The 144,179-nt window shown below is 39.4% G+C and overlaps 3 protein-coding genes and 1 pseudogene across 3 annotated transcripts in view; all 4 read right to left on the bottom strand.

Annotated features, from left to right (window-relative positions):
- Positions 1 to 1,186, bottom strand: part of Klf8 (Kruppel like factor 8) — a 173,240-nt gene extending 172,054 nt beyond the window's left edge. The window contains exon 1 of the mRNA XM_032889654.1: positions 884 to 1,186. The gene's annotated coding sequence lies outside the window, so the exon portion shown is untranslated. The remainder of the gene's footprint in view (positions 1 to 883) is intronic.
- A 72,163-nt stretch (positions 1,187 to 73,349) lies between these two features.
- Rragb (Ras related GTP binding B) lies at positions 73,350 to 105,732 on the bottom strand. Its single transcript, XM_032889620.1, is given in 12 exon segments — positions 73,350 to 74,067; positions 74,984 to 75,099; positions 82,803 to 82,894; positions 85,687 to 85,744; positions 85,746 to 85,804; positions 87,916 to 88,011; positions 92,930 to 93,152; positions 95,041 to 95,107; positions 96,931 to 97,014; positions 101,611 to 101,710; positions 104,285 to 104,318; positions 105,093 to 105,732. Coding segments are annotated over 12 exon segments (1,119 nt in total). The 5' UTR covers positions 105,185 to 105,732; the 3' UTR covers positions 73,350 to 73,969.
- Positions 77,838 to 78,435, bottom strand: LOC116888352 (annotated as a pseudogene).
- An 8,786-nt stretch (positions 105,733 to 114,518) lies between the features above and the next one.
- Positions 114,519 to 115,584, bottom strand: Foxr2 (forkhead box R2). Its single transcript, XM_032890017.1, is given in 2 exon segments — positions 114,519 to 115,432; positions 115,434 to 115,584. Coding segments are annotated over 2 exon segments (906 nt in total). The 5' UTR covers positions 115,526 to 115,584; the 3' UTR covers positions 114,519 to 114,618.
- Positions 115,585 to 144,179: the final 28,595 nt, after the last annotated feature.

Below are 144,179 nucleotides of genomic sequence, written 5' to 3'. Positions count from 1 at the left end.
GGTTGGCAAATGTTAGAATCAAATTCAACATTCCTCTCTCTATCCTGGGAGGAGATCTTGGCCACCATAAGCTAAGAAAGGAGTCAGTAGTAACATCCTTCAGGGTCTTGAAATCTTACAGTGTCCAGGTGCATGCATGATCTGCCACTGGCAATGAAGTTGGCATTAAATAAATATCTGTAGAATTGATTAATTTGCTCAAAGTCATCTACACAGTCATGTTGCATCTGATTCGAAATGCTACCCTTCAGCAAAAACTACAGAGCCAACTGACTCTGTGAGTAACTAATGTGCAAATTGGCATGAATACCCACATTGCACCTTCAAAAAATCCACTGGATGTTAGGACCAAGTTTGAAGGGTAACCTGAGAGAGGGAGGAGATGTCCTCGGCACATAAATTCCTTCCAATAAACAGGTAGTGTTATAACAAGGTAAGGCACTGATATTCTTTAATCTAAATTTCCAGTCCAAGTATAGACGTCCCCTAGGTAAAACTGTGCACTGTCCCTTTAAGAAGCCAGGCAAGATGGAGCCCTCCCAGCTCAAAGCTAGAGGTTTCAGCAACCTGATAGGGATGCTGGAGTGTGACAAAAAGAAAGAATGCCAGAAGGATGGTAGCGAAGCCTTAACAGCTGGAGTGGAAATAGAGGCTGTAAACACACTACACGCTTCAGTGCGCAAGAGCTGGCTGCGCGACCACTCTGGCACCAGAGCACCACCCTCCACCCCTCTCCTCCGCCCTACTCCACCCTGCCCCACCCTTCTTTCCTTCTGGAGTGAGCCACCGGCAGAACTGAGGCCATGTCCCCGCCCCCTCCGAGACCCCGGGAGGGCAGCCAAAGAAGGCGAGGTGGTGGCCCGGCAAAATGAAAGGGACTTACTTTGGGGTTCCGAGCCTCCGAAGTCATCCTCTCCTTGCAGCCCCTGCCAGGGCAGCGCGCACACGGGGTCCTCGCCCTTGCGCCACGAACCAGCCCAGGGAGACTTAGGGAGATGCCAGTACACTCGATATTACTGATCTTAAGGCGAGACAGAAGGGTACGAGGGAGTTAGCCCGTGGTGGGAGTGGTGGTAAGATCTAAAACCCTCCTTTCCCCTCATTCGCCCGAGCGTCCCTCACCCAGCGTTAAGGATTTCAGGGGCAATGGTTTTCTTTTTTTTCCTTTTGGTTTCTCCCAGCTGCCTGTCCCAGACCCCACCCAGCGGCTCCACCCCATCCACTGCTACACATTCTGTCAATCACCAGCCCCTTTAAAGCTGCATCACACAACTTAGCTTTTCCTCCCTCTTTGATGGGCGACAGAATCCTGGGGCCTTTTTAACAATGCCCCGGACATTTTTGTTGGGTTTCTGAAGCTGGGGTTACCTCCTTGTGGAGGCCTCCCCTGCCCACCTCTGGCCTGAAGCTGGCCCACTGTACCCCACCCAAACTCTTTTCCGGACAAGCCAGGCCCAACCTTACCACACCACACCACACCACACCCCGGTCTCTTAACTTCGTCTCTGGTGAAAGCTCTTCCCTAGCCAGCCAGAACTCCAAGAAAGTTCCAGTAACGAACGCCCTTCTTGGCACCGCCCACTCTCGTGCACTTTTCTAGACTTAAGGGGCTTAAAAGCTCTCCTGGCCTTGGGGCTTCTCCAGTTCTGCCTGGTGGAGGGGAGGATAATGTCTTCACCTTTCATCCATGTGAGTCTCCAAATTTCTGACCAGCCTAGAAAAAGAGACAGTAGTGATTCCCAGAAATCTGTGTGATACCTTTAACAAATCATAAAAAGCCTTCCAGTACCACCACCCCCTACTCCTGGATCAGGCAACTCAAAAGTCAGAAAAGCATGGAGGACCAATCTTACCGTCTTAAACTGGAAGCCCACAGTGACTCACAAGAAGTTACGTTTGTTGCAATTTCCCAGTTCAGATAATGGTAACACCTGGTTTCAGAACAAAAACATCTCGAGGAGCCTAACTTTGACTCTGTTCTTCTCACCAGCCACTTTCAATTCTTCAGAGAATCCTTTTGTCTGTGTCTTTAAAATGTGTCCATTTGACCACTGCTGGGTGCGTGGGTTCCTAATACCTCTCAGGCTCCGGCCTGCTGCCGGCTCTCAACTAAATGAGTCTCTTCAAAGATCTCCTGCTTTTCTATATTGACTCCCCTAAAATCCTTCTCTAGTTAGACAACCGCTTTTGCGGAGCAGTTTTAAAAAACAAACTGAACAAGAGGTACTTCTTTTATAAATTCTTTGATTCCCATTGCATTTAGAATCCACATTCTACAGGAAACAAGATCTCTCCCTCCCTACCAATTTCAAAACAACCTTTTTCACAGTGGCTGGTGATTTTAGTTCAGTATGCTAAGATCTGTGTCATACTTTGACCTCCGTGTTTCCTTTCTGTTTTGTTCACTCCATATCCTATATCCAATGTTAACTCACAGAACACAGGTCTTGCGACTTTTTTTAAAAGATGGTTTATTTATGTATATTGGTATATTTATTTATTTTATGTATATTGGTGTCCTGCCTGCTTGTATGTGTGTGATATTGTCAGATCTCCTCCTGGAACTGCAGTTGCAGACAGTTGTGAGTTGCCACGTAGACGCTAGGAATTGAACTTGGGTCAGCCAGTGCTCTTTTTTTTTTTTTTTTCAGAGCTGGGGACCGAACCAAGACGCTAGGAATTGAACTTGGGTCAGCCAGTGCTCTTTTTTTCTTTTTTTTTCAGAGCTGGGGACAGAACCCAGGGCCTTGCGCGTGCTAGGCAAGCGCTCTACCACTGAGCTAAATCCCCAACCCCCAGCCAGTGCTCTTAACCACTGAGCCAAGTCTACAGCGCCTGGAATTTGCAAGTTTCTACCAACAGAGGCTTGTGAGCGCAGGAATTTAAATATCCTTAGCATACTGAATAGTGGCTTGCCATATAGTGTGAGGCCAATATTTATTTAAAGATATTATGCGCAGTATCTTCACAGACGTACTGGATAATATATCTACTGTTGTTGCTATTATTATTATTATTATTATGTTTTTGTTTGTATTGTTTGTTGTTGTTTGAGACAAGGTTTCTCTCTGTGGCTCTGGCTAGCTGTCCTGGAATTCACTCTGTAGACCAGGTTGGCTTCCAACTCAGAGATTCACCTGCCTCTGCTTCCTGTGTGCTGGGATTAAAGATGTGCAGCACAAAAAAAAAGAAAAGAAAAGAAAAGAAAAGAAAAAGATGTGCAGCACCACTGCCAGACTCATTCCTTCTTCTGAGAAGAGTTTATGGAAGCCTCTTATTTTGGCTAGGTACATTGCAAGTTTATAACAGCACACTAGATGAAAAACGTTAAGCGGCTAACATTCAGGGCATTCACGAGCAGAAGTCTGGAGACTTTGGCCTGGTAACATCTGTAAGCGAACATATGATGGCTGAGCAGTTGAGAACATGTTGATAATGGCTTAAGACAGGATTAAAGAATTCTTGCTTTTATAAGATATTTTCCTGGTGCTAAATAACCTTATTTCCTGTACGGGTGAAGGAAAGTGAGTGCCTTTGCTAACCTTGCATCAAGGTCAGGGTATAAAATTGCTCAAACAGTCCCCTGTGTACATACCTAGTGCCCTTTTTTTTATTTGCCTTTCTTTCCTCTCTGACCAATTAACAGCCAACAGATTAGCTTAACTGTGCTTCCCAATATCGTAATTAACTACAAGTTTCATTAAGAAAATAATGGGAAAGTACTCATCTTCAGAGCCATACTACTAAAGTTCAAATCCTAACTTTACCACTTCTTTGAGTTGTGGTTTTAGACAAGTAATTCTACCTCCCAGTCCTTCTATTTTCTCATCTGAAAATGCTAATAATGATGATGATGATGATGATAGCAATAACTCATTGTGAGGTTGTGCATCTAAATGAAGTAATGCATCCTAGGGGGTGGGAAAGAATATAATCTCACTACAAAGAAGGTTCTATTAATTTAGATGGTCTAAGTTTCCAATAAAAATACTATACTCCCTGGAACTATTAAGAACCCTATGTGAGCAAATGCAAATCTTAAATGCCAACCCGAAAGCACGTGGCTAGCAGGCCACAGCTTCTACCAATTAACCCCAACGTTAGCCAAAGGGTAAAGTAACAGATATTCTAAGGCATAATAAAGGCAACTTATTTATAAAGGCATGTATGTCTTTTGATTCTCTCTCTCTCTCTCTCTCTCTCTCTCTCTCTCTCTCTCTCTCTCTCTCTCTCTCTCAGGACCATGTTTAAAAATAGATATTATGACAGACAGGCAGTGGTGGCACTAGCCTTTAGTCCCAGCACTCAGGAGACAGAGGCAGGCAGACCTCTGTGAGTTTGAGGCCAGCCAGATCTAGGAGAGCAAGTTTCAGGACAGCCAGAGCTAAACAGAGAAACCTGTCTAAAAAAAAACAAAACACACACACACACACACACACACACACACACACACACACACACACCAAAAGAATAGATGAACGAATAATTGAAAAATGTTCTCCCCCACCAATTTAGTAGCCCCAAACGAATTCAAATCTTTTTTTTTTTTGTGACCTTCCAATTTGTTTAAGACTATAGCTATTTAGAAGCTGCCTTACTAGATTATACAAACTCCTTAGGAGTTTGGTCTGTATCTTGTTTATCGTCAAACCCTGCAGTATCTGCACTATTTGCAATGTTGAACTGACTATATATGGCTTTTCATTTAGTCATCCAGCAAACAAACAAAATTATATCCTCGACTGATGTGAAAGGCAGCTAGCAGTGCTAGACTGTAAAGTGTTAGGTCACTGAAACCCGGAGACAGCCAGCTGAAGTGCCTATTAACATATCAAAGTGAAGTCAAGGCCAGTTCTCTGGGAGAAGTAGCGCCTGCGGCTCCTCCCTGTTCTGGAAGAATTACTAAGTACCTGTGGCTCCTTAGAGCATTTCTCACCCCGCCCCCTCCCCTAAACCGCGAGCTCCCAGGGGCGGTCTTCCACTTCTCTTTCCCTAAGACTGATTCCTACATAATACAGCCGTTTTGGCTACACCACTCCCTTGGCCTTGGCCCAGGCTGCCTGGAGATAGGCTGTTTCTCTCTTGCTCCTCCTCCTCTTTCTTCTCCTGGTCCAGTTTAGTCTGTCAGATGTTTTTCAGCTAGGATTCTTCCTCTCTGCTTTCAACCTTGTATCTACATTAAAAAATCTTCTCCATAGTCATGTCGTTCTTATATTTCTTTTTCTTTTTTCATTCAGAAAGAAGATTGGATTTGTATTTTAAAGGAAATCTCCAGGTCCTGAGATATCACTGACTAGCCGTGTAGCACAGAATACAGAGGAAAATAATTATGGTATCAGGCTTCTCTATGTATGCCCTAAGGTGGCTAAGAAGGTAGAGACTTTGACTACAAAACATTTCTTGTAAAAAAAAAAAAACAAAACAACAACAACAAAAAAAGAAAGTCGGGGTTGGGGATTTAGCTCAGTGGTAGAGCGCTTGCCTAGGAAGCGCAAGGCCCTGGGTTCAGTCCCCAGCTCCGGAAAAAAAAAAAAAAAAAAAAAAAGAAGTCAATTTCGTATTTTTAGTGAAAATCAGAGCAGGCATTGTAGTAGAAAGACTCCTGGCAGTCTGGCAACAACAGTCAAAACTACTCTAAAACAGAGGTCACAAAGCTACAATTCATAGGTTAAATGTCAACAGATGTATTTTGTTTAGCCTACAGTATATGTGTACAGCTATATATACATTCATATGTCTGTGTTAAATTGAAGAATTACAAGCATTGAAAAATTAAGAAATCTCTATGAAATTATTTTCCACATTTATGAAGAAAACGGTTATACAATCGGCCATTAATCTGTCGGAAATAATCAGTACCTGTGGTCTTCTGATCTCATGAGCTCATCGTAGTCCTTACCTGAGCATTTCCCTCATGTATTCGATCACTTTGGCCTGGGATGGCATTTTAGCTTTTAATCTTTTTTTTTAATTGGATATATTTCTTTATTTACATTTCAAACGTTATTCCCCTTCTCAGTTTCCTGTCCATAGCCCCCATTCCCCCCCCCCCCCCCCCCCCCCCCCCCTCTTTCCCCCCCCCCCCCCCCCCCCCCCCCCCCCCCCCCCCCCCCCCCCCCCCCCCCCCCCCACCCCACCCCCCACCCCCAACATTCCCCTGCACTGGGGGGGGGGTGGTCCAGCCTTGGCAGGACCAAGGGCTTCCCCTTCCACTGGTGCCCCAACAAGGCTATTCTTAATAAATAATAAATGACTAAGAGGTGGCATTTTGGGGGTACATTTAATATGTGGCCTGGCTGCTTTTGCAGAAATCATACCGGATCAATACGCCACAACTGTGCCACCTCTCTGACTTGAACACAGCATCCTGAGAAAGGGACTAGAAACTGCTTGTAATTTAGTTCAGTTCAAGAAATATTTATTGCACATTCATCAGGTGGAAAGAACTGTGTCGGGCACATAAGGTTTGTGTTCTCTTTCCCTTTAGAAGCTGCCAATCAAAAACTCTCCCTACGGTTTCTGTAGTACTCCTCGTGGAAACTTAATAGATTTCGTTTATTCTTAAATATAACTCAGCCTGTTTCTCTTCCATGTGACTCCACTGAAATGGTGATTGTGAAGATCTACAGTAACGTCCATGTTTCTAAATCCAATGGTCATTGTCTAGTCCTTCAATTTCTTCATTATTCGGTAGCATTCAGTTTAATTGACTGGTGATAGTCTCTTGGGGTTCTTCAGGATTCTTATCTAGAACTACTCTTACCATTTTACTTTTACTTCACTGGCTGGTCTTCAGACTGCTTTTCTTCCACTTCCCGGAGCCCTAAACATTAGAGCACCCTGGGTTTTCCCTTTACCTTTCTGTTCTCTCTCTATTGTCTTATGAGATCTCACACAGTACTGTGGTGCTGAATGTGAGCTGATGTATTCCTAAATCTGTATCTCACATCTAAAGCTGTATAAATTCTACCTCTATATGTGGTTCAGAGGACTGGTTCTGAAGAATCCCAGTTACTTTCTATTACTGTCTTACAGAAACCACAACCAAAACTACTTGGAGAAGAAAGTGCTGATTTGGTCTGCATGTCCAGCTCACAGTCTACTCTAGAGGAAAATCAAGGCAGAAACTCAAGCAGGGTGGGAACATGGAGGCAGGACTGAAGCAGAGACCAGGAAGGAACATTACATCCTGGCTTGCCCCTCATCGTTTGTTCAGCCTCCTTTTTGATACTGTCCAGAACAAGCAGCCCAGGGGTGGCACTGCCTACATTATACTGGGCTCTCACACATCAATAATTATAAAGAAAATGCCCTACAAACTTGGCTTCAGGAAATCTGATGGAGGTACTTTCTCAGTTGAGGTCCCTTTTAAAACCTAACAGGGACTGCTTGTCAATTTGACACACCAATATATTACAGAAAAACTATTACCTTTTGTTTCTTTCTTCCCCAAGATCTCATTAATATCAATACCACAATGCAAAACACAGTCAAATTTTTTGGCTTTTTTTCTCAATTTTTTAATTCAGTTTGCATCCCCTTCCTCCTCTCCTCCCAGTCCTACCCTTACAAGTCTCTCCCTCCATTGTCTTCTCCCTTTCTCCTTAGAGAAGTGGGAGACCCACATTGGGACGGGGGATATAGAAACTGAAGTGGCCAACTCCTGTAGCCAGGCAGAACTTCTAGAGGAGGGGGAGGGGACATCAATCTACCCATAAAACCTTCAACCCCAAATCTGTCTTGCCTACATTCCAATTTTTTAAAGTCCCATGCTCTTTAAAGCTTCAACACTAAGGACTGGAGAGATAACTCAGTGATTAAGAGTACTGTTTTTTTTAAAGGCCCAGCACCCACACTGCAACTCACAACTGTCTCTAACTCCTGTTCCAGGGGATCCGACAGCTCCATACAAACATACATGCTGGCAAAACACAAATGCACAATTAAAAACAAAACTTCAAACACCAAGTTTCAATTTCTTTGAAATATTCAATTTCTGTAATATTTCAAGATGGAAGAACCAGGACACAGTCAGAAGTGAAGCAAAGCAATACCCAAATCCAGACGTGTAAATAACTTCATGTCTGATGTCTGCGATTCACAGGTTTCTGGAGTCCAAAGGGCTTGAGACTGGACTTTTGGCTACCTTATTGGGTTCTTTCCCCTACCACCCTTCTCTATCCTTCCAGCCCCCCCCCATGCTAGGTAGGAGAGAAAGAAAGTTAGAGGAGAAAGGAGATATCATTATTACCAGACTACTTCCTGCTGATCGGGGCATCGAGTTCAATGAGGGCAACTCCAATTTGTTCTACTTAACAAACAGCAAACATCAGCAGGGGGCAGGGGATAGGGAGCAGCAGCCATTGCCTCTCTTGGGGTTTGAGCATTTATATACCCTCTCAAGTATCCCCAGAATCCCAAATTATCTGCAACTGGCAAAACCACATCTCTGTTGGACCAAGAGACAAATCTGTGGACAATCTGAAGCAGCCCCATATCCCACACCTGGGATTAAAACAAAAACATGCACATAACATGTCTGTGTTTTTAAAGAAACCAAAATTCTCACCACACCCCACTTGTCTGGTTTTGCAGACTTGTAGACTCAGGCCAGCTCCACTTTACAGCTGCCACTGTTGTTGGCAAATGGCAAGTGCTCCTGGTCCTGGTGCCTCCGATATGCTATGGTCTCCACTATAATTGAGGCTTCGCCTTCACCAATGGCCTGGCATATCTGTAGGGATTCTAATCATGCTATTTGGTGCCAAGCACCAACATCTTTCCATGACCCCTTCAACTCTGGGGCTGGCTCTGGGTACAGCAACAGAGACTGTACCTTCACTAGTGGTATCTCCTGGCCTCTCCCAATGCCAAGGCCTAGCTGTTCTCCCTGGCTCCTTTAATACTGAACTTTGCATGCTGCCAAGTTCATCCACCACCTTGAGATGCAGCCTTGGTCCTGCTCTGAACCGTGCTCTGTATACTGACTCTGAGGAAAGGTTTTACCTCAATAATGCTGGTTTCTTCTTAATTGCATATGACCCCCCACCTCAGTTACCTAACATCAATTGTCCCAGGAAAACAAAATGGTGCTGACCAACATAACTAATTATTAGAACTTTTCACATTTCTCATTTGATGTCATTATTATCCCTCTCCAATTGTGGGACATTTGCCCTATTTCCCCTCATTGGTTTTTGATGCTCCTGGTCAGTCATTTTGGAAACCAAAGATGCTCTAAATGCTACACGTCCTTGATTCCATCTAACAAGTTTCAAGTTTTCTCTGATCACAGAGTCCTAAATAAAGATTTTATTTTATGCCTTTTCTTAGGAGAAAAGACGTCAATGGAAAGTTTTCTCCTTTTCTCCACTTTTTGTTTTTTGTCCAAGTTAAAGATGGACAAAGATGGTTCCTCACACCTTCTTCCTGCCCTTCTCTCACACTTGTGTTCCTGTGCACCTGGAAGCCTGAGGTCGGCATCCAGGGTCTTCCTTGATCACCTTGTTCATCTCAAAGGAATGAAGAGCTTGCTAATACAGGCTACTCGGACTGGTCAGACTGCACCTACGATCTGGTTTGTCTTTATGCCCCTAGAAGTATATGCAAGCTGCCACACCCACCCAGCATTTAAAAGGGTTCCAGGGATCTGAATTCTACAAATATAGATGGGGCATGGGTGGCATGAACCTATAATTCGACTCCTAGGGAGTGTATGGAGCAGAATTGTGAGTTTGAAGCTAGAGTGGAATACACAGACTCTATCTTTTTTTTTCTTCTTTTTTCCGGAGCTGGGGACCGAACCCAGGGCCTTGTGCTTGCTAGGCAAGCGCTCTACCACTGAGCTAAATCCCCAACCCCACAGACTCTATCTTAAGTGTATTTTAGAGGGGTTTTTTTTTTGGTTCTTTTTTTCGGAGCTGGGGACCGAACCCAGGGCCTTGCGCTTCCTAGGCAAGCGCTCTACCACTGAGCTAAATCCCCAACCCTGGGTTCTTTTTTTAAGATAGAGTCTGTATACCACTATAAACATTTTATCATCTCTTTTATTTTAAATGTAAGCAAATACGTACAATTTACTATTTCAGTCTGAACTGCGCTGGCATAGTAAGGATGTAAATTAGGAGGCCTTTTAGAAAATACATTTTTTTAAAAAAGACAGGACAACATTTTGGAGTAAGTTCTGTTCTTCTGCAATGTGGATTCCAGGGATTAAACTTGGATTTTTATGCTTGGTGGCAAGTAACTTTACCCACTGATACAAATCACCAATCCTAGAAAACTTTTTATTTATTTAGTCTTCTAATTTGGAACAAAGGGGGAAGAATTCACAAATATACACCCAAGCACCTGTTTTACATTAAACATCAATTTCTGTTTGTATACTAGGTTTATAATAATAATAATAATAATAATAATAATAACAGTATTATTATTATTATTATTATTATTATTATTATTATTATTATTATTATTATTATTATATCACAGATTGCAGTACAAAAGCCATGCCCATTGTTGTTTTCATCCTGGAGAAGCAAGCCTGACAGTGGCATCCTAAGAGTTTCTCAGGACAAGTGTGAGAGACAGAGCAAAGGGATAGCTGGCTTTTCCATTCCAAATCAGGAAGGTAACATGTTGAAAGACACTCACACTTCAACAGAGAAAAGTGTCTGACTACAAGAAGCAGAAGCACTGACGTGAGACATAACACCGAAATTTCCACTGAATCCTATGTTCAGAATTTTAATACAGATTAATCCAAAATCGCTGAAGGTCAAGAAAATGCTCTCCCTTTGTAATAAGGATCCTCACGGGACTCAGAAGACACACTCAGCTTGCCCGGTCCAGAAGCAGGCTGAACTGTGGGGCTCACACTACCATGTTTATTCTGATGCTATAGTCCTTTCCATGTCTAGGAATCTGCTGTGGGCAGCTTCTACCCATTGTAAGTTAAGTAACCAGTTAATTAATTTAAAATTTGTAATCATTTGTGATCATCTTGTGTGGATGTGTATGCGTGTATGTGTGTGTGCAATGTGCTACAGTGCTTCTGTGGAAGTCAGAGGACAGCTTGCAAGAGCAGTTCTCTTCTACTGTATGGGTTCCGAGGATTAAATTTGGTGATTAGAGTTGGCAGCAAGCACCTTTACCTGCTAAATCACCTTGCTGTCTTCTTTCATGAAACAAACTGTGTGATCCTCCTGGCCCTAGGGATTGCCAACACACAGGGTCCTTACTTCTTTTTCTTTTTGATTCACTATTGAGTTTGCCTATATAAAGACAAAAATCCTTCAATTTTATTTATCTATGTATCTATTTTTCAAGATAGGGCTTCACTGTGTCACCATGTAGCCCTTGTTGTCCTAGAACTCACTCTATAGAAAAGGCTAGCCTCAAATATATAGCTATCTGCTTCTCTCTGTATCCCGAGTGCTAGGATTAAAGTCCTTGTCACCACCTCCTAGCTGTCCTTACTTCTTTATTTAAGCAACCCCATTTTGACAGTTATTGAAAGAAGTTATTCTAGAATGCAAATATAAAGAATAGGAAAAAATATGGGCAAAGAGTTCCAAGGTACAATGCTGCAATGTTTGTGTTGACGTTTTTAAAACAATCTAAGAAAGGTTGGAATGTTGTGCAGTCTTTAGTATTACGGTTAATGCAAAGTGGTTAATGATATGGAGAATGACTTCAAATATAATACTAAAGCAAAACTCCATTAAAGTGGTCCGTGCTGAGTTCAGTTCTCTGGTGTAAAAAGTGTGTAGACATGTGTCCAAGGTTTCTTCATTGTCATCACTGCATCAGTGAAATGAGCTGTGATTTTCATCTTGGTCTTATCTTTCTTTTTTATTTTTTCAGATTTTAGAAAAACATAATCAAGAGAAAATTTAATTGCAGGTAGTTGCCTCTGTGGAAACTAGATGGGAATATAGATTAACATAGAATACTGTTCTTAATTAAAGAAAGGGTGGTGTCGAAATTGGGGTAATTTCAAATGAAGACTTCATAGATGTTGGTAGATATGTTTATATGCCATAACTCCGGCCCTTTCTATCCAAGCATCTAACTGTTTCTGCACTGCTTGAGAAAAGGAAATGAAGTGGCATTCATGAATGTTTACTATGTGGTGAAAGTTCATTCAGGCAACACTTTTCCCCTCTGGAATCTTCAGCAACAATTTCTTGTGATAAAGTTACCATGACACAACAGCAAAGTGGCAGGCACTACATGCAAATTTGGCTGATGACCATTCACAGAGCAGCATATGCATTATTAGGCACATAACTTGAAACAATAAAATCTTCCTTGATTAAAATCTGTAAAAACAACAACAACAACACCCCAAGGGCTTAATCCCATAATTGGGGACTAAAGGAAAAGCAAACTATTGTACGATAGTCACTCCACTTAGGCCAGTATAACAAGATACCTTGGTACTTTGTCAGAATCCTGTGACTTGTGTTCCTTGTGACTTCTGAGAATGATATTGGTGGTACTTTTTGGTAATGTAATTACTATAGAAAAGATTTGAAACAATGCGATCCTACCTCAAGAGCAAATGTTAGTGTTGAAGCAAGAGAGAGAGAGAGAGAGAGAGAGAGAGAGAGAGAGAGAGAGAGAGAGGAGAGAGAGAGAGAGAGGTATGAGGCAGAGACTAGAGCTCTAGTCAAACACTTGCTTGGCTTGCATGAGTCTCCAGGGCCAGGTCCCAGCGCCACAGAAAAGAGTTCTAAACGTGGGTGCCAATTCTTCTTCATCTTGAATGATACAGAATTAAACGTTAGTTTTGTCAAGTGCCAGGATTGCAAGCTCTGGAAGTTAAGCTTTAAGCACAGATCTCCAATGGTTAAAAAGAAAGCATATGCTTAAATGAATAAACTGCTGAGAAAGTCCCAGGGAACGTTCAGAGAAAGCCAATCCTAGTCAAGTAATATCACTAACGACACTTTATTTTCAGAATTCTGCCCAGAAAGAAAAAGATAATAGTAATCGATATTAATGGACCATGGACACTTCTGGCTATGGAACACATTTAAGGACGAAGTCAATTCTGCACACACCTGTGATGAAATGCTATGCCAGAGAGATGAAACAAGTCCTTCTACTGGAGAGGCTCCTAGTCTAAAGGCAGCCTTACAGAATTGATTAACATACCCATTGTCAGCTCCCCAGGGAAAAAAGGACTTTAGGACAGCTGCAAGAACAAATTATTGACTTGTGTTAGGGATTTGAAAGGGCAAATGTGATAAACTTTGTTGTTCTCTAAGGATATCTTTCAAGATTGTGCTGGTCAGTGCAGCTATTCAAATGTGCAAAGTAGCAGGCTGTTTCTTCTCTTCCGTATTCCAGATAATGACACTTTCACAGCCTGTCACTGATTAACGGAGACTGAATCATTGTCATTAAGTAACCTGACTTTGTCTCTGTGCCCCATGTAAATAAGTTTGTTTTTTGAAACAGGTTTTCCATTTAATTAAAAATGGTGAATTAAATGTCTGTCACTGTGAATGCCTGTTATTTTTAAGTTATATACTGCCTAAAAAACAGGATTTGAAAATAGGCATGCTTATAGTTTTAAACTGGGGGAAGCACCCATGTTAGGTTTTATTGTCTGCTGCTGTATTTCTAATGACAGATGGTGCTTTAAGAAGTAATTATAGGAACTAGAGCAGACAGCTCGGGGGGTCAAGAGAACTTCCTTCTCTTCTAGAGGAGCAGAGCTGGGTTCACAACTACTTGTGACTCCAGTTACAGTGTATCTAATGCCCTGTTCCTGTCTCTGTCCTTGAACATGGACACACACACACACACACACACACACACACACACACACACACACAATTTAAAAAATCTTTCAAAAGAAGTAACTACAACTACAATTAGGAGTAGACCATGAGTACTGTCTCAGAGTTTCTATTTCTATTTCTGTGACCAAAAAGGCAACATGGGGAGAAAAAGATTTATTTCATCATACACCTTTCAGGGCACAGTCCATCAGCAAGGAACTCAGAGCAGAAATCAGGAGGCAGGAAGTGGAGCAGAAGCCATGGAGGAATGTGGCTTACTGGCTCACTTTCCATGACTTCCTTTCTTATATACCTCAGGACCACATGCCCAGCAGTGGCACCACCGACAGTGAGTTAGGCCCTTCTATATCTATATCAATACTACCCTATACCTATAGAACATTCCAGATCATTCCTATATCAGGAAAATGACTCCACAGAGTGACCTACAAACCAATCTGTTGGCAACATTTTCCTCAGCTGAAGTTCCTTCCTCTCAGAGGGCTCTCTACTTTGTGTCAAGTTGACAAAAAGTAGCCAGGACAAATGTGATAGCTGACATTTTTTAAAAGATAAAATTGTTTTCTTTTGTGCGTTATACTCGGAAGCTTTTAAGAAATATTTTCATGGCAAAAAAAAGTCACTAATTTACAGTAGAAGCCAGAGGGATTAGCAAATAAAGCTATGAAGAAGTGTGTGTCATCAGCAGCACAATCTATGCTTTCGTTTCATTTGGTTTTTCAGATAGAGTTTTTGTATGTAATAGAGCTTCTGTGGTCCTGGAACTTGCTCTATAGATGAGGCTGGCCACAAACTCACAGAGAACTGCCTGCCTCTGCCTCACTATCTCTGCTTCCTGAGAGCTGGGATTAAAGGACTACACCACCACGAGGATGGTGTAATTAATTAACATGAATTCTCACAAGGAAATCCACCTTAAACCCTGCGTTATTTTTAGCATTTCCTCTTCACTAAAGGGAGGGGTAGTCCTATTGTTGTCTCCTTTAAACATTTGGAAATGGATTCAGAAAGGTTAAAAACTTGCTCCAAATGGCACAAGTAAAAATGTCCCATGAGGCACACTTGGCTCCCAACCTCTCCATCCATCTTTTAGCCTGATGTTGCTTTTGCACACTTGCCCCGTGATCTTATACCATCCATGGTTTTCATTAGCATGCTCTATGTGTTTATTGTCATGTCTTAATTTCCTTGACTTGAGACTTTTTCCCTGGGCTTCAAATCTCTTATCTGGGTCTTCCATTTACGCAGCTGCTTAAGCTTTTATGCACCATCCATCGTTCTCTATCCCTCTCAAATGTCTGATCAAGAGTAAGTCATTCTCATTTCACCTCTAATATTTTAAAATAACATGTATCATTATTATTCGTAGTGTGTGTGTGTGTGTGTGTGTGTGTGTGTGTGTGTGTGTGTGCTCATTCCATGATGTGCCTATGGATGCCAGAGGATGTCTTTTTGTGTAATTGGTTGTTTTCTAGCCTCCTTTTATGTAACTTTTGGATAGCAAACCCAGGTTGCTAGGCTTTCAAGTCAGTGCTTTTATATGCTTAGTCTTTTCCCTGAATGCACTCCTAATAGTTCTGACTCTTCTTTTTGACTCCTAGTTACTCCATCTTTTCACGAAGGATGAAAGGCACCAAGACCTCAACCCTATCTTCCTAGGACGCCCCTTTGCCTTATATTTCAGGCAAAAGTGATCATTGTGTTGCCGAAGAGGCATTTATTTCATGCCCATGTTTATCTGTCTTTGTTCCAAACATGCACTGTTTTTCCCATGACCATAATGTGTGTGTTTGTTTGTGTGTGTGTGTGTGTGTGTGTGTGTGTGTGTGTGTGTGTGTGTGTGTGATGTTACTTCTCCACTAGTGAAATGAGCCAATTTAAGACAGATTCTCTTAAATGCTGATTTGAGGACCTAGGCCAGGAAAGTCACCATGGGAAGGGAGGAGGGGGGAAGAGAGAGAAAAAGAGAGAAGGAGAGAGGAATAGAGGGGATAGAGAAGGATAAGAAGAGGGGGAGGAAGTGGGGGGGGAGGGGGAGGGGGCAGAGAGGAAGAGTTTGCAAAATGTCTGGATTATATATGGAAGAGCCTCTGGTAGAAAGGGCAGGGCTTGGGGATTTAGCTCAGGGGTTGGGGATTTAGCTCAGTGGTAGAGCGCTTGCTTAGCAAGCGCAAGACCCTGAGTTCGGTCCCCAGCTCCGGAAAAAAAAAAAAAATAAAAGGAAAAAAAGAAAGAAAGAAAGAAAGAAAGGGCAGCCCAGCCCCTGGGCTGAAAGTTCAAGGTTGGGGGCAGAGTATGCTGGGTAGGGACTTAAGGAAGCTGGGAGAACCTGGAGGCCGGGTCTGCTTTGATATGTAAAATATGCGCCTCAGTCCTTTGTTCTGGGTCTGAAACCAATGGATAATCATCTATAAATATTTCCTGCTGACATTGGGGCACAGGTCCAGGGTGTGGGCAAAAACAAGCTGGAATGTTGGCCAAGTCTGGGAAGGGCTGGGTCTTTCATTGCTGTCCAGGTTGTCGGACCGTCTGGTGGTAGGAGTGCATGGTCCAGTTGAAGCAGTCTGGAGGCTGTCAGAGCACCTGTGGGTGACTGTGTTGGAGCTTTCCTGGATGCAGGTTCTGAGAGAACACCTGGTTGTTAGGAGCAGAAGGTAAAGTTAGGGAATTTAAGGAGAAAACCTTTTTCTTGGGTGTACATTTGAAACTCTTAAATGGCTTTGTAAGGAGGTGTGTGTGTGTGTGTGTGTGTGTGTGTGTGTGTGTGTGTGTGTGTGTGTGTGTGTGTAGGGGGTTCCCAGAACCAGGGAAGGGGAATAGGTCCCTCCCTCAGGAATAGGCAGGTGGAGAGAGAAAGAGGCTGTTGACAGTAATTATCTTGAGTCCATTTGACCTGTGAGAGGCGGGTTCCCTGAAGCTTATAAGAATCTTTTTAAGTTTACAAAAAGACAAATCACTTTCCTATCACTCTCTGAGGTTTTTTCACATTTTCTAGCCTTCATAACTTGCATTACCAACCTCATTTACTTTCCTAGACCTTCAAACTCTTTCTCAGACCTTCAAACACATTCTTAGAAGCTTTCATATCCTCAGAACTTACATAAACTTTAAACTTTATACCTTTTCCTATCTAATTATTGACCATGAGACACAGGTTGGTTGATCATTGGGAGCAGTCACGGTAAAGTGAGTTCCTTATCTAAAGGAACTGTAAAAGTTATTTCTTTCAGTAGATGGGATTCTGTCCACCCATTGCAGAAGTTGGAGATGGGACTGTGAGATTAAGACAGAGTAGGTAACCCCTGTGTCCTTCAGAATGAGCAGGACACACCCACTACCTGTAGCATTACTCAAGAGATTTGTCTTTCCACGGTTGGAAGTTTAAGGGCTCAGCAGTTTAAGGCACTGTCAGCTTTTCCAGAAGACCAGAGTTTAATTCCTAGCACCAACATTAGGCAACTCACAACCAACTCTTAAGTCCAGTTCCAAGAACCGGATGCCTCTGGCCTTTGCAGGCACCTATTCTCACATCAACATACACACTGAGAGATGCACATGCCTATCCATAATAAAAATAAAATAAAAGATTCCCCCCAAATAAGTTATCTTTCTAGAATACAATACTTAGGTCAGAGTTTCTATATATAAACTTAGGTTCTTATAGATCATTATGGAATCCATACAATAATATATCTGATCAATGACTCATTTTGTAAAATGAACATATGTGACAACGTTTCTATGCTTGCGGAATTATTGCTACTACAAGGACAGCCTACACTGAAGCCGCTAGTTTAATGTAACACTGGAGTGGGCTTTTAAAGATACTACACATAGGAGTATATACTATAGACTATATATACTATATATAGAAGGCAATGCATGGCAAGGTTGGAACAAGGTTCTCCATAGGAATACATGTACTTTGAATCACTGCCCAATACATGATGCCTTTTCTACCCAAACTAGAATTTATATGTCTAGGTGTCTAGGAATGGCAATAAGGATGTACCCACAGTCATCCAATGCAAACATTTTGTTTACTCTGTGTTTTTAGCTTTATTTTTGCCAGATTGTAGAGGAAAGAAAGCTCTCCCTGTCTTTCTGTCTCTATTTCTGTCTTTCTCTCTCCCCTCCACCGCCCCTCTCTCACACACACATACACACATGAGGTGAAGAGGAAGGGCTCATATTGGTTTCTTTGGAGACTCTTTATACACTTTTCTTACAGTGCCTTTTTATGGCTTTTATATCGGAGTCATCCTGATCTCCTAGAGTATGTTAGAATTACTTTTTCCTCACCAACGCTTTAAGTAGTTAGTACAGATTAATATTAATTCTTTTAAATCATGTTTTAGACATCAGATCCAGAGCTTATTGTCTTAGTTCTACTTGTCCTTTTAATACTCACATTAGACATAATGGTTTTTTTTTCTTTTCTTTTTTTGGAGCTAGGGACCGAACCCAGGGCCTTGCGCTTGCTAGGCAAGCGCTCTACCACTGAGCTAAATCCCCAACCCCTAGACATAATGTTTTATGCTGATAATAATATTTATAGATATCCAAGCTCAAGGTGACACCTGTCCCTTGCCTCCAAGCTATATAACATGACAAAATGGGATTTCTCTATTAATGACCCAGGCATTAGAGGAGTCATTGTCTCAACTGTCTCATAAAGACCCCCAACTGAGCTTGAGTCCTGTCAGCTATGAGCTTGCCTTAAGCCTAGGACAACCAGGCTTAACTACTGGAAGTAGTTGTTTTCCTCCCCTCCACCAGAGAGCTACACTGCCTACATGTCACTGATCCCTTTGGGCATTCTTTCTCTTCCTTTGTGGATCCCCAAAGCTCTTCCCTCTCTGTCCAATACACTTCACTGTCCACAAGTGAGAGGGGTTGAACCCAGTACACAAGGCCATTTTAGGATCTGCTGTGAGAAGGATGTCGGCAACTGCTCCTTATGTTCTCAGCTAGTGTTTCTCCATCTGGGTTCTTGTATGGGCAGGAATACTCTCAGGTTGCAGATCACAGGAATTAGAGTCAATATTCAAGGTGATTTCAAGGTCTATGGCTAGGATTGAGATTTATGTGCCTGTCACCTAAGGCATAAATAAGCATAGCTCCTACCAGGTGTCTTGGCAGATAGTTCTCATAAAAGAACTAAGGCCCAATGGGGGAAAACTAAGTCCACAGAATAGCTATTTCTGGGTCTGGAGATAGGACAGCAGTTAATGAACCTGTCGTGCGGGTTAGGCCTCTGCTCTCAAAGGACTTCTGCTAGGTCATGAGTGCTACAAAGATATCAGAAATACCTGTTTCAATTCTCAAGCTCTCAAAAAGGCACTTTATCCACTGATGTCTATGAATTTATTGTTGCTGTGTGCGATCATGTTGGCATTGCCCATCCATGAGGCTTGGGCTACATGTATTTCTGAGGATAGTAAACCTGAATACTTCTTGATAACATAGCCAGCTGGGTCTATCATTTGGCAAAGTGCTTACAAATATCCTCTATTGAATATGTTAAGCTTTAGTTGATTTATTGCAATCTACCCTTGCAGTATTTATAAGGGATTTTAATTGAAATTTCATTAAAATGCACAAATAATTTGAGATAATTAATATTGTTGTTATATTATGTTGTCTTAGTCATGACTATGATCGATAGTTCTACATTGTCAGGCCTTCTTTATTAAAAATAGCTCATTAAAATATAACCTGCTTATCATAATATTTACATTTTTTAAATAACAAGCTTATTCCACTTTTGACTTGTCATTATTGTTTAATCTCGCTTAATTTTGTATGCTCATTATGTCAAAATAATAGTTTGTCTTTTAAAATTGTATACTAATAATTCGTTTGAACAGTAAAGCATGCTTAATATTGGTCTTATAGTACTTTTATTTCAGATTTAACACAACCAATTTAGTTATAAATACACCGAATTTTGGTTTCACCCATTACTATGAATTTTAGAAATACTTCGAAAATGAAACGCTGTTGTTTTAATATTATGCAAAATAAATACTGGTATGTCTCTTTGGATATTTGTAGTGCCTTCCAAACATTTATCTGGAAGTCTGAGGATAAAAGAGCTCAGACTGAACACAGAAGTGAAGTCTGAAACACATGGAAAAACCATGAGAAGTAGCATTTGCTGCAGTAAACTACCCAAATTGGAGTCTGGCTACAGAGAGTAAGAAGGACTCTGAGACGGTTGTCATTATCATGACAGAGGACCTTCATTAGGACTATCCAGATGAGTAACTGACTCCCTACATCATGTCTGCAGTCATACAAGAGCATTGGATGTTGGGACAAAGGCCAAAGAAGCAAGGCAATGAGGCCTGTACCTAATGAGAGACCCTTATATCCAGAAGACACTCTATTACCACACTCTCCATTTTGATCTGCTCCCTCTCAAATCTCTGCTCGTAATGAGAAGTGCAGACCATCATTTGGAGATAATCTAACAGGAAATGAACCTCTGTTCTCTACAAAGGCAGTCCTGGCTTTTAACTGATGAGTGGTCTCTCCAGGTTCTAAATCCACTCCTCTAGGGTAGTTCAGACCTATAAATGCCTGCATTAAATATCAGGGTGCAAACAAAATCCAGAAAGATAAACATAGTATTATTCACTTGTAACTGGATATCAGCTGTTAAGTAAAGGATAATCACACTACAACCCACAAACCCAGAGATGCTAAGTAATAAGGAAGGCTCAGGGAGGGTGGTGCATGGATCTCCCTGGAAAGAGGAAACAGGATAGATATTTTTGGGTGGACTGGGAGCCAGGTGGAGATGGGAAGAGAAGGTTTTATGTGGGGGAGGGAGGGAGAGAGTACATGGAGAGAGACCTGGAATAGGGGGACACTTAGAGGACTATGTAAAAACTTAGTGCAGTAGAAACTTCCTGGAATCTATGAGAAGTGACCCTACTGAGGACTCCTAGTAATGGAAGATACAGAACCCGAACTGCCAACTTCTGTAACTAAGGTTTCGAATGGTGGGACTGGGACACCAACCCAGCTACAAAACCCTAAACTGATACCTGTCCTTCATGCAAGATGTGATGGGGCAATGGTGGTGATCTTGCTGCGATCAATGACTGGTTCAAATTGAGCCCCCACCCACGAGAGGGATCCATTCCCTATACTGACTGCTTGGATTGTCAGGAACCAGAAGCTGAATGGCTCAGGGACCTAGGGTAGAGTCAAACATGACTGACATCCCCACCCACCACATGAACGCACATACACACACACACACACACACACACACACACACACGGCAATGAAATGATTCCTAATGTTATTCTGCTATACTTGTAGATTGGTGCATAGTAGCCCAATCATCCTTAGAGAGGCTTCCTTAGGCAGCTGATAAGAGCAGATGCAGAGACGCACAGTCAGACATTAGGCAGAGCTTGGGGAATCCTATGGAAAGGGAAGGGATATTGTAGGAGCTGGAACAAAAAGAAGGAAGAAAGAAGACATCACAACATGCTCAATTAGTGAGAATGGAGTAAAAACACTCATATACATAGAAATACTCAATACTATGCAATGGGTCTCAACAGCATATTAGAAATATTATGCACCAAATGAGAATTATTTCCAGTATACATAAATTGCTCACCATACAGAAATCTATGATATATGTCATGTTAATAGACTAAAGAGGGGAGGAAACAGAATGTTGTGAGGTTTTTTTCCTCAAATGATAGCAGAGAAAGCAATTAGCAGAATGTAGCACACATTCATCATGAAATAAGGAACGGGAAGAAAGACTAAAGCACAGCAAGGGATGTGTAAGGCTTCAAACTAAAGCAGCATGACCACCACTTCTAGTCAACAAGGCCCTAGGTCCTAGTGACCACAAGTTCTAGCTGGAGCAATTAGGCAGGAAAGGGAATATAAAATTGGGAAAGGAACATGCTTGCAGAGGAAGCTATCTTATATGTAGAAAACCCTAAAGATTCAAGAAAAGTTTAGCAAATTATAGTTCACTGATTAATACAAGGTTAACTGTATTGTTGTCCAGTATGACCAAAAAGTGATAATTTAAGATAATTATTTCATTTATAATAGCATCAAAACCCAAATACTTAGAAATAAAGTAAGGAGAAAAGCTGATGTTGAGGAAAGAAATGACTGGGAAAACAAGTTTTTAAAACCTTCAAAGAATTTATTTAGTTATGAATTAGTGTGGCATCTCTGAGAACATAGCTGATACTAAAGACATTAGCAGCAATGAACAATACATGAGCATGTAATGATCCAGGCAGGTTGCATCTATCACTAGACAAGCAGAAATCAGTCCTTTACAAATGTGTTATGATTTCTGTTATGCAAGGATTCAAAATATTCAAAATTATAATTTTAACAAAATTTATGTAAAAAATTAAAGTTAGTCTTTTGATTTTTTTAATATGGTGAATTTTCCTTAATATTTTGTTTTTGTCAAATTTTATTAAATTGGGTGTTTCTTATTTACATTTCAAATGTTATACCCTTTCCCGGTTTCCAGTCCATCAGCCCCCTAACCTTTCCCCCTCCCTTTCTATATGGGTGTTCCCCTCCCCATTACTCTTTTGATTTTTTAAAAAATATACTTAGAATTCCCCAATGGTCAGTGAATGAAGTTTTTTTTCTTTTTCTTTTTCTTTTTTTTTTTTTTCGGAGCTGGGCACCGAACCCAGGGCCTTGCACTTGCTAGGCAAATGCTCTACCACTGAGCTAAATCCCCAACCCCTGAAGTTTTTAATATATGGGTATTCTTTTTTTTAAAAAAATAACAGGGCTGGAGAGATGGCTCAGCGGTTAAGAGCACTGACTGCTCTTCTAGAGGTCCTGAGTTCAAATCCCAGCAATCACATGGTGGCTCACAACCATCTGTAATGGGATCTGATGCCCTCTTCTGGTGTGTCTGAAGAGAGCTAAAGTGTACTCATATATAATAAGTAAATAATCATAAAAATAACAAAATGAAAGCTAGCCGTACTTTTGTGGTGATCAGAGGAAAAACCAAATTAAAATAACAGTGTGTTAAGTTTAAATCCTGAACAAATTGTTGTAGTGTCTATTTAACCTATCAAAGCCAACCTGGCCACCAGGTTCTCCCAGCATCCTTTAGTCCCTACCTGTTACTTGATAGCTGTCATTCCCTGACCTCTATTGACCCTGAACTCTTCAGCCCAGGGGCTGGGCTGCCCTTCCCCCAGAGCTTCTCTATATAATCCAGATATTTCAGGTACTCACCCTTTTGCACCTTTGGCCTTTTGGGTGCTATACCTGGTTCCCCCCTCTCCCCTTTCCATTCCCATTCCTCCATTCCCAACATGGCTCGGGGTCGTGACCACTCTGGATTCTCCCAGGTGTGTCTGCCTCTGGCTGTGCTCTCCCACCTCTCTACAATAAACTTTCTCCTCCACCATAAGTAGGAGCAGTCATGTCCTTTCCTTTCCTTTTTCCTTTTTTCATTCAGAAATAAATGTCAAAATCCTTTCATTAGAGGGGACCAGGACAAGGCAGAAACAAATATAACAGCCCCATCTGTGCACTATACACAAGGAGTGTAGTCAATGAGGCTTCTCAAGTTTCACACGGGAACAACAGAGGACATAACCAGAGAGAGCACATGAAACCCCTGGTGATGTTTCCACTTCAGTGATGATACCACTCATTTCTGGGATAAATATCAAATTACTGACAGCGAGTTAAAAAGACCAAGGAAAATTCAAGGATTCAAAGAGAAAAGTCCACTTTTCACGAGGTCTAGCAATCTGTCAATAAGGGATTTATGCAAAGCATAAAAGTGTCAAAGCACGTTCTGTGTACCTGGGAGTCCTTTCAAAGATAACAACCATTTCTTAGGAGACGCTAAGGTTCCCTGCAGCTCTAGACTCCTTGCTGATCTCATCAGCATCAAGTTCAAGACCTGGGATACTTAGATTTTGTCAACTAGGGTCACTTGGGAAGAGGACACTTCTGTTGAGAAATAACATCCATTGTATTGGCCTATGGGCATCTCTATGGGGCATTTTCTTTCTTTCTTTTTTTTTATTTATTCATTTATTATATATAAGTACACTGTAGCCGTCTTCAGACACACCAGAAGAGGGCATTGGATCTTATTACAGATGGTTGTGAGCCACCATGTGGTTGCTGGGAATTGAACTCAGGACCTCTGGAAGAGTAGTCAGGTGCTCTTAACCGCTGAGCCATCTCTCCAGCCCGGGGCATTTTCTTAATTAAAGATTGATATGGGAAGGCCCAGCACACTGTGGGCAGTGACAGCTTGGAAAGGTGGCCCTGGGAAGCATAAGAAAGGAATCTTATAAGCCTGTAAGAAACATTCCTCCATAGCCTCTGCTTCAGTTTCTACCCTAGCTTTCTCCCTTGACTTTCCTCTATGATGGACGGGAGAGCCTTTCTTCTTCAAAACCAAAATAGGCCAAATCTCCATCTCAAAGCAACAGGACATGTTTTTTCAAGAAGATGGTGAGAAAAACAGAAGAAAAGCCACAGAGAGAGTAGTGTGGGGCAGGCTCAGAGGCTGGTTTGCCTGTGTTAGAGCAAGAACTTCCTTGTCCTCCAAGGAATAACAGAATGAGGAATTCCTGAGAGGCCGGTGTGTGGTAAGATCTCATTAGTAGTTCCCTGAGACAAAAATATGTTTTCTAAGCTAAGCAGGTAAAGCAGTAAATGGAAGACCATATCTTTGAGCCAATCATGTGACTGCAGCTCAAAGTTGTCTTAGCTATACATCTTCACTACGCCACTACCAGTATATTACAGACCTGTAGTCCAGTAGTTCTCAACTTGTGAATCACAACCCCTTGGGTTCTTTCACAGGAGTCACCAAAGATCATCAGACAACACAGATATTTACATTATGATTGATAACAGTCACAAAATTACAGTTATGACGTAACCACGAAAATAATTTTATCGTTGGGGGTCACCACAAACATGAAGAACTGTTCTCTCTCCCAGAAGTTTCTAGCTACTCTCCTTCCAGGAAATCAGGCCATGGATTCAGCTGTCTGCTGTGACCTTGCACTCTGACAGACCTGAGTTCTAGTTAGCCTTGAAGCTGCTAGCAAAATGTGTCTCCCTTCCCACTGCTCAGATTCAAACTGTAATTCTCTCTTATCTGCAGCACCTTCCTGACTTCTAGCACGCAAACTATGTATGGAACTCCTCCCACTGAAAACCTTTGAGAGCAAGATACTCCCTTTGTTTTTTTGCAAATGAAAGGTCATTGTATTTCCCCTCTAAAATCTGATTGCACTGTGCAATTATGTTAATTTTCCTAATCCTTCGGAAGGGAAAGATCTTTTCTTTCAGGATGTTTTCCCACTATCCTTGGTGGTTATCTCCTAATGAAGCTCTTCCTCCTACCTGGAAGGCACAGCCTCCATTCAGATTTGGTTGCTTGGGGCCTTGATGTAATCACTTTTTTTTTTCAAGTAAAATCTGTCTGAAGTATAAATTCATCTCAGCTTCTATTGGCTGACAAGACTTCTTACACACACATGTACTCACTCTAGATATGAAACCCTTGACAGACCAAAGTATGGATACTAGCAGAGTACAACTTGGTAACCAATAAATTTTATTAGGAGTATGCATGAGGGGTTCCTTTTAGGAGCAGAAATGACTCAAAGAGAGCTGCATCTACAAAGCCCAGCCCAGCATGAGTGACCACTTACTTTTTTTCCCCCCGGCTGGGATCAACCCAGGACCTTGGCGCTTCCCCTAGGGCAAGGCTCTACCACTGAGCCAAATCCCCAACCCAGAATGGAGCACATTGCCCAGCCTGTAGATCAAAAGATTGGAAAGTGTCCTTTCCCAGAGCCTCAATTAGTTTAAAATATTATAGGCAGTTCCACTGATTTTTGCTTCTTTTTTTTTTTTCCAGGCAGCCAGGCTGGTCTCAGAATATCCTTTATAGCTTGGGTTGTCTGAGAGTCTTTGCAACTTGCTCTGCTGCATCTTGGCTCGTATTGCTTACTGTGGGATGGAGGGTCCTAATAAATCTGGCCAGTTTCATGGGCTTCCTGAAGCTATTTTGAGTAGCTTACCTTCTGCCTTAAGGAGCTTCCTGCGGTGTAGAATGTTTTAATCCTGGAGGAAACTGTTACATAAAAGCTTCCATTTAATGAAGCTGCCTTTTATAAATTACAGCAACTATAATTCTCTAGTTCATTATTCCTGTATTGTGGGGAGTGGTAGGTGGAAATATGGGTGCTGCTGTATGAATGTTCCTGGAGAAACGTGAGCAAATATCTATTTGTTCTAGATGGAGGATTGAGGCAAGATGGAAGAAATATCCTTCCCTAGTATAAATCGATGAACCAATAAATGTATTGAGGTTACTTACAGAAGAATGAGTGAAGTTTACAGGAGGATAGGTGACCCAAAGGCAGTTCAGTCACTTAAAAGCTTGCCCGGGTGTGGTCGATAACTCACAAATCTATATCCTTAGAGCTCCCAGTAGAACTTGCAAAGTTCTCCACCAAAGAAACATTTCCTCCAACGTAGTTGTTTATACCTTCTGACTCTTGCAACTTCTATGATCTTATCAAGTCTGGGTACTTTCTTTAGGATATTTTAAGAGATATCTATTCATTTATTTATTTTTATGTGCATGCACGATGGCTGTGCACCACATGCATACAGCCAGAAGTGGGTACAGATCCCTTGGAACTGGAATTACACATGGTTGTGAGTCACCATGTGGGTACTAGGAATCAATCCTGGATCTTCTGCGAGAGGACAAGTACTTTTTTTTTTTTTTTTTTTTTGGTTCTTTTTTTGGAGCTGGGACCCAACTTAGGGCCTTAGCTTCCTGGTAAGCGCCTACCACTGAGCTAAATCCCCAGCCCCGAGGACAAGTACTTTTAACCATTAAGCCACCACTCCAGCACCAAGTTCTGGATTCTTACATATTTCCTTCTTCTTTCTGGGATGCAATATTGGAATGAGGAGAAAATAGCTGTTCCACAGATAGATTATTTAACAAGGTTGTTGTGAGGCTTACAGAATATGTTTTGCATCCAGTAAATGATTATGTTTTAGTAAAATAAGATGTTTACTATACAGTTAATACAAATCCATTTAGCAAAAAAATAGAAAATGTATATATGTATATTGTGTGTGTGTGCATCAGTCCTAAATGTGTGTGTGTGTGTGTGTGTGTGTGTGTGTGTGTGTGTGTGTGTGTGTATATATATATGTATATGTGTATATATATATATGCATCTGTCCTTTGGTGTTCACAGACTATTACTTCCAGGACCCTCAGCAGATACCATTAATCTCAAGTAGTGATGTAATATTTACATAAAACATATGATCATCCCCCTCCACAGACTTCTAGATTCTTTCATTTATTTACACGTATGACTGTGTGTGTGTGTGTGTGTGTGTGTGTGTGTGTGTGTGTGTGTGTGTGTGTGTGAGACCCAAACTCGGGTTCTCTGGAAAAGCAGGAAGCATTTTTAACCACTGAGCCACCTCTCCAGCTCCAATGTCTAAATTATTTTTTATCCTATCTAATCCAGTGTAAATGTTATGTACTTTTTATAGTATAATGCTAAGAGAATCATGATAAGAAAATCGTATTCATTCATTGAATACAATTTTTTTTTTTATTAACGTGAGTATTTCTTTTTTTTTTTTTGGTTCTTTTTTTTGAGCTGGGGGATCGAACCCAGGGCCTTGCGCCTCCTAGGCAAGCGCTCTACCACTGAGCTAAATCCCCAACCCATTGAGTATTTCTTATATACATTTCAGTGTTATTCCTTTCCGGTTTCCCGCAAACATCCCCCCCTCCCCTCCCCTTCTTTATGGTGTTCCCCTCATCCTCCCCCTTGCCGCCCTCCAATTTTAAAATATTTTCAACCCATAATTGGTTGAATCCACAAATGTGAAACGCATGGATATAGAGAACTGAGGTTTTATAAAATATACTTTTATTTTTTTGGTTCTTTTTTTTTTCCGGAGCTGGGGACTGAACCCAGGGACTTGTGCTTCCTAGGCAAGCGCTCTTCCACTGAGCTAAATCCCCAACCCAAATAGACTTTTATTTTAACTATGCATATTTGTGTGTATGTGCACACAAGGTCTATGGCATCAGAATTGCCTGGAGCTGGAGTTACAGACAGTTCTAAGTGCACCTAAGGTACCTACTGGGAGCCAAACTCACAGTACTATATTCTCTTACTCACTGAGCCATATCTTCATCCCTAGAACTGACTTCCAGAAGTTCAAGACTTTGAGAGCTGCTACTAGAATCCCCTTCATGGTATTGTAGGAATGAAATGAGATGATGCTTGTAGAAATGTTTTATAATAGCATTTAGCAACTTACATATATATGTGTGTGTGTGTACATATATATAGTAAATGTGCAATAAACATTGAATTATTATCACAAATATATACATTGTTTATGCCATAGAGATTACGAAGAATTGTTCCTCACATGACAATATTTACAAACAATTTGCCTTTGACATCTGGTAAGACCTTTTTTTTTCTTCTTTCATAATTGTCTCTATCTAGCAACCAGAAACTGGCCTATCAAGAAAAGAAAGACCAAGGAATGAGGTAAAAACTAGTAAAGATGAGTGGTTAAGAATACTAGAGAGAGGGCTGGAGAGATGGCTCAATGGTTAAGAGCACTGACTGCTCTTCCTAGAGGTCTTGAGTTCAAATCCCACAATGATCTGTAATGAGATCTGATGCCCTCTTCTGGTGTGTATGAAAAAATTATATATATTATATTAATATATATTATATTATAAAAAATTAAAAATACAAAAAAAGAATATTAGAAAGAGGCTTCTCTGGGAACCTGATACCACATTCTAACAATGATCTAGTATAGACTGTATTGATTTAAATTTTACCTATGACATTGATACTTTTACTTCTTTTTTTTTAAACATTTATTTATTTATTATGTATACATCATACAGCTTTCTGCCTGCATGTATGCCCACAGGCCAGAAGAGGGCATCAGATCTCATTACAGATGGTTGTGAGTCACCATGTGGTTGCTGGGAATTGAACTCAGGACCTCTGGAAGAGCAGACAGTGCTCTTAACCTCTGAGCCATCTCTCCAGCCCCCGATACTTTTACTTCTTTACATCTTATAAGGAACTAGAAGATAATGGTAGCATCAACATTGTAGGGTTTTTTTCTGGAGCAGATTAAGAAACAGAATGTACAGAAATTGATTAACCAGAAAAAGAGGCAGCATTACAAGGAAACCCCAGTGTAAAAGTATGATGATCATGTTGCAGAGCACTAGAAGCATGTGGAGAGTAAACTGCACTAAACAAATGAGAGCAGGGTGGTGATCCTGAGTGACAAATAGTGACCCCTTCAAAGAATGGCACTACTATTAGAAGGGATTGGGAGATGCTAGTAGGAAAAATAAGTAAAAGGTTGATATATGCATATGTGGAAATGACAGAGTAGAACCCATTTATTGGTACAATTTATATGAGCTAATAAATATAATTAAAAAACTCAGTGGCCCAGCATGGCTAGTATTATAATTACCTGGTGCATAGGCCATATATCTAACCATTGTGATCAAAAAACCACCTCAGATGGTCTGGAGAGATGGCTCAGTGGTTAAGAGCACTAACTGCTCTTCTAGAGGTCCTGAGTTCAATTCCCAGCAACCACATGGTGGCTCACAACCATCTGTAATGTGATCTGATGCCGTCTTCTGCTGTGTCTGAGGACAGCTACAATGCACTCATATACATTAAAAATAAATAAATAAATAAATAAATAAATAAATAAATCTTTAAAAATACTACAGAAGGGATATTTAGCCATTCATAAATTTTACAGCTCTGAAGGCAACTCCAATGTGAAGTCAAAGTTGACACTCTTTCCATGTTTCTATGTTAATAGGCTTTTAAATATTTTGAAGTTGGTATGTTGTGGTTTGCCCTGGAGTTATCTGTATTTTGATGCTAATTCCACTGCCCCAAGGACGGTTGCCTAGTTTTGTACTCGGGTGACTTCCTCAGAACCTTCTCTCCATTTAATTTGGAAAATACAGGTGAGGGTTGGTACAGGATAGAACGAGGCCTGTCATTGGACGAGAAGGAAGGATGGACGGGAGAAAAGTTTGAGGGAAGGGGAGGAGACTGGAATGGAAAGGAGGAAGAGACAGCAGGAGAAGGCAGAGTGGCCACAGGACAACATGTAAGTTGACGTTAAGATTCCACGCTATATCTTTACAGGTTGTTATGAATGCTTTTAATGGGATGGATGTTACATTTGTATGCTTATGTGGGCAGTTATATCTTATCAATTGGATCAGGTTATTGTGTTGTGTGGTCTTTCATGTAGCAATTTAAGTGTAAGAAAGTGTGCAGCGGCTAGAGACACTGGGCCCCTGCGGAATTGGAAAGTGTGTTTATGGCAAGATATGTACCAGATATCTTGGGGCACTGCGGTGCCGAATCTAGTGGGGTAAAAGACCGCTTTTTATTTTTTATATTTTAATACAACAACATTGGTACATAAAATATTCTACATATTTTTTTATTTATTCATTTATTATATATAAGTACACTGTAGTTGTCCTCAGACACACCAGAAGAGGGCATCAGATCCCATTACAGATGGTTGTGAGCCACCATGTGGTTGCTGGGAATTGAACTCAGGACCTCTGGAAGAGCAGTCAGTGCTCTTAACCACTGAGCCATCTCTCAGCCCTATTCTACATATTTTAAAAGATTTATTTCTTCTATTTTTCTCTGTATGGGTGTTTTGCCTGCATGTGTGTCTATGTCCCACTAGTGTGTTTGGTGCCCAAGAGAACAGACGAGGGCATCAGATTCCATTACAGATGGTTGTGAGCCACTGTGTGGGTACTAGGAATTGAACTCAGGACCTTTGCAAGTGCAGCTGTTGCTCTTAACCACTATGCCATCTTTTTAGCCCCCTAGATAATGTTTAAATACTTAAAAATGATAGAATTTTTGGTGTCATAAATATTGGTAATTTAAAATATACCATGAACTCTCATTCGTGGAACTAAGTACCACAATGGGAGAACTGCCTCTGCCTACCAACTGCTGGGATTAAAGGTATGCACCACCACCACCAAGCTTATTTTGATATCTTTTGATAGTTTATTTCGATTATTTAGTTAGCGAACATTTATATGAACTATATATTTTCTGTGTAAGGGTCATACTTTGTTTCGTGGTTTGTCTTACAATTACTGTTGAAAAAGAAAATGACCCATAATTGGGTCCCAGAAGTCTAACACTGAAATTTGGTGTTGGAGTATGGTATTGATTGTAACTGTGCTCTGGCTATTCTTTCTTGGAGAATGAAGCTATGTACTTTTAAAAAATTATTTTACAGGAGCCCACAATTAACAGATTTTTGTAGAGAATGTATTTTAGAGAGACTCTGGGTACTTTTTGAGAAGCTTTGAACTTTTAAAGTGACTGAATAACTTAGAGACTGAACTTTTAAAGTGTTCAAATTTTAAAAGATTGGCATTTGCAAAGTAGGAATGTTTCATTTGTGATATTAAAATTAATGTGGGCTATTGGGAACAAATGACAGTTGGTAGCTGAATATGGATATGTTTGTGTGTCAAGTTAATAAGGGGTGAATTGTACTTGCTAATTTTCTGTCAGCTTGACATGAAATAAAGTCATTGGAAGGGAAGGAGATTCAATTGAGAAACTGCCTTCATAAGACTGGCCTATAGGCAAGCTTGTGGGGCATTTTTTAATTTTTAACATTTTTTCCAACTTTATTAAATTGGGTATTTCTTATTTATATTTCAAATGTTGTTCCCTTTCCCAGATTCCAGGCCAACATCCCCCCTAACCCCTCCCACTCCCCTACTCTATGGGTGTTCCCCTCCCCATCCTCCCCAAATTACCACCCTCCCCTCAACAATGACTTTCACTGGGGGTACAGTATTGGCATGACCAAGGGCTTCTTCCCTTCCACTGGTGCCCTTACTAGGCTATTCATTGCTACCTATTCAGTTGGAGCTCAGAGACAGTCCATGTATAGACTTTGGGTAGTGGCGTAGTCCCTGGAAGCTCTGGTTGGTGGACATTGTTGTTCATATGGGGTCTCGAGCCCCTTCAAGCTCTTTCAGCCCTTTGTCTGAATCCTTCAACGGGGGTCCCGTTCTCAGTTCAGTGGTTTGCTGCTGGCATTCGCCTATGTATTTGCCGTATTATGGCTGTGTCTCTCAGGAGAGATCCACATCCGGTTCCTGTCAGCCTGCACTTCTTTGCTTCATCCATCTTATCTAGTTTGGTGACTGTATATGTATGGGTCACATGTGGGGCAGGCTCTGAATGGGTGTTCTTTCTGTCTCTGTTCTAAACTTTGCCTCACTATTCCCTGCCAAGAGTATTCTTGTTCCCCCCTTTTAAAGAAGGAGTGAAGCATTCACATTTTGATCATCCGCCTTGAGTTTCATTTGTTCTAGGGATCTAGGGTAATTCAAGCATTTGGGCTAATAGCCACTTATCAATGAGTGCATACCATGTGTGTTTTTCTGTGATCTTTTCCAGTTGCCTCCATTTGCCTATGAATTTCATTAAAGTCATTGTTTTTGATAGCTGAGTAGTATTCCATTGTGTAGATGTACCACATTTTCTGTATCCATTCCTCTGTTGAAGGGCATCTGGGTTCTTTCAGCTTCTGGCTATTATAAATAAGGCCGCTAGGAACATAGTGGAGCAACGTGTCTTTTTTATATGTTGGGGCATCTTTTGGGTTTATGCCTGAGAAAGGTATAGCTGGGTCCTTAGGTAGTGGAATCTCCAATTTTATAAGGAACCTCCAGACTGATTTCCAGAATGGTTGTACCAGTCTGCAATCCCACCAACAATGGAGAAGTGTTCCCCTTTCTCCGCATCCTCGCCAGCATCTGCTGTCACCTGAGTTTTTGATCTTAGCCATTCTCACTGGTGTGAGGTGAAATCTCAAGGTTGTTTTGATTTGCATTTCCCTTATGACTAAAGATGTTGAACATTTCTTTAGGTGCTTCTCAGCCATTTGACATTCCTCAGCTATGAATTCTTTGTTTAGCTCTGAACCCCATTTTTTTTATTTTATTTAATTTTATTTTATTTATATGAGTGCACTGTCACTCTCTTCAGACACATCAGAAGAGGGCATCAGATCCCATTACAGATAGTTGTGAGCCACCATGTGGTTGCTGGGAATTGAACTCAGGACCTCTGAAAGAGCAGTCAGTGCTCTTAACCACTGAGCCATCTCTCCAGCCCTGAACCCCATTTTTTAATAGGGTTCGTTATTTGTCTCCCTGCAGCCTAGCCTCATGAGTTCTTTGTATATTTTGAATATAAGCCCTCTATCTGTTGTAGGATTGGTAAAGATCTTTTTCCAATCTGCTGGTTGCCATTTTGTCCTAACAACAGTGTATTTTGCCTTACAGAAGTTTTGCAGTTTTATGAGATCCCATTTGTCGATTCTTGATCTTAGAGCATAAGCCATTGGTGTTTTGTTCAGGAAGTTTTCTCCAGTGCCCATGTGTTCGAGATTCTTCCCCACTTTTTCTTCTATTAGTTTGAGTGTATCTGGTTTGATGTGGAGGTCCTTGATCCACTTGGACTTAAGCTTTGTACAGGGTGATAAGCATGGATAGATATGCATTCTTCTACATGCTGACCTCCAGTTGAACCAGCACCATTTGCTGAAAATGCTATCTTTTTCCATTGGAAGGTTTTGGCTCCTTTGTCAAAAATCAAGTGACCATAGGTGTGTGGGTTCATTTCTGGGTCTTCAGTTATATTCCACTGGTCTATCTGTCTGTCTCTGTTCCAATACCATGCAGGTTTTATCACTATTGCTCTGTAATACTGCTTGAGTTCAGGGATAGTGATTCCCCCGGAAGTCCTTTTATTGCTGAGGATAGTTTTAGCTATCCTGGGTTTTTTGTTATTCTAGATGAATTTGAAAATTGTTCTGGGGGGTTGGGGATTTAGCTCAGTGGTAGAGCGCTTGCCTAGGAAGCGCGAGGCCCTGGGTTCGGTCCCCAGCTCCGAAAAAAAAAAAAAAAAAGGAAAATTGTTCTGTCTAACTCTCTGAAGAATTGGATTGGTATTTTGATGGGAATTGCATTGAACCTGTAGATTGCTTTTGGAAAAATGTCCATTTTTACTATATTAATCCTGCCATTCCATGAGCATGGGAGATCTTTCCCTCTTCTGAGATCTTCAATTTCTTTCTTCAGAGGCTTGAAGTTCTTATCATACAGGTTGCTTGGTTAAAGTCACACCAAGGTATTTTATATTGTTTGGGACTATTTTGAAGGGGTGTCGTTTCCCTAATTTCATTCTCGGCTTGTTTCTCTTTTGTGTAGAGGAAGGCTACTGATTTATTTGAGTTAATTTTATACCCAGCCACTTTGCTGAAAGTGTTTATCAGGTTTAATAGGTCTCTGGTGGAACTTTTGGTACACTTAAATATACTATCATATCATCTGCAAATAGTGATATTTTGACTTCTTTCCAATCTGCATCCCTTTGATCTCCTTTTGTTGTCTGATTGCTCTGGCTAGAACTTCAAGAACTATATTGAATAAGTAGGGAGAGAGTGGGCAGCCTTGTCTAGTCCCTGATTTTAGTGGGATTGCTTCAAGTTTCTCTCCATTTAGTTTGATGTTAGTTACTGGCTTGCTGTATATGGCTTTTAGTATGTTTAGGTATGGGCCTTGAATTCCTGTTCTTTCCAGGACTTTTTTTTTTTTTTAAGATTTTTTTAACATTTATTTATTTATTATGTAGCTTTTCTGCCTGCATGTATGCCTGCAGGCCAGAAGAGGGCACCAGACCTGATTATAGATGGCTGTGAGCCACCATGTGGTTGCTGGGAATTGAACTCAGGATCTCTGGAAGAGTAGTCAGGTGCTCTTAACCTCTGAGCCATTTCTCCAGCCCCCTCTTTCCAGGACTTTTATCATGAAGGGGTGCTGAATTTTGTCAAATGCTTTCTCAGCATCTAATGAAATGTTCATGTGGTTTTTATCTTTCAGTTTCTTTATACAGTGGATTATGTTGATGGTTTTCTGTATATTAAACCATCCCTGTATCCCTGGGATGAAGCCTACTTGATCGAGATGGATGATCATTTTGGTGTGTTCTTGGATTCTGTTTGCAAGAATTTTTTTGAGTATTTTTGCATCGATATTCATAAGGGAAATTGGTCTGAAGTTCTCTTTCTTTGTGGGGTCTTTGGGTGGTTTAAGTATAAGAGTAATTGTGGCTTCATAGAAGGAATTCGGTAGGGCTCCACCTGTTTCAATTTTGTGGAATAGTTCAGATAGTATTGGTATGAGGTCTTCTATGAAGGTCTGATAGAATTCTGCACTGAACCCATCTGGACCTAGGCTCTTTTTGGTTGGGAGACTTTTTTTTCCTTCTCCTGGGGCTGGGGACCGAACCCAGGACCTTGCGCTTCCTAGGTAAGCGCTCTACCACTGAGCCAAATCCTTTTTTTTTTTTTTTTTGGGACACTTTTAATGACTGCTTCTATTTCTTTAGGAGTTATGGGGTTGTTTAAATGGTTTATCTGTTCCTTATTTAAATTTCATACCTGGTATCCGTCTAGGAAACTGTACATTTCCTGTAGATTTTCAATTTTTGTTGAATATAGGATTTTGTAGTAGGATTTGATGATTTTTTTAATTTCCTCTGATTCTGTAGTTATGTCTCTCTTTTCATTTCTGATTTTGTTAATTTGGACACACTCTCTGTGTCCTCTCGTTAGTCTGGCTAAGGGTTTATCTATCTTGTTGATTTTCTCAAAGAACCAGCTTTTGTTTCTGATTCTTTCTATGGTCCTTTTTTTGTTTCTACTTGGTGATTTCAGCTCTGAGTTTGATTATTTCCTGCCTTCTACTCCTCCTGGGTGTATTTGTTTCTTTGGTTCTAGAGCTTTTAGGTGTGCTGTCAAGCTGCTGATATATGCTCTCTCCTGTTTCTTTCTGCAGGCACTCAGAGCTCTGAGTTTTCCTCTTAGCACAGCTTTCATTGTGTCCCATAAGTTTGGGTATGTTGTACCTTCATTTTCATTAAATTCTTAGAAGTCTTTAATTTCTTTCTTTATTTCTTCCTTGACCAGGTTATCATTAAGTAGAGCATTGTTCAATTTCCATGTATATGTGGGCATTCTTTCCTTATTGTTATTGAAGACCAGCTTTAGTCTGTAGTGATCTGATAGGACGCATGGGATTATTTCTATCTTTCTATATCTGTTGAAGCCTGTTTTGTGCCTGATTATATGGTCAATTTTAGAGAAAGTACCATGAGGTGGTAAGGAGACGGTATATCCTTTTGTTTTAGGATAGAATGTTCTACAAATATCTGTTAAGACCATTTGGTTCATGACTTCTGTTAGTCTGTTTATGTCTCTTTTTATTTCTGTTTCCATGATGTGTCCATTGATGAGAGTGGGGTGTTGAAATCTCCTACTATTATTGTGTGAGGTGCAATGTGTGCTTTGAGCTTTAGTAAGGTTTCTTTTATGAATGTAGATGCCCCTGTATTTGGAGCATAGATATTTAGGATTGAGTGTTCATCATGATGGATTTTTTTCTTTGATGAATATGAAGTGTCCTTCCTTATCTTTTTTGATGACTTTTGTTTGAAAATTGATTTTATTAGATATTAGAATGGCTACTCCAGCTTGCTCCTTCAGATTATTTGCTTTCAAAGTTGTTTTCCAGCCTTTCACTCTGAGGTAGTGTCTGTCTTTGTCTCTGAGCTGTGTTTCCTGAAGGCAGCAAAATGCTGGGTCCTCATTACGTATCCAGTTTGGTAATCTGTGTCTTTTTATTGGGGAATTGAGTCAATTGATATTGAGAGATATTAACGAATAGTGACTGTTGCTTCCTGTTATATTCATATTTGGATGTGAGGTTATGTTTGTGTGCTTGTCTTCTTTTTCTTTTGTTGGAAAATGATTAGTTTCTTGCTTTTTCTAGGGTGTAGTTTGCCTCCTTGTGTTGGGCTTTACCATTTATTATCCTTTGTAGGGCTGGATTTGTAGAAAGTTATTGTGTAAATTTGGTTTTGTCATGGAATACCTTGGTTTCTCCATCTATGTTAATTGAGAGTTTTGCAGGATACAGTAACCTGGGCTGGCATTTGTGTTCTCTTAGGGTCTGTATGACATCTGTCCAGGATCTTCTGGCTTTCATAGTCTCTGGCAAGAAGTCTGGTATAATTCTGATAGGTCTGCCTTTATATGTTACTTGATCTTTTTCCCTTACTGCTTTTAATATTCTTCCTTTGTTTTGTGCATTTGGTATTTTGACTATTATTTGACGGGACAAGTTTCTTTTCTGGTCCAATCTATTTGGAGTTCTGTAGGCTTCTTATATGTTTATGGGCATCTCTTTCTTTAGTTTAGGGAAGTTTTCTTCTATGATTTTGTTGGAGATATTTACTGGTCTTTTGAGTTGGGAGTCTTCACTCTCTTTTATTCCTATTATCCTTAGGTTTAATCTTCTCATTGTGTCTTGGATTTCCTGTATGTTTTGGCCCAGTAGCTTTTCCGATTTTACATTATCTTTGACAGTTGTGTCGATGATTTCTATGGATTCTTCTGTTCCTGAGATTCTCTCTTCTATCTCTTTAAACTTTTGGTGATGGTTATATCTACGGCTCCTTGTCTCTTCCTTTGATTTTCTATATCCAGGGTTGTCTCCCTTTTTGCTTTCTTTATTGCTTCTATTTCCATTTTAAATTCCTTCACATGTCTGATTGTGTTTTCCTGTAATTCTTTCAGGGATTTTTGTGTTTCCTCTCTAAGGCCTTCTACTTGTTTATTTATGTTTTCCTGCGTTTCTCTAAGGGAGTTCTTCATGTCTTTCTTGAAGTCCTCCAGCATCATGATCAAATGTGATTTTAAATCTAGATCTTGCTTTTCTGGTGTGTTTGGATATTCAGTGTTTGCTTTGGTGGGAGAATTGGGCTCCGATGATGACATGTAGTCTTGGTTTCTGTTGATTGGGTTCCTGTGCTTGTCTCTTGCCATCAGGTTATCTCTGGTGTTACCTTGTTCTGCTATTTCTGACAGTGGTTAGACCGTCCTATAGGCCTGTGTGTCAGGAGTGCTGTAGACCTGTTTTCCTGTTTTCTTTCAGCCAGTTATGGGAACAGAGTGTTCTGCTTTCAGGCGTGTAGTCGTTCCTGTCTACTGGCTTTCAGCTGTTCCTGTGGGCATGTGTCCTGAGTCCACCAGGCAGGTTGCTTGGAGCAGAAAAGTTGGTCTTACCTCTGGTCTTGGGCCTGACATTGCTCCTCAGGGCTGGGTTTCAGTTCTCTGTGAGGGCAGCAACCAGAAGGGCCTGCTCCTACTTCTGGGTCCTTGTGCGCAGGGGGCCCTGATGATGTTAGTCGTTTCCCTCTGGAGTCAGAAATGTGGGCAGAGAGTAGTCTCCTCTGGCTTCCCAGGCTTCTCTGCCCCTCTGAAGGTCTAGCGCTCCCTCCCACGGGATTTGGATGCAGGGAGCTCTTTGACTGGGTCCCTTCAGATCTGGCCCCAGTCTGTACTGCAGGGCTTCTGCCCCTTGAGTGCCCCTATCTTCCCGTTCCCACAGGCACTATACAGTTTCCTCTTGGGCCAGGGATGTGGGCAGGGGTGGGCAGAAGTGGCGGTGTCTCCTGCCCTGCAGTCTCAGGATTGCTCACATATCTTGGCAATCAGCTCTCTCTCTCACGGGGTTTGGGAGCAGGGAGCTATGGGCCGGTATCAACGAGGTTCGGGTGCCAGTTAGAAATTGGAAGTGTCCGGTCCCAGAGGAATTTTGCCTTTGTGTGTCCTGAGTTCACCAGGCAGGCCACTTGGAGAAGAAAAGTTGGTCTTACCTCTGGTCTTGGGTGTGAAGTTGCTCCTCGAGGGTGGGTTTCAGCTCTCCATGAGGGCAGCAACCAGAAGGGCCTGCCCCTACTTCGGGGTCCTTATGCACTAGGTGTTTTCCTCTAGAGTCAGAAATGTGGGCAGAGAGTAATCTCCTTTGGTTTCTCAGGCATGTCTGCCCCTCTGAAGGTCTAGCGCTCCCTCCCACGGGATTTGGGTGCAGGGAGCTGATTAACCAGGTCAGTTCAGATCCAGTCGCAGTCTGGACCTCAGGGCTCCTGCAGCTTGACTGCCCATTTTCTTTTTTTTTTTTTTTTTTTTTTGTTCTTTTTTTTGAGCTGGGGATCGAACCCAGGGCCTTGCATGCTTCCTAGGCAAGCGCTCTACCACTGAGCTAAATCCCCAACCCGACTGCCCATTTTCTTAATTGATGATTGTTGTGGAGGGCCCAATTCTATGTGGGTGGGGCCACCCCTGGCCTGGTCATCATGGGTGCTGTAAACAAGCAGGATGAGTAAGCCATGAGGAACTACCTAGTAAGCAGCACCCTCCATGGCCTGCCTCTGCACCAGCCCCTGCCTCCAGATTCTTACCTGGTTTGAGTTTCTGTTCTCTTACCTTTGATGAGGTCTGTGATGTGGAAAGCAAAATAAGCCCTTTCCTCCCCATATTACTTTTGGTAATAATTTTGTATCACAGTAATAAAAACCTAATGAAGACACATGCTTTAAGAATTAGGCTGTGTAGCACTCTGCCTTGGGCTTTACTTCCTGATTTCATTAATTCTAAAGTTCACCAGAAATGAGAATTCGAGTCTACCAGATCATCACTGAACATACACACCACTGGAAAAATAAATGTGGCCTTCTAGATTTCCAGAACATATCAGAGATTTTCAAAATCACTATCACTCCAGATTTGCCTTTTATGGGTAGGCAACTGTTTCTGTATATAATGCTATGGATTCAGATAGCTCAAGTGTTCAACAACTACCTGTGGTGGGTTTGTTTTTTTTTCTTTCTCGTGGATATCTGATGGGAAACAGATACTGTAAGCTCTGAATGAAGACAAAAGAGATAAGCTCTGTGAATGAGAATGTATAGGAAACTCAAAGACAGGTCAAATAATGAGCATTTTCTAAGAATGAAGCTTTGAAGGCATGCCAACTCTATTGTCGCTGCCCCTGTGGTTGCCAGGATATGGTTTATTATTATGATGGATGGCTTTCAAATCCACACTGGAGCTGAGGAGAGAGCTTAGCAACAAGAAAAGCTTCTCATAGCTATTCTCCTAGCTTATCTCACCTTACTTGGATAAATGTTGTTACATTACTGTCAGCCTTCAGTTAATTTTCAGAATCCTGAAAAACTTGTGGCAGTATTACTGTTTCCTCTTTTATGGAGAAGAGGATTTCTGAAGGTCCATACAACAGTATTTTTGTTGACCTCTGTCAGCACAAATCATAACTACCATTCCCAAAGGAAAAAGATATAGCTTATTCTACTAGTTAGTGACCATGGTTCAGGAACAATTTTGGTTGTCCTGAATGACATATTCTATCACAGAAGTGTTTCTATGAACCTCTTCTAGTTATGGAACAAAAGGAATCCATAAACCATGTACAAAATACACTGGTGGTGACAACAGTTCAACAGGAAGTCAGAGCAGAGAGAAATCTGTTGCAGGTTTCAGATGCTATCTGAGAGCATGCTTAGCTTTTGGATCAGTGGAAGCAAATGGCCGGCTAAGTCACTTCACTTTCAAAGGTTTCCCTGATAGTCAGAAGGCTGTTAGATCAGATAGAGAAGGGAGTGATGAATGAGTGACAAAGAGGATAATGATCATCCAAGATAATGTTGGCTCATTATCTGCAACATTCCAACTCTTCGTAACCCGGAACCTGTAATGAGCGAATCTGCAGAACTTCCAACATACTTGTAGCTTTTCTGAGAAACTTCAATTCATACACCACTCAGTGCTATAAATTTCACAGGGACCCAACAATTGGACTTTAGAAAATGATAATGTCTTCATATAATCCTATGCCTGGGATGCATTTCGAAGGTTTAACATCAAAAGGAGACCTATCCACTGCATCAGGAAGATATTTTTCACACTTCCAATATCTTAGCCCATAGCTAAACATATAGATATTTCCTAGTTTTTGTTATATTGAAAGAAATTGTTGTAAGACTGATATAGGAGAAAAAGAAATGAACTTTTGATGCTAGTTGTAGCCTAAACTATAAACCAATCTGTTATTCTTTGCTAATTTATATTGCCTGGGCTTTTGATAAGACCTGAAGCACTCCTCTTTCAATAGTGCTTCTGGTCTAAAAAAACTACACCATAAAAACCACCCACCCCAAAGGCAGAGTGAGCACATTCCATTACACACATAAACACCAGCACAGGTCCCCAGTACTTACCCCAGAAAGTCAAACAGTACCACCCTATAAACTTACTAACATAGATTAGGACTAAATGACCACACAGGGGAATTCAAACCATGTAGAAAAACCAGGCCCAAGGACTTAACAAACACACCAGATTACTAAAGATAGATGGAACGCCCTCCCACAGACTGCACGAAGGGAAGGAATCCTACGTTAGAGTTTCATACTTGCAGATGGTAGGATTTAATACATAAAAGATCCTAAAGCCTCCACCAAACAAACAAAACCTTTTAGAGCTGATGAACACTCTCAGCAAACTGGCAGGATACAAATTTCATATAAAAAGAATCAGTAGCCTTCATATACTCCAACAAACCAGCTATGGAGGAAATAAAGGAGACAATGCTATTCATAATTTCCTCAGAAAATACATGGCAGTGAACCTAAACATGGAAGGCAAAGGCCCGCATGATGAAAACTTGGGAACCCGGAAGAAGGAAACTGAAGAAGACCGAAAGGCTTCCTATGCTCAGAATTCAAAGAATCAGTATGTGAAAGTGGCTATACTGCCAAGGGACTTTACAGACTCGGTGCAACACCCATCAGCATCCCCATCACATTCTTCCCATAACGAGAGTGACAAACTTAAAACTCATACGGAAACACAAAAGAAAGCAGTTAGCCAAAACAGTCCGGAGCCAAGAGCAACAACTAAACATAATGCCTGCAGCACTGATGTTTATTGTAGCATTATTCACAATACACAAAAACAACTTCCATGCCCAATAGCAGAGGAGTTAACAAAAACGTGGCATATATCCATGATGGAATTTTTTCCAGCCATAAAGAAGAATCGTTTGCAGGAAAATGACTGAAAGATAAGTAACCTACATTTTCTCTCATACACTGTTCTTTGAATTTCCATAGAGATGTAGAAGCAGGTATGTGTATATCACAGGAAGGTAGACGTGAAACTGTCTGGTATGACAGAGGAGACTAACTGGAGCAGGAGGTGAGAACGGTAAGGAGGAAGGAAGGAACTATGTCCAAAAAGTAACACACACCAGAATGAAAATGTTTTTAGGCAACACATCACCATGTACGTGAAATATAAAGTACAACCAAAGAAGGCACCTTAGCACAGAGATTATGGCAGTCCCACCAGACTATCGACTTAACAAACAGATCTGTGTATCAAAGGCCAGGAAGCCTTAAGGGCTTCCGCTCAGTGCTATCTCCACTTCTGGCCAGGCCTTCTCAAACTGCAGTCTTGATGTTGTTTCTGTACCTTAAGTCATCCCAGAGGCTTGGCTCAATCCTGTGACCTTATGGCTTGACTGTGCGGTGTCCACAACAAGGTTTCTTAAGTACTAAACAAGATTCCTCTAGACTCTGCACCTGTACCATCTCTTCTCTGCTACCCCAGAAAGGCTTAGTTGAGCTCCCCAACACTTTTGTGGCCTTTGTTAACTCTTTGTAGCCATTCTGCAATGTACACATAGATGTATACAGAAATAATTTGTGTGATGCATGACCTAAGAAGTAATATTACTAATGAAAAGTAAACAAAAGAACCCGTGTTTTCGAACAGCCATCCATCAAGGGAAATTGGGATCACTTGACAAAGCTGCTGTGAGTTTATTATTATTCAACAAATTATGGCACTTGGAAAGATACAAGCTTGTCCATCTATGTCTGTGGTATAGAGCATTCATGATCTTGAGTCCGATTTTAGGTAATTTCCCACAGATATTCTGATAAGGTGTTTATTATAACTAAAGGGCCAGTGGGCTCAAAAGCCTAAGACTTGCTAAGGAACCTGAGCAGGAATGTTGATAGCTACTAAGATCTGAAGACTGCCCAGATCCTGGAAGCCTCTGATAAGGAAGCCTGAAGTCGTGTGGTCTCCTAAACTAAGGACAGGCCAATACTAACTGCCAGCCTCTAGGATCTGGACGGCTCCTCACAAAGGAACCCAAAGGATGGTCTGGTCTCATAATCTAAGAAATCTTCCTTCCCCAAGAGAACAAGAGAACATCCACCCCTCCTGCTAAGGCCACTTTAACCTCTGCTGATAACTACAGCTTTGAGACAGCAGACCAGACCTGCAGATGGACTCTTCTGGACCAAGAACACCCCCTGCCCAGAAACCCCCCAAACCATGCACACATGGGCCCTATTCCCACAGAAACATTGTCACCTCTCATTGTTCTGATTAAAGGACAATCTGCTTCTGTGGATGGTTAATTTGTTCTTGCTTTTATTTCTATGTAACCGAGATCAATCCTGATCTAATAGTATTGGTGTTGGTTATAGCAAAGAACAAGAAAGAACCTACATAAATTATCAATAGGAAACCAATAAAAACAAGTTGTCTAGCTATGATTATAACACGGTAACTGTAAAACTGAAGCTTTACATTTATTAACAGATCCACTGCCAAGTTACTGAGTTGAGTGAAGGAAGTAGGAAGCAGACAGATTAATGCAATGCTAAGTTTTATATGAAAACATGGCCTGCAGATGATTGGTAAATTTGTAAAACATCACTAAAATAATATATAAAAAAGGGTTGGGCTGGAGAGATGGCTCAGCAGTTAAGAGCACTGACTGCTCTTCCAGGGGTTGTAAGTTCAATTCCCAGCAACCACATGGTGGTTCAAAAACATTTGTAATGGGATCTGATGCCCTCTTTTGGTGTGTCTGAAGATAGCTACAGTGTACTCATATAAATAAAATAAATCTCTGAAAAAAAAAAGAATGTTACCTATTACCTTCATGGGTAGGAGGTTTGGGATACTGAAGACGAAGTAAGTGTGTGTGTGTGTGTGTGTGTGTGTGTGTGTGTGTGTGAGAGAGAGAGAGAGAGAGAGAGAGAGAGAGAGAGAGAGAGTTGTTGTTTTGCTTCTCTGTGTTATTTTTGAATTGGAAAACTTCTGTGTTTGTATTCCTTAAAAATTAAGTGGTTATTGAAGACCCAGAAATGAACCCACACACCTATGGTCACTTGATTTTTGACAAAGGAGCCAAAACCATCCAATGGAAAAAAGATAGCATTTTCAGCAAATGGTGCTGGTTCAACTGGAGGTCAGCATGTAGAAGAATGCATATCAATCCATGCTTATCGCCCTGTACAAAGCTTAAGTCCAAGTGGATCAAGGACCTCCACATCAAACCAGATACACTCAAACTAATAGAAGAAAAAGTGGGGAAGAATCTCGAACACATGTGCACTGGAGAAAATTTTCTTAACAGAACACCAATGGCTTATGCTCTACGATCAAGAATCGACAAATGGGATCTCATAAAACTGCAAAGCTTTTGTAAGGTAAAGGACACTGTTGTTAGGACAAAATGGCAACCAACAGATTGGGAAAAGATCTTTACCAATCCTACAACAGATAGAGGGCTTATATCCAAAATATACAAAGAACGCAAGAAGTTAGACTGCAGGGAGACAAATAATCCTATTAAAAAATGGGGTTCAAAAAAAATGGGGTTCAGAGCTAAACAAAAAATTCACAGCTGAGGAATACCAAATGGCTGAGAAACACCTAAAGAAATGTTCAACATCTTTAGTCATAAGGGAAATGGAAATCAAAACAACCCTGAGATTCCACCTCACACCAGTCAGAATGTCTAAGATCAAAAACTCAGGTGACAGCAAATGCTGGCAAGGATGTGGAGAAAGAGGAACACTCCTCCATTGTTGGTGGGATTACAGACTGGTACAACCATTCTGGAAATCAGTCTGGAGGTTCCTCAGAAAATTGGACATTGAACTACCTGAGGACCCAGCTATACCTCTCTCGGGCATATACCCAAAAGATGCCCCAACATATAACAAAGACACATGCTCCATTATGTTCATAGCAGCCTTATTTATAATAGCCAGAAGCTGGAAAGAACCCAGATGCCCTTCAACAGAGGAATGGATACAGAAAATGTGGTACATCTACACAATGGGATACTGAAATTCATAGGCAAATGGATGGAACTGGAAAATATCATCCTGAGTGAGGTAACCCAATCACAGAAATACACACATGGTATGTATTCATTGATAAGTGGATTATTAGCCCAAATGCTTGAATTGCCCTAGATGCACAGAACACATGAAACTCAAGAAGGATGACCAAAATGCGAATGCTTCACTCCTTCTTTAAAAGGGGAACAAGAATACCCTTGTGAGGGAATAGGGAGACAAAGTTTAGAACAGACACAGAAGGAACACCCATTCAGAGCCTGCCCCACATGTGGCCCATACATATACAGCCACCAAACTAGATAAGATGGGTGAAGCAAAGAAGTGCAGGCTGACAGGTGCCGGATGTAGATCTCTCCTGAGAGACACAGCCAGCATACAGCAAATACAGAGGCGAAAGCCAGCAGCAAACCACTGAACTGAGAACAGGACCCCCATTGAAGGAATCAGAGAAAGGACTGGAAGAGCTTGAAGGGGCTCGAGAACCCTTATGAACAACAATGCCAACCAATCAGAGCTTCCAGGGACTAAGCCACTACCCAAAGACTACACATGGACTGACCCTGGGCTCCAACCTCATAGGTAGCAATGAATAGGCTAGTAAGAGCACCAGTGGAAGGGGATGCCCTTGGTCCTGCCAAGAGTGAACCCCCAGTGAATGTGATTGTTGGGGAGAGGGAGGTAATGGGGGGAGGTTGGGGAGGGGAACACACATAGAGAAGGGGAGGGGGAGGAGTTGGGGGGATATTGGCCTGGAAACCAGGAAGGGGAATAACAAGCGAAATGTGAATAAGAAATACTCAAGTTATTAAAGATAAAAAAAAATTAAGTTGTTCATGCCAGGCAGTAGCGGTGCATGCCTTTAATCCCAGCACTTGGGAGGCAGAGGCAGGCTGATCTCTGTGAGTTTGAGCATAGCCTGGTCAACAGAGTGAGTTCCAGGAAAACCAGTGCTGTTACACAGAGAAACCCTGTCTCAAGAAAACAAAACAAAACAAAACAAAAAGTTCTTTATATTCAGAGCATGTGTGTACCACATTGTTCCTTAAATATCAATGGCCCAACGAACAACACTAAAATGCACTTCTCTTAAGAAGCTGAATGTAGTAATATTAAGGCCAATTGTCTTCAGACCAAACATAATTGAGTTGGAACTAGAAGAATAGTTCACTTTACATTTCCTTTCATAACTTGCACCCACTGACCTTGTGCGGGACTTGTGCATACAGTCCCAGTCACTGTGAGTGAATGTGTGTAACAGCCCTGCCATTTTTTGAAGACCATTTCAAATCAATCCTTTCCTATGTCTAGTTCTCACACTCTTTCTGCTCCTTCTGAGTTCATCCCAGAGCCTTACGGAGAAGGAGTGTGACGTATATTCCCATTTAGGCTGAGTACTCCAGAGTCTCTTATTCTGTACATTTGGACCATTTCTGAGTCTCTGCATTAACTTCCATTTTATTGGCAACTGTTGATGTGCGTGAGAAGGAGTAGTCAGTGTTCTTCAGCTATGGGCCCTGACCTGAAAGGCTGCCCCTGTTCCAGTGGGTGGCTATGCCGCCATGCACACACTGACAGCAATGATTTAAAAAGAATACATAGATTTCACCCTTTCACTATTGAATATATTTTATGCAGTTATCCACCATCAAGCCCAAAAGATCCGTAATAAATTTAGAACTAGAAGTTAGCTTTACCTCCTCTCTCATAACTTGCATCCATTTTCTGCATTCCTTCCTCATCTCCTAATATTTTCTTTCTTGTTCTCTTCTCTACATGTTACAGTGTACCCATGTGCACATTTCTTTACAAGTGTACATATATTATTGACTAGGTTCTGCATAATGAGGGAGGCATATGTTTATCCTTCTGAGATTGTGTGACTTTAGTTTTCATTATGTCTAAATCCACCCATTTTCCTGAAACTTTTGTGAGTGCATTTGGTATTCTTTTTTTTTATATATACACAGCAAATTTTCATTATCCATTTATCTCTTGATGGTCATCTAGGCTGATTCCAGGTCATTGCTAAATGAATAAAGCAGCAATAGATGTAGGGGTGCAAACATCTCTGTGATGGGGTGTGGAGGTCTTGGTGTATATGCCCAGGAGTGAAGTAGCTGGGCCATATACAGTAGCCCTACTTTTTAATTTCTGAGAAGTATCCAAACTGGTTTCCACAATGCATGCCTGCATTAATTTGTACCCCAACAAACAACGTGTAAGAGCTCTTTCCCTCCACATCCTCTCCAGACTCGGTAGTCAGATTTCCTGATGAAAACCTGACTCCAGTGAGGCGCTATCACAAAGTAGCTTATGTGAATTTCTCTGTTGGCTAGGATTACTGAACACTTCTTAAAATCAGTCACCGGACATGTGCATTCCTTTTTTTCTTTTCCTTCTTTCTTTCTTTCTTTTTTTTTTTTTAAGAAAACTATCTATTTAGTTCATTTTACCATTTGTTGACTGGCAACTTTATTTCTTTGGTGTTTAATGTCTATAATATTCTTTTGTAAATTCTGGATATTAGTCCCTAGTCTGAAGTGTAACTATTTCTCCTATTCTATAGGCTATTTACTCTGCTCACTGTTATACAGAAAGTGTTTATTTTCTTTCTAAAATATTTATTTATTATGTATAGTGTTCTGACTGCGTATATGCCTTTACACCAGAAGAGAGCATCAGATCTCATTACAGATGGTTGTGACCCACCATGTCATTGCTGGGATTTGAACTCAGGGCTTCTGGAAGAGCAGTCAGTGCTCTTAACCACTGAGCCATCTCCAGCCCAAGAGAGTTTATTTTCACGTCCTCCTTCTTATTGATGCTTGAGGTTGGTTCCTGTGCTATTCAGGGTCTCTTCAAAAAGTTCTTACTTACTCCAATATCTTTTTTTTTTTTTAGTTTATTTTATGTGAGTACACTGTTGCTCTCTTAAGACACACCAGAAGAGGGCAGCAGATCCCATTACAGATGGTTTTTAAGCCACCATGTGGCTGCTGGGAATTGAACTCAGGACTTCTGGAAGAGCAATCAGTGTCCTTGACCTATTTTATGTAGATATCTTCAGACACACCAGAAGAGGGCATCAGATCCCATTACAGATGGTTGTGAGCCACCATGTGGTTGCTGGGAATTGAACTTAGGACCTCTGGAAGAACAGTCAGTGCTCTTAACAATTGAACCATCTCTCTAAGGAACCCCAATATCTTGGAGGGCACTCTTTCTGTTTTCTTCTAGAAGTTTCAGTCTCAGGTTTTTGTTTTTGTTTTTGTTTTTGATTTTAGAACTTAGCAAAATAAAATTCCAGTTTATTGTTGGACATTGTTGTACACATACATCGAACAGACCAAAACTAAATAAATAAATAAAAAAATAAATAAATAAATAAATAAATAAATAAATAGCAACTTCACAGGTAAAAAAAGGAAAAAAAAATTACCTTTGGCCTTTTTAACCATCTCACACAAACCAACTACTTATAGTACAGCTAGGTACATACACAAAAAAAGTTACTGGAATGCTCGGAATGAGATTTTGTTTTTGTTTTTGTTTTAACAAGGTTTTTTTCTCCTTTGAGATTATAATGAACTTGGTCACAGCACAAGTCTGAAGTAGGACAAACGCTCTGAAGGCTGGTTCGATTACCTATCATTAAAAAATCATAGCTGCCGCTAACAATATGTACAAAATATAAACATAAATAAAAAAATGCAAACAAGTTTTCCTTTTAAAGTATCTTTAAGAAAAAAAAGCAGGGCCTGAGAAGTTCTGGTTCTTTTTTTCCTCCCATGTTTCCAATTCATGTGGTTCCGGTGAGGTGGTGGAGAGCGCATGTCATCTGTGGGCAGGCGGAGCCTGCTTCTCCACATTTAAATTCTGAGACCGGAAGTGGAGAGTGAATAGGTCACGGTGCATAAGGTTAGCTTTTCCTTTTGCTGTCTAGTCCTCCTCATCAGTCTTCTGCTTCTTGAAGTCAACATCCTCCTCCTCCTCATCTTCAGGTATCCGCTTGCATCCTCAGTTTCTCATGTTATCTCCATTCTCTTCCACAAGGTCACCTTCTTCTTCCTCCTCATCCTCCTTCCCCAACTTCTTCCTCTACTTCATCTACCTCATTGTCAGCCTCCTGCTCCCCATTTTCCTCATTTTGAGCGTTCCCATTGGCAGGTGCATCTCTTCCATTCTCTGCCTCCTCCACAACTTCCTTCTTCTCCTTCAAGTCCTTGGAGCTGGTGTCCACTGCCACGGCTGACATGGTGGGGCACACCAGTGGTACAATGCTATGAATAAGGAATTAGTCGAGTTGGAGGACTCAGCGCAGAAAGCCCAGAGTCTGAGTTGAAGAGGTGGGAAGTGCATAAAGAGGCTGCAGGAGCACGAGCACCCGAGAACAATGCCAAGATCGCCGGAGCAGCCAATGGATTCAGTCCAGGTTTTAAAGATTTATTTATTTACTTTATGTATGAGCGCTCGATATGCATGTACAAGAGGGCATCAGATCCCTGTCTAGATGGTTGTGAGCCACCATGTGGTTCCTGAAAATTGAACTCCAGACCCATGGAAGAACAAACAGACCTCTTAACTGCTGATATAATATATCAGCATATAATATATAATTTATAGTCTCAGGTTTTTTTTTTTCTTTTCTTTTTTCGGGGCTGGGGATCGAACCCAGGACCTTCCGCTTCCTAGGCAAGCGCTCTACCACTGAGCCAAATCCCCATCCCCCAGTCTCAGGTTTTAAATTAAGGCTTTTGATCCATTTGGAATTGGTTTTTGTGCAAGGTGAAAAGACAAGAAATTAAGTTAATTCCTCTTCAAGTAGAAACTGAGTTTTACCAGCACCATCTATTGAATAGCTTATCTTTTTCCAATGTATGTTTTTATTTTCTTTATAAAAAAAATTAAGTGGGTTTACTGTTTTATTTACAGGTACTCTATTATGCTCCATTTTGTTCCTGCCTGTTTTATGTCAGTACCGCTCTGTCTTTATCAGTATAGCTCTGTAGTATAATCTGAGGTTGGTCATTGTAATGCACTGATCTTGCTCTTTAGGACTTCTTTAGCTATTCATGATCTTGGCTGATTCCATATGGATTCTTGAATTATTTTTTCTGAACCTGTGACATATAACATAGGAATGGTGATACATAATTAATTAATTAATTAATTAATTAATTGCATTAAGCCTGTAAATTAATTTTGGTAGCCCAGATTCTCAATATTAATTCTGTCAATCCAAGAGCATGTGATATCTTTTATCTTCTGGTACCTTCTGTGATTTTCTTTTTCAATATCTCGATGTTTTTGTTGTTGAAATCTTTCACTTCTTTGGTTACACGTGTTCCAAAATAATAATTAATTTTTGAATACTTTTGAATGGAATATATATATATATATAATATATATATAATAAAAAGAACACATGGTTGGGTGTGGTGGCACAAATCTTTACTACCAGAACTCAGGAGGTAAATATGTGAGTTGTAGGCCAGTCAGATCTACATAATGAATTTCAGACCTGGCAGGATTACATAGTGAGATATGTCTCAACAAAACAAAACAAGTACATGCAGCTGGGAGGGAAAAGTAGTAGAAGAGTTATAGGAGTTGGAGGGGAGAGAGTTGAGGGAGTTTTAATCAGAATATATTATATTCATATATGAAATGAGTACTTTTGTAAAGAGGATAAGACAGCTTATTATGGAGTCAACTATATCAAACAGTTTTTTAAAGATTTATTTATTTCATCTATGTGAGTGTACTGTTGCTCCCTTCAGACACACCAGAAGAAGGCACCAGATTCCATTACAGATGGTTGTGAGCCACCACGTGGTTGCTGGGAATTGAACTCAGGACCTCTGGAAGAAAAATCAAGTGCTCTTAACTGCTGAGCTATCTCACCAGCCCCATTAAACAATTGGATGAACTCATTTTAAAAGCCAATTAGATGAACTCATTTACTAGATAAAAGTTAAAGTTTTATTGCAGGCCAAAAGGAATGTGCCTAATTAACTAAATTCCGCTCTGTCCCTAGGACATCCGTAAGAGTAAGAATGCGGTACCCAAGGTACTGTGACAGAATAGTAAATTTCTAGGAATAGGAGTTTACAACCTTGCGTTAACTGGTTTAATCCCAAAACTACACCAGGGAACACAATAATAAAGCTAAGACTCCAAATTGTGATTTTCTATCTTTGCTGGAGTTCCTGTTCATAACCACTCACCCACAATGCACTGTCCATGCCAAATGGACAAAGATTTTGCATTTAGAAGGATAAGTAAGGCTTGGACTTTCACTTTCTGTCTGTGTGATCTTGGGCGTGCTGCTTTACTTTTCTGAGCTCCCACTTCTTTATCTGAGTAGTGGAAGATTTTTAAGGTTCATAGGATTGTTGGGGAGACAAAAATGAGCTCATACTATTTGATTATGAAATATTAGTCTCTCTTTCCTTCTTCCCATGTCTCTGCTCCTACTTAAACTACCCAACACAATATACGTCAAGTAGCTCAGAAGCATTCTGGACAGGACTTTGTTTTCTTTACTCAGGGTCATGAGGCTGTGGTCACGTACGATTTTCATTCCCCATACCTAAGGCATAATGTACAGGCTGTGTGTTTGCTATTATATTAAAACATCTCTTTAAGTTTCGTCTAGAAGGTAAATGCTCGCTAAAATCTATAGATCATCAGTAATACTAAGAACTGAAGACATGGCTTTAAATAACCTGAATATTTATATATTAAAGTGGCAGGAAGCATATAGTCTGTTAATGTACAGCTTAATAAGGTCATCCTAACTAGTGGAATAGTTAGAGTTATAGAAACCAGGAGAGATCCTGATAGTGTCAATTGGAAGTAACCAATTACCCTGATGCCCACATCTAGAAATCCAGAAATAACATCTTGGTCTTGTTTTCCTCTCCTAAAACAATAACAACAACAACAACAACAACAACAACAACAACAGCAACAACAGCAACAACAGCAACAACAGCAACATACTCTTTACCATTATTCTCCCAAAGAAAAAGGACTGACTTTGTGTCAGTTTATTTGTGTGGAGTTTTTTGTTTGCTTTTGTTTTGTTTGTTTTCTTGTTTCCGTATGAGAAAGGGTTTTATTCTTCAGCCTAACCCAGCCTAGAACTCACTAATAGGTAGCCCATGCTTGCCTCAAATTCTTAACCATCCTACAGCAGCCTCCCAAATGCTGGGATTACAGGTGTGAGGCGTCAAGCTCAGGAGGTGGCCTCTGGATGGTTGGCTTTTAGCTTCATCTGTAGGCTCTTTTGCGCCCCCTCTTTTGGTTTTATTTCTTAAGATTAAAAAAATGTGTGTGTGTGTGTGTGTGTGTGTGTGTGTGTGTGTGTGTGTTTGTTCAGATTGGAGACATGCAACATGAGAAGTGGAGCAAGAGGCCAAAGATGGCTTTTAGATCGCTTGAGCTGGACTTACAGGTGCCAGAACCAGAACTCTAATGTGAGTGTTCTGTCAGAACAGCACGAGTTTTAACTATAGAAATCATTTTTGAGCCCTTGTCCTTTGTTGTTTTGTTTGAGGCGTCCAAACTGGCCTTGAACCCCTAAGGAAGAGAAACTTAAACCCCTGGATTTCTGCTGCCTCCACTTCCCAAATGCCAAATGCTGGCTTTACAGAAGTGGACCACAGTGTTCAGTAGCAGTCTTTTAAAGTAAAGTCACCTCCTTGTCTCAACACTTGTCTCTTAATTGACTTGTGGTACAGTAAGGTCCTTTATACAGTTGGGTCAAGTAATTGTATCAACCCCACAGTTTCTTGTTGTTCACAGCTCTCAGCTAACTCCCTAGCTTGCTTTCCAGACTCTACTTGTTTATCAAGAAGAAGTTCTGAAGGAAGCCTTTTTATCTATTCAGTTAGAAGGCAGTGTTCTCCCCAGTGAACTAGATTGTTGCAGGAGGCGTGCAAGGGGGAGGATGGGAGGGAACACCCATAAAAAGAAGGGGAGGGGGAGAGGGATGTTTGGGGAAACCGGGAAAGGAATAACACTAAAATGTATATAAGAAATACTCAATTAATAAAAAAAAAAAAAAAAGAAGGCAGTATTCTAAAACACTTGGCTCTCTGCTACTGCTTAACATATCCTAATAGCTTTGTTTCTGCAATATTACTATCATGTATGTATATGTGTGCATTTGCTAAGGTTTTAGGGCTCTTTCACAGAATGATACATTCATTCATACTTACGTTCTCTCTCTCTCTCTCTCTCTCTCTCTCTCTCTCTCACACACACACACACACACACACACACACGCACACGTATAAGTATTTATCTACCTCACCAAAACCACTGAAAAAGTATTTACCCAGAAAACTATTCCTATTCAGTATGAAATTATTGCACTCAACTTGATCGCTCTAATCTAAGGAGTTAGAGCCTGCCTGTGTTAGTCAGTGTTCTCTAGAGGAACAGGTCTGATAGATCTCTCTGTGTAGAAAGGGATCTATTAGACTGGCTTATAGGCCGTGGTACAGCTCACCCAGCAATGGCTATTTACCAATGGACGGTCCAAGAATCTAGTAGTGGCTCATTCATGAAGCTGAATTGTCTCAGCTGGTCTTCAGTATTTTCTGGAATGCCAAAGAAATGGGCTCTAATGGCAGTGAAGGAATGGACTTGCTAGTGAGGCCAGAGCAATTAGGCAAACAGAGCAAGCTTCCTTCTGTGTCCAGCAAAAGATGTGGCCCAGATTAAAAGCGGATCTTCCCATCCAAAAAGATCCAGACCAAAAGTGGTTCTTCATACTTCAAATGTTTTCATTAAGCAAAATTCCCTCCCAGTGTACCCAGCCACACGAAACTTGGTTAAGTTCAGATGTAGTCAAGTTCACAACCAAGAATAGCCATCACAGCAGCATAGATCAGTAACAGAGCTGGAATTTAAAGGCATGGTTCCTTGTGCCTCAGTGGAATCTGAGTTTGCTTTGTTTCCATGAGTGAGTGGCCATACCAGTTTCCCATTTTTATTCCTCAGGCTCTCCCTGTTGATGCTCAGGGGAAGCACAAAGCATTTGCTTAGAATCTAGACGTTCACACATGTCTAAGCGCTTGGGTCATAGTGCTTCTCTCTTTTCTCTCTCTCTCTCTCTCTCTCTCTCTCTCTCTCTCTCTCTGTGTGTGTGTGTGTGTGTGTGTGTGTGTGTGCGTGCACCCAAAGCGTGGCGTGTCATCGTGCACACAACAACATAACAGCACACAGAAGCAAAGGGAAAATGTGCAGATGAAGAACCATGTGTCATTGACCTGAGAAGTCAATGCTGTGAAATTCTAATAATCATGGAGAGATTCTGGTACTTTTCTGTTTTAACTAAGTTATGCTCTGGCAAGCAGAGGGGATACACGGAGTCAGGGCGGTCACAGCCCCTGTCTAATTGTAACCTCTGCCTGATAAGTGATGCAGTTCCAGTCACCCTACCAAGTCTCACATGAGCACAGCATGCTCTTGGTAACCTTGCAAATGTTACATATTCAAATGTTTCACTTGCTTCTACTATGTTTTTAGTTCTGATTTTGAAAATACAAAAACATTTGAAAATATTTGACAGAGCAGCAGAACCAGGAAAGGATCAAAATGAAGAGTGGCAAAGTGTTTAAAAGAAAGATGGTTCATTGGGGGTGGGGAGGGAAGAAAAGGTTCTGGAGGCTGGAGAGATAGCTCAGTGATTAACACTTCTGTCTGCTCTTCCAGAGGTCCTGAGTTCCAATCCCATCAGCCATATGGTGGCTCACAACCATCTGTACTGGGATCTGATGCCCTCTTCTGGGAAGATAGAGTACTCATCTACATAAAATAAATAAATATTTAAAAACCTTTAAAAAGGTTTCTGTCTACATCTCTCATAGTTAACTTAGTCTGAAAACATGCTTGGCCTTATTACATTCAAGCTAGGTTTGGCTAATTTTACTTTTTCAAACTAAGGGGACAAAGATGTTCAGGTAAAAAATAAGAGTAAAACCCAACTAGATGAGTACATAGTATACCAGGAGACAAAGACTCATTCAGGTTTTGTTTTTTTTTTTTTGTTTTTTTGCAATAAAGATTTATTGAAAGTCTCTGATATTACACAGCCAAAGATAAATTTTAATCAGTTTCACTAAGGGCTATATAATTATATGACAAGTATGACTCTGTATATTAGGAAGGATTCTCTAAAGCAGGAGCTCTCAATCTATGAGTCACAGTCTCTTTGCAGGTTGAATATCAGATATTCTACGTATCAGATACTTACATTGCGATTCATAAGGGTATGAAAATTACTGTTATGAAGTAGCAACAAAATAATGTTATGTTACAACATGAGGAACTGTATTAAAGGGTCACAGCATTAAGAAGGTGGAGAACCACTGCTCTAGAGGAACAGAACCAATAGAATGAGTATATATTGTGAACAAAGATTTATTAAATTGGCTTACATGATACGGGGCAGTTAGTCCAACAGTGGCTGTCTGGATGCTGGAGAGAGAGAGAATCCTGGAGTTGCTCAGTCAACAAGGCTGGATGATGCAGCAGTTCCAATCTGGTGCTGAAGCCTGGAGGATTCTTGGAGAGTGCTAGTCTTCAGTTTATGTTAGAAGGCTGAAGAAGATGGGTTCTGATATCAGTGAAGGTGGTAGCAGCAGCAACAGCAACAAAGTAGATGCACTGACCAGCAAGGAGCAAAGGCGGACAAGCAACAGCAACATTACTTTTTCCTGAACCTTTTTATATCTGAGTCACTACTAGAAAGTGATGCCCTCTGGAACAAACAAGAGTCATGTTTCTTAGTACATTCCAGGCCCAATCAAGTTGATAGACAACACTATTATTTTCCAATCCCATAAATCCAGATACTAGGATGGTCAATTTCAACTGGCAAGTTAATTAAGAAACATCTGGGCTGTCAATAAAGCATACCTTTCAGTGTCTATGAGGGCTTTTCCAGAGAAGATTAATAAAGGTGGAAAAAACTTGCTCTGAACATGCATGGCACCATCCGTCCATGGACTGGTGTCCTGACCCAAATAGAAAGGGGAAAAGGAGAAGCCAACTGAGCTTTCCTGACTTACCAGGATGTGGGCATGGCAGTCTTCCACTGTTGCAGACAGGAACTGATCCTGCTGTCAGACCTGCCTCAGGGTGGCATCCCTGAACCATGAACCAAAATAAACCTTTCCTCCATTAAGTTGCATCTTACCAGGAATTTGGAATGGTAATGAGAAAAGTAAGAAAATCTACATATTTGGTGTCAGAAATATAAGGAGTGAAACTTCAGGAGTAAAGTGACCTATATGGTGGCTCTATTTCTCCCTTTCACTTAAAGTGGTAAAATACTGCCTCTAAATAGACTATGGACAATTAATTCAGGATAGTAAGATTCTAAATATGAGGCTAGAGAGATGACTCAGTGGTTAAGAGCACTGACTGTTCTTCCAGAGGTCCTGAGTTCAATTCCCAACAACCACATGGTGGCTCACAACCATCTGTAATGGGATCTGATGCCCTCTTCTGGTTTATCTGAAGACAGCGACAGTGTACTCACATACATAAAATAAATAAACCTTCTTTTAAAAGATTCTAAATACATTTCTCATGTTCCATTTTATCAGACTGGTAGGATAGTTGATGCAAAGCAATAGAAATAAAACTTCTACCACATTCCATCTCCCATTCCCTATCCAACTCCACGCTGTACAGATTTATAGATCATTAATCAATCCTTTCACAGATTCTTCTGCATAACATATGATCTTATGTAAAAACCTGTATGTCCTTTTGCCATTAAGATCTTCTGAGGGTGGGCGATAATGTGCTTGTTTCTAAACTTGGTGAATTTGGAGGGCTTCTAGATAATTCTAGTAGAGATGTCATGGGAGCATTTGTACTGATGACACAATCACACAGGCAGATCATAAAAGCAAGTCGGAAGGCCTCATATACAATGGAATATAAAGCCTTTGACTTTGTCTATGTAGAATATACAGTGAGAAGAAAATAAGCATTTTTTTTTAAAAAAAGATAACTGTCTTAGGGTTTCTATTACTGTGATAAAACACCATGACCATAAGCAACTTGAGGACCACAGGGCTTCTGTCCTTTACACTTCAACATCATAGTCCATTAGTGAAGAAATTCAGAGCAGAAACTCAAATCAGGTACCTGGAGACAGGAGCTGATGAAGAGGTCATGGAGGGGTGTTGCTTAATGACTTGCTCTCCATGGCTTGCTCACCCTGCTTTCTTATATAACCCAGGATCACTAGCCTAGGGATGGTACTACTCATAACAATCATTCATCTAGAAAATGCATCGCAAGCTTGCCCACAGGCCAATCCTAATTCTCAATAGAGGTGTCCTCATCTCAGATAGCTGTAGCTTTTGTTAATTTGAGAAGTAACTAGCCAACACAGATACTGTAGACAACAGTCAAAAAAACAGTCATTTGTGGTATCAGAAGAAAACAAAACCAAAAAATGAGTGCTCCCCTCAAAAGTGAGTAGTAAATAGTGCCAAGTACTGTCTTAATAGTCAAGTAAGATGAATAGAGATTTCTCCCATTGGTTTTTCTAACATGATTGGTGAATGTGTTTTTAATAAGCACTGTTTTGGTAGAATGACCTGGACAGCAGGCAGATTGGAATAGGCCAAGAAGTGAATGGGAACTTAACAGATTTTGGCTATAAAAAGAAGAGATGGGCAAGCACCAATCCCTGACACTATTAATGATACTCCATTATGCTTGCAGACAGGAGCATGTTTTCCTCTGAGAAGTTCCACCCAGCAGCTGACTCAGACAGTTACAGACACCAACAGCCAGCAAACAGTGGTTGGAACTTGGGGACTCTTATGGAAGAATAGGAGGAAGGATTGTGAGCCCTGAAGGGGATAGGAACTCCACAGGAAGACCAACAGAGTCAATAACCTGGACCGTTGGAGCTCTCAGAGTGTGATCCATCACCCAAAGAACATACACAGGCTGGAACTAGGCCTCCATGCTCATGTGCAGCTTGGTCTTCATGTAGGTCCCGAGCAACTGGGGCTGGGACTATCCCAAATGCTGTTGCCTGCCTGTGGGATATATTCTTCTAGCTGGGCTGCCCTGTCTGGCCTCAGTGGGAGAGGAAGAACCTGGCTTTGCAGAGACTTGAAGTGCCAGGGGATACACAGGAGGGTCCCCACCTGCTCAGAGGAGAAGGGGAGGATTGTTGGAGGGGTGACTGGGAGGGGGGGCAGTGAGTGGGATGTAAAGTGAATAAGTAAAAAAAAATTAATTTTTAAAAGGAAGAGGAGAGATAAGATAGCCCCTGGGGAAGTACGTGGAATTTATGTAATTCTCTTCCCCAAAGATGGGAAATACTTAAGTGGGTGCTCCAGGGAGAAAGGGGGGCTTTTCTTTGACTGATGGCTATGCGGGAAACCCTTTGGTCTAGGCCCACAAAAGGAAATGTTATTCTACAGTATGAAATCAATTAACGAACTTTTTTTAAAAAGGAACAGTAGACATCAGAGAACTGGGTAGGAAGTAAGGAAGACAAAATGAATGCCAGGGAAGAGTTAGTTAGAAGCAGCAAACCTCCTGTCCTTAAATGATTGTCAAAGCTCATAAACCACACCAAACAGTGAATCCTAGTTTATCATGATCAACTCATTGATTATTACAAACATGTCCCACATTGGTAGTGAGACGTAAAGGGAGTCTAGGATATATAGTAAGTTCTCACATATCTGTTCTCTATGAGAATTTGCAGATAAACCTAAAACTGCTTTTTTTAATCTACCTACAAAAATCCTTTAGCAAAGACCTTGTGACAGTTATTGGAATAGTGTCTTTCCACTGTTTTCTCTTTTACTTCAATTTAGTTTGTTTGATCTAGTTTATTGTCTCATTTGTCAAAACCTTTCAAGATGATTTTCAGAGGGAAAAATGGCATAAAAGGAGGGCATACTTTATGCCAACTTGACACAGGCTAGAGTAATTTGGAAAGGGGAAACTTTAACTGAGTTAAATGCCCAACCAGATTGGCCTGTGTGTTAGCCTGTGATACATTTCCATGATGGATGATGTGGGAAGAATCAATTCACTGGGGCAGTACCACCTTGGACTGGTCGTCCTGGGTGTTATAAGAAAGCAGACTGAGCAAGCCAGTAAGCAGCATTATTCCATGACCTCTGCATCAACTCCTACCTCCAGCTTCCAGCTTCTTAACTGCTCTGTGGAACTGCGACCTGCAATAAACCCTTTCCCTTTCAAGTTATTTTTGTTTATGATCTTTGTCACAGCAATAGAAAAGTACCTATGAAGGCAGGTTTTTCAACTCTTTCTAAAAACAAAAGGCAGTTGAGCCCATTCTGTAACGTGAAATCAATAGTCACAAAAAGTCCCTTCCTCTGGTATCTGTCCAACCAGTTCCTTAAGGATATACAGTGAAGAAGCTCTAGTAATACTGCAAGCAGCACAGTCAGGAGCACAGCGAGTGCTGGGCATATACCAAGAACAAAACCATTCAACCTCATAAGCTGGCTCACAGTATCTGAAAGTCATGATTCCCTGGACATAAAAGGATTACTTTTTACTCTTCAGTCCTTAGGAGCAAGCCATTTAAGTGGAAGCCATGTGGTGATATGTGGTCCTGCAAGAAGAGCTACCATGCCTGCTACAGGCCCCTGTTCACTGATGTAAGCAGCATCAGTATCCTCCATACATCTAGCTCTCCTCCCATGTCCAAAAACCAAATCTACTCAAGGGCAAGATAATCAGATATATAATGGCATAGCTACTCCACTGTGCCCTAAATGTGCATTTTCTTCTCAGTATCCATAAGTAATTTTAGAGCAAATAAACAGCATGCTTTTATATCTCCTCAAATTACTTGCTCATCCTTTTCAGTGTGTTTCAACAGCTCAGGATGAGAAATATTGAAAGCCTTAGTAATTAGTCGTTTCACTCAGGTGTACATTTGAATTATTCAAGAGAAACTATCTTCCCAGTAAAACTTGAAACAAAATATCCTTTCTCCTATCTCCCTATTTACTGTTATAGAGGCAGAAACAGGGAGACACCCAAATGAACATATTCTTTCTACAGATTTAAGATTGTTAAGGCCTCTTTTTTTTTAACCAGTCCATTTTTTTTAATTCTTAAATTCTTGACATTACAGAACTAAACTGAAATTTATTAACATTCCACTCTTACATTTTTTCGACAAACAGAAAATAAAAAATCCATGGGCAAAAACCCAAACAAACTAAAAACAGGGAAAAAGCTTAAAACTAAATATGGATCCAGCATTAACAGCTGAACAGAGAATGATTTTTTCTTTAAATTCTTAGCGGATGATAAAGTGTAGAAACTGAACACTTACAAATTATTTAAAACCTGGAATCACTGACCAGAAATTACACAGTTGGATCATGGGAAATGTTAAGGCCTCTTTTAATGCTGCTCTATGCATAATCGTTTCAAATATATACACTTACAACAAAATCGACTGTTTTTAAAATTATTATTCCAACATCCACGCTCTAATTTCTTCAATGAAAAACACGTTATTTCATTTGGGGATGTAATTTACCTAATGAGAAGTTGACACTTCTTAATTCTGGCCAATGTAATTGGGAATTGTGTGTGTGTGTACGGGGAGGGAGAAGGGAGACAGAGACACTCAGACAAAGACAGATCTAAAAGACACAGAGATTTCTGAATATAGAAAAAAACATTCTGTTGCATGTCTGATGGATGTGTTAGCTGCAGTTTGAATGATCATCTTGAACCATAAGGTGATATTTTAAGAACAAGGTACAGGCAACTTTGGAGAGGGCTCAGTGCGTTAAGTGATGTTGTGAGACATGAGGGTTTGAATTCAGAAATCCAGCACTAATGTGAAAGCCAAGTGTTGTGCTATGTCTATATGTCTGACCTGGGAAGAGACAGGCAAATCCTGGGTGGCTTGCTGGCCTGCCAGTGACACATACTGTCTTAAATAATAAGATGGTTGATAGAGGTGATGCTTAAGTTGAATATTATGTCTACACATGCTCATCGCTCACCTGCACACAAAATGAATATACCACCAAAAAGCTGCACGTGCACGTACACACACACACACACACACACACACACACACACACACACACACACACACACACACACACACCCCTGCAGGGAGGGGAGGGGAGGGAGAGCAATCAAAGCATGAACAAAACTGGATCTTTGGAGGCAGTCAATTCTGAGACAATGTGACACTCTATTGCATTACTTCTTTAGACAAACATTAGGTATCTGAAATGTTATCACTGCTCACTATAATTTGCAACAGAAATTGTTTTTCTTAAAGAAAGAAATCCCTTCAATATACTTTGACCATTTTCATTAGATTATTTTTTCTAAATAAAAGGAATCATATCTAAGTGTTGGAAACATTGTGTCACATTTCTGCCATTGGACTTAACAAAAAGGTCAAGGTTGAAGGGATGGTGGGTAACAGAAACTCACAACTGGTCAGAGTACACCGAATAGGTGTCAGTGGAGTGCTCCGCCACAAATGGAACACTCATATAACCCCCGCCCCCAGGCTCAACGACCATCAGAGAAATGGAGACCAAAACGATCCTAAGAGCCAGGTGTGAAGGAAGACAGAAACTAAACAGTGTCTTCTGGCCATGACAGACTGTGGCACTCAGGAACTCACAGCAGCTCTGCTTGTCTGTATTAGGATCATACCAATTAATATTCTAATATAGAAGCGGGAGGGGTCACAAGCCTCCACACATAGCTGAGGAGCTATTGACAGTTGGTAGTTTCTGGGAGAGAGTCAGTTTTCTATAAGGTTGGGGTCCCTGATAAGTTGACCATGCTCCAGTGGATGACCATATGCCCAGGAAGTATATAGAGAGGACAGACTGGAGTCAAGGGACTACGAAAAGTGGAGGGGGTACAGTGGTGGGGGTAGATTTGGAAGGCATTGTATGATAAAAATGCATGGCATGAAATTCCCAAAGGATCAATAACATTTTTTCAAAGAAAGGAACACTCAGCAAATATAAACCTAAACTTTTGTTTTATATTTTAAAAGGTGCACGGTGTTATCTTAAGTTGAATTTTTGATGGCTAATGAAGCAATGTACATTTTCTACTAAATATTTTTGTATGTTGTTGCATAATTTCATTCAAACTAGAAAGGAGGTTTCCTAATACGACAGAACTAAATCCAATACAACTTTAATTTACCTGTTAAATTTGTAACATATTGCTGGGTAACAACTGTGGTCAGATTTAAGGACTTAATGAGCTAACTATCTTCTCCTAGGTTTTGTAGGTATACAAACCAGGTGGAACATTAACTATGTCTCGATATCACTGTGTCCTTGAAGCCGGCACTCAAAATGTGATGGGGACTGTGATGCTTTCTAAAGGCTGTATTGGAGGAAAATTTGCTTCCCGAGTCACTACGTGACTGATAGAAGGACTCAATAAAGCTTGGAAGAGTAATAAACTGAAGTCTCATTTTTCCTCTACTGGTCAAAGGCCAGGCTCAGTCAGTTGTCTAGGTAAACATGCAAGAAAGAGAGCAAATGAAAGTTTTGTAGCCTAATCCTAGAAGTGACATGCCATCAGTTTCCCCAAAGTCTCTTTGTAGCAGAGTCATGAGATTCAGCTGAAACTCATGGAGTGGGCTATCTGAATGCATGGAGGGTTCTGACTACAACCGATGAGGGGCCTGAAGGAAGCATTTATTGAATATATGACTATAAAAAAATTTCAGTATTAAACATGTTTAGATTGTATGATGGCTGTTCTGGGTTGTAACTTGACTACATTTGAATTAACTAAAAAAAAAAAAAAAAAAAACCAAAAACAAACAAAAAAACCAAGTGGCTGAACACACCTGTGAGGGATTTTTCCTTTGCTTTATTTATTTATTTATTTATTTATTTATTTATTTATTTATTTATTTATTTATTTATTATTTATTTATAATATATAAGTACACTGTAGCTGTCTTCAGACACACCAGAAGAGGGCATCAGATCCTATTACAGATGTTGTGAGCCACCATGTGGTTGCTGGGAATTGAACTCAGGACCTCTAGAAGAGCAGTTGGTGCTCTTAACTGTTGAGCCATCTCTCCAGCCTGAGGGATTTTTTTTCTTTTTTTTATGATTTATTTATTTTATGTATGTCAGATCCCATTTCAGATGGTTGTGAGCCACCATGTGGTTACTGGGAATTGAACTCAGGACCTCTGGAAGAGCAGTCAGTGCTCTTAACCGCTGAGCCATCTCTCCAGTCCCTGGGATTTTTTTTTTCTTAATAAAGTCATTTGCACACCATCTGATGGAAGCCTATATAAGAGCATGGAGAAGAAAGCATGCTCTTTTTGTCTTCTTGCTTTTACTCTTGCTGGCTAGTCCATTCCTTTACTGGCTTTAGAGCCTACTTTGGAACTCCAGAGTATAATGAAGGCATCCAACCTTGTGGACTAAACTTGGACTTGCTGTTCATTTTAGATGAACTAGACCATAGCCTATAAGCCAGGCTGATAAATTCCCCTTCTGTACACAGAGAAATTTATTCTTTTGGTTCTGTTCCTCTAGAGAACCCCAACAAATACAGATTTTGGTACCAGAAATGGTTTTAGAAAAGTGGTTCTCAACCTTCCTAATGCAACCCTTTAATACAGTTCTTCATGTTGTGGTGACCCCAAACCATAAAAAGTATTTTAGTTACTACTTCATAACTGTAAATTTGCTACTCTTATGGATTGTAATATTAAATATCTGATAGGCAGCCCAACAAAGGAGCCACAAACCACAAGTTGAGAATCACTGTTCTAGAGCAACAGAAGTATAGGGATGAATTTTTTAAGAATGTGGAATATGCTTTCCAAGTTGCTAATACCTATAGTTACTGAAACTTCTCCAGTTACTGAAACCTCTTATGGAAGCTCAGAGAGAACTAAAAACTCAGAATGTGAACTCTATAAACCTAACAGGTCAAGGGCATTTGCTTATCCTGATTCACCAATTGTGACAGGCAATGGATTTGGTGACTCTGTATATACAACTTTTGACAATTTGTGGAAAAATAAGGAAGATGCTGCTGCCGGTTGGTTGCTCCTAGCATCTCTGGATAAACTGACAAAGGAGTGCGTTCCGTGATAAAAATTAGCCAACCAGCATTCTAGCATCTCCGGATATGGTGACAGTGAACTCAGTGACAGAAGCTGACCTGTTGCAGATGCTCACAGTCAGTCTACAGAACCCGAGTGCGCGCTGGAAGAGAATCTTCTCTCCAGCAGCCACAGAGCTCAAGTTGTGGGAAGTCAAACTGAAGTCTTCAGTACAAGAATTACAGTGAAAATTCAAATCCCAACCTTGGAGGGTGTTGGCAGTTAAAGTAGGGCATTGACTGCTAGAGAATGGGATCTTGTACCTTGAGATGGGGATATGTGGTGGGAGGACCCTATTGGAGCTGAGAACGTTGAACCCTCAGATCTCAGAAGTTTATCTCACCTGAGGCAGTAGTCTCTCCATGGTTAGCAGATGAACCCCAACCCACACCCCCTGAGATATTGCATTTTCAACTTTGATTGAGTAAATTAATCCTTTATTGTCCACTAAAGCGGCAGTGACTTTCTCTGAAGTTGATGCCAGGCAAGACAATACTGATGCCCCACAGTACCTGTCAGCAGTTGCCTCTAGACCTATAAGCAGACTAAAGAAAGGCTCACAGCAAGCACCTAGAGGGGAGGTGGAAAGTGTAGTTCATGAGGATTTCCACTACACTATTAAAAAGCTTTATGAGTTTGCTAATTCGTCCAAGCAGAAGTCTAAGCAATGTGCGTGAGAATTGATTTTAAGTGTGTGGGACAATGGCGGAAGGAACATAAAACTGAATCAGGCTTAATTATGCGATATGGGCCTGAGTGGAGATTTTGAATAATGTGCAGCAACTCATTGCATTTTCTAAAAAACAGTGTTGTTGGGTTCAAGGTGAAAGCTGAGAAAACTCACTTCAGATATGGAAGCTTAAAAATGAAAGCTTTATTTTCTGAGCACTCAGGGAGTGGCCAGTTAGGGATCTGAACTCTGCTCCCTAAGGGAGATTGCACATTGTTAAAGAAGGGGAATACAAAGCAAGGGAGGGACTGGGGAGAGCTGCAGTGTATCCAATTGTATTTTGAGATTATGGGTTAAACAAGGGAGTACCCGTGTATCTAGGGCAACTGGCTTCAAGGTCCTGAGTTCATTCTCCTTGACCTTAGGACCAGAGCTCAGAGTGATAAGGGGACGAATGAGCAGGTCAGCCCCATGTAGTTCATTAGGGCACAACAGGCAATTGGTTGTATATTTTTATAGCTTATGCACCTTGGTTTAGGTAACAACAGTTTCTATATTCTTTACTGGTTAACAGACAATTAAGAAGACATTAGGAGAAGTGGGATAAGTGTTCATTTCTAGGCCTGGGAATATCAACTTGCTTGACCCTGCCAGCAAGATGGAGAAGTTGTCCTTGAGATGGCTGGACTCAGACAACTGTTTACAACAGAAGCTGTTTGGCTCCCCCTAGGGACCTTGAATTAATTTCTGAAAATGAAATGGTAGTACTTAGAATAAGTTTCTTTTGCTTGTTCCCAACATTATCATAAGTTTGTTTGAATGGTTGGCTGAAGCATTTATCAAAAGATGACCTACTGAAAAGGAGTTTGAGATGCCTGGTATCCCTTGGTTTAATGTTGATGAAGAGATTTTAAGGCTCAGGGAAATTGCAATCTTAGAGTGGGTATGGTGTGTAAAACTTAATCATCCACAGTGGAGAGGCCCAGAAGACATGCCCTTCATGAATCCTTTAAGACACAAACTGGTGAGAGGGGCACCAGCACATGTGAACAGCTTTGTTGGTGCTCTTTTCCTTGTGTTAGACCGTAGGGTTAGAGACTCTGCTCCTTTGTTGGATCAATTAAATGCAATGAGTTTAGGCCCCATGGTTGCAGGGGCCATGTGGCAGCACTGAATTGTCAAAGGCAAGGTGATTGTACTGGGCAGCATAGGCAACATGATGTGAAGATATTTGTGTCCTATATATAGGATCAAAAGGTGACAAGCAAAGGAGAAGTTCAACAATAAAATGAATAGGATGTCTCGTTCTGTGGACATGAATTAAAAGAATATCAGTGGTTATCATACTTAAGTTTAAGATATTTAAAATGTCCCTCAAGGGATATTATCATCTATTCTAAAATGTATATTGTTTGCAGTTATACAGGGGATAGTTATATCATGTTAGGTATAATTATAACCTAGTTGCTGTTTTCATTTGGACATAAGCGTGGCATAAGGAGATAGGATGGTGAATCAAGTTGACAAGGGGTGAACTTTGATGGCTATTTTTGATTATTAATTTGATTCCACCTGGAATTAACTATAACCACATTGTTTGGGTACTCCTGTGAGGAATTCTTTTTTCTTAAATAAATCATTTGTGTGAAGAACCACTTCTAACCCATATCTTTGAAGTGAGGAGATACATCTTTAATCCAGATCTTTTGAGGTGAGAAGATCCAGCTTTAATCTGGGCACACCTTCTTCTGTGTTCTATAGAAAAGATATGGAAGAAGGAAGCTTGCTTTGCTTGATTATTTTCCTTCGAAGGACACACTAAGATCTTTCAACCATCTATTATAACACACTCGATAAGTCATTTTCTTTCTGTAAGAGCTAACATTTTAAATGAATTTTAAATGTCTTCCTAATTCATCTATGCTCACTGTTTAGTTGGTTCATACAGTTTCAACACTAAATGAAGAATGTCTAGGCTCCATCTCACCACAGTTAAAACTGGTGCTCACCTGAATATGCAGCTATGTCTCTGTTCATGTCTAACATAGCACAGTGGCTCCCAACTCCCTTTCCAAGCTGGGTTCTCCTACAGTTACTCAGTATTTCTATGACTCTCGTTGTTTAAGCTAAAAACCCTGGCTTAGATCTTATTCGTGTTGTTCATTAAGAACTCCTTTTGGCTGTAAGAAATTAGCCAGAATACTTCTAATTTTCATTATTCTGGCATAAAATCCCAACATCTTCTTCCTATGAAACCCACAATCCATTTACTTACATCTCCAGTTTATTTTCCATCAGTAATCAGTTTCTGAAAACATGTCAGTCCTCAGCCTAAAAACTCTCTAGTGGCTTTCTCACATCACAGTCCTCAGTCCCTGATGGTCTTCTGTCTCACCGCCTTCCTATTTTTACATTTTATCATGTGTGCTTGTGGACACACATATGACAGTTCATACATGGAGGTCTGAGGACAACTTTATAGTCAGTTCTCCTCTCCCTTTATGGGATATGGAATTTGAACTTTGCCAGGCTTGCTCAGAAGTCCCTTCAAGTGTTTGTCCCACAATTTAAAAAAATCTCAGGTTGGAGAGATGGTTTCAGAGGTTAAGAGCACTGACTGCCTTCCAAGTCCTGAGTTCAAATCCAAACAACCTACGGTAGTCCTCACAACCATTTATATTGAGATCTGATGCCCTCTTCTGGTGTGTCTGAAGATAGCTACAGTGTTCTTACATATAATAAATAAATACATAAATTTTTTAAAAAATTAAAAAAAACCTGTACCACCTCATATATTTTTCAATAGTATTGACCTTGCTTCTGCCCCTCTAATATTTCAAGAATCCACCCAAACCACAGACTTTATACTTATTTTCTCTGCCTGGACTATGTTTCCTTAATGACATGGCTCATTAATTTTATTCACCTCTTTGTTCTAGTATCATTTCATCACGGAGGTTATCTCTGATTTCCATAACAAAATAAAGTCGCTGTTATTAGTTTCTGTCAACATGACTGAAGCATAAGTTGTACAAATACAGTTGTCCATGACCCTGGGTTGTTTTATTTTTTTCATTAAAATAACATTTAAATTGGTAGACTGAGTAAAGCAGATTGGCTTTCTGCTGTGGGTTATCCTCATCCAATGAAGATGATCCTTCTGGCAGTAACAGTCTGATTGATGTAAGTGGGGATAGTCATTTTTTCTTCTTATTTTAACTAACACTGGCTTTTTTGGACTACCATCAGGACTGGAACTCACCTTTAGTTCTGTTGTTTCTCTAGCTTCTGTATTAGACACTCAGTTAGCTATTAGAGGCCTGGTGTACGTTTAGGTTGACACTTTCTTCATAGTCAACTGCTTGGAAAACATCCAGAAAAATTGAATTTTAAAAGCTGTTAGAAAAATTGGACCTGAGTCATATCTCAGGCCCTGGGAGGAAACACATCCTTAATACATGAAAGGTTAAATACGTAACTATTTAACAGTGCCAGGACCTCTAAACCTTATGAGATAACTGATAAAGGATATATTTCCTCTCTTGTAAGACAACCTGTTGGGGTTTGAACAAGGATGGCCCTTAAAGGCTCATATGTTTGAATACTTGGTCTCCAGAAGATAGAATTGTTTGGGAAATAATAGAAGACACTCCGAGGCTTCAAATGACTCTGCCCATCCACCCTCACTCCCATAACCTTCTGTTTCCTGGGATCTGGGGAGACTGAAGTGAAGCTCTTTGCTTGTGTATGTTCGTTCTGCTGTCTTGTCTGCATATATGTTGCCTACATGAGGCTCTAACTTTCTGCAATGTAAAAGGTTGGTCAAGCAAATGCTTTTGTGCTATAAGTTGCCTTTTGGCATGCTGTTTTTCTTCTAAGATTTATTATTTTTATTTATATGAGTGCACTGTAGTTATCTTCAGAAACACCAGAAGAGGGCATCAGATCCCATTACATATGGTTGTGAGTCACCATGTGGTTGCTGGGATTTGAACTCAGGACCTCTAGAAGAGCAGTCAGTGCTCTTAACCACTGAGCCATCTCTCCAGCCCCCAGGGCATGCTGTTTTATCAAAGCAATGGAAAAGTAACTAAGCCATAATCCCAAGAGGCCTATCAGTTACCTGCACAGGATAATGTCCCACAGGAAACGCTGCTACTTATTCTAGAGATCTTTTAGAATAATATTCAGCCTAAAGTTCATATCAAGGCTCTGGTCTCTCTGGCCATTATTGGTCCTCATCCCATAACTGTATACTCTAAACCAACTGTGTCTATCTTTGGCGCTGTAGTCTGTGTGTCTCATCAGAATACTTTTAATGGGGAATCCCAAGGGCCAGAAGACAGAGTCCAGACCAAGGTCCTGGTGACACGTGAACTCAGACTGAGACATGACTGGCTGTTCTGTGTGTCTCCTGTTTGCCAACTACAGACCCCTCGAACGCCTCAAATATCCATATAGTTATGGAGTTATAAGCCAACCCCTTTTATTTACATACGTACACACACACACACACACACACACACACACACACACACACCCCTACTTTTTTTCTCTTTGATAACTCCAAATACATTTCATTTGTTGCTTTAACAGATTATCAGGAATTTGGTGGCTTGAAATAACAGAAATTTATTATAGTTCTGGAGGTCAGAAGAATGATGTGTTTCACAGGTTTAAACTCCAGGTCAACCGGGGAGGGGGGGCGCGGGTGTTTCCTTAAGCCAGTTGGAGAAAACCATCATTTCCTAAAGGCTCCACACAGTTCTTGGCTTGTGGTTACCCACTTCCATTTTTAAACCCCACAACAGTGACTTCAGCCTTTCTCAGTCACTCTTGATACTGATTGTCCTTCCTTCCTTCATAGAAATTTAAAAGGCCCTTTGTATGTTGTGCTAAATGAATCACCTAAAAAATTCTTATTTAAGAACAGCTGATCAGTAGCCTTAATATATATATATGTATATGTATATGTATATATATATATATATTTAAAGATATATATATCTTTAACTTCTCTTTGCTATGTAACATATTGACAAATTCAAGGAATTGGAAGGGAGTAATTATTTTGCCTACCTCATTGGCCTTCCCTCAATATAGTTTTCATTTTCTTCATAGTAGATCTGTTTCCCTAGTATGCCATACTTAAGTGGTAATTGTCCATCTCCCTTATTAAAACGTGAGACCACAGATTCTCTTGGTTTGTCTTGGGCTCTGAAGATGTTATTTGAACCATAATATATTATGGTCAAATATCTTCTGACTACAGTTATAAGGCTTGCAATTTTGTTAGTGAGGAATTAGTGTTCTTGCTTTAAAGAGAAACGCCAAGTTTAAGTAGGAAATCATAAGGTGTATTTTGTAAAGCATTGTTTCTGGAGACCTAAAATGGGTGCATTTGCTTCTCCTCTTTTAAAAGGGCTCTAGGGAAGTGGAGACTATAATCCTTCACAGTAGCAGTTAAGGGGAAACTTGCAGATTATAAAATTGCTTAGGGGTGACCTAAATCTTTTTCGGCTGTAGATTTTCCTTTTGGTTGCCTGTTGAGAGTCTACTGTGGAGTGTAGACAGTAGACTACTTTTTTAAATAAAGATGTATTTTTTGAGCTCTCTATCTGCATTTACACCTGCATGCCAGCGGAGGGCGCCAGATCTCATTACAGAAGGTTGTGAACCACCATGTGGTTGCTGGAATTGAACTCAGAACCTCTGGAAGAGCAGTCAGTGCTCTTAACTGCTGAGCCATCTCTCCAGCCGGTGTGAGAGTTTCTTAATCCATTCAGCGAAGCCCCAGGGAAAATGGAGTGAGAAAGATTTGTGTCTGCTTTACTATTTTTATAGAACAGATACAGAGGTAGGCTAATAGACAAAATACACACACAGGAGGGCACTTCATACTTTCCATTGTTAAGGAGGAATGAAGTTCAGGAAGGCCATATAACTTCGGGGATGTGAATGAGTTGTGGATTAGATTACTGGAGTCCAACCCGTAGCTTCTCCAATAGTGTATAACTTTTTAAGTAATCTTAAGGAGTTTTCTAAGTTGCAAAATGGAACAGTCATAAGAGTACCTATCTCATAGAGTCCTCATGAAGATCAAAATGAGACAATCTTTATAACACACAACTTCATACGTAAGCAGTAACTGTTTTCGTTTGGCAACCTGGCTAACCCTTCACACTTTATAGAGTCAGTAAACCGACAGAAAGTGAAAAAAAGAAGTCAGGTTGAGTAAGAATTAGGATCCACACTCTCCTCACACCAATGACTACCTTGATTTGTAATATATTACCTGTTAAATAGAAGTTCCCAAATTATTGTTTTTTTTTTTAATTCTGTTTGATCTCAAACTTGATGATCATTTTGAGAATCAGTGATGTGAATTTTTTCCTTAGTAAAATGTCTGGTGAACATGTTTTGTCATAACTACTTGCACACCTAATTTCTTCTTTTCTCTGAAGCAATGGTTTCCAAAATGTAGTCCCTGGATAAGTAGGTTCGGCTTCAGCAACACTTGCAAACCTGTTAGAAATATAGATTCATGAGGCCCACCCAAGACCTATGGAATGGAGCTTTCAAGGTGGGTCTGGGACAGCAATCTGTTTTGCGATTTTTTATTTTAGGTTAACGTGCACATATATATACCACATACAGCTGGTACAGAGGTCAAGAAAGGGGTGCTGGATCCCCCGGCACTCAATTTACAGATGGTCACAAACCACCACATGAATACTGGAACCAAACCTGGATCCTGTATAAAAGCAACAGGTGCTCTTACCTGCTAAACCATGTTAGGCCCAAAGAATGCTTTTTAATGAGCTATCTCCAAGTGATTGTGGAATATACTGACATTGGAGAACGACTGTCCCATCCTACTCACATATTAGTATAAAAAGCATCACTTCATTTGGGTCATTTTCACATCCACATGATGTGAAATTTTTATCCACATTGCCAAATGCATGCTTTCATTGTCTTATCTATATTCACTTAAAGAAAGCTTTCAAAATCCCACCATAAGCACTAAAGATGAGAACAGGCTAAAGCATGACTCTCATTAGTCACAGAACAGATCTCTATTCATTTGGTTCTTTTAGTTTACTACATACTAATGAGGAAGAGTCTGGAATATCTACCTAGAAGATTTCTTCTGTGCATGAATAGAGCTTCTAAAATTACTCCCATGATGTCCTATTGAGTCTATGTATCATAGGGTACTTAGAAACATGTTATTTTCTACTTAATAAAAACTACTTATTTCTCAATTGGGAATAATGAACCGAGATAGAATAGAGTGAGACTGATTCTGGAAGTTATTTCTTTTACGTTTATTGTTTTCTTTCTTTCTTTCTTTCTTTCTTTCTTTCTTTCTTTCTTTCTTTCTTTCCTTTCCTTTCCTTTCTATTTATTCATTATTTTTAAATTTTTAAGTTGACATCTCTTCGTAGCCTAAAGGCATATATCATCATGGACACTTGGCATGGGATGACATTTACACCACAAGTACAAGAAGCAAGAGATGAACATATAGGGCTCTGTATCCCTAAACGTGTGTCTGTGTTCTGTTCTTGTGCTAATGGAAACTGAAAAGGTTTGAGCTACAGCAGTTCTAGTTAATGTTTTAAGGTCCATCCCATTTGGTGTTACTGAATATATAAATAAAAAGTAACCACTGTTGGACCTCAAAAATTTTCAGCTCATAAATTTTACTTTCTCTGCAGAAATTCATTCTCTAGTTGCTTCCTAGAACTATTTTTAATCTTTCAACATTTTATTTATTCAGTCTCTCTCTGTGTATACATGTGGGCACATGTGTAAAGATCGCAGGGCAACCTGCAAGAAACAGTCTTTACCTTCCACTCTATAGTTTGTGGAAATCGAACTCAGCTCACCTGGCCGACTGTAAGAGTTTTTACCCACTGAGCCATCTCGCCAGAACTGGAGACTTTCAATCTAGATCAGGCCTGGATTATTAATACAGTTTCTCCAACTGTTGTCAATCTATACAGTATAGATGAATTACATTTTAAACATTGAAGTCACATAATTATCCTGCTCAGTAGCTTCTTGTGTTTTTCTTTTTACTGTAAAATTCAGATATCACAGATATCAGACATTTAAACTCTTCCCTGGAACTTGAGGCTAAAATCTGAATCCATTCTTTTTTTTTTTTTTTTTTTTTTTCTTTTTTTTTTCGAGCTGGGGACCTAATCCAGGGCCTTGTGTTTGCTAGTGCAAAGCCACCACTGAGCTAAATCCCAACCTGAATCCATTCTTTTATTAACTCTATGTTAAGCAATTTCTATTTTCTAGCATAAATGAAACTTTTTGATCTTAGTGAAAAGTTCAAGATATAAGAAAAAGAAACACAGACACTGAAATCCCTAACAGCAGAAGTTTATTTACATCGAAGTTAAGTGGTGTGTGTGTGTGTGTGTGTGTGTGTGTGTGTGTGTGTGTCTTGTTTTTGAAACAAGATCTTGATATATACTTGGCCTGGACCTCCCTATGTAGACAGGCTGGCCTCAAACTTGCAGCAATCCTCTTGTCTCTGCTTCTCAACTGCTGAGGTCACAGGCATGAGCTACGTTGCCTGGTTGAGTTACGGAATATTTTTAATTCATGCTGAGAAAACAGTAATACTTAAAACTTACATGTATATATTTGATAGTGAATACAAGAGGTTCTGGGAAAGACTTTGGCATACACAACTATTAAAAGCAGGTTATCAGAACACTTAAAACACCATTAGAATCATGTTATCAGAACACTTACATATATCGCCTACGTATACGTTACATCAACTTCATAGACACCTCATCTTCTAACTCCTCAAGCTATTTGAATAAATAGCATTCAAAGATAAATGTTAAGACTGGAGAGTAGAGAAGAAATACAGAAGCAGTGAGCATCACAATATTTCAGAGCCTACATATATGAATACAATAAAATTAAGAAACAGTGTTTCAATTATTTAGTGTGAAACAATATTCGGCAATGTTTAGCGCATGAGAAGACACTGTTTTGGTCCATCCACTCTCTCCAGCTTTTCAAAGTGTTTTCTGGCATTGCGGATGTTGATCAGAGTAGCTGCAGAAGCTGAGGGTGGGGTGGGGAGACACCCAACAGAGTAAGAAGGGCAGTCAAAGGAATGTCTGTCTAGTAAAAGCAAATCAATTCAAAGATCCAAATCCTTCAGTATGTGCCAGAGCACAGGAGCAGAAAGCCTCAAGCTATCAAGGTTTTATGTTTGTAAACCAGTTTGTACATATCCTAAACATAAAACTTCACAATCTTTTCATTTAAGACACAGAACAAGCCTCAATATTTATCTTCCCTTTAAATATTAACCTAATATAGATAAAACCAGGAGAAGAGAGACAATTTACATGGGGATATTTTGGAGACTGTAAGATCCTTTAGTCTAATAGCTATAGCAGATATGGCTTCCATGGTATGGAAATAACAAGTACTGCCCCTTAATACCCATAACAGAAATATGCGGCTGTAGGACACGTAGTGATCCACAAAATGGTTCAGTTTTAATAACTTGGAGGTTAAATGGCTAGTCTTTTAAAAGTTCATGAATCTGGGTTCTCATTTCTTTAAAACTCCTCAATTTAGTGATCTGCTTTCTTAAGTTCTCATGAAGAAAAAACATAATACCTGAGAAAAATTATTTTCCAGCTCCAAAATATATACCTATTAAATAAAATTATTCAATATTCCTATGACCACCGCTATTACTAATTTCTTTAACAGTTGCTATATATGTATATATGTATAGTTTATATTATTCATGTATACTATGTATATTATACGTTACTTATGTATAATATATAAGATGCTTACCATGTTTTAAGTTTACAGTTCAGTGAGGTTAAGTACCTTTATGTTATAGTGCTATTATCCCCACTATAAAATAATTTAAAAATATCTAGTAAAGTCCTACCTCTATGGCATTTGCTTAAAAATTCTATGACTTTGAAACTGTGTCAGCCAAGTTTAAACTTACGAATGGATGGATCAGACATCACGACCATGACGTAAGTGTTGGATGTGAATATGTCAATGAAAGCAGCAAAGTTAGAATTCCTCACTTCCATACTCTGGAAAGAGGCAGCCAGCTTACTATGGGAGAAAGGAAAATGGTGGTTAAAGAAAAAAAAAGGACTAAGTTGCTTATTATGTTAGATATTTTTATAATGCTGTATCTTAATTCACCATGTTTTAAATTTCCATGGAAACTGTACTGATAAACTTAACATGTTTACACAGTTCCTGATGAAGACTCAGAAATGCAAAGGGGCCTAAATCTTGACACATATTAAAAAGTGCTACCAAGGTTTTCTAATAGATTTTAAAATTAGCATGCAAGGTAATAGGCTTCATTATGGCATTTCTCTGTCTCCCACGCACACACAACATTTTTTCCTTACTTTCCCCCATTCTTCCAGAACCCTCACTCTTCACTGTTGAGTCCTTTTATCCCAAAAATAGTGCACCACATTCCCTTTTCTTCCTTCCTCCTAATCAAACTGGAGATATCTTCCTACTTTCTAATGGTCCCATTTCTTATTTTTATGACCTGCACAAAGAGACACAAATTTACATGGAGATTTTTCAAATAAGAGAAAACATAGTATTTGTTTGAGTAGCTTAGTTCACTTAACATAGTACTTCCCCTTCCATTTATTTTCCTTGTCCTTGTGATGCATAATATTCCAGTACTGTATATGCAAAAAGTTTTCTTTAGCTGTAATCTTTGAGCACCAAGGGCTGGATATGTTATGAAAATCTTATTAATAGATCAACAATAATATGGGTGTGCAAATATCTCTGTAGACCAGTGGTTCTCAACCTTCCTCATGCTGTGAGCCATTAATATAGTTTCTCATGTGTGGGGATCCACAAATTTCCTTTGTTGTTACTGAGAAACAGTAATTTTGCTACTGTTATGACTTGTAATATAAATACCTGATATGCAGGATATCTGACATATCTGACCCATCAAGGGGGTCATGACCCATAGGTAGAGAACTGCTTGTCTATACTATGCTATTAACCAATGTATCTGCTTTAGTATTGGTATCAGAGGTTTTTGTCATTATGGCTCTGTAGTACAATTTGAGATCAGGCACTACGATACCTTAAGTGCTGATCATTCTGCTTGAGACCACCTTGACTACTGAGGATTATGTGATTCCATATGAATTCTAGGCTGGCTTTTATAGTTCTGTGAAAACTGTAATTAGAATTCTGTCATGAACAGCAATGAATCTTTGTATTGCTTTCAGTAATATCATCTTACTATATTAATATGGCCAATCTATAAGCATAAAAGGTCTTTCCATCTACTAGTATCTTCTTCAGTCTTCCTTCTGTGCTTTTAAAGTTTTCATTTTAGAGATCTTTCACTTTCTTTGTCCAGTCTAATTTAGATCATTTTATATTTCATTAATTAATTAATTAATTTATAGGATAATTTATTGGGTTTGAAGCAGCTGCAAATGTGACTTCTTTCCTGATTTCTTTCTCACTAAGTTTCTTACTGTTGTATGGAGGGTCTGCTTTAAAATAATCTTTTTTTTTTTTTTTTTTTGTTCTTTTTTTTTTTTTTTTTTTCGAGCTGGGATCGAACTCAGGGCCTATGCCTTCCAAGGCAAGCGCTCTACCACTGAGCTAAATCCCCAACCCCTAAAATAATCTTTTTTGAGACTATAATTACACCATTTCCTCTTCCCTTTCTTCTTCTAAACTCCCAAGCACTCCCCCACCTCTTATGTGTATGCATTTAACTATAAAAATATAACCTACTCTTTTATATAATAACTACTGATTTTTAAATGTGGAATTAGAATCCTGCTACTTTGTTGAAAGTATTAATTAAACAATTATTCAGTTGAATATGTCATTTGCAAATAGAGATAATTTTTCTTCTTTCCTAAAGTCCTTTTTCTTTTTCAGTGTTCTGTCTCTAGTTTTGATCATTACACTGAATAAAATGGAAGGAGTGGGCACCCTTTTATAATTCCTGACTTTTAAGGAAATGCTTTCAATTTTTCCCCATTTGGTAGCATGTTGGTTATAGATTTGACATACATAGCCTTTATTATGTTGAGATACATTATTTTTATTCTGAGTTTTTTCAGGCTTTTATCATGAAAAGTTGCTAAACTTTACTGAAAGCCTTTCCTGCACCTGCTATATAATTGTGTGAGTTCTATCCCTATGATCATTTAGGTACTATGTTTTACTTACTTACATATGTTAAACCAACCTTGGATGTATGAGATGGAAACAACTTGGTCATGGTATATAATCGTAGTGTGTTCTATAATTTAGTTTTCCCGGATTTTGTTGACAATTTTTGCATCCATGTTCAGCAGGAAAACTGGTCTAGGTTATTTTTGGTGCATCCTTATATGGTTTCATAGAATTAATTTGGTAGTATTCCTTCCCTTTATATCACATGGGACAGGTTAGGTAGGTTATAAATGTTTAGAACATACCCATGTCTTCCCAGATTTTGCAAGGTTTTATTTTTGAATAGAATTATTCAATGCTAGGCTGGAGAGATGGCTCAGTGGTTAAGAGCACTGACTGCTCTTCCAGAGGTCCTGAGTTCAATTCTCAGCAACCACATGGTGGCTCACAACCATCTGTAATGGTATCTGATGCCCTCTTCTGGTGTGTCTGAAGACAGTGACAGTGTACTTATATATAATAAATAAATCTTAAAAAAGAATTATTCAATGTGTTCCCTTAGAATACCCTGGATTTTATTAGATTCTGCTGGAGCATCTCCATTTATATTTCTGATTCTATTGATTTAATGATTCCTTTTTCTTCCATTTAGTTTAGCTATTGGTTTATCAATCCTGTTTAGTCTTATAAGGGAACATATTTTGTCCTTAGTCTCTGTTTTATTAACTTCTTCCCTGATTGTTATTATTTCTTGTCCCCTACTGCTTTTAGGTTTGGTTAGTTCTTGTTTTTCTTTTTTTCTTTTTCTCTTTCCTTTTTCCAAGTCAATGGAAGGGGATTTTATTTGGCCAGGTACGGCTCCAGCTTTATTTGACCTTCTTGGGGCACAGGTTGTTGGTATGGCCACACTTCTTGCAACAGTTGACTGATCAAAGGTGCAGGTGTGTGTAGCACTTGCAGCAGATCATCTTGTCACAGTTGTGCTTCCAGACAAGCTGTTGAAGGGGTGGCTAGATGATGCCACTGCGCAGATGCAGCACCAGGTACAAGATGGACTCTGGATATTGTAGTCGGACAGGGTGTGGCCATCCTCTAGCTGCTAGCTAGCCTCTGCCAGTAATGTGGGATGCTTTTCTAGTTTTGGATCTTGGCCTCAACATTCTCGATGGTGTCACTGGGCTCAACATCAAGACTGATGGTCTTGTCCTTCAGGTTCTTCCCGAAGATCTGCATGTTGGTGTCTGCTGCTGGGCCGCCTCGTTGAAGAGAAAGAGGATAGCTAACCAGAAACCTTCCAGTTCTTGTTATTTTTTAAGACATCGAGGTACATCAGTGTTACTTGAGATGTTTTTAAACTGCTAATGCATAGCTTATACATTTTTCTCTTAGAACTGCTTTAACTATATACAGAGATTATGATAAGTTGTACAATCATTTTTATTTGACTTGAGGAAATTTTAAACTTCCTCTTTGATTTAGTCTATTACCCAGAAAACATTCATTACCTACAATTTCTTTGTGTTTCTTTTGTTAATTTTAGTTTTGGTCCCAGTATTATTTGAAAAAATACAAAGAATTATTTTAATTCTTTTGTTAAAGCTTATTTGGTAGCTTATAATGTGATCAGCTTCAGAGACTGTTCCATGGACTGCTAAAAAGAATGTGTAGTCCATGGATGTCAGATGGAATATTCTGCAGATATCTGTAAAACCATTTAATTAGTGATATGATATAGCTCTGACATTTACTTGGTAATTTTCAGTTTGATGACCTATCTAAAGATGAATATTAATAGTACCACTATAAAGACCTGTCTGAATGTTCATACCCCTGTATATTTGTTTTATGAAATTAGGCTGGCACAGCCATTCTTCTGCTTCTATTTGCTTGAGTAGACTTCTGCCCTTTGGCTATATGTTTATAGCTTTCTTTGCTAGTGAGGTGAGTTTATTGTATGCAACAGTTAAGTGAAGAACTGAGGACATTAGATTTAAGGTTTACTATTTCCTAGAGGGGCTATTCTATTGTGTAGAGGTGATGGGCTCCCTCCCAGACCCTTTTTTTCTACATCTTTTCCTCATGGAATTTACTCTTCCTGTGACCTCATGATTGAGACTATCTCTTTTACTGTGTATAGTATTCTTTTTTGTATTATTTCTCTATTAACTTTTAAAAGATAGCTTTCTTGTACATATAGCCAATTTTAGTTGTCAATTGTTTGGCTTCAGGACTTGAACTATTTCATGCCATGCTTTTTCAGCTTTTAAGCTTAGTGATAAGAGATGCTATCTGGGGCCTGGAGAGATGGCTCAGATGTTAAGAGCATTGGCCGCTCTTCTAGATGTCCTGAGTTCAATTCTCAGGAACCACAGGGTGGCTTACAAACATCTATGGCGGAATCTGAAACTGTCTTCACATATGCAGTGTACATATAGATAGACACTCCTTATACATAAAAACAAAATAAATAAATGCACTTTTAAAAAGGCATTTTATCGGGCTGAGATGGCTCAGCGGTTAAGAGCACCGACTACTCTTCCAGAGGTCCTGAGTTCAATTCCCAGCAACCACATGGTGGCTCACAACCATCTGTAAAGAGATCCGATGCCCTCTTCTGGTGTATCTGAAGACAGCTACAGTGTACTTATATATAATAAATGAATAAATCTTTAAAAAAAAAAAGGCATTTTATCCTATACTGATTTCTCCTGACGGCTTTTAATTGTGTTTCTTTGCTTTATATTTCTGGCCGATCTGTCATGGAAAGGGTCTTATTTTGGTCATGGTTACTTGCGGTCACCTGAGTCTGGCTGTCCATTTCATCGAACATTCAGCTGATGCCTTTACAATTTTAAAACTTAAGATTTATTTTATGTGTTTGTGTATTTTGCTTAGATGTATGTCTGTGCACAGTGTGAGCACATGTTCAGAAGAGGCAATTATATCTTCTGGAACTGGTTACAGATGGTTGTGAACCACCATGTGGGTACTAGGAACTAACTCAGGTCTTCTACAAGAACAAGTACTCTTAATTACTAAAACATCTCTCCAATCTGAGGCCCTAACATTTATCTTTTTTAGGTCTGGGCTCTTGAACATATCCATGGTTTGGTTATTCTAGTACACACACACACACACACACACACACACACACACACACACACACACGAATATATGTATATGGGTGTGATATATGTATATGTATGTATGTATATATATGTGTATACATATGTATATATATGAATGTATTTTGTCCTCTATTTTTTTTTTTTTTTTTTTTTTGGTTCTTTTTTTTTTTTGAGTTGGGGACCCCAACCCAGGGCTGCGCCTTCCTAGTGTTAGCGCTCTGCGCTGAGCTAAATCCCCAGCCCCTGTCCCTATTTTAATATTCTTTTTCCTGAACCATTTTGTGTGATAAATGATTTCTTCCCATTGTGCTTGATAGAATCTTCATTTCTAAAGTTTACTTTGATTCTTTTTCAGAATCTCAATTTCCTTAGTGAAATATTTTCTATATGATTTTTGCATTTCCCCTTCACACCGCCGACCTTGCCATCCACTTTGATAGCTTTAGTATCTAGGCCCTGAATTGATTTTCTTACTTCGGTCGTCTGATTATTTGAGTCCTCTACTTGAATATTGATATTTCTTAAAAGTAGGATTCAGAAGGCTTTTTGTGGCATTTCAGGTATCCCACTAGCTTTGGTTTCCAGTATGGAGGAATTGTGAGCAGATGTACACAGTGGCTCATTTTTTCTCTGATGATGCTTTCTTATGTTTTCTGTCTCTGTTGGGATGTGGCTTCTAGTTATACTGTTTCTTTTTCTTACTGCTTTCATTTATTTTATGTGAGTCATCATGGAGAGCTGCCTTTACTTGGGTTTATATTCCTCACAATTATTTATCAAGTGAAACCAATCCAGTAAGAGAAGCAATGGTTTCACAGCAATACAGATGTTAGCTGCTGTAAAAACCCCTTCTGTCCTTCATTTATGTCTTTAAGGTTCAAGACTCAGGTACCATTGGGAAATATATCTTAGTTGTTTAAAACTAAGGTTATTAATAACTAAAAAATAAAAAGAGGAAGGGGTGTGGAAAGGGAACAAACAGAGTAAAGTATGATAAAAGGAAAGTACAGAGCTACAGGTATGAGAATAAAGAAAACCAAGAATAAGTGTGGGGAAAGACTAAAAACATATTCTTGTATGATACAATTTAAAAGGAAAGCATTAAACAACTAAAATACAAACATGTAAATGAATAATTACATGAAAATAATAAGTAAAATGAGACAACAGTTATTATAATGTTAGTATTTCTTCCTTTAGGGTGAGTACAGTTCCTACCCACTTTGGCTGTCTCTTTAGCTTATTCTAGAGACAGCTTATTCAGCTGTTAGTCTCTGCTATCTAAGCAAATTATAGGGGTATTTCTTCCCTGCTGTAAGTTATTTCTCTGTTGCACTTGCTTTCTGTAGGAGTTTCCCAGTATGAAACAATTCATCTATCAGCTACAGCCTTATCTTTGTATTATCCCTCTTTCCAGTTTCTGTGAGGAGCTTTGTGAGTCTGAGGCTCTGAGGGACTGTGAAAGGAGGGTCTATACTTGTATTTACTTCTGTCATGTACTTGTATTTACTGTTAAACCCAGATTGCTGATGTGTATTTGCTAATGACCCATACACCTTGCCCCCAAATCCTTGTGTCCATCTATAACAGCAAGCCAGGTTTAACATAATTCTTTTGTGTTGCTTGTGCAAGCAGTGCTGGCAGGGGAGTGCTTTCGATTCACTCTTCAGGTTAGTCCCTCTGGGGCTCCTGATTGTACTCCCTTGTTGCATTCCTGGTATCCCTGGGAGTCCCAATGCTCATGGTGTACCCAGTTCCTGATTGTATCTCCAAAGCCTGTCTCCAGACCAGTGTTCCTATGACCTGCATGCTCAGGAGGGGACAGCTTCTCCCTAGTCTTATTAGTGCCCTTGATCCCAGTGGAGGCAGTGTGTGTATATATTCGCATCTAGTTGCTCTCTGTTTCTACTGAAGATAGCTTTTCCTATCTCAAGCCAGCTTATTTCTTTTCTATGTCTGCCCCCCGACCCCCACCCCATGACAATACTTTGAGCAGTTCTGCTTGGATGTTGCTGTGTCTTACATTCTTTCCTTCTTAGCAACAGTGTTTCCTTTTTAAAAATCCAGGCTTTTCTCCTTCACCAGGTCACAAGCTTCCCCCTTCCTTTTCAAAGCCTTCTTTGATATTCTATTTTTATTTCAAATGCTATCAACATCATTAAAGGATAATTGACTTGTGTATTTTTATATGTTTTTCTGTATCAGTTTGGTTCTACATAATCCATGGATTTACCTTCTTTTTAATTCCTGAATTTAGTAACTTAGTCTTTGGAGGAACATACTATTCTTGTTCAATTACTTTCCATATTCAAAATATTCTCCTGTTATGTTTCTATTAACAGGACACTTCACTCGTAGGCTCCCTTAGACCTCAACTTTTCATGTGATTTAACAAACTACTGTAAACATAAATGTACAGTCAACTACAGTTTCCTTAAACCTCAAAAACTGATAAATATTATCCAGAAACTAACAGTTCACATTTATAAAGCCACTTACCTACAGCTCAGCTTGAACTGCTTAATAATGTTGCTGATTTTCTCAAATCGGTGGGCATCTCGCTGTTCTTTACACTGATAGTGAGAAATCACCTGTGAAAACAGATATCACGATTTGAATCTATGCAAAGACTCACATCACTGTTACTGATTAAAGCAGACATCTGGAGCCGAGCAGCGGTGGCGCACACCTTTGATCCCAGCACTTGGGAGACACAGGCAGGAGGAGCTCAGATTTAGAGGCCAACTTGGTCTACAGAGTGAGTTCCAGGACACCCAGGGCTACATACTTGTCTCAAAAAACCAAAATAAAGTGTTGGGGATTTAGCTCAGTGGTAGAGCGCTTGCCTAGCAAGCGCAAGGCCCTGGGTTTGGTCCCCAGCCCCGAAAAAAAAAAAAAGAAAAAAAAAAACCAAAAAATAAATAAATTAATAAAACAAATAGAGAAGTAAATACAACTGGCACGTGTGAGACCTTTGGTTATGCTGGTAAGCAATGCACATTCAGTACAAACTCCATTTTAAATTTTCCCACGTTTGGAATATACTGTACAGTACTGTCTTGTAAATCTGAACAGCGATAGTGCAGCCTGAGTTCCACTTCACAAAGATAGATCCTGGATTGCAAAAATAAAGGTCAGATCATTTTCAGAGGATTTGCATTGCTACCCTATGGTGCTTGGGTTAGACATATTTAAATGCATTTTCAGGTTGAGAGTTTACTAGAACATAACCTTATCCTAAATCAAGGAGCATTTGTTGTTTTTCTCAATTACCTTAATCATTAAATTTTACTATAAGACTGTCTCATAAGACAGTCTTTAACTTACAATAGAATAAAATGGAAAGAAATAAAAATATTGAGCTGCTCTTGAGCAGTAATTAACATTTTAACGGAGTCTATAACATACTAGTTGTTAAAATCATATTTAAAACCTTTTACTACATGATCCCAAGTACTGACTACCATAAATGCATGTATTCAGGACAGACACCCACACCAGCTAAAAATACTTTAATAACCCCTTCCAATTTTAATAAAACCACAAGCACTCTAAATGCTGAATAAAGTTGTTCATTTCTAGCAGAAGAAAATCCACCTCACTTGCCAGAAGAGAATTCACACAGAAATCCTGATATAATGTTAAATACTTGTAATAACAATTCTTTTTTGTTTATGAGTATACTGTAGTTGTCTTCAGACACACCAGAAGAGGGTGTCAGATCTCATTACATGTGGTTGTGGAACAATTCTTATACCAATGATAGAGCAGATATATCTTGCTTGAATTTACCTTCCTTAGTACAAATCATCAATAACACATAAGCTTGTTTTTATTTAAAGAGAAACAAAGCTCTCTGTTAGGAACAGAGTCTGCATTGTCACTGTTTGACCATGTGTGGTAGGTAGGTATGGCAAGGGAATAGTTCTGAAAACAAACAGAACAGCTTAGTTACTTATTGGTATAAACATTAGCCAGAACAAATTAGGATGAGTAGTAATTTCAAGGAAGTAAGTTGTACCAGTGGTCTGACTAAGAGACGTCCTCAGGACTTAGCCTGAGCTTCCCCATCTAGCAGGAAGAGTGTGTTTTCATAAAGAAAGAGAGGGGAACTACACATATATATCTCTATCTTCCATTGGCTTACAGGCCAAGGTTTGCTTGCTGCTTACCATCACTGTTCCATTTTAAAGATTTATTTGTTTGTTTTATTTATGTGAGCACACTGCTGCTCTCCTCGGACATACCAGAAGAGGGCATCAGATCCCATTACAGATGGTTGTGAGCCACCATGTGCTTTCTGGGAATTGAACTCAGGACCTCTGGAAGAGTCAGTGCTCTTAACCACTGAGCCATCTCTCCAGCCCATTGTTGGTTTTTCAAGACAGTGTTTCTCTGTGTAGCTGTCCTGGAATGCACTCTATAGACCAGGCTGGCCTGAAACTCAGAAATCTGCTGCCTCTGCCTTACAAAGGTGTGTGCCACCATTGCCCAAAGACAATTAATATTATTTTTAAATGTATACATTAGGTAGGAGAGATGGCTCAGTGATCAAGAGTGATTCCTGGTGTTCCAGGGGACACAGGTTTGATTCCCAGTACCCATGCCAGGCAGCTCATAAATCCTATAAATCCAGCTCCAAGAAATCTGAATACTTTCTTCTGGCCTCCATGGGCAACCAACACACAAGTGGCAACCCCTAACAGACAGACAGACAGACAGACACACACACACACACATACATACATATAAAAGGATTCTTTAAAATACATGTATGTATTATACAGTTTTTTGCATCACTCACAGCTGTACAGCATACTCTGATATTTCTGCCAAATTCAATTAATAAGAAAAGTAGGGCTGGAGAGATGGCTCAGTGGTTAAGAGCACTGATTGCTCTTCCAGAGGTCCTGAGTTCAATTCCCAGCAACCACATGGTGGCTCACAATCATCTGTAATGAGATCTGGTGCCCTCTTCTGGCCTGCAGTCACATGTGCAGGCAGAATGCTGTACATAAAATAAATAAATAAATCTTTTTTAAAAAAGTAAAACTACCAATGTTTTTCTTAAAAGAAAAATGCTGTGCATTTCTTAATATAGTTCAGTGGGTAATAGGGGCCATTTATCAGAATTGAATAGTTACTACTAGAACTATTCTGAAGGTTCTAACAAGGCATACCTGCAAAAATATAAATTTTACTAATTACTAAAACGTGATTTACCAAAGGAATTTTTCCACACCACTGTGGATGGTATCGTTTTATTAATAGAAACATACATGCTATGTTAAAGGGAGGTAGTTCTTCCTAAAAGTAGTAACACGGTATTCTCTGACTACAAGAAGGAAGTTTGAGATATAGTTGGAGAGCGGAAAGTCCTTACCAGAAAGGTAGCTCTCTCAAACAGAAGTACTTCATCAGCCTCAATAATTTCAGCAAATTAAGGTTCATTTCAGTTGCTGAACATTGGGAATCAGCTGATAAACAATGCTGGACCAAGCCTAACAGGAGACAAGTACAATTGACTATTACTAACAGATAGCCAGTTCCAGGCCTTTGAAATGAGTAAATACCCCACAAGATATAGAGAGCAGAAAACATTGATAATTGGGTAAAAAATATACAGATGTTAAATACAACAAAAGTGAAAGACGAAAATTAACGTAATACTTGATTTACACCTCTGAGTTGAATTTCTAGAGTTCAAACACTTAGGAAATCTCTTTCCATGAGTAAACAGTAATTGAATGACATCCTTGGGGAAAAATTTGCAAAGTTTGATCTGTTATGCTAAAACCCTTCTAATCCAGACATCCAACAAATATTGAAGTCCAACATTGTACACAGCTTTAAAAAGAAGTAATGCTATATTAAACATACATCTAAGAGTCCGTTTTCTGAAAATATCAGAGCCACGATGACAAGTAGCCCCTCCCTTCAAAGATATAACATGTCACTGTAGAAGAAATGACTGGAATTGTAATTTTCAAATGTTCGGTGACATCTGTAAAAATTACTGGTTCACTTGATTTTTTAAAGGCCTATAATGTCTCTGCGTGAAGCTGACTTCATCCAAGAGTACGACTAATACAGTAATACATGCAGATGAAATTGGTTTCACTCTCCTAGTATTATCTTAAGGTGCTTGTACTTCTCTGTCCTTTACGCTCACTCCCGATTTGTTTGGTTAGGTGTACTATGTTCTTCTGTCTCCTAGAAGACATCAGGAACCTTATTGTAACCATTTGTGTATGTGACAGCATCCAATAGACAATGAATGCTTGTTGAATAAAGCATAGCAGACAAATTTAAGTCAGGTCTATGCAGCATTGATATAAGGGACAGTAGTAGTGCCATGTCTCCAATTAGTCTTATTACTTAGGCATAGTGTTCCAAGTTCACAGGTGGGTGTTAATGTCACTATTGCATTTCCCTTGGAGAAGGCACCAAAGCTAACCACAGCAGAGACATTGTCACTCACAGCAGTGTTGTGATTGGCCAATTATCTTTGGTCCTGTTATGTACTGCCATCCTTTACACCGCAGTGGTTCTACCAGTGTGTCATGCCCATCCTTTTTCACATGCTCTATGGGAATAGGGCTCTGAGAGAAATTTGGCCCAAAGCAATCTCGAACAGTACTTCCTAAATAGGTATCTCAAAATAATGTTATTAGAGTGAGCCTGGGTAAACATAATACTGAGGGGGGAAATGAAGTCGTTAAAGAAATCAATTGCTATTTTTCAAAAGTCCAGTGGTTTTCTTCCTTGCAAGTGAGGGTTCTGTGCTTCTGGTTGTAGATGCTTGTCAGATGAGTTGATACTGAAGCTCTAGTTACCAGTACAGAGAACGATCCCGTGCTATGTAGAGTCACTTGTCAGTGAATACCAGAAGCAGTCTGAAGGAACGGTCTGACCAACGGGGACACAAAAGTAGTTAATCTTTAAACCACTGGTGTTAAGAGAATGGAAGAAAGCAGAAACGCCCATTCACTAAGTAACTTCCACTTCATCCCCAGAACTACTGAGAGAATAAGCTCTAAACTGCAAACAGTGTGGTGATCATTCCAGCAATGTTATCAGTGAGGCTTGGCTGCTAAACATATCATTTCCAATTTGACATGAAAGCTGGACTTACAGTATACAATGTACATATCACATCTCATTAGGAGTCACTTTTCCCATTTCTCCACTGAACATTTTTCTTCTAATTTAGACTGTCTGAATTTAGGCAGATTAGTTAATCCCATTAACATGTAGAAGGATCTGCACGTTAGATGCAACTACAATAATCACTGAGATCACAGTGGGTCAAAATGCACGGTGGATGTTAAAGAACACTTTTTGCTATGACAAAGAAGAGTAGAAGCAGATAAATCATATCCACATGGCAAGTTCAGTGTGACTTGGTGACAATGTTGACCCGATCTAAGATTAAAACCAAAATCTTTTGATGTTAAGCTTGATGTTCTTTGAACAAAATGTTACAGATTATTTTCTTTTTAGTATAACAAATCTAGATGCATATGAAGTTGTTCCAAATATTTTAGTTTTGTTAATATCTTTCTAACTTTTATTCATGCTCTTAAAGTAGAGACTTAGGAAACATACACACCTTATACAGAGTTTCATCCCAGATAGATGTTCGGAAACAAGAACATTCTAACGGACGCGATAAACGCCTTAAGTCTTCTTCTCGTTCTTTAAAAATCTGAATTAAAAAATCCAACAACCTGATGAGCATACTCTTTCTGATGAGCTCTACTCTTTCACTGAAAATTTTTGAGATTTAATTATTTTATCATATTTTGACCAGGACCTCTTACTCTGTCTTCATAGGAATCTTGAGTATTATTATTTCTCAAAGAAGAATTGTAAATGTAATTAATGACTATTACATTTCTTCAGGCTTATCCAAATTTAGTGAAATACTCATAGAGATCACTATATTAAACAGTAAAATCTATCATACAGATCTTAAAAATACATATATAATCCAATTTACCAAATCTAGGGAATTTTAATATGGCAATACCAATATTAAAATTGTGCAACTTAAAATACATTTAGTTCTACAGTATTATAGACATATTCTTTTTAAACCATATATTATTCATACATATGTGAGCATATATATGTTTAGTGTATTAATTTACAACACATTTATAACCCACATGAGCAACTAAGCTCTAGCCAGCTAGTTGTTTCCATGTATACATCCCCACCTATACAGAGAAAATATCTATATCAAATATGGACTCAGACCTTCCGCTAGTGGGTGGATTGCTGATTTTAAAAAGTACATCTTTTAAATTAAAAATGTAATTGCATTACTTTCCTCCCTTTCCTCCCACCAGCCCCCCCAGGTCCCCTTCAACTCCTTTTCTTTGTCTCCTTTTCCTTTTAAAAATGGATATTTTCCTTTAGTTATTGTTACACACACAACACAGCACAAATATATAAATGCAACCTGCTGTGTTCATTTTTGCTGTTTGTGTATATTTGGTTTAAGGGCTGACCACTTTGTACTAGGTAGTCAATTACTGTCTAATTGGACTTAAGGCCCAAAAAGAGGGAAAGCATACCTGGTACTAGAAACCTAGTTAACTAGTAGTGAAGTCATGGATCTTAGAAGAGAGAGAATCTACAACTGCCACTTTGATAGACCAGCATTAACTCCCTGCTTTATTTTGAAGCTTATCCTTGTACCTACAGATAGTAATTAGTACCCCTAATCATGAAGGCCCTCTTTACAGCAAATGTAGACCATCACAAGCGACCACAAATGGACACAACATATTTTGAGGAGCCCAGTCCCAGTAGATAGTTCATCACTGTTCCTGGATCTATGGCTCAGGGAACATTGCAGAAGAGGACTAGAAGAAGAATGTGAGAGCCAGAATACTGGAAAAATCCACGTGAAACCCCCCCTAGACATATTTGGTCCCCAGCTCGGAAAAAAAAAAAGAAAAAAAAACCCTAAAAATTAAAACATATTGCTATACCCATAACTTAAAGAAGCCTCTTGCAGTAGATGGTAACTCACAGAGACCCACAGCTGCTGGACATGGTGCCCAGAGTGAGAAACTTTGGTATACTCCTCCTCAAATGAGATGTCTTTAACCTATACTCCTATACCAAAGGCTCAGGCAATGTACTTCCAGAAGAGGTGAAAGGTGAGCATTCTAGGTAGAATCTTAGATGAGCTTTCTGAATTGGTTTTGATATGACTGGAGATTAGTTCTCTCTAATCAGATAAGAAATTAAAAGATGCAGTTTCGCAGCAATGAGGACACTCTCAGAGAGCCCAGTTGATGTGGAATTCAGATCCTGAATCATAATAATGTTCTGCTAAACTACATATGTGTTGCTTTTGTCAAATGAGAGCAATAGATTTGCTAGCTGATCCTAATTTTGCTGTATGAAATGGACAATGATAAGGATGAGCTCAGATTCGAATATTCAGATCAATCATAATATAGATGACCTGAAATCCCTAGATTTGCCCTGAAAGATACTTTACTTCCTCCAACCACAGGCCTGTGATTGCTGCAAAGTAAACCTGGACTCTCATCTCATGATCAGATAAATTACAGTGCAAATTAAATGCCTGTCTCCATGTGGTACCTGCTTGGAAAGCATGGCACTGGTTTTGGAGACTGGAACTGAGCTCATAGAGGAAACTTGAGGAAGTTGGGATGCCTAAATGCTCAACTCTGCCCATAGAAGCAGCCTCTACATTCTAATCTAAGCATAATCCAACTTTTCCTTAAAAAAAAAAAAAAAAAAAAAAAACCTAAATGGCCTCCTTGGAGGTAGCTACAAAAGAGTTTTGATTCATTTCTACCATAGCCCTTCTAGCACTATACAGATTCAAGAATCAGAAGATTTGTAAAGGTGAAATACACAGCCTCTACAAGAGCTATATGATTTTTCTAATATACCAAAATACAGGGATAACTGTGAAAATAGGTATGAATGCTGTAGAATATGGTAGAAGGAGCCTAACACTCACTCAGGCCAAATTTATTGATATGGATGCAATAAGCAGAGGATTTGTAGGTGAAGAGTTAAGAAGGCATTCTGTTTGTTTAGTTCTTGGCTGAGACATTAATCAAAGCATAATCTATACTAACTGCCGGAGCTATGGGGCTGGAGAGATGACTCAGCAGTTAAGAGCACTCGCTGCTCTTCCCAGAATTCCTGAGTTCAATTCCAGCAACTACATGATGGCTCACAAAGATCAATGAGATCTGGCGCCCTCTTCTGGCATGCAGGTGTACATACAGAGAGCGCTCGTACATAAAAAACGTCTTTTTAAATAATGTCAGAGCTGCATTGATCTACTACACAGGAAGGAATTTAAGTGCTTAGGGAGATGACAATGTTCAAGGCTTGTCATCTACAATCTATTCATCAATACTGGGAACACAAAGCCAATGAGAAACAAATTTGTAAAAGGAAACCTGCCCTAACATCCTTCCACAGCACTCTGATCACTTTCTTCTGTAGGCCAAAACTTACAGTGGTAATTGCTACCACTTAGTTGGGAAGCCTAATAAAGGGAAAGTTAGTGCTAGAGTAACTGGCAATGTGGAGACATTTTATCATCAAATACAAGGAGGGTAAACTTATTTGATTGGACAAAAGAGCCAAAGTATCAACTCACAGAAACCTAGTTGATCTAGTGCCCCTATAAATGAACTAGATGGTATATCTACTACATTCTTATTTGATCTACATAAATGAAATAATTTATGTCAAATGATCAAAAGCCTAACATGAATCATACAATGTCATGGCTCCTCAACTGGCATCCATCCAGATTTGTGCCACTTTGAAAATCCAGAGAACCCCTGGAATGAAAGAGAAGGCTGGGTCAAGTATAGGAAGGATGCGGACACAATTCCATTCAAGTTGCCAACCAGTTTCTGTAGAAGACATGGCTATTGGAAAGTGGGGTATCACATACTGACAAAGTTTCTGACTGCAGTTGCAGTGACAGGACCAAATGTACACCATACCAACTCATCTATTGATATAGGAATCAATGCTTCTTGTTGTTTATGAGGCTACTGATTTCTTTCTGTTAACTTTGTACCCTGCTACTTTGCTGAATGAATTTATAGCTGTAGGAGTTTTCTGTTGGAGTTTTTAGGGCCTTTATGTAAAGAAACACACCATTTGGAAATAAGGATACTTTTTTTTTTCTTTCTTTTTTTCCGGAGCTGGGGACCGAACCCAAGGCCTTGTGCTTCCTAGGCAAGCGCTCTACCACTGAGCTAAATCCCCAACCCCGGAAATAAGGATACTTTTATTTTTTCCTCTCCTCTACGTATATTCTTCTTTTCAGGTCTCTAGCCCATCTTCCCTGCTCTCCAGATCTCAGCTTACTTCCAGAAGTGGCTTCCAGAATCAGTTGAGCTAATTCCTTAAAAGAAATGTGTCTTTGTCTTTCTATACACAAACACATCTGACTGGGTTTGTTTTTCTGGAAGACTCAAGCATACATATTAACATATAGTTGAGGATATTTGTATGAACATTTAAAATACAGTAAAAGAAATTAAAGGTGATTAAAACATTCAAAAGTCGGTCCCGAGCTCCGAAAAAAAGAAAAGAAAAAAAAAACATTCAAAAGGAGCTCATTTCTGGGTTAGCAGCACACATGTAATTCTAGCTCCACGGGATCCGACACACTATGTGTTACGGAACATGTTTTCCTTACTAAAGTTATGACCAAAAATCCTTTAGTATGAGGCTTTCCTTAAAGCTCCAAACCAAGGGCTGGGCAGTGGTGACTCATGCCTCTAATCCCAGGACTTGGGAGGCAGAAGCAGGCAGATCTCTATGAGTTCGAGGCCAGCCTGTCTACAAAGAGAATTTCAGGACAGGTAGGACTAGCCAGACAAACCCTGTCTCTAAAATAAAACAAAACAAAAACCAAAACAGACAAAACTCCAAGCCAAAGTGAAACTAAATTCTATACAACTGGTATACTCTAAAACTCCTTTCCTTGGTTCTCTATAACATAGAAAAGCCCCTTTTTATCTTAAATGTTAATATCTAATGCTCTTATTTTATACTGAACAAACTGAAGGTAGACTATATCTTATCAGACTCAGAATCTCATAGATAGATAAGAATTTGCCAATTTTATCAAACCTCTTAAATACTGAAGCCCTGGAACATTTTGGGTTATAAGGTAGTTAATGTTATGTGTTTTTGTTGCGGAAATGAAGGTTGACATTTGCTACTCTACTATCCTTAGTCATCTTTGAGTTACACTCCTGCATACTAAGTCATACTAAGTCACAATTGTGAGGGCTTGTGAATAGTGCTTTGACACAATGTGGTACACACTTGAACTGGTGCATATCGGTTTCCTAAATTGATCCAGTGACAGCAGTAACCTCTCTTCATCTTACTCCTGGTGGGCCTTTCAGCTATGGTAATACAACAGGGACAGCTAACTATTTTTTAAAATGATAAAGGTTACTTAGTGAAAGGACATGGTCAAAGGCTTACCTCGGTCTGAAATACAGAATGGTATAAATTGACCTTCACTTTATAAAGGAAGTCTACAAAGCATGATAATCATTTGATACATCACTTTTTCAGTTTCTTACCAAGTCTCGCTGATCCTCCTGGACCAAATCCATTTTGTGTACCAAGCAAAAGATTTTGGCTTCTGGGGAATTCTGCAGAATAGCCTCAAGGCATGACTGATAGTAGTGCATGTCTTTCTCAAGTTCACGGCTCTCCACGTCAAAGACATAAATCAGAACCTCCACATTTCGGAAGATGTTGTCACGCTGGCTAGTGAAGTAATTTTCCATGAAGGTGTCTTGTCTGTTAAGAAAAAAGTCTAGATAGTAAACAAATCTTCTGTTCAGTCACTCCTGCTTGAATTCTTGTTGCTTGATCAAGTGAAAGATGATCTTAAACTTTCATTCAAAGAGCAAATAACAGCCTATTATGGTGAGCTTTATCTTACTCTACTTCAGAGTCATAACTTGCAATCCTGTAAAATCCTCTGCCATTCTTCTTATGTTTTGCTGTTGTTGTTATTGCTGTTGTTCTGAGACTCCATAGCCCTGGCTAGCCTAAAACCCACAAAGATCCACCCACCTCTGCATACTTACCAAGCCTGGCCTCTCCTTGGTTATAAACACACTTACCTTCTGTTCATTCTTCGAGTGGTTAGCAGTTTAACTCATGAGTGTTTTACATGTATTGATCACTCATGCTATTTATTGACCTTTTCATCTATAACTTCAGCTTGTTTCTTTACATTTCAATCCAATCCATAATCCTCATAGAAATTGTCCCTACCTTGGGCCAGTCCCTCATTGTAAGCTCTCTATCAACACATCCCTCTCATTTGCAACACTTACCACAGGCGTGATGCTATACTTGATTAGTGGTTCCATTCTTTGTACAATTAGACAAGAATCACCCCTGATATTATCTCCCACTGTCTTGCAGCTTTTAAAAGAAGCATGGCACATGCTTAATGAACATTTGCCAAATAACACTAGTAAAATAGTCTACACTTATGAAAATGATTCCAATGATGGCTTTTTAGCAGAATGTTACCCTTTGCTCCTAGGTTGGCTGGCACTTCCCAAAACGATTTCAAACAGCTGGATAGCAATAGATTAGTAGTGTCATTTAGTGGTGTATATGGGGGTGGTGTTTACAAATTTCTAATCCAACACCTTACTAGTTAGAGCTGTGTGACCTCAGAAGAATTATATTTTCCCTGAATTACAGATACTTGATCTACAAAATGGAATTTCATATTTTAGTACCTAAAAACAAGGAACTTGTGTAACTCTGTTGACAAAGAATAGAGAATTGGAAGCAATTACAATGAGGGAAGATTTTTATCCCCAAATTATTTATTTATTTATTTATTCTTCCAAAACTACTCACTGAGCTTATTTTGTATGTTTGGAGCTGGGATATACCCACCAGACAGCAACATCTATTTTGTAAGACACTATAGTGTATATTTTTATATATTTTAACTTAATCATCGTAACCAACCTATGGGTGTTATTTTGCTCTATTGTATAGGCAAAACCACAGCACAGAGGGTTTGAATAATATACCCCAGACAAAGAACTTATGCTTGTAATCACTCTGCACTGTTGCTTCGACACAGAGGCACAGTAAGTGCAAATTTATGCTTAGATTTTTATGATTGCCCTAGTCATAAACCAACAATAGGTAAATACATGCTCAGAATCCAATCTACAGTGACAAGACTACCTAGAAGTAATTACTAAAATGACTAAGAACAGTCTGGTATAATACATAATAGCCAAGAACGTAATACTCATGTCAGTCAACCTAAAAAAGAAAGCTAATTTATGCTAGTGCAAAAGAGGCATGATCTATCCCGTAGTATACATGTTGAGCTTATATGTACTAAATTCTTCTTCAGTTAATGTGTCTTTTCTTTCTGACTCTCCTGACACATTCAATTTACTTTGAGTCCTCTGTAGTATACATATGGAGCTTATACTGGAGCTACTGAAATATGTTTTGTGTAGAAGGCATTTTCCAAGTTGTACAAACACAGATCTTTATTCATCAGCTGACAATTCTGAAGTGTTTTAGCCAGTGCACCTATGCAAATGATAGTTTTCTGGGTGTATTTGTCAGGCTGATTATACTAGATGACATCATTATTGCCTTCGGTTTCACAAATAAGTAGGCACATAGTACTTACCCACCACAATCCCACAGGTTCAAAACCAGGTTTCCCAGAAATCGAACATGAGAATGTTCTACATCAACTGGAAGATAAATGTTACACGTCTAGTATTTGTAGTAAAGAACATGACATTTAAGACAAGCAAAACACTAACCCATGGTGTTTAGAAGGACCAAAGTGGAGTGAAATGCTCAAAGCCATAACAAGAAGGTGATTTTTAGCTTAGTCATGTGGTTTAGTGGCAAGGTGGGCACCTATACTACCCTATGCTAAGGAATTGGCTCTTGTGTAAGTAATTTTTAAATTTCAGTAGTTTAGTACCCAAAGCAGAAACAATCTCCAATTATAATATTAATGTTAAAATTTAATAGGCAAGACAGTGACATACACCATTTAACAGATATTCCCAAACCCACATTCTTTCACCAACTTCCGAACAAAACTTAAAGACAGAAAGCAAACACAAAACAAACATAAAACATAATAGAATTAACTCCTGTACTAACTTCCTTTTCAGTTAATGCATCTACTGATTTTCTTTCTGATTCTCCTGACACATTCAATTTACTTTGAGTCCTTTGTAGTATCTCTTAATTCCCAATGCTATTTTATAATCCAAGCCACTTAACATCAAAGGAAGGCCTTATCTCCTCCATGCCTATGCTTTAAGAAAGTCTTTTGACTTTACATCAACCACGTTAGGCTACCTGGGGTTCATCTTCTTAACTTTTCTGCTGAACATGTCACTCCCCATTCCGACACTCAATGGTTACTCCGCCTTTATTAGGGGTGCACTCAAGGTCCTTCACACTTTGGCTTCCAATCTACCTTTACAATCCCCAGTAATTCATATTAACAAATCCTCTCACTTCAGCCCAGGACATTTTTATTCATAGTCCCCCAACCCTATTACCTCCCCAGTCCTCAACATGGATTACTTCCAGGGGTCGCAAACTTGCTAAATCAGGCCATGTGAGCAAACCTATATCATTAAAAGCTTGCTAAATATGAGGGTAAACATCTACCATGGCCCCACAGAGGTGACAGTTACTCAACTATTGTTTACTTTCCATGAAAAATTATTGGCTTAGGTTTACTAGATCTTTAACATTTTAAATAGTAGCCTGGATTCTAGGTTATTATGAAAACTTTTACAGGAGATTATTACTTCCAATTTTTCTAAAACAGGCCAAAGAAAACGCACCCACAGGCCTCATCCAGCACACAGGCTGTTTGCGACCTCTGCTTTTTTAGTTCTCTCCCACTATCCATTGCTTTTTCTGACATTTGCTGCAAAGCCCCCTTCTTCCTTTCAGAGTTAATCCTAAAACCCAGACTAATTCCCATCTCCTCCAAAAGCCGTCTTTCCCTGACCAAAATCCCACCTATCATTATCGCTCCCTCAGAACTCATTTAAACATTTATTAAGCAACTACTCTCTGCCAGGCACTAAAAAACCTCAAGAAAGAATAATGGAAGATTTTTATCAGGAATATTTCTCAGCATTTAGCAATTTTATTCGACATAATTAGCGTGATCATTAATTTAATCACATAGTAATATTTCCTGTGTCTATCTCTAAGTTGTTACCTAAACTAACTGCTATCTACTTTTCTACAATTTTATCATCTCATAATGTATAGATACAAACCATCATGAGAAAGGAAACCATACAGACTTTAGTTTATATAATAGCTCTATCTTTGAATGTCCTTAGGCAAGTCAAGAAAGCTTTTAGAATTAGCTTCTACTTCTGTTAAAAAAAGAACGTAGTATTGACCTCACAGGATTGCTGTGAGGATTCAAAGAGCTATATACATAAAGTGCCTGGCACATAGCAGATGCTCAAACTACTTCCTTTGTCCCCTTTACTTCCCCCTCCTTGGAAAAGGAATCATATCTTACATGTCTTTGTATTTCCAACAGAGTCTACGAGAGAGTAGGTGCTCAAACTGCTATTAATTTGAAGACTATGTATACGGTCTAGTACTAAAAAAAAATGGAAAGAAGTGCTACTGAGAAAGGGAAAGACAATAACAAAAGAAGCGACAGGATTCAGTGACTCTTTAGATATGGGCCATATGGGATAGAAATCTGGTTTCTACTCCCATATTACAGAAACAGTTCTCAAGTGACTATTGGCCCCACTGCCAAATCCAGAGGACTTTTTAGTCCTTGTCTCACTTTCTACAGTATGACACTGTTGATTACTCTGTTCTCCTGAAAATTAATTCTTCTCTCTTGGGCTCTGGCATCACAGTTACAAAATCTTTGGAAGCTCCTCCCTCATGGGTTCCTATTCTTCTTTCTGTCCCATAAACGTTATTGTTCTTAGGGATTCAAAGTAGACTTCCCCAAAGCAAGATAACTGTCATAATATTACATTTATCATGTAGATACTAACTAGGCAACACTAGTGCACATTTCTCTACTATTTTTCTGACTCATATACTTTGTCTGTACTATAAATATCCCAAGCTCAGTATATCCAACATAGCTCATCTTTCCTTTCATTCCAACAAATCTGCTCCTTTTCAGTGTTCTCCACTTTAGTGAATTTAGCCAGCTGCCTAATATAAAACCGTTCATCCTTTCATTCTTCTCCCCCTCACAATTCCCTCCGAGTCCCCAGAAGTCCTGTTGATTCTGCTGCTTAAGCAGATCCTTCAGCTCAGTAGCTTTGCACCATAGCTACTACCTCCACCCCAGTCCAAATAAAGCCCCTGCCATCCCTTAAAGTTTTTGAAAACTATAGAAATTTACTTCGCAGTTCAGAAATCTTGAAATTTCTGAGTTCCAGCCACCAGAAGTGTGGAAGTCTAGTGAAAACCAGTCCTCTGGCTTATAAGTAGTACCACTTTCTAGCCTTGCATCACTCCAACCTGTATCCACATTACAGACACAGTGATGTCTCCCAATTGCTGAGTTTTATACCAGTCTTTAAAAAGACTTACACATCCATGATTGTAGACACTAAGAAGGCCAGAATAGTAACCCAGAATTACTAATGGTGGTTGTCTCTAGAAAGTTGGCTTGACAATGAAGAATAAAAATGAACATTTTATACTTAAATAATGTTCAAAGCTTTCACAAGTATTATTTTGAATTAAAAATGTAAGTCTGACCATGCTCACTTTTTTGTTTAAAAATCTCTCATAGGTTGACAACCTTTCTTGGCTTATAAGACATTTTATATATAAGCCCCATTTCTTGCTTCCCTGTTAAAGTTTATGTTTCCTGTATGTCCCCTTTGGTTCTCCTATAACCTTCCTGCTCTGTTATTATTGGAGCAACTGAAAAGAATAAAGAAAAACAGAGCTTTGGGGAATCAAATTCACTTATGGGGCAGAAAGAAGAAAACATTATAAAGATTAACTCATCTTTTTAAAGCAGGGAGGGGTGGTTAAATGCAAAGGAAGAAAATCAGGGTAATGAAGCATTAAATAAAAAGCCAAGAGAACAGAATTTTGAGAAGATAGGAAATCTTGGAGTTGTCAACAGTGTTTGAGACTAAAATATTTCATAATCATTTTAGTGACGAATTTACCATTCCAAAAACACATTTTAATGTTTATCTAGTAAATTAATAATATCATCATTACTCTACTTAAAATTTCAAAGTTCAGGAGGCTTTAAATTTAACAAAATAAAACTTGACTTTTTTTCAGGAATGACAAACCGGGAAAACATTAACACATTAAAGGCAAACAATATTTTAAAAGTAGTATTCTTGTTTACTACCTTTAAAGCAAATCAGTAACTGCATCAAAAGGGATAACGAATACAAAGTAATGCACTACATATATTCTGAACCATTTCACACATTTAGCAACAAACACAGACCTTTCTTCATTAGTGACAAACTCATTAATGGCAATATGCTAAAACATTAAGACCAATATTTTTCATATATTTTTTACTATCTTTAAGAAAATTCAGGTAATACTAACCAAGTGTTACCAGTCAATTTACTACATGACATATCTTTTTTTTTAAAAAATATTTACTTATTTATTAAATGTAAGTACACTGTAGCTGTCTTCAGACACACCAGAAGAGGGCATCAGATCCTATTACAGGTGGTTGTGAGCCACCATGTGGTTGCTGGGATTTGAACTCAGGACCTCTGGAAGAGCAGTCAGTGATCTTAACCACTGAGCCATCTCTCCAGCCCAACATGACATATCTTTAGGGGCGAGAACCCCATCCCACTGACATTATCCAGCAAGAAATACTTCCAGATATATACTTGACAAATATATAGTCTGTTTTAGTGACTAGGATTATATAATTTAAATTTAAACCATTATGCTCATAATAATGCTGGTGGATTATGCCAAAGTATTTATAGTAATTTCAGGAATTCTGAAATTCTTTTTGTGAGACTATTCACTGGATTCAGGGTAATAAACCAACTCTGTTGATAAATTAGAAACAGGAATATCCGTGATAGTGAGAAAAGATGTTTCAACAAAGCAAATAGAATTTAAAGTATGAAGAAAAGGTCTTCCAGGAATTGACGAGTCGTGTAATGTAGACAAACTTTGTCATAATAAAAAGAAGAGTACAAACTGTTATTCCAACACTGACACTTACTGGCTGAATGTGATTAATTTTTAAGTTATACTCTCATTGACTATTAGAATAAAGATAATTGAAAACTAGAGCAAATGAGGGAGGGCATAAAAGTTACAGTAGTTTAATAAGCATCTTTACTGAAACCACACAGATACTAGCCCTATATATTTAATCTAAAAGAGAAAAAAATTGAATATGAAATCAAGGCACAAGACAGAAAAACATTTGGACAAGTACACTTTTAGAGGCTAGATGTCAGCTACAAGTATGACAAGATAGGAAACTATCTTGACCAACATTTTTGACAATAACTTAGATACTTATCAAATATAGAACTGTATATAGCTATGAAGGACAGCTAACATATCAAATGAGAGAATAAGTAGCTAAAAATCCTTTGTATTATGCACAAGAAAACTGCAACCCAATGGTGTGGATTTCAAAAAAGAAACATGAGCCATCTAAGTAAGGCTTAATTATTGAGTTCAAAATATGACCTGTACAAGAACAAGAGGATGTGTATGCTTCATTAAAATACATACAAGGATGGCGTATGCTTCAATAAAACATAGGCAAAGATGAGTTGTGGCTTTCATTATTATTCAGTAAAATGAAGATTGCTCTAAAACAAGAAGGTAGGATTTCATCATGCTAACAGCAAAGTAATGCCCAGAATCAGAGATGTAGTAGGCACATCCTGCCCTGATTAGACCACACCTGCATCAAGTCTTATAAGAAGTCCTTAGAAGGGGGGTTGGGGATTTAGCTCAGTGGTAGAGCGCTTGCCTAGCAAGCACAAGGCCCTGGGTTCAGTCCCCAGCTCCGAAAAAAAGAAAAAAAAGAAGTCCTTAGAAACATTTTAAAAGTATGTCCCATGAGGAACCAGAGATGTTTAAGGTAAGGATAACAAAATTTGGGAGGTAGAGAATGGGTAAGATAAATTAAGATATTGAGTGTTCTCAAATATTTGTACAGAACCGAAGAGAACCATAGTAGGAAGAAAGAAAGAAGAAAGAAAGAAAGAAAGAAAGAAAGAAAGAAAGAAAGAAAGGAAGGAAGAGAGAAAGAAAGAAAATCTATCTAGAAAATAGTTTTCTGATCACCAAAACTGCTCTAGTTATAGAAGTCTACACTATACTCCAAGCCCCCAAATAGAAATAAGTTTCCTCTCCCTTTGTATCCCAGAGTCTGGAATATGATGGGCTTGAAACCAGATTGGGGCACCTGAACAGTGCTAACTTGTTGCTAAAAGTACTGAACGTATTAGCATCCCAGATTGTAATCTGAAGGCTAGGCAGAGCAATGCCCGCCCTCACCCAGAAGCCAAGAACAAAGGCAGAATTCAGAAATGCTTCGATGCTTCAGAATGAAATGACAATCTGCATCAGAATAGGGCACTCCCAGGATCCTCCATTCATTGTTCTGGTAGCCATTATAGCCAAGAAAGTCTATATTAAGATTCTAGCCATAAAGATCAATAAGATATTTCCCAACTCAGAGTAGATGTTCCAAGGAGAAGACCTATGTGTATTAAAAAAAAAGAGCAGAGTGCGGAACAGGTATACCTCTCTCCTTACTATCCCTGTGTTTACCTTGGAATAAAGACAAAAACTAACTCCTGTATTAAAACCATATTAGGTTTTAATGTACTCTAGTTAAGACCAATGATTTTCCCCTTGGTGTGAAAAGTTATAAACAAGCATTCTCCCCACAAAATAAGCAGGCAAAGAGTCCCTATCCTTGCCTAAGAAACAGCAGGATACACAGGAAGTTAGCTGAGAACATTCCACTTCACAAGCAATCTAGAAAGGGAAGCAGCTCCCCAGGATAGTGAGCGATAAAAATCAGAATTAGGCCACACACACATTCTGAGAAATGCAAAAAGGGAAAGCATGCTCCAAAGCAAATTCATCAACCTGTGCATTCTCAAGCTGCTGCAATCAAGTGTGTTATGCAGATTATTAACAGCCAAGTCACCTCACTTTACAATAGGATGAAACATCTTACTTGTTGCACCAAGACGACGTGTGTCTCTGGCAATATAATTTGCAAAGATAATAGACCTCATGCTGGTCTTACCAGATCCACTTTTACCCATCAACAGCACCTAAGGACAAAGTAAGAAAAAAAGTCAGCAAGTCTAGAGCAAATCTAGTATAAAGGGAGCCATTTCTCTTCTGTAGTTGGCATTTTACAGATGTGTAAGTATCAATGACCAGTATGGATACCTGGAATTAAACCATTCCCCAGCCAATGGTGATAACATTTCAACAGCCAAGCACTTACCTGTTATGAGTTACACATCATTTTAGCAATAAAACTGTGGTTTGTTATTATACATAATATTTATCTAGAACTACATTAGAAAAATACCACTTTAATACTAAAGCAACCCTATTCTCTTATAATCTAAGGATCTCTAACAAGCAGATTTCATATAGTACAACTGAAAAGTTCTTCCTATTTCTCTGTTTAAGGTCAGGTTTTTGTTTTCATTTCAGCCCATGATTTCATCCCTTCTACATATTTCTATAATTTTTTTTTCTTTTTTCTTTTTTTCGGAGCTGGGGACCGAACCCAGGGCCTTGCGCTTGCTAGGCAAGCGCTCTACCACTGAGCTAAATCCCCAACCCATTTCTATAATTTTTATTTCATTAATTTGTCTCTTCTTAATTTTCTCATGCCCTATAAAACTGGACACTTAAATTACACATAAGACCATTCATGACTTTGCTTATTTACTACTGTCTTTACCTTTTGATTCGCCTAGCCTGGAACTTTTCGCATTCATTTACATTTAACTGAATGGCTTGAAGTCTCTTTGCTTCCAGGCATTTAGGGAGTCCTGGATTTACCCTGTATTTTCTACCATCCTTTATTCTTCTTTCTACTATCCTTCAACTTATCCTTTCAACTTATCCTTCCAAACTTGATTCAAAAATCATCTTGGGAATTTTCTCTGGAGCTGGGGTTGTAGCTCAGTACTAGGGTACTTACCTAATACAAGTGAAACCTGGTTTCAATCCCCAGTATCCTCCCTATAAAGTTTCTCTGACCTAAAATGCCTTAGGCCAGCATTCCTCAACCTGTAGGTTGCAACCCCTTCGGGGAGTCAAACAACCCTTTCACAAGGATATTTACATTGTGATTTGTAACAGTACAAAATTACAGTTATGAAGTAGTAATGAAAATAATGTTGTGGTAGAGGGTCACCACAACACGAGGAGCTGTAACTGAAGGGTCACAGCATTAGGAAGGTTGAGAACTTAGGCTTAGGCTCAGGCTGACTGGTATCTTGCCTGCCCCTCAGTGGTACTACTATATCATTGCAGACCATAAAGCTCTGCAGTCCCTTCTTTGGGTAACTCACAAGACTGTCTGACCCAAGACTGGCAACATTGGAAGGAGAGAGGGAGTGTCTTCGTATCCTTTGTGCACTGTATTATCTCCAGTACCTAACATGCAACAAAAGCTTGAAATGCACTTATCAAAAGAAAGAATGAGCCATTAAAACAAAAATGCAAGGACTCTGGTTGAGAGCAAGACTTTACAGACATCTTTCTTGTGTTAGGATTTAGCAAAAGAAAAACACCTGTGAACAAAGCCATATAATCTTGCAGTACAAGGAAACAGAGTAAACATGACTTTCTGAGCCCTTTTAAGCACAGCATTTATGAGATACAGTTCCGTTAACTTTCCTTTTCAAGTGAAAGAGATATCTATTCTACCTTCAATCCTAATGTATCTTATCCAAATGTCTGATTACAAATATAAGGAGCTTTAATGAAAACATACTGGACATGGGTTTATTCAGCTCAACAATTTAGATATCCAGCTTTACCTAAGAAAATGTAATTGCTTAGCTAGTCTAAAATTAATATGGACGTTTTCCTTGTCCTTTGCAAAAAAAAATAACTAAATTAACTAAAAATTAATTAAGCAATAACTATATCTATTTCTGGGGGTAAAAGCTGATCCTTCAATGCATGTGCATTGCAGAACCATTAAAGAAAATGGCAGTTTGTCCCCTTTCTCCCTTCCACAGTTCTTAAGCTTTTCTTTCTACATACTTTCTCCCTCCTAATTATGTAGAGATTTCTGGCATTTTTTAGGCATCCTTGTTGACAGCAACTTCAGGCATTCATCAAAAACATCCTCCTAGCAAACTCGAGGCCCAGAATTGAATTTTAGATGAAGTCAGGCTAAAAATACGGGAACTTTTTCATCCTTCCATGGCAAGGATAATTATGTTTGTGGTGTACAGGGTGTTTATTCATGTAAACTTCCTAATAGCCCTATGAAGGTTATTACCAGCATGTCACAAATGATACCAAATCCCAAAGGTCAAGAAATATGCTTCCAAGCTACATTCCTAGGGATACTGTCTAAGTCCCAATAAAAATGCAAAGCAAAGAACATCAAATTCCGGTTAGAAAAAAAAATTCACGTAACGTTTGATTTGGGTAAAAGAATCAGTACACACACAGAGGGCTGTGTAATATTTGTATATGTCTTGACTCCATGAGATTAATTTTAGACAAAGTAAATCTGATAGTAAATAAAGGGACGAGTGTATCAAAGACCACGTAGATTCTTGCCATAGTCCAGAAAAAGCCAGATTTCCTGAACTGCAGCTCCTTACCTTTTCCTTCATGTTACTGATGTACCTAACACATCTTACCTTTTTCTTCATGGCTGCATTTGGCATTGCCCACCTGTAGATATAAACCAAAAGATAGTGTTTCTGTGATCTAATTGCCTTTGGGGGGGGAGGGGAGACAAGTAAACAGAGAGATGCAGAATATTCTTTAAAACAGCTAAGAATGGATGAGACCTCGTTTCAGAAGTCTTCATTTTCCTAAATTATAAAGCTGAGTTTATGTTCCCTGTTTCCTTCATCAGCTCAGGAGATGCTTCCTAGGAAGACATATTTAGGAATATAGACCATTTAAATTCAAGATTTGATATTTTGTCATAAAGCCGAAGCAACATCCTGGGTACTTTTATAAATCAAACAGTATTTTCATATTCGAATGCTATTTTTAAAATCCATCTCCTTATTTTTCAAATCTAGAAACATCTTTGGACCTTCAATCGTCCTTCCAAGCCATATTTCATTCATTAAAGGCACAAAGTACATATAACGCAGCTCTTAAAATAAGCATATCGCATTAACGCCATTGGTCAGCAAATGCCTGTCCTCTCTTTTTCTATCATCAACAAGGTGATAACATCAAATAACCTTTATGGAAAACACAAAACAACTCAGAACTGTCTCAATTAGAACACTACGCATAAACCAGGAATCTCAGCTCCAGGCAAAGGGCTGTTTCTATTCTGTTTTCCGTCATCAAGAGCATAATATCAATCACCCATATCGGTAAATTAAAGCAATTCATCACTGCAGGTTAGGGGTTGTTGCATCTCACAATACTCTCTACAATTAACATGCCCTCCCTCCCAGGTGCAGCATAATCCCCTTCACCCACCCAAGCGATCCTTCCGGCTCCCCTAGAGGAGGCTCCACTTTTAGGCCCACATTCTCTTTCTCCGTCTTTTTCTCGGAGTCAGATTCTTCCATCGCGCAACAAGTCCTTCACAGTGCCTTCTAAATCCGCAGTACTGTTCTTCTGGCTCACCTTCTCTACTGCCTATGCTCAGCGCCCAGGGCCCGCGGGGCCTGCTCTATCCCTGCCTCCGCCTTTGTCCACTGGGGGGCCGCTTTTCCCACAGTTACCTTTACCGACCCGAACTTAGTCTCCAGGCACAGCCGAGCAAGCCAGCCCAAAGGAGCAAGCGATTCGTGCATGCAAAGGAAGAGATGGAGGAGAGGGAGGGCAAGGTGGATGAGGAGTTGGTCCCGAGTTTGGGCCTCACTCTCCCAGGTCTCAAGACCCAAAGGTAACTTGGTCAGCTTCTGTGCAGACTGCAAAGGCTGAGATAACGGAATGAGCTGAGCCGAGCTGCAGAAGCAAAACGGTCACTGCCTGGTGGCTCCTCTCGACCTCGCTGCCAGTCACAGACCGCCTGAGGATGCTCTTACTTCCGCGCCCGCCCTTCAGGAGCGCAAGAACCTCACTGCAACCACGCTACTGCAGGCCAGGATCACGTGGGAACCTGCCGTAGTCCCAGGGCCTGTCACGTGCCGCTACCCTTTTGGGGGGGCCCTGGGTTTGCTTGGAAGAATACCATAGAGACTGCTTTAGGAAAGCCAGAGTGCCACCCGCCATCACGTGGCTCGGGCTCTCATTTCCGCGCCATTGGCCCTCAGGGCGGCCTGCGGGCACCTAGACACTGATGGACACGGCCCCGCCCACCCGCTGCTCAGAGTTAAAGGAGAAGGTTGCAATTTCAGCACCTGCTGGGTAGCTGTTTTCCCTGCTCCTTATGATTAGGGCCCTGTGCATTTTTGCATTTCTGGTAACTTTTCTTCCCGTTAATCCTTATGACAGTTCTAGTCATTCAAAAGGCAATACATCTAAAGTGCTTTAAACTGTCTTTCCCATAGGAAACTCTCAATAAGTTGTTATTGCCACGTCCAGAAACACAGAGGGTTTAACACGTTCACCGCTTAACTTTTAAAGGTTGCCAACGAATTTTTAAATTTCCTGATGACCATGTGATACTTGTTCATGCAGAGTTTTATGTGGAAAATAAGCGATTTGTCAGCCAGCTCTCAAATCTCAACCCAGCGAGTTCCAACCTCAATGACCTAAAAGCATCTTAGTCTTGAAGTGTCTTAAATGTGATACCAAGGAAACAGGCTGAGGAAAGGAGTTGTCTTTTAAAAGACTGACTTTGTCATTCACAGTTTGCAATGGCCTCAACTTTCTTAGCATACAGTAATGTTCACTAGAGGTCTTCCCGACGCACATTCTATTAGAGTATGGGTCTTTTGTATCTGCAGTAGTCACTTCCGGTCGTATGCTTTTTACTTCATAATATTCCTTTGTTCTTTTCCTTTTGTTCTTGAGATTATATTATAGACACTTCATTTCTTTCCCTTTCCTCCCTCCAAACCCTCTCATATAACCAACCCTCCTTGCTCTTTCAAAGTCGTAGCTTCGCTCTTCATTAGTTGTTGTTACATGAACATACATGTCTGTACATAGATATTCCTAAATATAACCTGCTCAGTTGGTATAATAATAGTATTTATATGTTTTCAGGGCTGAGCACTTGGTATTGGAAAACCAATCAGTGTATTCTTTCCTGTGGAAAACTATTTCTCCTGCTTTGAGTATTCTTTGGCTGCCTGTAGTTCTTTGTGTAGAGTATAATACTTATTGACACAGTAATAATCTTGTTTATTTGATCTCTGAGTACAGAAGTTCTATTTCAATGCTGTAAGGATAAGCACTTTCTTTTGAAAAATGTTCTGCTATGCACTAGGTTCACAGACCAGAATGTGAGTATATCCTTGGTATTTACTGAGTACTGTTTGTATAAAGATAGGAACAAATACATTAAGGACTTTCTGATTAATAACAGAAAGGAGAATGATGTACGATAACCCCCATTACACATCTGTGTATTTTGAGAAGGAGCATGCCTAAACATTTTCAGGGAGTAAAGTCAATGAAAAGAGGGGAAACAATTGCTGTGAAATTTCTGGAGAGGAGGAGGAAAGGAAACCAGAGCACAGCTAGGAAAATTCTTTATAGATAGAAGACAAAAATTCTATGGAGCCATGAGTAAGAGACAAGAGTAGGCAAGGACACCAATCAGTCTATAGAAGTTGGTGATAAGTTGCATATATGAGGAACTATCCCAGCTGTTGTAGTCTATTATCGGTGTTGGAAAAGCAGGGTCGTTTTGGGAAATTGAATAGAGATGAGACTTACAGAAATTGGCTGAGATGTTAACCATTTGATGGGTAAACAAAGGAACAGCATAAAGAAACAAGACACAAGGATTTCTGTTCAGTATTGAAAGAACAATTAAGGTTGAACTAGGAAGATATCATGGCAAGCATACATGGATTGGTTTGAGGGTATGATTTTTTGTTCTAAATGGAGTGTCTGAAGGGGACAGACTGGGGGTGACCTCTGAATCCTCTTCCAGGGCTTTTGGAAGTTGAGTAGGAAACAAGGATAAGGATAAGGAAGTAGGAATCTATAAACACTCATCTTCTTATGTTCCGTGGATGCTCTTGTGGACAAGGAAGAATATAAATACTTCATAGATTTAGGCAGAAAAAGTAGGAAAAGAGCTAAATTGAGATTGGTTTTTAGTAATGTAGTGTAATGCTTTGAACAACAATGTCCCACAAAAGCTCAAGTATTTGTTCCCCCCAATTGAAGGTGCTGTTTGGAGAAGTTTAAGAGGCATGGCTTTGGAGCTAGAGAGCTGGCTCAGCAGTTAAGAGCACTGACTGCTCTTCCAGAGGTTCTGAGTTCAAATCCCAGCAACCACATGGTGGCTCACAACCATCTGTAAAGAGATCTCATGCCCTTTTCTGGTGTGTCTGAAGACAGCTACAGTATACTTATATATAATAAATAAGTCTTTTTTTAAAGAGGTATGGCCTTATTGGAGGTATATGCCACTGAAGGCAGCTTTTGAGAGTTTAAAAACCTGCACCATCTAGTTGTTCTCTTCTTCATACTTGTGGTTCAAGACTGAGTTCTCAGCATCCTGATCCAGCTGCCATGCTTCCCTGCCGTGATGGAGTCTTATGTCTCTGGAAACACAACCAAAATAACCTCTTCCTTCTCTAAGGTGTCTTGGTCACTGTATTATGTCAGAGCAGTAGGAAAGGAACTAATACAGATGTTTGAACAATAGATGGCTAATCAATTTCATATTTAAGTTTACGATGGAATAGAAGCTATTCTGGATACTGAGAACTTGATAAAATAGCAGGTCTTAAACAAATTATTGGAACTCTCTGAACTTCATTTTCCTCTAGTATACAATCTTCTTTTTTTAAAAGATTTATTTATTTTGTGTATATGTGTACACTGTAACTGTCTTCAGACACACCGGAGGAGGGCATCGGATTCCATTACAGATGGTTGTGAGCCACCATGTGGTTGCTGGGATTTGAACTCAGAACCTCTGGAAGAGCAGTCAATGCTCTTAACTGCTAAGTCTTTTCTCCAGCCCTGTATACAATCTTCTTAATAACAACATTCTCAGATGGTTTAAGGATTGGACTAGACGGTGAAAGAAAATTACCCTGTATAGTGGTTTGCCTATAAGTGGTACTTAGTAAATGATACTTTAAAATTTGAAGTTCCATGCAAACTGAATGATGGCTATACTAATATCTGATAAACTAGACTTGAAGTCTGATATATATATATATATATATATATATATATATACTCAGTTATAAGTTCATATGTATTCAATATAATATTTCCCAGGTATATGAAACAAATATTCTGTCTGTAAAGTGAAAGACTCTAGTATGTTATAGCATGGAATTTCAATACCACACTTTACGAAACAAAAAAACATCTAGACAAACTCAGTAAAACTTAAAATACACTTTCTACTGAATGGACCTTGAGAAACATATCTAGAGTATTCCACAAAAGAGCACAAAAGACATTTCCTCCATTTGACTTGGAAAATGCCACGGTACATTGTTATATCACAAAAATAGAAGAAATTTAAAGAACATTATAATCGTTACTAAGTTTTTTTTCTGACCACTATGCTATAACACTAGAAAGAACTAACAGAAGTTGTAAAATCCATAAATATGTGAAAATTAAGCAATGTACTCATGGATATCCAGTGAACAAAGGGGAAATTACAAGAGAAAAACAAAATGATGTTTATACAAAAAAATGCCTACCTTAAAAAGAAAGTGTTCAAACTCACAAAGCAGAACAACCCAATGCTCCTTCTCAAGTAAGTAAAACTGAAAAATAAGTCCAGATTTACAGAGATATTTTCCATCAAGTAAAGATCCGAGCAGAGTATTGAACTAGAAATAAGCAAAACCAATACAAAACTCAACAAACCTGAATTGCTGTATAAAGAGAAATAGAAGTGGCATTCCTTTAGCTAGACTAATTAAAAAATCCCCTCCCTCCCAACCCCTCAAATTGTGAAGAAAACAGGAACAATTACACCTGACACTTGCAGAAATTCAAAGGCTTAGACGAGACTGCTATGAGCAATTTAAGGACAATAAACTGAATAACCAGAACAAAATGGGTAAATCCTTCTTATTTTTCTTTTTATGTATTCTTCTCTCATACAATACGTTCCAACCACAGCCTCCCCTCCCTCCACTCATTCCAGCTCCCCTTCCCCCAACCTCCCCTCTCCCTACTCCTTTGTTTCCCATTAGAAAAGAGCCAAACAGGACTGACAGGAAGAAAGAAAGAAAGAAAAGAAAGAAAGAAACAAAGAAACAAAGAAAGGAAAAGAAAAGAGTAGATTCTTAGTAATACAAAAATGGAAGCACAAGGAAAGAGAGCCCAAGAACTGATTTCTTAAAAAGAAAGGAGAATAAATACTCAAATACGACCTACAATGGAGAAATCCAGGACCTGATAGCTTCATGGCTAAACTCTACCAAACACTTAAAAGAAAAAAAGTATTCTTCTTTTTCATGCTATTCCTGCAAATTAAAATGAGGAATACTTCTAAATTCTCTTTGGGAAGAATGGAAGACTTTCATAAAATTTCTGTTTATTGAAATATAAGTGTAAGTTTGTATGTGTGTAACTTAGAGAACAAAATTACCCATTCACCCCATAGGGCCCTTGAGTATAAGAACTTACTAGTATGTTTGGAGCTTTTTCATCTTCTTCCCTGGGTGTAATCATGATCCTGGATTTGGACAAATCTCAGTTCACTGCTATTTTATTCATACATCTATCTAGTCCTAAGTAATGTGGTTGGTTTTTTATGGTTTAACTACATATATCCTGTCTTGATTTTATTGACCCTAGTCTGAAGATTTACATTCTTGATAAAATTAACATCACCCCATCACATCGTATATACTCTAAATACATACAAGCTGGCGATGGCTAGTTTTAATTGCTAACCTGAAAAAATGGAGAATAACCTGGAAGATGGACTTCTGAGTATATCTGTGGGATTAATCTAATCACATTAATCAAGATGTGAAGCCTAGTGCCTGGGTGAGTGGCATCATTCCCTAGGCAGCATATAACTTGGACTGTAAGAGTGGAGAAAGTGGGGGTTGGGGATTTGGCTCAGTGGTAGAGTGCTTGCCTAGGAAGCGCAAGGCCCTGGGTTCGGTCCCCAGCTCCGAAAAAAAGAATTAAAAAAAAAAAAAAAAAGAGTGGAGAAAGTGAACCAAGCACTAGCACCTATGCGTTTATTATTCTCTGTTACCCTCATGAATGTAATATGACTTGCTCTATCGGGTTCTTGCTACTGTGACTTCCTTGCTATGGTAGATTATAACATGGAACTATGAGTCAAACACAACAAAATGAACCCTTTCTCCTAAAGAGCATTAGACTACACTTGTACTTTATAGACAGTAATCTGAGGTTGAGAACAATGAATGTAGTTGCTTATATGCCAACCACTAGTTGTATGAAGAACAAATTCCAAACAAGTTTTGTTAACCTCTCTTACCTATGACAGCATCTTGTTGTTACGAAGAAGAAAATGTCCTAAGGCAGAATAGTTTTTGACTCAAAAGACTCAATGTACTCTTACTTCGGAATGTCTGAGGACCCTGAGACATAAAAGGATACATAAGAAGAAATCTTCTACTGATATATAGTATGAAACCTCACCTCATCTATGTAAAGTGTTCTGAGAAAAGATACTGCACTAGGAGAAACACAGTTGCAGATATCCCACAGGAATGGCAAAGAGCCCAACCTGTATTCATGCTTATCATGTGAGGGAAAACACCTCACAGAAACTGGTAACTCCCACAAAGGATTCAGAACTTCATGTTCCTAGGTTTCTAACATAATGTTAGATAATGTACTCACTTGAATAAGCCTGGCTGTCATTGCAGCCGCTTAGGAGGCAGACACAGGAGTATCCTATCCTAAATGTTGTAGTATGGCTTCTTCCTCTAGGAAGCTGTTAAAGACCCTTGACTCAGTGAATACCCAAGAAAGAGAGCTGCTCTATGGCCTCATGCCTCTGGCTGTTACACTGGTGTCTAGAGCCAAAGCAATGCTCAAGGTCCCCTCAGCATCCTCCTCTGGGCAGGGTAGCAGGGAACCATGACATCCTCTGTCACCCTACCAGTAAGGGGCACCTGAACACAGTATAGCGGGGAGCGATGGTGAAAGTTTCATGGGTACCTGCATTTAGTCTTGGCAATTGCATAGGTCTCCATGCATCTGCCATGCCCCTGGGCAAACCTGATCTCCTAGTTTAGGAAGGTGCCATCCCTGCCATGTTAGATCACACATACACTACAGTGCATGGTACAAAGTGGGCTTGGTTCACAGTCACTCTTAGTGAGCTAGATTCATTAAAGCACTTGCTGATACAGGAAGGGCTAAGCCCAGAGTTAGAGTCTCTAGAAACTTACCTAAATGCCTCAGAAACTGGAGAAAGGAGATTCCCAGAGAAAGCTGGCAGGCAAGGCTAGCCAAATTTGTGATCTCTGGATCTGACTGAGAGACCATAGCTCAGTGTATAACGTGAGGGAGTGATTGATATAATTTCTGATATCAAGCTTGGGCATCCATGTACATGTGTGCGTACACACGCCAGCAGACACACACACACACACACACACACACACACACACAAGTAGCTCTTAAGACAATGGAAAACTATAGATTACATTTGTTTAGAACATAACCCTATGAGAACTGTGTATCTTTTTTCCATTCTGTTGAACTTCAAAGGGCTTGATTAATAACATAAACTCAGTGATCCCTGAATCACCAGAGATTGATGTGAAAAAGTGCTGTGACTACTTACTGCTTCATTCATGAAACCAGAGCAGGAGGAAGGAACAGAACAAGTGTAGAGATGAAAAGCCCCAAACTGTCAGGTTGCACACACACAGAGCATAGTTGTGTTCTGAAAATGAAGGTTTCCCTTGTTAGGAAATGGACAGAGTATATATGAAAAATGCCATTTGAGAAAATTACAGAATGGATATATTAGGAATCAAGTTTATACATAAAAAAATAGTTTTCTGAGTTTTAGAGTTAATTTTGTGAAAACCAAGATATAAACATCAACTCTATTAGGTAGAAAAGTTTATTAAGTACAGACTGTTTTGTCAACATTTTCAAAGTAACTATGATACAGAAGTGACATTTACAATTACTTTTGGAAATGATTTTGCTGGATTATGCAGCCTTTGCAATTAAACCTAAATGGTTTTGTATCTGCTGTAGTAAGCCATTGAAAAGTAAGGTCTCCATTGTTGTAATCATATTAAACCACCTGCTTTTGTATGGTATAGATATTATACTCTCATTGATTACTTGGCAACTAATCACATACTTAAAAGCTATTTCCTAAGTGTTGGTATACATTTAAAAATGTATTAAGACAAAAGGCAAAAACTAGGTTTACATTTTATGAACTTAGTGCCTACAAAAAATAAATTTTAAAATTAGAGTCAAAGGCTGAAACATTTGTTATGTTGGTATTTTGTTTGTGCTTTTTTTTTTAGCAATGCACAAATTATGTTTCTTAGTTCTGTATAGCCTTAAACTCATAAGCACAGCGTAAAAGCAGTTTGGTTACCTTTCTTACAGTGGCTCCTGAACCTAGTATAGCTGTCTTCCTAGAATACACCAAACACTTGGTTAATGCTATTCACACTATCCGCCATAATGTTTCTTCTCAGTTTATGTGCTCAGCAAATTCCTCTTTGTTCTTCAAATTTAGCTCAAAAGGCACTTCATTTTTAATGCTTCCCTGTTTCCAGGAAGGATGTGTCCCCATTTCCATGGCAACTTCGCACCTCTGTTTTATCACACATAAATATCGATGCCTCACAAATATGCGTTTGCTTTCTATCTTTTAACACCTAAGATGGACCTTACAGTTCCTCAAATAACATTTGCTGAAAACCACAAATGAGCACCAATGCACTGTCATCAAAAAGCTTAGGATTAATACACAATCAATTTAAGGACTTTCAATATTCAAACAAATAACAGCTGCCTGCATTTTTCACTGCTGGAACTGGATAGCAATAGAACAAAGCTATTAAGTCTAGGACAAGAAAGGAAAGTGAGGCTCTGATGGGTACAATGGGTCACGTCAAAAGAAGATGAAAACAATGAATGGTGGAGGGGGATATTTGAGTCTCCATACTTTAAACACCAAGCCTAGTTCTCTTTATACACATATACCTTCACATGGCAGTGGAGGTTGCCCATATCCTGGGTTTATTTCATATTCATCCCTTACATTTCACAGTTTGCTCCAAAAGATGTAACATATTCTTCTAGCCTTAGATTGCTTGCCATGGTTCCTGAGACTTTCTGCCTCTGCTCAGAGTGTAGAACAATTCAGCTGTTGTATAACTTTCAATCCTTCTACACCTGGATTTAATCTCTGCCTCCCCTGTAGTCACCTCTGACTACTTAACAGTGGCTAAAGACAGGCTTGGTGCCAACCCAACAGAGTAAGATTACCGATGAGTAAGGGTTAGTTCAGCACGGTAAGCAGGGCAGTGTTCCAGAAAGTGAGCAGTTGTCTTTCAGAAATGACAGAGGAGGCTGGGGAGATGGCTCAGCAGTTAAAGTGCCTGCCATGCAAGCAAAAGGATCTGCATTCAGATCCCCGAAACCAAACTGGGTGGGCATGATGACCTGCCTACAATCTCAGCTATGGAATGCATGCACAGACAGGGGATCCTGGGAGCAAGCTGGCAAGTGAGACTCACAGTATCTATGAGCTCTGGGTTTGAGGGAAAGACCCTGCCTCAAAGAATGAGGTGGAAGAGCAATGGAGGGAAAATTTTGATGTCAGCCTTGGGCTTCCACACACATGTGCACATGTATGCCCACACACATACAAGCATGCATACTCACACTTACACATACCACACACACATAAGAAAAGAAGAAACTATTAAAGATGAAAGAGGAGGTCTATCAGTTCTGGTTGGCGCATGCTCTGTTTGATGCTCTCCCTTCGAGCATAGGCCAAGACACGGGTGTCTTCCTGAAAGAATCGGTTTCCCTCCTCAGTGAGCTTCCAGAGGTAAGATCGAGGTTTTCCATCTGGCTCATCTTCAAGGTCGGCTGGTACCTTTTCAAAGCAGGTCAAGGAGCAGAGGTTGTGGCGAATGGTGTTTTTCCAGCCCTCTGGTGCTGTCCGGAAATAGGGGAAATGTTGTCGAGTAAAATTGTAGATCTGTTGCACATTGAGGCCACAGGAAGGGCTGCTTTTTAATGCAAGAGCAACTAGATGGCTGTAGTTGAGAGGAGGGCGTGGCCAGGCCTCCCTCTCTCGGTGGGGGCCGTGGTACATTGTGTACTTCTTTGAGTATTTCTTAGAGGATGCGCATTCCTGTTCCTTAGTCTCCTCTTCCATGAAATGAGGGACAGTGGAGTAAATGGGCAGCTTTTGTTGCTGATGATACTCAGTGTGGATAACAGATAGGGACTGTGCCACTCTCTGGGTCCCGAAGCACTCAAACTCGCCAGTCTGTGGGAATGCTGCACTTGGCAAAACTTTGTGAATGGGATTTGGAGGCTCCTTGCTGTTGACGGGGCACACAATGTTAGGATTCACCCACATCCAGAAGCTGGGTTCAGTGGGAGGACCATCATTATCAAAACTGGATTTCTTCTCCTGAGGCAGTGTAGGTGGTTTTGTCAGTTGGATTTTATATTTGGCAAGACTCTGCTCAGCGAAAGAGCACTGATCCATGGTACAAGGAGGAAAATTCATTCCCCATGTCCCAGTCCAGCATCCCGGGGACTTGACCATGGAGACTGTACCAGAAGTCCCGATTTTTTACCTTTACATTCATCTTTACTGAAGAGATAGATGAAGGTAAACTTCCAAATAGATAAAAGTCTCTCCAGAACTTTATGACGATATCACGGGGGCACTATTTAATGCAAAATGTCTCCTCTCCAGTGCAATCTATCAGTAGGCCTGCTGGAAGGGCTGACCCGAGGACACTGATACTTCACTGGTCAGAGAAGCCGCAGCTTTCTGAGATACAGCTCAAAAGAGTAACTAAGAAGATCATTTTATTAGGAAAAAATGTTTTCAGATTTTTCCAAGTCTTTTCTCACTGTTGATCACAAATAAATGTTTTGATAGCTCTGTAAGATAACATGGTACATAGCATTAACCCAAAGTCATAGATCTGAGAATTGACATTTACAGAGTCATTGGAACTGTATACCTAGATAAGTATAGGATAACTGCATCTATTACCCTTTCGTAGCCCTTCACAATCCCCATGGTCAGTTGATTTCATTCAATATACTCAGTTAGTGAAGGCACAAACCCAAGTCATAGACTATAAGTGTCCTGTGATAGAGCTTCTCTTGTTAGACTCACACTTAGGCTATTTTTCTGAGAATCAGCCTCTACTTTTCCAGCTTGTCTTCTCAGACTATGGCCTCTAAGTCATACTCTAAAGACCACATCATCAAAGGTTTGCTAAATCATGTGAAAACTTACCTTTCATGTAGGTTTACGTTAAGGAAATTTGCAAGAAGTACAGTACGAGTTGCCAGTCTCAAAAAAAAACATCTATAAAGACTATGATTTCACTAAAACCATTATATAGGGCCGTATCACAAAGGTTCCAACAAATGTCCACAGGAGCTACTAAACGGCATGGATTCCCATGCATTCCCATTTTCTGGGACAATTTTTTTTTAAATTCATACATGTTTCTAGAATAACTTTTTATTGCACCACTATAATAATTACTAAGAATAGTATGAACAGTCAATATTTATTGATGCCATAAGTATGCTACATGATTTAACCCTATGCCAAAAATTACTTACTCTATGAAATAAGCAATCGTTCTTACTTTATGTAGTAAAAAATTCTAAAAGGAAACCACACAGCTAGATAATGGTGAAGCTACTTCCAAAGCTATGCAGAGAAGGTGCTTTTACTCACTATTGTAATTTGGACTGTTTCTATATCACTATACAGAATCCTAAAACATAATTATCATTTTAGCACCATTGCTTCATAATTTATATGCCAGAAATACAAACCTGCTAGGATTTCCACTATATATTCTGTCTATCCTCTTTCTATGCTCCTTTGATCAAGAACTTCTGCTTAGAATAGCCTATACCCAAGCACCTTTGGTTTAGCTAAGTACCTTGGTTTATCTACTCATCTTTTTACATTTAAATTTTATGTGTGTGTGTGTGTGTGTGTGTATGAGAGAGAGAGAGAGAGAGAGAGAGAGAGAGAGAGAGAGAGAGAGAGGGAGGGAGAGGGAGGGAGGGAGAAGGGGAGAGGGAGATGGAGAGGGAGAGGGAGAGGGAGAGGGAGAAGGAGAGAGGGAGAAGGAGAGGGAGATGGGAGTGGGGACATGCATGCCATGGTGTGCCTGCAGAGGTCAGAGGATAACTTTGTGGAATTGATTCTCCAGGGACATATCTCATGTCATGAAGTTTGAGCAGAAAACACCTTTATCCACAGTATTGTCTTGCTGGACCCTTACTCATCTTTTAAGATTGAAGAAATGCTGCTTTCACCTCCACAGAAATGGATCCCTTTCACAGTGGGGTACTAGCCTGGAGAAAGCATGGGCTAGAACCTGAAATATTTGGATTGTACCAATTCCAGACATCCTGGCAACATTTGAGCTTTCAGTAGTCCATTATTCCCTAAAGGCAGGCTCTACTGTTACAAAACGTTTCTCTCATCTTTAGAGAACAGAGCCCAATTGTGTTTTTAATAAAACCAGTTCACTACTGTGCATTTATGTTCATGCATGTACAGGTGTGTGTGTGTGTGTGTGTGTGTGTGTGTGTGTGTGTGTGTGTGTGTGTGTGTGTGTGTGTGTGTGTGTGTGACTAAATGAAGATCAGAGGACAATTGCAGGAATTAATTCTTGCCCTATGGATATCAGGTCATTAGGCTTGGCATCAAGTGTTTTTATCTAGTGAGCCATCTCAGTTGCCTGCCTTTGTGCCTTTGCTGCTGAGATTACAGCTGTGAGCCACCACACCTATTTTTTTAATATTCAAGAGCATCCCTGTGCCCTCATGTTGTCACTCAAAGGACTGGTCAAGAAAATAGCTGATATGTTTTAGGTCCTGAAAAAAAATCCAAGTAAATCCTTATGTTGTTAAAAAGCTTCTAAATTTTTTCAATAATGTCAAAGGTAGTGTTTACAGATGAAAAAAACACCTTCAAGGGGCTTCCATTACTAAATTTTAACTTTTTTTTTTCTTTTTCTTTTTTTTTTTTTTTCGGAGCTGGGGACCGAACCCAGGGCCTTGCCAGGGCCTTGTGCTTGCTAGGCAAGCGCTCTACCACTGGGCTAAATCCCCAACCCCTAAATGTAAATATTTTTTTTTTGAGGTCCCCCCCCCGACAGAACCCAGGGCCTTGCACTTCCTAGGCAAGCGCTCTACCACTGAGCTAAATCCCCAACCTAAATTTTAACTTTTGACCACACACATTGTCATTAATTGAAATTATGTCAGTCAGTAAAGGACTGTGTGTATGATTTCCAAAATTCATGGAAAGAACACATACTTCAGGGTACTTAAGATTTCTGACTTTTATATAACAAAATGCATGAATATATGTCTTAAGCATATGCAAATATACATATATACTTATTTCTATCTGTGAGTAAGCAGGAAAGAATTAAAGGAAAAGTAATGAGTTAATAATAAATTGTTTCAGGAAAACAAGAACCATATCAATGTCTGTTATGCATGATTACATAGCCTGTGTTAAGTTCAAGGGTGCCCAAGAACAGAACATGAAAATCTGTCCACTCCTGGTTTTCAAAACCAGGTGCCCCACTTCTGGAACTGTGTCAATCTGCAGGAGGTGCCTCTTTCTAATTCATATGGAAAAGTCATTTATTCATTAAGTACTACAAATCACAGTAGAGAGGGACTCTTGTTTCTAATTTATGCATAAACCAGCACCCACATAACTAAGAACTTGTAAGAATGATAAACACTGATCGGTACACATAATAATCAGGTAGAAAAAAATCCAATAAATGAATACATTTTTAGAGAAGAGAATAATCAAAAAAGATCCAATCCCTTATCTATAAATGTATGCACATAATGAATAATGCTAAAAGACTAGGAATAGTAAGATGGGAATCACTAAATAGTCACAAATTGAAGAATGCTTCTTCAGTTTTTATAAAACCAAGTTATAAAGAAGCAAGTCTAAGTGATAACAAATGAAATGCTGTTTTTAAAAGGCCCCCAACCCAGCACACTCCGTTCAATATCAGTGAGCCCCCAAAATTAGTTTTATTCTTTTACCTTGGCAAGTCATAGGTGTGTTTTCTAGGTAGTTGAGTAAAATCCTGAAAAGACAAAAATAAAACAGGTATCACATTAAACGAAGGAGGAAAAGTCTAAGGGCAAGAATAAAGAAAAATAAATTAATTCTACTGGGTTTGCACTTTATAATAGGCTTAAAAGTAAGAATAGGAAATAGTTTTCATTGTTGGATTTGTGTACACTTAATACGATACTCAAATGGTTTGACTTGTTTAACAAAGAGCCACATTAAATTTGTAATTACAGTGTACAGCTTTTAGGGAATTCATCATATAGATAACCAATGTTTAGAAGACCAAAAAAAGTGGTTTATAAATAGTTTAGACATCTGGCTTATGAGCTATTTGAATTTAATGAAGTTGAGTAGTAAACAAAACACGAATAGCAATGAGTTGCCCTCAGTGTACAAAAGCCACTGGGCACCAAAGAGCCGGCATAGTTATTTTTTTCATTGGTTTCTCTTTCTAGCAATCTGATTGAAGTTTAAGTTCCTAGATGCTTTCTCTCTGCCTGTATACCACAATTGACTGGTCTTGGGGCTGACGAGATGGCTCAGTGGCACTTGCCAACAAGTTTAATGACCCGAGTCTGAACCCTGAGATTCCCATGATGGAGGGAGAGAACTGTCTCCACACAGTTGCCCTACGACCTCCACATACACATGTGCTGAGGCACTCTGAACACTACCACCCCCACAAACACATAATAAATAAATAAATAAATAAATAAATAAATAAATAAATAAAAATAAATAAATGCAAGAAAACCACAACAGAATTAAATTTTGAACACACTATAGGTATGTTTGAAGCTATGAATGTAGCAAACTATAGTATGTTGGGGACTGCGACCAGACTGCCGGACTAGGCACCTTGCCCTGAGCAGATTCCTGAGAAGGGCTTGACCTTTTCAAAGAAAGAACCTGTCCCCGGAAGACTCTTGCCTCTTTGTCTAAGGAGGATATCTTGCAGTTTAGAGATTCACCTTATGTACTTGGGCACTTCCCAGTACTCCCCCGCCCTAAGCTTCAGTTCCTGCTTCAATTCCTGCTTCAGAGCTTTAAATGCTGTACATTCCTCTCAATAAACAGACCTTGAGAAGGACACTGCTTGGTCTCGGTCCTCTTTCTCTCCCGTTCTCCCGCAGGTATGGGTCCCCCTCGACCCCCACAAATAACTGGGTCCCCACTGGCGGGGGCAATAGTAGGCATTGAGAATAAATTATTGTCATTTTACTCTCTTATTTCTGCCATGCCATACTCTTTCCTCATCCATAATATATAAGAAACTTGCCCCAGTTAGTCATTGACAGCAAATGAAATAATACATATTATTCAATTAACAATGTTAATGTATTAATTATCTATATCAATACCTAATTTTAATGTTTGAAATATGAAGTTCCATAAATATAAGCTCTTATTTATGTTCTTTGGAAAAAATATGGGTTCTTTAAAAATATTTTAAAAAATTCATTTCATTTCTGTCTCATTCTCTTTGTGTGTGTGCATGTATGTGCACATGTGTGTAGGTGCCTATGAAAAGAGGGTGTTGGAGCCTCTGGAACTGTAGTTGCAGGCAGTTATGAGTCACTCTACATGGATGCTGGGAATGAAACTTGTGTTCTCTGAAAGAATAGCATGTGTTTTTAACCACTGGAACATCTAACCAGCCTGAAACCTAGATTTCGAATCATGGATGCTTCATACATAAATCATACTGGAAGATAAAGAGAACTAATTTGAACAACTATACAAGGAAATCTTGATATTCTTAAGAACTTACTTTCATCTTTAATATTGAAGGCGTTTTGAATGCTGCAATATGAGTTCAAAAGCCTCGGAGACAAAATTTTCTTTTCTTTCATTCTAACACTTCAAACGCCTTGAAATGATGGGGAGACTCACTAGCTTATTTGCAATGGCTTTTCAATTATAAGATATGCTGATGTAAGATTCCATAACTCCTTTGTCTCTTACTGCTTGTTTTGCAAAAGGTATGACCTCACCTTCCTGGGTAAGCAAAGGAAACAAAACCAATATTAGGTCAAATAAAAGGCTTGTCTAGACGACTACCACCAGGGGCAAATTTCACACAGCCGGTGCAAAAAGGCATATAACATCAGGTACTAAATGACTTGTCAAAGTAGAGAGCGTACATAGAGAAGTGTCAGGTTTTGGGTCTAGGATACATTTCACACCATGTCATCTGCCTTGTCATTCTCACAGGAGCATACAAATAGTAAATGTATACATATACAGTGGCCAGTCCAATTTGGCAGGTTGATTTCACATATTTTGGTAAAGCCCCTCCTATTTCCTTCAAACTTATAAGGAATAGTGAATCAAACTCCAGATCATATACATCATATAAGACAATAAATCCCACTATTAAAAAAAAAAAACTCATGATACCATTAAAAAAAACACCCCAACTCATAAAAGCAGAAACTTTGCAAAGCGATGAGTAAAATTGAAGTTATTGACTTGCTGACCTTTGGAATACCAAGCAGGAATTAGAAATGCAGATTGTGGCAGTAACCCAGAATCCTCACCCTGCCATCTAGTGTATTGAAAACTGGTGTGCCAGCAAGAAACAAGCAAGAGGTATTTTAGAAAAAGACGGAATACGTGTTAGACATTGGCGTCTGTAACAGAGCACATGTGCAAAAGAACTTGGAAACTGACTTATTTTGGCCCCAACAACCTCCAAAAGAAATCTTTGTGATTGAGTAGCAGAACTCTGGGGATACTTCTGGAGGTATACCCTATCCTATCAGTTTTCTTCTCAAAACAGTATTTTCAGTGTTTAGAAAAAAATCATTTGCATTCTGGATGTGGAAATCGGTGGGGTCTGGCCAATTTCTCAGATTCCCTCGAGACATCTTTCCTATTGCAGTGATGCAAAGTACTTGAGTTCATTTTAATGGCCCCAATCTTTAAAACAGCCACCACTTCTTTGACTCCAACTCTACACAGACTTCTCTCTTCTAGGAATAAGTTTTTCAAGCCTTTCCAAAGCCCAGATACTGGGATGCCTTAAATTTCCTCTACCACATTAGTCCATTGCCTTTTAAGCCAGTCTTCCACAACGCCCTCCAGTCTAGTTCCCAGCACAGGGCTTGTTGCTATCTGAAGCCTCATAAACACGATCTTCACCTGCTCTTCTGGGAACCCACTTCTGTTACCTATTGTACTCTGCTTACACTGTTTTATGCGTTCTCTAGCTCGTATCACCAACTTATAAAAGTTCCTCTCAAAAACTCATTCCAAAAGTCAGGAAGGAGTGAAGTGAGGTTAGGAGTGGTAGGGGGATGACTATGTGACAGAAACAGAGAGTGAGGACCCAAGCCAGGAGCCCACTGCTTTACTCCTTTCCCCCACCTTATCCCAGGCTCATTTCTAGCCCATGGTACCATCCACGTTTGGAGAAGGTCTTTGTACCCTTATTCAAATCCTTTCCGGAAATGCTTTCATAGACATTTCACAGTTGTGGACTTTACTAATCTCTTAGATGCTTCTGAATCCAATGAAGTTAACAATCAATATTTAATCATCACAAGGAGCATAAATTAATGAGTAAAGGAATGTAAGAATAGAAAATCAAGTTTCACTTAAAATTAGACTGACAACTCAAATCTTAAAATATGCAAAAGTTAATAAAAGAGCCAAACAACTATACCACAAATACATTCCCCAAATCATACTAGAAAGCCACCTACTTAGGATATTTGAATAATTGGATGTACAAAATATATGCAAAGAAAGGAACATATAGACAAATGAGAAGGAAGTGATTAAAAGTGTGAGAAATGGCTCAGTGAGATAGGAAAGGGTTAAGGTGCCTGATGCAGAGACTGATGCCCCACATTCAGTCCCCAGGACCCACAAGGTTGACAGTGTTATCTTCTTTCCCCCATCCCACAAGCATTTTGTGCCTATTGCCCTAGCATAACTTTTGAACAGAACTCTATTGTAGAACAAAGGGTTTATAGCTGGGCTTAGTGTTTACTTTTCTCCTTTGGTAGCCTTCAGAGTACCTTCCTCTTCCAAAGATGCTGGAACACAGGGAAAAAGGCTCTATGTAGGCACCAACTTGGTTTCTCCCCATTTAAACAGTGTTGTTTTCAGAAATGGGGCCTTGCTTTCAGTTTATGGAAAGTGAGCTTCTTTGGGTGACACAAGATGCGCAGCTGGAATTCTGTCTCTCCCATTATTCGGTAATTTCATTTAGATCACCTTCATATACATATATATTGTAGGAAGCTTCTGCTGTATTAAGTCTCCATACTACTCCTCAACTGCTCCTTAATTTCAGTTGTCTCTTTCCATATTCCCTCCCTTATCTACCTCTCCACTGCCCTCTGCACTTGATTCTCCCATTCCAGTTCATCCCTGTGCATCCATAACTATCCTATTTCCCTTTTCTAAAGAGATATTATCCATATAGTCCCTTGATACTTTACTTGAACTCTGGTTCTATAGATTGTAGCTTGGTTATCATTGACTTAGTAGCTAATATGCCTATAAGTGAATACATACCACATTTCTTTTTCTGAGATCTCTCACTCAGGATGATTTTTTTTCTAGTTCCAACCATTTACCGGTTAATTTCACAATGTCATTTTTAAAATGGCTGAGTCATATACCACATTTATCCATTCTTCTATTTAGGGACATCTAAGTTGTGTCCAATTTCTATTATGAACAGAACAGTAAAGAACTTGGATGAACAAACATCTCTGTGTCTTTTGGGTACATGGCTCAAGAGTGGGATAGTTGGATTTTGAAATAGATCAAGTCCCACCTTCCTGAGAAACTGTCATTCTGATTTCCATAGTGGCTGTACAAGTTTGCACTCCCATCAGCAATGGATAAGTCTTCCTCTTATTCCATGAGCTATCACTTGTGTTGTTGATCTTAGCCATTCTGACAGGTATAAGATGGGATCTCAGAGTTTTGATTTGCATTTATTTCTGTGATGGCTGAGGATGTTGAACATTTCTTTAAGAGTTTCTTAGCCACTTGAATTTCATCTTTTGAGAATTCAGTTTAGATTTGTAGCCTCATTTTTTTTCTTTTTTTTTTTAATTAACTTGAATATTTCTTATATACATTTCAAGTGTTATTCCCTTTCCGGTTTCGGGCAAACATCCCCTCCCCTCCCTTCCTTATGGGTGTTCCCCCCACCCTCCCCCCTATTGCCCCCTCCCCCCAACTGTCTAGTTCACTGGGGGTTCAGTCTTAGCAGGACCCAGGGCTTCCCCTTCCACTGGTGCTCTTACTAGGATATTCATTGCTACCTATGAGGTCAGAGTCCAGGGTCAGTCCATGTATAGTCTTTAGGTAGTGGCTTAGTCCCTGGAAGCTCTGGTTGCTTGGCATTGTTGTACATATGGGGTCTCAGCCCTTCAAGCTCTTTCCAGTTCTTTCTCTGATTCCTTCAACAGGGGTCCTATTCTCAGTTCAGTGGTTTGCTGCTGGCATTCGCCTCTGTATTTGCTGTATTCTGGCTGTGTCTCTCAGGAGCGATCTACACTTCTGCACTTCTTTGCTTCATCCATCTTATCTAATTGGGTGGCTGTATATATATGGGCCACATGTGGGGGCAGGCTCTGAATGGGTGTCCCTTCAGTCTCTGTTTTAATCTTTGCCTCTCTCTTCCCTGCCAAGGGTATTCTTGTTCCCCTTTTAAAGAAGGAGTGAAGCATTCACATTTTGATCATCCGTCTTGAGTTTCATTTGTTCTAGGCATCTAGGGTAATTCAGGCATTTGGGCTAATAGCCACTTATCAATGAGTGCATACCATGTATGTCTTTCTGTGATTGGGTTAGCTCACTCAGGATGATATTTTCCAGTTCAACCATTTGCCTACTTAATTTCATAAAAGTCGTTGTTTTTTGATAGCTGAGTAATATTCCATTGTGTAGATGTACCACGTTTTCTGTATCCATTCCTCTGTTGAAGGGCATCTGGGTTCTTTCCAGCTTCTGTGTAGCCCCATTTTTAATCGTGCTGTTTGTTTTCTCCAGTCGTATATTTTTATTAAAGTTCTTTATATACTTTAGATACTGGCCCTCTATCAGATGTGTAGTTAGTAAAAATTCATTCCCATTCCGTAGGCTCACGCTTTGTCTGAATGATGGTGTCCTTTGCCGTGCAAAAGCTTTTCAGTTTCACGAAGTCCCATTTATTAACCGTTGATCTTAGTGCCCGTGCTAATGGTATTTTGTTTGGGAAATTTCCCCCTGTGCCAATGAGTTTAAGGCTATTCCCCACTTTCTCTTCCATAGGTTCAGTGTATCTGGTTTTATATTGAGGTCTTTGATCCGTTTAGAGTTGAGATTTTTTTATAGTGTGCTAAGTATGGATCTATTTGGATTCTTCTAAGTACAGGTACCCAGTTTACTAGAACCATTTGTTAAAGATGCTGTCTTTTTCCCCTAGTGTATGTTTCTAGCTTTTTTTAAAATCAAAAATCAGGTGTCCATGGGTGTGTGTATCTTCAATTCAGTTCCACTGATCGATGTGTCTATTTCTTGACAATATGGTGCTGTTTTTATTGCTATAGTTCTGTAGTACAACTTGAAATGAAGGATAGTGATATCTCGAGCTGTTCTTTTATTGTTCAGGATTGTTTTAGCTCTCCTGAGCTTTTTGTGTTATCATATGAAGCTGAAGATTTTCCTTTCAAGGTCTGTGAAGAATTGTGGTGGAATTTTGATGGTGATTGCATTGAATCTGAAGCTTGCTTTTTGGTAGGTTGGTCATTTTTATTGTATTAATCCTACTGATCCATAAGCATGGAAGATCTTTTCTGATATCTCTTCAATTTCTTTCTTCAAAGACTCGAAGTTCTTATCATACTAGTCTTTCACTTGCTTGGTTAGAGTTACACAGAAATATAGTATATTATATGAGGCTATTGTGAAGAGCATCATTTCCCTGATTTCTTTCTCAGTCCTTTTGTCATTTGTATATAGGAGGGCTACTGACTTTTCTGAATTTGTATTCAGGTACTTTGCTGAAAGTTACAATAGGAGTTTCCTGACGGAGTCTTAAGGATCATTATGTATACTGTCATATCATCTGCAAGTAAAGATAACTTTGACTTCTTCCTTTCCAACTCCTATCCTCTTTATCTCATTTAGTTGTCTTAATTGCTCTAAGATGTCTGCCTTTTAGATACTCCATTGAGAAGTTAAATGTAATTTTGACAGCTCTGCCTTTATGTTACTTGGTCTTTTTCTCCCTTGCAGCTTTTAATACTCTTTGTTTTATACATTTAGTGTTTTGAATAAACGGGGACTTTCTTTTTCTAGACCAGTGTATTTGATGTTCTGTATGCTTCTTGTACAGCGTATAGGCTAGGGAAATTGTCTTATATTATTTTGATTGTTGGTAATATTTACTGTGACTTTCATCCAGGATGCTCCTCCTCCCTCCATTGCTATTATTCTGAGATTTGGTCTTCTTGAAGTATCCCAGATTTCCTGGATGTTTTGTGCCAGGAGTTTGTGAGGTTTAATATTTTCTCTGGCCAATATATCAGTTCTATTTTTCTATCCTGTCTTTGATGACTGAGATTCGCTCTTCCATTTCTTGTATTCTGTTGCTGAGGTTTGTCTCTCAGGTTCCTAAATTCAAGGTCCTAAATTTTTAATTTCCAGATTTCTCTCAGTATGGGTTTTTCTTTATTGACTCTTTTTCTACGTTTGGATCTTGAATTGTTGTTTTAGTCATTTCCTTCTGCTGTTCGGTTTTCATAGATTTTTAAAAGGGACTTATTCATTTCCTGTTTAAAGACCTCTATTATATTCATTACAGCTATTTTATTATATTCATTAAGGCTATTTTAAGGTCATTTTCCTGGGCTTCAGCTATGTTGGAATATTTAGGGCCTGCTCTGTCAGGGTGGCTGGGCTCCAGTGGAGACACATTATCCCGGTTGCTACTGATTGTGTTTTTTTGTGCTAGGTCTAGGCATCTGGAATTGGGAACATCTTAATTCTAGGTGCTGATATATGGTCTTGTCTTCTCTAGTTTTGTTTCTTGGTTTCTATTTCCCTTTATGGTTCTTAGAAGAATGTCGTGCCTGTGTGTTGCCTGGTAAGAAATTCTCCTGGAGTCTTGATAGATTTGGCCCCTGGGGCTTCCAATTAAAATCTGTTTCTGGGTATTGGGAACTGACAAGTAGAAATGGAGATGGGCTAGAAGGAGGTGAGGGGGTCCACAGGAGGGAGAAAATCAGGGTGTTCCACCAGGAACTGCTTAGTCCCCTGGCACTGGGGGAGAGTGAGGAGAAGTCATAGCAGAAGGTCTATTACAGAACTGGAGATGAAACTGGGGGATTGGATTTGGAGGAATGGAGGAAGAGGGGAAGGTCTGCAGTTGGATTATTTGTTTCTCCATCAGAGTGGCCATTGAATTCCTATGGAGTGCCTGCAGGTGTTCGGGGCTGAGACAAAAGAATGGGTGGGTGGAGAGGGGTTAGGAGGGCAAGACCTGGTGATCCACAGGAGATGGGGCAGAGGGGGAAGGGAGGCTGCAGGTGGTGTTCTGCTACAGAGCTGAGGATGTGACCAGGGGATTGGATTTTGGAGGAACAAGGGGAGAGGTGAAGATCTATAGTTAGCCTACCTGCTTCCTTGGCCAGAGTGGCCTGAGCATTCTGAGGTAGTGCCTGTTGGAGTTAGAGGCTGAGATAAAGCAATGACTAGGGAGAGAGAATTGGAAGCGAAGATCAGTGGGATTTTTGGGAGATGGAGGCAGAGGGGGAAGGGAGGCTGCAGCAGGTGGTCTGCTGCAGAGTTGGGGATGAGACTTGGGGATTGGATTTAGAGCAACCGAGGGAGAGGTGAAGATCTGCAGTCAGCCTACCTGCTTGCTTGGCGGGAGTGGCCTTTGGGTTCCCAGGGAGTGCCTGCTGGAGCTGAGGTCTGCAATAAAGCAATGAGTAAGGGAAGCAGGTTAGGAGGGGAAGATCTGTGTCCCCCAATGGAGGTGGGGGCGGGGAGGGAAGGGAGGCCTCAGCAGGTGCTCTGCTGCAAAGCTAGAGATGAGAATGTGGGTGTGTGTGCGTGTGTGTGTGTGTGTGTGTGTGTGTGTGTGTGTGTGTGTGTGTGTGTGTGTGAAGGAGCACAAGGGACGAAGGCTGTAGTCAGCTTACCTGTTTCCCTGGCAGAAGTGACCCGTGGGTTCCCAAGGAGAGTCTGCTGGAGTTGGGGGCTGGGATAAGCATTGCCTGGGGGGAAGGGAGGCTAGCAGCAGGTGTTCTGCTGTTGGGCTGGGGATGAGGAGGGGGAATTGAATTTGGAAGAAAGGAGGGAGAAGTGAAGATCTGCAATTAGCCTACCCTCTTCCCCGGAAGCAGTAGCCTCTGGGTTCCTGGGGAATGCCTGAAGGACTTATTTTTTGACTCCCAAATGTTCAATGTGTACACGTGTGCACATGTATGCATATACAATAAATGTAACACTTTTCCCTGCTGGTAAATGAAAATGTCGTAGTCAAAGAAGAGATCAATGAACTGTACATACCAGGAGTCAAGGACTCAGTCAACACAAAGCAGGAATCATAATAATAGAAAAGCACAGCCAAGAAAAATGGGGGGGGGGCTATACTGAGATTATGTAACATCCATCTATAGCTTAAAAGAAATTACTTATAAATCTCTAGATTTGAATAATGACATATGCTTTCATACCAAAACCTAATAGCATAAAACTCATAGAATTTACCTTTACTTCTCTAGATTTGAATAATGACATATGCTTTCATACCAAAAACTAACAGCATAAAACTCGTAAACATGAAGGGAAAAAAATTACAGGGAAGGACTATTAGAGGTGTGCTGGTCTTTGGAATTTCTGAGAGGCCAGAAACAATCTACTCCTAACATGTTATTTATCTAAAATAATCTCTCAATGTTTACAGGATTGTTTCAAATGCACTAAATCACAATGATGAACAAATTTTGTTCCCCTGCCAGTCGAATCCAGACTTTAGAGAAGTGTCCCTAATTAAAGAGAAGTCAACAAAAATCTACTCTTCTGCAGCAGTGAAACAATAGTGAATACTGATGCTGAGGCCATGTGTCAGAGCAGGCTAATCAATAGTGTTAAGACTTTAATTGATAAAGCCAGAGTGGGGCATAAACCCACTGTTTTTTTTGTTTGTTTGTTTTTGTTGTTTGTTTTTGTTTTTTTAACAATGACTGAAATGATGACACCAGAGGCTGTAGCTCTCTGTGATGCAAACTTGCTGTGTAATTTGGAGAACATGCAAATCCCAATACTTCTTTTCTTAGAAGATTTTCTCAGTAGTTCATATGGACTCTATTGAGACCTTTCATAGTATGATGGCTGAATACTTGACTCTAAACCCAGAAGGTACTGACACATCTATGCAGGACACTTACTCCAAGGTAGTATATGCAGGACACTTAAAGACAAAGTAGCATTGCCTACTTACACCTTTAAAATAAAAAGTAATACATATATCATACACGGAATTTATATATTCAGTTTGACCAATTTTGACAAATGGATGCATATATGGAAATGTCATCCAGAATCATGTCTAGCACATCTGTCTAACCATGCAGAATTTCCTCATTCTCCTTGCAGTCTTTACTCACTCATCCTTGCCGGTTATTTCTAGCTTTTATTCCTATAGACTATTTGTGTCTTACTATAAATTATACAGTAATAACATAAACAATAAAAAATAATCTTATGAACCAGTTGAGGATTAAAAAACCATTTTGTTAAGGATCATCAGTTAGACTGGGGAAGGTAACAATGGATGCTAGAAATAGTTTAAATATTGAGATAAGATAAGTTAGATCTTTGCATTTTCTAAATTAGTCAAGTGAGAGGACAGAAGAAAGGCCATGTTAGAGGTTCCTTAGAGACCACTACTACATGTGAGGATATACAATTAGGTTTTAGCCATAAGAAAAGAGACAACTAGCATACTATGTGTAATTCTTTGTGTTCAAAATGGAAAAATATAAAAAAACATCTAAAAAATAGTGAAGAATTAAAATGGCTGGTTCAAGCATACTGAGGACTCTGCCATAGTTGATGGGACAGAATTACTGAGGGCTTTGATAGTAATTTTTGCAGTTTGGTATCTATTTACTTAGATATTTATATATACTAAGTTCAAAATAGTAAGAATGTGAATGCCATTTATGACGTCCTAAGCAGAAGAGGGAGACAAAGAAGCCAAGAGAGAAGCTGCTAAACAGAAAACAAATAAGATAATGGAAATGAGCAAAAAATATCAATAAACAAAATAATTCCGACACATTAACCTCACTTAGGAAAACCAGGATTATTAAAAGATCTTTTCCTAAACATTCCCATAAAACAAGAGTGGGTTTTTTGTTTGTTTGTTTGTTTGTTTGTTGTAGTTTTAGTCAAAATGTACCCTTTTAACAACTCAATTCATTTAAAATCCTATTTTTTTAATACAATGAATTTTAATGGCTTAAAAACACCCATGAACTGCCTGGAATTCAAAGGAGATGTATTTAAGGTCAGAGATCTTCCTTGATATTTGATTCCCCGTCCCCAATATCACAATGTTTATTTGTTGTTTTGTTTTTTGAACTGGCAGGTACTTCATTTCTAGCTGCTGGTTTCAATTCTCCCATGTCCCACAACTAGCTTTTGAGTGTGGCAAATCATGGTTTACTTTCACTTGAGCATTGCTAGTTTGTTTGGAGTATCCGGTACAAAGGGTAATTCTATAATTGAATTTACACTGACTGTCTAGGAATCATTTCTAGTCCCGAAGCAACTTCATTATCCAGATTCCTCGATACAGAATAAAGCTTTTATCATTAACTACAATTTCTGCAGTATGTTTCAGATGAGTGTTCTTGAGGTTTTTCTTTTTTCTTTTTTTCTAATTTCTTTTTTTTCCTCCATCTTTATTAACTTGGGTATTTCTTATTTACATTTCAAATGTTATTCCCTTTCCCGGTTTCCAGTCCAACATCCCCCTAAACCCTCCGCCTCTCCTTCTTTATGGGTGTTCCCCTCCCCATCCTCCCCCCATTGCCGCCCTCCCCCTAACAATCCCATTCACTGGGGGTTCAGCCTTGGCAGGACCAAGGGCTTCCCCTTCCACTGGTGCTCTTTCTAGGCTATTCATTGCTACCTATGCAGTTACATTTCAAATATTATTCCCTTTCCTGGTTTCCCCGGACATAAGCCCCCTATACCGTCCCCCTCCCCTTCTTCTATGAGGGTGTTCCCCTCCCCAACCACCCCTCCTCCCACAACCCTGACATTCCCCTACACTGGAGGTTCCAGACTTGGCTAGACCAAGGGCTTCTCCTTCCACTGATGCCCAACAAGGCCATCCTCTGCTACATATGGAGCTCAAGCCATGGGTCTGACCATGTATAGTCTTTGGGTAGTGGTTTAGTCCCTGGGAGCACTGGTTGGTTGGCATTGTTGTTCTTATGGGGTTGCAAGCTCCTTCAGCTCTTTCAGTCCTTTCTCTGATTCCTTCATCGGGGGTCCCATTCTCAGTTCAATGGTTTGCTGCTAGCATTTGCTTTTGTATTTGACATGCTATGGTTGTGCTTCTCAGGAGACAGCTATACCAGGCTCCTGTCAGCATGCACTCCTTAGCTTTATCAATCTTATCTTATTTTTGGTGGATGGATATATATATATATATATATATATATACACATATACATATACATACATACATACATACATACATACATACATACATATATACGGGCTGTATAGCCATGTGGGGCAGAATTTGAATGACCATTCTTTCAGTCTCTGCTCCAAACTTTGCCTCAATATTCCCTCTTATGAATATTTTTGTTCTCTCCTCTCCACTTTGGTCATCCTTCTTGAGCTTCATGTGGTCTGTGGATTGTATCTTGAGTAATTCAAGCTTTTGGGCTAATATCCACTCATCGGTGAGTGCATACCATGTGTTGTTGTTGTTTTTCTGTGATTGGGTTACCTCACTCAGGATGATATTTTCTAGTTCAAACCATTTGCCTATGAATTTCATGAAGTCATTGTTTTTGATAGGTGAGTAGTATTCCATAGTGAAGATGTACCACATTTTCTGTATCCATTCCTCTGTTGAAGGGCATTTGGGTTATTTCCAGCTTCTGGCTATTATAGATAAGGCTGCTGTGAACATAGTGGAGCATGTGTCTTTCTTATATGTTGGAGCATCTTTTGGGTATGTGCCCAGGAGAGGTATAGCTGGGTCTTCAGGTAGTGCAATGTCCAATTTTCTGAGGAACCTCCAGACTGATTTCCAGAGTAGTTTACAATCCCACCAACAATTTGGATAAGTGTTCTATTTCTCCACATACTTGCCAGCATCTGTTGTTGCCTGAGTTTTTGATCCTAGCCATTCTGATTGGTGTGAGGTAGAATCTCAGGGTTGTTTTGATTTGCATTTCCCTGATGACTAAGGATGTTGAACAGTTCTTTAGGTACTTCTCAGTCATTCGATATTCCTCAGCTGAGAATTCTTTGTTTAGTTCTGTACCCCATTTTTTAATAGGGTTATTTGGCTCTCTGGAGTCTAACTTCTTGAGTTCTTTGTATATTTTGGATATAAGCCCTCTGTCAGATGCAGGATTGGTAAAGATCTTTTCCCAATCTGTTGGTTGCCGTTTTCTCCTAACAACAGTGTCCTTTGACTTACAGAAGCTTTGCAGTTTATGAGATGCCATTTGTCGATTCTTGATCGTAGAGCACAAGCCATTGGTGTTTTGTTCAGGAAATCTTCTCCAGTGCCCATGTGTTTGAGATTCTTCCCCACTTTTTCTTCTATTAGTTTGAGTGTATCTGGTTTGATGTGGAGGTCTTTGATCCACTTGGATTTATGCTTTGTACAGGGTGATAAGAATGGATCAATTTGCATTCTTCTATGTGCTGACCTCCAGTTCAACCAACACCACTTGTTGAACATGCTATCTTTTTTCCAATGGATGTTTTTAGCTCCTTTGTCAAAGATCAACTGACCATAGGTGTTTGGGTTCATTTTTGGGTGTTTAATACTACTCCACTGGTCAATCCTGCTTGTCTCTGTACCAATACCATACAGTTTTTATCACTATTGCTCTGTAATACTGCTTGAGGTCAGGGATGGTAATTCCCCCAGAAGTTCTTTTATTGTTGAGTATAGTTTTCGTTATCCTGGGTTTTATGTTATTCCAAATGAATTTGCAAATTGTTCTTTCTAACTCTATGAAGAACTGAATTGGTATTTTGATGCATTGAATCTGTAGATTGGTTTTGGCAAAATGGCCATTTTTACTATATTAATCTTGCCAATCCATGAGCATGGGAGATCTTTCCATCTTCTGATATCTTCTTCAATTTCTTTCTTCAGAGACTTGAAGTTCCTGTCATACAGATCTTACACTTGCTTGGTTAGAGTCACACCAAGGTATGTTATGTGATTTGTGACTATTGTGAAAAGTGTCATTTCCCTAATTTCTTTCTCAGCCTGTTTATCCTTTGAGTAGAGGAAGGCTACTGCCTTGTTTGAGTTAATTTTATACCAAGCCACTTTGTTGAAGTTGTTTATCAGGCTCAGTAGTTCTCTGGTGGACCTTTTGGGGTTGCTTAAGTATACTAACACATCATCTGAAAATAGTGATATTTTGACTTTTTCCTTTCCAATTTGTATCTCCTTTTCCTCCATTTCTTGTCTGATTGCTCTGGCTAGGACTTTGAGTACTATATTGAATAAGTAGAGAGAGTGGGCAGCCTTGTCTAGTCCCTGATTTTAGTAGGATTGCTTCAAGTTTCTCTTCATTTAGTTTAATGTTGGCTACTGGTTTGCTGTATATTGCTTTTACTGTGTTTAGATATGGGCCTTGGATTCCTATTCTTTCCAGGACTTTTATCATGAAGGGGTGTTGGATTTTGTCAAATGCTTTTCAGCATCTAATGAAATGATTATGTGGTTTTTTTTCTTTGAGTTTGTTTATATAGAGGATTATGTTGATGGATTTCTGTATATTGAACCATATCTGCATCTCTGGGATGAAGCCTACTTGATCATGATGGATGATTGTTTTGTTGCATTCTTGGTTTTGGTTTCCTAGAATTATATTGAGTATTTTTGCATCGCTACTCATAAGGGAAATTGGTGTGAAGTTCTCTATCTGTTGGGTCTTTGTGTGGTTTAGGTATAAAGGTAAAAATAGGGGCTTCCTCGAAGGAATTGGGTAGTGCTCTGTCTGTTTCCATTTTGTGGAAGTTTGGACAGTGGTGGTATGAGGTCTTCTATGAAGGTCTGATAGAATTCTGCACTAAACCCATCTGGTCCTGGGCTCTTTTTGTTTGGGAGACTTTTAATGACTGCTTCTATTTCTTTAGGAGTTATGGGACTGTTTAGATGGTTTATCTGATACTGATTTAACTTTGGTACATGATATCTGTCTAGAAAATTGTCCATTTCATCCAGATTTTCCAGTTTCGTTGAGTATAGGCTTTTGTAGTAGGATCTGATGATTTTTTGAATTTCCACAGATTCTTTGTCATGTCTCCCTTTTCGTTTCTGGTTGTGTTAATTTTGATACACTCTCTGTGACCTCTGGTTAGTCTGGCTAAGGGTTTGTCTATCTTGTTGATCCTTATCAGCTCCTGGTTTTGTTGATTCTTTGTATAGTCCTTTTTGTTAGAAACAAAAAAACTTGGTTGATTTCAGCCCTGAGTTTGATTATTTCCTGCCTTCTCCTCCTCTTGGCTGTATTTGCTACTTTTTGTTCTAGAGCTTTTAGGAGTGCTGTCAAGCTGCTGATATATGTATGCTCTTTCCTGTTTCTTTCTGGAGGCACTCAGAGCTATGAGTTTTCCCCTTAGCACAGCTTTCATTGTGTCCCATATGTTTGGGTATGTTGTACCTTCATTTTCATTAAATTCTAAGAAGTCTTTAATTTCATTCTTTCTTTGTTCCTTGTCCAAGTTATCATTGAGTAGAGCATTGTTCAACTTCCATGTATATGTGGGCTTTCTGTTGTTTTTGTTGTTATTGAAGACCAGCCTGAATCCGTGGTGACCTGATATAATGCATGGAATTATTTCAATCTTCTTGTATCTGTTGAGGCCTGTTTTATGACCAATTCTATGGTCAATTTTGGAGAAGGTACCATGAGGTGCTGAGAAGAAGGTATATTCTTTTGTTTTAAGGTGAAATGTTTTATAAATATCTGTAAAATCCATTTGGTTCATAACTTCTGTTAGTTTCTTTATGTATCTGTTTACCTTCTGTTTCCATGATCTGTCCATTGATGAGAGTGGGGTGTGGAAATCTTTTACTATTATTGTGTGAGGTGCAATGTGTGCTTTGAGCTTTAGTGAGGTTTCTTTCATGAATGTAGCTGCCCTTGCATTTGGAGCATAGCTATTCAGGATTGAGAGTTCATCTTGGTGGATTTTTCTTGTGATGAATATGAAGTTTCTTTCCTTATCTTTTTTGATAATTTTTGATTGAAAGTTGATTTTATTTCATATTAAAATGGCTACTCCAGCTTGTTTCTTTGGACCATTTGCTTGGAAAGTTGTTTTTCAGCCTTTTACTCTGAGGTAGTGTCTGTCTTTGTCTCTGAGGCTTCTTTCATGTATGCAGCAAAATGCTGGGTCCTCTTTACGTATCCAGTCTATGTTAGTCTATGTTTTTTTATTGGAGAATTGAGTCCACTGATGTTAAGAGATATTAAGGAATAGTGATTTTTGTTTCCTCTTATTTTTGTTGTTAGAGGTAGAATTATGTTTTAGTGTTTCTCTTTCTTCTTTTGGTTTCGTTGCAAGGAGATTACTTACTTGCTTTTTCTAGGGTGTAGTTTCCCTCCTTGTGTTGGAGTTTTCCATCTGTTATTCTTTGTATTTGTTGAAAGCTATTGTGTAAATTTGGTTTTGTCATGGACTATCTTGGTTTTTCCATCTATGTTAATTGAGAGTTTTGCAGGATACAGTAACCTGGGCTGGCATTTGTGTTCTCTTAGGGTCTGTATGACATCTGTCCAGGATCTTCTGGCTTTCATAGTCTCTGGCAAGAAGTCTGGTGTGATTCTTATAGGTCTGCCTTTATATGTTATTTGACCTTTTTCCCTTACTGCTTTTAATATTCTTTCTTTATTTTGTGCGTTTGGTGTTTTGACTAGTGCGTGACAGGAGGAGTTTCTTTTCTGGCCCAATCTATTTGGAGTTCTGTAGGCTTCTTGTATGTTTATGGGCATCTCTTTCTTTAGGTTAGGGAAGTTTTCTTCTATGATTTTGTTGAAGATATTTACTGGCCCTTTAAGTTGGGATTCTTCACTCTCTTCTATACCTATTGTCTTTAGGTTTGATCTTCTCATTGTGTCCTGGATTTCCTGAATGTTTTGGACCAGTACAAAACATTTTTGTGTTTTACATTATCCTTGACAGTTGTGTCTATGTTTTCTATGCTATCTTCTGCCCCTGAGATTCTCTCCTCTATCTCTTGCATTCTGTTGGTGATGCTTGTATCTATGGCTCCTTGTCTCTTCTTTTGGTTTTCTATATCCAGGGTTGTTTTCCTTTGTCCTTTCTTTATTGTTTATATTTACCTTTTTAAATTTTGGATGGTTTTGTTCAATTTCTTCACCTGTTTGCTTGTGTTTTCCTGTAATTCGTTAAGAGATTTTCATGTCCCCTCTTTAAGGACTTCTACTTGTTTATCTTTGTTGCCCTGTATTTCTTTAAGGGAGGTATTTATATTCTTTTAAAGTCATCTATCATATTCATGTCATGTGAATTTCAATCCAAATCTTGCTTTTCTGGTGTGTTGGGATATCCATTATTTGCTTTGGTGGGAGAACTGGGCTCTGATGATGCCAAGTAGTCCTGGTCTCTGTTGCTTAGGTTCTTCCTCTTGCGTCTTGTCATCAGGTTGTGTCTGGTGTTATCTTTTCTTGCTGTCTCTGACCGTGGCTTGACCCTCCTGTAGGCCTGTGTGTCATCACTCCTGTAGACCTCTTTTCTTTCAGCTGGATCAGGGAACAGAGAGCTGCTCCTGGGTTTGTGTGACTTGAAGCCTCCAGGTGGGTTGCTTGGTGCAGAAGAGTTGGTCTTACCTCTGCTCTCAGATATGTAGGTTCTCTTGGAGACTGGCTTTCAGCTCTTGGTGCAGACAGAAACCTGAATGTTCCTGCCCCTGATTGCTCCTAGGGCAAAGATGGCACTAGGCAGTTTCCTCTTGGGTCAGGAATGTGGACAGAAAATAGTTGTCTCCTTTGAGTTTTCAGGAGTGTCCACACTTCTGAGGGTCTAGATCTCTCGCCCATGGGATTTGGGTACAGGGAGCTGTGGACCTGGTTCAATTCAGGTCTGGGCGCAGGCAGAAATCAGCAGATTCCTACAGCTGACTGCTCCTATATTCCTGTATCCAGAGGCCACTATGCAGGTTACTCTTGGGCCAGTTATGTGAGCAGAAGTGGCGGTTTCCCCTGAGCTCTCAAGATTGTCTTGAGATTTTTTTCTATGATCGAGCATCTTATACTAGGCAGTAAAACTATTGGTAAATTGTTTTTTTTTTTTTCTCAGCCCTTGGTACACTAATGTGAACCTTGATTATTTTATTTAATATGAACTAAGAACTGCAGTTTTGCATGGTTTCCCCTAAAATTCTACTTTTTTCTACTACTGAAGTACTCTAGAAGTTTTATAGAGATCCTAACCTAGAAGATTGATAGGTTTTAGACCTCAGAACAATGGACTGAGGGACATATTTTATGTACCAAAGCAGACCTGACACAGACCTGGTTCTCCCAGCATCCCTCAGTCCCTGCCTGGCAAACGGTGCCCCCAACCTTGAACTTTCCAGCTCAGGGGCTTGGCCACCCCTTCCCCAGATATTCCGCCATATATAATCCCAACATTTTGTCTAGTTCTCTCTCTCTCTCTCTCTCTCTCCCTCTCTCCCTTCCTTCTTCTCGACCTTCCTCTTTCACTCTCCCCCTCTCCTCTTTTCTCTCTGTGCCCCTTTCTCTCTCTCATCCCCCCCCCATTCCCCTATGGCGGCTTTCCTGGCCTTGGTTTTGGAGCCAATGAACTTGCACGTAAATATGCCTTTAATATAATCTAATCTGGCATAAATTTATTTAAAATGTCTTAGTATTTACTATTGTTGCCCTCAGTCTCCCTGGAAAAACAGAATGAGGTGGCGCAGGGGCCTGATGTGAGTGGGTGGAGTTTCAAGCTTCAGCCATCCCATGGTAAATAAGTCTTACATTTTTAATGTTTATTTTTTAAGATTTATTTTATTTCACTTATATTAGTACATTGTTGCTGTCTTCAGACACACCAGAAGAGGCTATCAGATCTCTTTACAGATGGTTGTGAGCCATCACGCGGTTGCTGGGATTTGAACTCAGGACCTCTGGAAGAGCAGTCAGTGCTCTTAACAGCTGAGCCATCTCTCCAGCTCCAAGACTTGCATTTAAATAAAGTTAATAATCTGAGCTGAGTGCTTGAGTTATCATGAAATCAGTGCCACCGAGGGCAATCTTTCTAGGATCTCAGGAGGAAAGACAGTGTGCTGAAAAACTGGGATTGAGTTACTGGTTCGTGGTCTGTCAGCTAATTTACCCACAGTCTCTGCACAGCAGCTAATTTGAGTATCCATGAACTAGAAAAGACTTGCAGCAACAGAGATGTGAAGACTAAGGTTTACATTTCCAGGTGGTCCAGTCATGTCTAAGGGATGAAAGACATTCACTTTGTTTAATTCTCATTTAAACTCCAAGGAGTAGGGATGATGATGACTTTATCTTCCACTCCAAGAATGAAGCCTTCAGGTAGTGTCTCAGCTCAGATGCTTTTGGAGCTAACTAGTCATCAAAATAACATAGCGTCTGTAATCAATCTTCCTTCCTTCCTTCCTTTCTTTCTTAAAATTATTTTTCTTGTGAATGAGAGCATCCTCATAGAAGCAGGGGGAGGGGTATGGGAGTGGGGAGAAAGGTGATAACATTTGAACTGTAAATACACAAAATATCCATGAAAAATAAAATTATTAAAAAAAGATAAAATTAACAATCAAAAACGGTTTTTTTGTATTTTTGAGACTGGCTTTCTATGTGTAGCCCAGGCTATCCTGAACCAGCACATCAAACTTTGCCCCCATGTGATTAATGTTCAGATCCAAGCTGCAGGGGTTTATCAGCATCAGTCTACTCCTCCTCCTGACCATGGGTCAAGCAGGGCACTATCCCTCCAGAAGCCCAAAGGCAGGGGTTCTGAGGCCTTCACAGGGGCTGTACATCTCACCGTAGGCCCCAGCACAGACCAGAGCCATGCCTTAAAAGATTTTTGGAATTGAGTTATTAAATACTATTAAAGCTTAAAAACCAGCAAAACATTAACTATTAAAAAAGATAAGCTATGGAACTAAGAGAAGGATGACCCAGATCTGTGTGGCCTTAATTGGGCACAGGTGGCAGCTTTCTCCCAGTACCTTCAGATCTGTCATCTTTTTACATTCAGGGCCGAACAGAGGCTGCTTCTTCAGTCCATCAATAAGCTATGGGTTAGTGCAAACACTGGGTACCTGCTCATAGCTGTTTAACTCCTTGCCTGCTAGATAACAGCAAAGCTGTTCACTGGCGTGTTCACACTCAGTGGATCTCACTGATGCAGGGATATTTACGTCCAGCGATGAACATGAGGATAGGAGGACACTGCTGAGTCTAGACATATTATGTAGACATGTAGAAGGAAGCACCATGCCATCATTTAAACAGCCCTTCTACCTATCTACCTATGAAGGGTGGTGCCGTGTATAAAAGCTAATACCCAAAAGAAAGCAAAACTAAGCAAGAGAAAGAGCTTGAACCCAACCGAACTAAGTCTAACATATCTACAGACTTTCGAGTGAATACCATCCCTTACTATTATAGCTGCTTTAAATCAAATGTCTTTACTTGCAGCCAAAAGCCACAGTATACTAGTATTGTACACATAGAGCCAAAGCAATCTTACACAGAAAGAACTCTACTGGAGGACCACAATACCTAACCTCAAAAAATACTATATAGTGACAGTGACAGAATTAAGCATGTAGACCAGTGCAATAGGATTGAGGACCCAGAACAAACTACATAACTATGACCACTTATTTTTTGACAAAAGCGTCAAGAAGAGACAGTTGGGGAAAATACATCCTGTTCAATAAGTGGCACTAATAAAGCTGAATATACACCTGCAGAAGAATGAACTTAGATCTACATATCTCTCCTGTACAAAACGATCAATTCAAAATGAATCAAAGATCATCCTTTAAAATGGGAATCACTGAAAGTCAAGGTAATAATACATTTGAGGTTATTGGTAAAGGCAAGAAAGCTTAGAAACCAGTCCCAAGAATCAACAAATGGGACCACATTGAATGTAAAAGTTTATGCACAACAAAGGAAACTATTAGCAGAGTAACAGACGGCTTCCATATGAGATGGGAGAAAATCTCTGATATCTGTACTTCAGACAAGGAGCTGATGTATAGACTAGATAAAGAACTGCGAAACCTGAACTCCAAAAGCACAAAGCTAATGAAATGAGCAAAAGAGAAGGAATAAAAATAAACAAAAGAAGAAACACATATAGCCAGTTTGGGGTTTTCGTAGAGTTTGCTGTTGTTGTTGTCGTTGTTGTTATTGTTCTTTTGTTGGGTTGTTTTTTTTGAGGGGGTTGAGTTTTTAAATGCTTAATATTCTTCACCATTGGGTGTTAAAACTAGTTTGAGTTCTACCTCATTCCAGTAAGAAAGGCTATTATCAAAAAACAAATGATTACAAATGCTGGTAAGGATGTGGAGGGAAAGGAGCCCTATTAGTACTAGTAGGAATGAAAACTAATACAAGTGCTACAGAAATTGCTATGGATATTCCTCAACATTAAAAAAAAGAATTTATCAAATGACTCAGCTACCCCACTCTGCCACATGATCAAAGGAGAACCTTTATATCATACCATGTCTATTGATACATTATTTATGATAGCAAGGAATTGGAGCTAGTTAGATATCCATAATGCCCATCAACTGATAAACTGATATGAAAAATATAACAGATACATACAATTGAAGTTTACTTAGGTTTTAAGATAAATGAAATTGGAGCAGAAAGACAACTCAAAAGTTAAGAAGATCCAAGTTCAATTCTTAGAACCCACAATGGGCAGTTCACAACATCCTGTAATTGTAGCTCCAGAGGAATCCAATACATACATACATATATATATATATATATACATATATATATATCCACAAATACACTTAATTTTAAAAAAGATAAAATCTCTAAATAATTTTTGTTGAAAACAAATGCAACTGGAATAAACTATATCAAACAAGGTGACCCATTCTCAGAAAAACAAAACTCACATATTCTCTCTCATATGCTAATATTTAGTATTTGTATGTATGCAAATAAGGGGTTGTGAGAGTGGATCTAGACTATGAAACTACAAGAGAACAAGAGGCTCTGGGGAGGAAAGCAGATGGAAACCTAGTGGGGAGTGAGGGACTAATGGAGAGTGTGGGAATGGAGAAGAAATGGGAGAAAAAAACCCAGCCAAATCAAATATCATTCAGAAAATGCCATGATAAAACCAAATGCCTTGTAAGCTAATAAGAAATTAAAAAATTAAAAGCCATATGGTTGACATGATAAAAATACATAAATACCTATAAATAGGCTATGCTCAAATGAGAAAAAAAGATAAACTCTGTATGTATATCTAGGCATGTTTCTTATGTATATGTGCATCTGTAGTGTGTATGTATGTGTGTGGGGGATCTGAGCATGTGCTCTTGTGTTTTTATGGGTACACTTGCCTATGCATAGGCATATGGAGGTAAGAGGTTAATATTAGGAATCTTTATCATGTCCTACCTTTAAAAAAACTACATAAGGAAAGTAACAGTAATTAATGAAAAAATAAAAAATGAAAAGCTATACTAAGAAATAAGACATGTAGTAACACTAAATTATCAGGGAAATACAATGAAAAGTAAACTATATCTATAATAAAAATGATGTTCCGGGGTTGAAGAAATCGACCAGCAATTAAGAATACTTGCTTATTGTTCTTCCATAGGAATTGGGTTCAGTTCTAGCACCCACATCAGGCAGTTCACGGCCTTTTAAAAGTGCAGCAGCAAACCACTGAATTGAGAATAGGACCCCCGTTGAAGGAATCAGAGAAAGGACTGGAAGAGCTTGAAGGGGCTCGAGACCCCATATGTACAACAATGCCAAGCAACCAGAGCTTCCAGGGACTAAGCCACTACCTAAAGACTATACATGGACTGACCCTGGACTCTGACCTCATAGGTAGCAATGAATATCCTAGTAAGAGCACCAGTGGAAGGGGAAGCCCTGGGTCCTGCTAAGACTGAACCCCCAGTGAACTAGATTGTTGGGGGGGAGGGCGGCAAGGGGGAGGATGGGGAGGGGGAGGATGGGGAGGGAACACCCATAAAGAAGGGGGGTTAGGGATGTTTGCCCGAAACCGGGAAAGGAATAACACTTAAATGTATATAAGAAATACTCAGTTAATAAAAAAAAAAAAAAAGTGCAGTTCAGAGCATCCAACAGTGTCTGACCTTTATGTGAATCTGGCACAAAATGAGGTACATATAACTCATGCTAGCATACATGTGCTCATAAAAACAAATAAACAAGCATGCTTACATTTTTCAAAAGGGCACTCCATAATTATGAAGATAACAATAAACTATATACTTGAATGCATGTAAAAAAAAACTAGGTAAAAATATTTAAAGCAAAACTAGTAGAATTGCAAGTAGACATTTGCAGAAACCTGAAAAAATGAAAAGCTCCTCTACTGTTCAGATGAAGAAAAATAATAATGGGAAGCCAAATGTAATTGAAAAGTGAAAGAAATGGAAAACATTGTTTTTAATAATTTACAAAAATTTACCATAAACTAGGTCATAGTGGAAGTTTTAAAAATGTTGAATAATTTATATCATACACTAAAAAAAGTCATAAAATGTAACCAAAAGAAAGCAAGAAAAATGTTTAGTCTTCAAAGTCTTCTCACTAAATGCGTGGTTGTGAACTGGAGGACGTGTTAGGTTCAGATGAAGAATTGTGAGTGTTTCATGTCTTCTTTCAAATTTGGAGGCCATAACTGCTTACCTAAATGTAAAGTATGAACAACCAAAGGTTGGGAATAGTTGGAGACAGTGAATGGATATGCAAGGCCATATTTGATTAGCTCACTATATGTGTCAAAATGTCCTCTTTTTTTCCCCATTGGATATTTTTTATTTACATTTCAAATGTTATCCCCTTTCCAGGTTTCCACTATGGAAATCCCTCCCCCTCTCCTCCCCTCTTACCCCCTTTTCTATAAGGGTGCTCCTTCACAGATCCACCCACTCCCTCCCACCTCCCCACCCTGCCATTGTCCTACACTGAGGGGTCTGGCCTTGACAGAACCAAGGGCCTATCCTCCCATTGATGCCTGACAAGGCCATCCTCTGCTACATATACAGCTGGAGCCATGTTCTCTTGGGATGGTGGTTAGTCCCTGGGAGCTCTGAGGGGTCTGGTTGGTTGATATTTAAAACATTCTCTTAAAGGCCATAAATACATACACGTTATGCAAGATGAGGAAAAACATATTGCTCAAAATAATACATATAGTTTTGTTCATCATGTATAAAGTATATGTATTAATGGCTTTTAAGATGATATTTTGAGATACAGTAAAGTGGTATTCAGAAGGAACTTATATCTAAAACTGAAACACATTTCATACTAATGATGCATCCCACCAAAATGACAGGAAAGAAAAAATATCAAAACTATAAAAGTTGCTTATAATATAAAGAACTCTATATGGCACTGTAGAACTAGTAATAGTTCTAATCTTAGAAAGGCACATTAGATCATTAAGCTCGATTTTTTTTAATCTAGGTTTTTGCATTACACTCCAAAAATGACATATTTCAGTAAAACCCCAAATTATAGAAACGAAACCTTTTAAAGTGAATCCAGATATTGTAGGGGGAAAGCAAATACTTTTAAGTTTAAAAAAGAAAGTGCAGTAAAGGGATTAGTCCTACCAGAGACCAAGACTTGTTATGTAAG

Source organism: Rattus rattus, chromosome X, assembly GCF_011064425.1.
Source record: "Rattus rattus isolate New Zealand chromosome X, Rrattus_CSIRO_v1, whole genome shotgun sequence".
Lineage (NCBI taxonomy): Eukaryota > Metazoa > Chordata > Mammalia > Rodentia > Muridae > Rattus > Rattus rattus.
This window is presented reverse-complemented; position numbering and strand designations above follow the sequence as displayed.